This window comes from Lycorma delicatula, chromosome 5 (assembly GCF_047948215.1).
Source record: "Lycorma delicatula isolate Av1 chromosome 5, ASM4794821v1, whole genome shotgun sequence".
NCBI classification, from domain to species: Eukaryota; Metazoa; Arthropoda; class Insecta; order Hemiptera; family Fulgoridae; genus Lycorma; species Lycorma delicatula.
In genome coordinates this window covers 12,112,707-12,217,339 of record NC_134459.1, presented here as the reverse complement: position 1 = coordinate 12,217,339, position 104,633 = coordinate 12,112,707, and the positions used below count along the sequence as shown (strand labels likewise).

At 29.3% G+C, this 104,633-nt stretch overlaps 3 protein-coding genes across 6 annotated transcripts; all 3 read left to right on the top strand.

The window, feature by feature from the left end:
- The first annotated feature begins 3,237 nt into the window (after positions 1–3,237).
- On the top strand, positions 3,238–43,824 carry LOC142325828 (ribonuclease H1-like). 2 transcript variants are annotated; one of them, XM_075367853.1, is made up of 6 exons: positions 3,239–3,418; positions 11,097–11,252; positions 13,255–13,346; positions 18,403–18,578; positions 32,316–32,416; positions 43,375–43,824. In XM_075367853.1, the coding sequence occupies exons 1-6, from the start codon at positions 3,360–3,362 to the stop codon at positions 43,385–43,387; spliced, it is 597 nt and encodes a 198-aa protein (XP_075223968.1). In that variant the 5' UTR covers positions 3,239–3,359; the 3' UTR covers positions 43,388–43,824. The 2 variants fall into 2 exon arrangements, with proteins under 2 accessions (XP_075223967.1, XP_075223968.1); XM_075367852.1 differs by lacking the exon at positions 43,375–43,824 and having other exon boundaries at positions 3,238–3,418; positions 32,316–34,258.
- A 600-nt stretch (positions 43,825–44,424) lies between these two features.
- On the top strand, positions 44,425–60,291 carry LOC142324701 (ribonuclease H-like). Its single transcript, XM_075365610.1, has 5 exons — positions 44,425–44,444; positions 51,119–51,457; positions 52,485–52,576; positions 56,876–57,054; positions 60,202–60,291. The coding sequence occupies exons 1-5, from the start codon at positions 44,425–44,427 to the stop codon at positions 60,289–60,291; spliced, it is 720 nt and encodes a 239-aa protein (XP_075221725.1).
- On the top strand, positions 60,241–104,431 carry LOC142325827 (ribonuclease H1-like). 3 transcript variants are annotated; one of them, XM_075367851.1, is made up of 6 exons: positions 60,241–60,335; positions 79,994–80,158; positions 81,548–81,639; positions 88,940–89,115; positions 94,777–95,098; positions 104,178–104,431. In XM_075367851.1, exons 2-6 carry the CDS (start codon positions 80,052–80,054, stop codon positions 104,237–104,239), a joined length of 759 nt encoding a protein of 252 aa, XP_075223966.1. In that variant the 5' UTR covers positions 60,241–60,335; positions 79,994–80,051; the 3' UTR covers positions 104,240–104,431. The 3 variants fall into 3 exon arrangements, with proteins under 3 accessions (XP_075223966.1, XP_075223963.1, XP_075223964.1); XM_075367848.1 differs by lacking the exon at positions 60,241–60,335 and adding an exon at positions 71,924–72,082; XM_075367849.1 differs by lacking the exons at positions 60,241–60,335; positions 104,178–104,431 and adding exons at positions 71,924–72,082; positions 97,981–98,163.
- Positions 104,432–104,633: the final 202 nt, after the last annotated feature.

The following is a 104,633-nucleotide window of genomic DNA, read 5'->3' as shown; positions in this document are numbered from 1 at the left end:
TTCTGTAAATGTTAGCAATCGTTCTTCTGTCTCTGTATTTGAACCCTAATTTTTTAAAAATACTGAACATTTTATTCCAGTCTACGTTATCAAATGCCTTTACTAGGTCTATAAATACCAAGTTTGTTTTTCTTTAATCTTCCTTCTAATATTAATCTGTGCCTAAAATTGCTTCCCTTGTCCCTATACTTTTTCTGAAACCAAATTGGTCTTCTTCTAACACTTCTTCCACTCTCCTCTCAGTTCTTCTGTATAGAATTCTAGTTAAGATTTTTGATGCATGGCTAGTTAAGCTAATTGTTCTGTATTCTTCACATTTATCTGCTCCTGCTTTCTTTAGTATCACGACTATAATACTCTTTTTGAAGTCTGACGGAACTTCCCCTTTTTCATAAATATTACACACCAGTTTATATAATCTATCAATCGCTTCTTCACCTGCACTGCACAATAATTCTACAGGTATTCCCTCTGTTCCAGGAGCCTTCTTGCCATTCAAATCTTTTAATGCTCTCTTAAATTCACATCTGTGTATTGTTTCTACCCTTTCATCCTCTTCAACTTCCTCTTCTTCCTCTATTACACCATTTTCTAATTCATTTCCTCCATGTAACTCTTCAATAAATTCCACCCATCTATTGACTTTGCCTTTCGTATTATAAATCGGTGTACCATCTTTGTTTAACACATTATTGGATTTTAATTTATGTACTCCAAAATTTTCCGTAACTTTCCTGTATGCTCCGTCTATTTTACCAATATTCATTTCTCTTTCCACTTCTGAACACTTTTCTTTAATCCACTCTTCTTTCACTAGTTTGCACTTCCTGTTTATATTATTTCTTAATTGTCTATAGTTCCTTTTACTTTCTTCATCACTAGCATTCTTATATTTTCTATGTTCATCCATCATCTGCAATATATCATCTGAAATCCAAGGTTTTCTACCAGTTCTCTTTGTTCCGCCTAAGTTCGCTTCTACTGATTTAAGAATTTCCTTTTTAACATTCTCCCATTCTTCTTCTACATTTTCTACTGTATCTTTTTTACTCTAACCTCTTGCAATGCCCTCCTCCAAAATCTTCATTACTCAGACCTCTTGCAATGCCTTCCTCCAAAATGTTCTTTACCTCCTCTTCATCAAGCTTCTCTAAATTCCACCGATTTATCTGACAGCTTTTCTTCAGGTTTTTAAACCCCAATTTACATTTCATTATCACTAAATTATGTTCGCTATAAATATCTGCTCTAGGGTAAGTTTTGCAGTCGAGTTGTGTTCTACATCTTTGCTTAACCATGATATAATCCATCTGATACCTTGTAGTATCGCCTGGCTTTTTCCATGTGTATATTCTTCTATTATGATTCTTAAACTGGGTGTAGTCAATTACTAAATTGTACTTCATGCAAAATTCTATAAGTCGGTCCCCTCTTTCATTCCTTTTGCCCAGTCCATAATTGCCTACCATATTTCCTTCTTTGCCTTTTCCAGTGTTCGCATTCCAATCTCCAACTATTATTAAATTTTCCTCTTCTTTTATATGTTTAATTACTTCATAAATTTCTTTGTATGCACACTCTACCTCATCATGATCATGGGTGCTTGTAGGCATATAGACATTAACAATCGTTGTCGGTTTAGGTTTCAATTTTATCCTTATTACAATGATTCTATCGCTATGCATTTTGAAATACTCTACTCTCTTCCTTATCTTCTTGTTCATTACCAAACCTACTCCTGCCTGCCCATTATTTGAAGCTGAGTTAATTATTCTAAAATCACCTGACCAAAAGTCGTTTTCCTCTTCCCAACGAACCGTGTTAATTCCTACTACATCTACATTTATCCTATCCATTTCCCTCTTTAAATTTTCTAACTTACCAACCTTTTTTAGACTTCTAACATTCCACACCCTGACTCTTAGAATGTTATTTTTTAATTTTCTGGTAACCCCTTCCTTAGTACCTGGAGATCTGAACAGGGGACCTCCAGAATATTTTACCAAGGAAGGCGCCTCCAACATTGCTATATGAAAATGCAGAGAGCTACATTTTCTTGTAAAAAAAGCAGCTGTAGTTTTCAATTGCTTTCAGCTGCGCAGTACTCAGAGAACCGAGTGATGTTGATATGGCCGTTTAAGTCGTCCTGACCTACGCCCTTAACAACTACTGAAAGAGCTGCTGCTCTCTTTCAGGAATCATTCCTTAGTCTGTCTCTCAACAGATACCTCTGCGATATGGTTGCATCTTCGGTCCAGCTACTCTGTATCATTGAGCACTCAAGCTCCCTCACAAACGGCAATGTCTCATTATTCATAGAGGGAATATAATATTATAAAAATAATATATTTCTCTGTTAAGTTTGGTATATTATTATTCACTACATAGATCACATCAGTAGTAGATAGGTTTGCCACAGAAATTAAACTGTATTGCCCTGAATGGATCGAGGGAAACCACAGTAGAATCTTAAATCGGAGCACATCTTAATATACACAATAATTATAAAAAAGACTAAAATCGTAATGATAGGGGTTGAACCCATGTTAATTCATAAAATTAATAAATATATAAAATAATATTACAGCAACTACCTGAAGATATTAAATTAATAAAATAATTACAGAAAAGTTTTTTTTAAATTGAATGAAAATTATTTGTTAAATGAAAATGCAAAAAATTATGGATTTTTTAAAATTATTTAGAACTCATTGATAGAGTTTAATTGATTCCATAAGATAAAATTACTTTTAATAAATTAGTTGGAAAATCCATCAGATGGGCTTATAAGTGATTACAAAAGAAGCATAAATAATTGTATTTCATACAGCTGCAAAATTATTTTGTTAAGTTATGTCAAAATAGTTTTATTGTGTGATTTTGTAAATGAACTTTTTTTATGAAACTAATTGCATTTAGGTGTTTGTTTATAAACAATACTGAACTATTTCCTGATTTTTGATATCCAAAAATTAGACAAATATTTTTTTTTTTTCTACTATAATCCATAACCAGTACAGCTGACAATATTAAAAAAAGTATTATTGTAATACATATGTACATGTGCATGCAATACGTGTTGCTTTTAATTGAATAATTATCAAATTTAACAATCACGTTTTGTTTAGTAGTGAGGTAATGTTTATATATAATAATAAAAGTAATTGACTATGTAGAATGTTAAAACCCTGTTTACTAATGTTATCTTATTACCAGTTTATATTACTTTTTTCACTGTACATGCCTTGTGAACTAAAACGCATTCCACAGTAAGAAAAGATAAGATACAACTTGCATAACTATTTAGTAAATCATTTTAATGTTAGTGTGATATGGTTTTTTGATGATAAAAGATAATAATGGTTCATATAATTCATTCAACTCTCTATACGCTTCTTTATTTGTTTATCATAGTACCGTAAGCATAATAATTCAAGTTAAATATATTAGAATAATTACTTTTTAGCAAATTACTGGAATATTTAATAGTATATTATATTAATACTTTCAATTATGAAAGTCAAGTCATGACTTCTATGAGTATAGAATGTTGAGGTTGACTCGCTATAAATTTTAAATATCCTAACCAGGAACTGAACTCAGAACCAGTAGTGTATCAGGTGAACATGATTGTCTCATGGAAGTCAAATAACTTTACATTATTAAGCAAACAAATTAAAAATTTTAAAACCTTAAAAAATAAAAAGTTAGAAAAATGTAACAAATATTGATAGCTTTTTTTTTAGAAGATACATTTTTAAATAGAAATATTACCTCATTCTGTTTACAAAATTTTCTTTGTTTTTCTACCTTTTAAAGTATATGTTTTGTTTAAAAGATTTTTATTTTTATTTAAATTTTTTTTGCTTACAATTGTAACTTTTAATTTTAAACAAACAACCCTGAACTCGTGTTTTGAAACTTGTTTAAAATTTGTATTATATAAATTGGATGCAAATTTTAAGAAATCGAAAAACAGTATACTAAAATATTAATTTAAACCGGTAGTCGAGTTGTATGCAAATGAACATATAAAGAGACAAATTTATTGATATGTAAATAAAATTTTTGTTTTATAGTATATGTTGAATGCTGTAACAAAAAAGGTAAACAGTTTGATATGAAACTATAGTTGGTTCTGTTCTTAGAGAATGGTATAGCCTCACCAAATACTGGTTTCCATTTGTCCCCAAAAATAGGAAGGCTTAATCGTCTTCCAGATTAACCAGCATCCATGCAACGCTTAATAAGGATTGAGGAGTGGAATGATTTTCACCGTTTTCTTCAGCGAGCCAAATATAATGTTGTATATTACCATACCAAACTCACTGAAATGTTTAAGTGATATGAATCCCTACAGGGGAGTTATACCCATTGTCTGCATTCAGTTGGGAAATTATTTTGACCCGTTAACTGCAGAATATACATTATGCAAGTGGTTTTACATTGAGGCAGACTACATGCAAAGTCAGGTCTTGGTTGTTTTAATAACTTGGAAAGGTAATTGCATTTTCAATTAAACAATGTGCTTGTTAGCAAGCCTATCTACATTGAGCAACTATAGAATTTTCAGCTGTTGGATATCTATCTACTCTCTCACGGATAACTAACAGGTCAGCATATAGGAAATGTGTTGACTAAAACACTGCATATATAATTGTTTAATGTATATCTTTTATATATGCTGTGTGAAAATAACTGAATTTTTATGTAATAATGACAGTGGCTAAACGAATTTCAACAAAATTATTTTATTTTTTTGAAGCCAACATTTTGTGGATAATTATTCAACCTATCACAATGTTGACAACTGCAACATCAGTAGCAGTAAATTATTATTTTAATAGACTAGTTCAATTAAATTTCAGTTGCTAATATATTGGATATCGTATATTGCAATTTATATTATTTAGCCGCGTCTTTGCATGAGTTTGACCAGTCATCATGTATGTACTTTTTATTTAACTTTTGACATTAAATATATATTTTTTTTTATGAAAGTATAAATATTAGTAATGGAAGAAACAATATGAGCTCATTAAGTGCAAAAACTTAAATCGGTATTGAGTCAACTCTTAATAGTGTTAATAGTTTTCTTATACACATGTTTCCATATTAATTTTGTATATGCTAACTAAACACCAAATTCTATATCTTCTATAGACACTTGAAAAACAAATTAATATACAGGTGTCCCACAAAAAAACTGAGAAACTTTCAGGATATGTTCTACTGGTGAAAATAATGAAAAAACGTTCATATAAACATAGGCCTGGAAACCCTTTGTTTTTAAGTTATAGCTAGCGAAAGACTTTGCTAAAACAAATTGTCCCAGAATTTTGTCATAGATAATGCTTACAAGCATTAATGTGAAGAAATCTATGTTGGAAACCAGTTTCCATTGCCTTTGCAGGTTTTGTTGCTAAATCTTCCACATTTATTAATCATTTAACAAGGCTATTGTACTACAAACTTAAAGAAAAATTGTCTTTCGACACTGAATTTTGTGTTTTACATTGGATATCTTAAAAACTACTGGAGTTCTTGGACCTGTTTTAACCCATTTCCCAGCTCAATCCTTAATTTGGATCCTAAAAATTACAGTAGGGCTTCTTTTTTTTAAAAGAGCTGAAATCCATGCGAAATCTTTCGCTAGCCGTATTTAATTATTAAATATGCCATTATTTAATTTTTACCTAACATATATTCAAAAGGATTGGTGTTATTCTCAATGAACCTATTAGAAAGCCTAGAAGCTTTGAGTAAGTATACTTCATTAATAGATATGTGGTCCAATTGTAGATGTTCTTTCCTCAAAATATATTTATCTAGCTGAATGCAAATATCTGATGATGAAAGCTATAGCAGAAACAACTTTGCGGTAAAAAAAAATTCAAGCAGTTTTGTAAATTGTATTTACCATGCGTCTAGCAGTATAAAAATATCAACAGAAAGTAATAAAAACTCATTTTTTTGCTTACACTAATTAGTATTTCCCCTACAAATATAAACTGTAGAGTTTAGTTTAATGATTTATAATTATATGTGTCATGATTCCTTCAAGGTAGTTAACCAAGTTGTGAATTACTAGACCCAGCATCCAGTATGAATAGAAAATAATCTTTTTAATTTACCTGTGATCAGGAACATTACAATGAATGTGGAAACAATTTTTTAACTTTTTATGGTTATTTTTGCTATACTGAATACGGGTAATATTAAATAGGGAACTGATTTGGAAAGAGTTTGTCTAAAATCATTTGTTTTCATACATACGTTAGTACTTCAAAATTATTTTAAACAATCTTTTAGACTACAAAAACAAAATTTCAAGTCTGCAGTGAGAAATTAGCCAATGCATGGACATCTCTTGTATTGTTTAGTAAGTAGATTAGAACAATATTAATTCCAAAATCAACTTCTCCATTTTCCATTAAATTGCTGACATCATTTCAAGAACAGAAGGCCGATTTTGATAAATCAGAAACTAGAAAAAATGTTGGATGTTTAGAATATTAAAACTCACTCCATACATCTCAACTCAGTCCTACATCATATTGTAAATTAGAAAAATTAAAGCATATAAATCAATAGTAAAAGATTAAAAGATAATAAATAGTAAAAGACTTGAAGATCAGAACAAGTATAAAAATGATGCTATTTCAGTTTTAAAGAGGTAAATGAGAATTTAAAAAAAATTTTTAACAATAAGAAAAAATGGGATTGTAAAAATGTAGTCTGATCCAAATCATTAACAATACCACAATGTGGCAAATAAAACAGGCAATTTGAGATTTCAGCAGTGGTGGCTTGTAGCTAAAATTAGTGGGGGTGCTGTTGCAGAAACTTTTTTCTGGGCCTTTTAAAGACCATGGTTAAAGTTTTCTGTAAAGTAAAGAACCGAAAAAAATGAATCAAATAAAATAGCTGAAAGCAGGATAATAATTTAATTCTACACTTTATCACATTCAAGAATATGGTACACTGCTTTTTACAACATTGTGCTTAAACACCATATTCAGTTTAACTGAATAAATAATAAAATGTCAATGCATTTATTATTTCTTAGCATTAAACCTAATAAAATGTCTGCTTAAAAAACACTATAGTCCAATGGTGCTTAATTTAAATTTCTATGTATGCAGAAACAAATACATAATCAGTTTTTGCTAATTACCTTTTCTTTTCCTCTTCCAGCATGTTTTTAGACAGATTTGACAATCAAAGAACCCTTGCTTTGCATCATCTGATCACTACTGAAAAAACAACTAAACCACTTTCATATTCCTTCCATCAACTAAACTATAAAAGGGATTGAACAAGGAATATTCCACATACACACATTGAGTAAAAAAACTACCTTCCACTGGCATGCCAGGGTCGGCACTACAGGAGCAACAGTGCTCTTTCTCCCTCGTGTGCATGCATACAACAGCCAAACACCATGCTGCTGGAACTGTGAAGAACACGGTTCTATACAAAGAGTTTTGTATCTTTTTCATAAACTGGGGGATGGCTACTGATATTAAGCTTAAGGATTATATATTATATAAGTATAAAGAGAAAAGGACTCGTTATATTAAATGTTATTGATAATATCAAGTGGAAATAGGGGTTGCTGCAGTTCCATAGTGCTCATATGCAAGCCGCCACTGGATTTAACCAACAATTTTTTTCTTTAAATTAGTTAAGTGTTATGTATTAAGACCTAAATTAATTATTAATCTGTAAATTTTAAAAGAAGGTCACTAAGAAATTTAATCCTCACAATTTTAATACTTGTAGAAAGATAAAATAACATGGATAATAGATTCTAAATTAATAATAACAATTTAATTTGAAATTAAGACCAAAAGAATGAATTTTAATGACAGATTAATGTAAACAAATATTACTTTTGGTTACAGTGTATGATTTATTCTTTAACAGTTTTTGTTTCGAACCTGTAACATTTTAATTTTGTGTAGAAAAGCAACTAACTACCTGATTAAGAGTGAATAAAAATAAGTCTACTGTAATTTGATTGGAGAAAAAATTTAATTTCCCGTTCTCAACTGTTTTTGGTCTATATCTTCGCTATGAATTAATCAAGCCTGTCAACTGTGAATTAGACTCATGAAAGAGTAAAAGCAAACATAACAATATATATTAACTAACAAAAATATAACCAGATTTGAATTCAAGGAATGTTGTTAATTTAGCTTTGCATGTACATTAGTAAGATATATATTGTCTTTGTTGTGTGTTACGCTTGCTTTTCCATGTGGGAACTTGATAGCTACAAGTCCTGCTGGACCAGTACTGTAACTCTATTAGTTCCTCAATGCTGTCATCCAGCTACCACTAGGTTGTTCAATACTAATTAACTACACAACTTGGTTAGTAATGTACGCAACGAATGTTACTACTCCCATTATGTGAAAAAGAGATGCAGCTCCCTGAAGGCCCGAAATCGAGAAAGCTGGACAACTGATTTCCAGAATAGAGAAATTTGTTAATCTGTACAGTATTACAAAATCTTTTATAATTTTAAAAATAACTTTAGTGGATTTTTAAAAACATCCAAATAAACTTTATAGTTTAGTAATTGTTTAATAAATAATTACATTCATGCTTTTTTTTATTTGGGTCATCATGAAATTAAATCCTGAAATAAACTTCTGCATGCACATGAAAATGACATTATGTAAAGCTAACAAGGAATAGAAATTTATCTGTTAAAATTTATGTAACTGAAGTTGATCAAACAGCAACACCAAAAAAAATAATTTCATTGGGACTAAATTTAAAAACAAAAGCAAGGGGGACAAAGCTGTGCGAAATTCTACTGTATTATATAGGGGTTATAACAATTTAATTTAAATTGCAAACTGGTTTTCAGATGATTTTTTTTTTTTAATTTTTATTCTTTTCAGGAATAAATTTTAAAATCAAAATACAATTCTTATAGAAGCAGGACATTGTTCTGTTAAGTTTTATTAAATTTAAGAAAATCATCCACTGATTCAATATCTACAGAATTGTAGAAACAAAGTTTGATTTCTACTAAAGACCATTTAAGGAATCTGAGATTCAAAAAATCTGAAATTATACTTTTACCACAACAAACTATCTACTTTATGTATAAGAAAGTAAAAATTATATCATTGGTCTGACTTTTTCAAGGATAATGAATAATAAAATAAACAAACAGGTATCACTGTTGCTTAAATTATCCATTATTTTTTTTGCTGAAAATGTAAATAAAATTAAGTAATATATCTTTTTATAATAAAAAGTATATGTAATATTTGTTGCATATGAAAAAAGCTGCACAGGATTTAAATCCAGTACCTTCTAGATAAAGATGAAAATGTTACCCCTTTGCCACAGAGATTTGAAATTAAAGGAACAATATTTTTAATTTGAACACTGAACTTATTAGTGTACTTTAGAATTTTTGGAGTTCAATTTATTCCAATCATGTGGTATTCAGTTTAGAATTAGTCTGCCTAATGCTGGGTGAGACTAATATCTTCATACATTAGGACTTTTTGTGAAATTATAGCCCTGCTTGGTGATTTATTTATTTAAATTGATTTGGCATCAATTTAAAAAATTTCATTTACTCATTCACTAATAAAAAAAAGCTATTCATCAACTTTGCTTAATATTATCAGAATGATCCATCGCTGAAAAATGTGACCATCCTTAATATAATAATAGGACCTCGTGTTGTGCATATCCAAATATCTGTCAAGAAACGTTTTAGGAAAATGGTTGTATTTCAATTTCAAAAATAAAATAATGTAGGCTAATTCTCTGGTGGGCATACTTTGGATAAATGGTTTACAGTTCAGTAGAGTACTTGTTTTATTGAATTTTATTATTACTTATTGAACAGATGCTTACTGTTTCAAGAATGGCTTTACAATTTTTTAGGATGACTTATATTTTATGTCAGATTGTCTGCAACTGTTTGATTATAGTATTTAACTTTTATAACAAATACTTACACATTGTTTGAGCATTTCAGGAATTCTCATAAGCGGCTTCTCATACCTGATCTCCCAAGGGGCTGTACTGAACATCCTCTGGGTAGAGTTGTTTGACTCTTATGCCTGCTATTCCTTCTTGCTAGAAGATTGTCCTTTCTTTTTTCCTTATCTAAATCTTTTTCCAGTTTGGTAATAATGATTAATCTGATTGTTCACCTGTATATAACAAAAGTAAGTTTTTCCCAATTTTTGGTTTTTTAGATATATATTTGCCTGTGTGAGGTTTATTCTAAGATTCCAGGATTTTACAAGATTTCCATTGTGATTTGGTAGGAGGAAAGCTGCTTTTAACCAACCCTGGGGGTCTCACCTCTCCACTGCCTGTATAGTGATTTTAATGACTGAAGTGTCAATTATGCTAAGCCAGCCCTCCAAATGTGAGAGCAAGATGAAATTTAAAGGCCATATCATTAGACCATAGTGATCATTAAGCAAATTTCAATATATTTATACATGTACTGATTAAAAAAAACTCCCAAGTAAAAAATAAACGTGATTTAACTCTTCCTAAACAGAATAAAGAAGAAATAATTTCTATTTCATTTTACCATTTCAAAGAAATGCATGGTACAATATGTGACCTTACAATACTATACCAGCTAATTTCTTAGTGACTTATTGATTATATTTTTCATTTATCAAAGTACAAACTCTATTCCTGTAATTTAATTAGGTTACAGTGAATAATTAATTCTTACCCAAATAGAACTTATTTTATTATATCGACATGATCTTTATCAGTTTAAAGTTTTTACTTTTCATAAACTTTGAAATATAGAGTGAATAAGTATGTTAACACCCAAAAAATGTTATAATGACTATAAAGTCATTCAGTAAAAAAAACATCTTATCAATATTAAACTTTAAACGCTGATGAAAGTGATGAAAACTTTGTCACTATCTTCACTATTTATTGGTAATGTGCAGTATTATTTTCATTTTTTATGGTATTAAATATGCACTGACTAAGTAAATAATAAAAACTTTTTTTAAAATTAAATTATTAAATTCAATTTAATAGGTTTAAAAAATATCAATAACAATTTTTATTAATTTTAGAAAATCCTTTCAAGAAGACAGTGATTATTCTGAAGACAATTCTCTTATTAAAGAAAATGGAATATTGAAAGTATATGTATGTGGATGTTGTATAAATAATGGGAAAAATACTGCCCGAGCAGGAGTTGCTGTATGGTTTAATCATAAGCATCCATAGTAAGTAACAATGAAAAATTTCATAAGGTATTATTTAAATCTGATTAAGCACAAAACTATAGAGATGAATTTTTCATAAACAGCATGTGGGGTAGAAAGAAAGGGTGTAGGCAGGTTGAAGTAAATATCATAACGGACACATTTTTCCAAAAAACATATGACTCATTTGCTGTTTACCAGTAAATCTTACAACAATGTAGATAAGTTTATGAAAGAATAGGTTGGTTTTTTATCACTTTACATGTAAACTTTTTTTTTATGATTAATTCACCATATAAGCTTGAAGTTTGTGCATGGGAATATGAAATGGAATTTTTTGAAGTGTATGAAAAATGCCGTGTCTGACCAGAATTTGATCCTGGAATCTCCAGATGAAAGCCCAAGACCCTACTAACCTGCCACAGAGATCAGTGAAACATTTTAAACAAATTATAACTTATTCAAATTAGACTAAGTATAACAAAATAAAATCATTTCAAATGAAATCATGTATGGATTCCTGCTAGTATGATGGCAGTGGGATGCCAATTTTCCAGAGTACACCTACACTTAATTTCAGTATTTTTTTTTTTTTTTTTTTAATAACTGAATCACTTTTATATTATTACATACAATTTTATAGTATAATAAGATACTTATATATTTAAAGTACTTTAATCAACAGAGGATGGACTCCAATGTTTAATATTCTCTACTTTTTTTTTTGGTATATACTTGCTCATAAATAGTCTACTCATACCAAAACAAGCATATGACACAGAGATGATTATATCAGAAATAAGTAAAAAAATCTTTGTGTAACTATTGTGCTGTATTATTTAATACTGTTAGGTTTTAACACTTCTGTTAAATTTTAACTTCCTGTTACATTTTTTCTATTATAAAGTGTTTATTTTCTTAGTGTATGAAATTGTTCTTAATTTTTTAATATTTTTGTATGACTGCTACAGTTTGTTTTACTGCTAAAATTTTAATTTAAATTATATCCACCCTGATGTGACTAAAAAGCTACACATACAGGCAGAATATTGGAGGTAGGTGCATTCTTAGGAAAATTCATCTGCACTTAATAACATTTAATTAAAATCGAATATAAAACTTGTTAACTATTTATTTTTAATGATCTCTAAATTGCTTAAATATTTTTAAAATGTATCTTGATTTAGATCTGACCTGGAACGTTTTTTCCCTTTTGTCTAACAATTTGTTTTAGTTGTTCTGTAGCAAGTTCCCACCATAAAATGTGATTGATCAGGTGAGTCTGTTATAAATTAGAATGATGAAGTTAAAATGAGATAAAGAAAGGTATAGAAATATCTATATGTATAAATTCTCTTACCACCCTAACCTGGATTAATGGATTAGTGAAATCATTATTTTGTTAAAAGTTTTTCATTTAATGCTTTTTTCATTAAGTACTTTTGTAGAGATTTCTGTATTAGAAGAGATGTATGTTCTCTTTCTGTCAAAGTAAAATGAACTGTCTTGTTACTGACTGTTACAATCTGTTAAACAGTAATGAATCTATTATTTTGGTACCATGTTTGAATTTAACAAAAAATATAAGTTAAATATTCCTGAATAGTTTAAATTAAATGTATTGTTTTGTTAAGCCAATCATTACAATTAAATTTTACTTGTTATTATTATGTTTTTATTTTTATGAGTTTTTCATGTTAAGGGATTTAAATTTGTTGCTACTGATTTTTAATAATATGTTTTCTACAATTAAAATATGTGTTTATTTTCCCTAATTTTTCCAAGTTATTTACTGATATAATGATGGGAAGTTCACAGATTATGATGGGAAGTTGTTGTTCCTAAATCACTTCTAACAAAGAAAGAAGATGGACCTAAAACAAGTCAATTATAAATTTTTATTTTCTGTGACAAAATAAAATAATTCTAACATAACAATGGTAAAAAATTTAAAGTAATTTTGCAAACTGCTTTTTAAAAAGAAACTAATGTAATTTGTTTTTTATTTTTAAATTTATTTCAGTAATGTATTCAAACCAGTTTCTGGAAGAGCGACAAATATTAATGCAGAATTAGAAGCATCAATATTAGGAATAGAAACAGCTTTAAAACATGGTAATAACATAATTGTTATAAATTAAACTTTTATTCTTTAAGCAATTACTTTTTTTCCCACATTTTATTTATTTTTTCTTTCTGAAATAAAAGAATGGTATTTTCTTTGCCACATTCAGTTCTCTTTCATCTAACACGTAAGTCAACAGACTGTACAGCAATTTTTTATATACCAACCACTTTGTTTAAAAATAAATTAAATGATTTCCTTTTTACTAAATAATATTGCACTGCTGGTACGTTTTTAAATAATAACTTCTAATTTGATCCAAATTCGGAATCTGAATATTTTTCAACAAAGTGAATACTGTACTTTGTTTAATATGCGCTTAAATTTATATTCAGTTACTTAGCAATTAATGGCTTTAAAATTTCTATCTTATTATGCATCAATTTTATTTATTAATTTGCATAATTACATCACAGAAATAATTTATTTGTAGTCATATGGATACCTACTTTTCTATTATATATATTCCTGTATTCTGTAATGCTGCTCCGATGAAGACTTTTTCACGGTTTCCCTGATTCTTCCAGGCTGTTGGTGCAACAGTTGCTAAAAACCAAATCTATCATTTGCATTTGATATCAAGCACAGATCCAGAAAATTTTTCAGGTTGGCATAAGAACTTTTTCAAGGAGCTGGTGTCTGTGGGTGGGTGAATGGGTGCTCCCAAATTTATGCCTATTTTAGATATTTCTTTTAATTCTTAATTTTATTTATTTATATTTTATATTTAATTATTTTTTTTATTTTGTGTACACTGCAGCAATACAAAATGTTGACTAAATTTTTAATACAAACAACAATTTATGCATCCTACATAATTATGTATCATTCAGTTACACTTATAGAGATGTTTTAAAAAAGAGAACAAAGAACATAATTAACAGCAATTTATAAATATTACATATCAAATGCAACTAAATAACTTAATTAATTACATTCTACTTTTACAGATTCTTTTTAAAATAAAAAAGGTAAAAATAGAAAAGATATTATGTATTTTTTTTACTGGATATATACTACATACTACATATATGTATCTCAAAAAATGAATGAGTGCCACAAGAATGTAATTTATCACTCATTTACTCCAGTTTTTTGTTCAACTTGTTATACAATTTTTCGCTTTCAGAAACATAAGTTAAATTTTAAATCGCAAATATCCAATCAATTTCAAATTGATTCTGATTGAAACATTGTTAATGTGTTGGCAAAAGATGTATATTATCAATATACAAACAATATAAAATGGGTTCAAACATGTGCACATCATTCAGTTCAGGCCTGATTCAGTTATATTCTATAACTTTTTGATGTTTTCAATCTAATGAGGCCTTGAAGCTATTTACAGATTTTTAGAAATTTTTCACTTTTTCTTTAAACACTGTATCATTTAGGTATAAAAATAGAGCCACAATTAAAAGAGTTAAGTTATAAAAAACTTACACACCACTATTACATATAGTAAAACATCCATCAAAACAATTTTTAAAAAAAATCTGCTGGACCTTAGGTGAACTGTTAGAATGCGAAGAGAAAATAATTACTTTAGGCTCTTGAAAATTAGGTTCAAATATGATTCTTTTCAGTGAAAACATCAACTTTTTTAGTTGAATTAATTAATTTTTTATTCAGTAAAGTTTAATAATCGAAGTGTTCGACTTTCTTCAGTGTTAACATATGAGGCTAGCTGACGATATTGTTAGAAAACTTGTATTTTGATTATTTCTTAAATTTTTGTTCAATTGAGGAAACTACACATTTTAATTCAAATATTTAAAAAAAAAAAAAACATAGGTTGGGTATGTTTCTGCATAGTACTGTATATATATATATATATATATATATATATATATATAAATAATTTGTAGAGTTGAATATTCAATAATATATATTATTATTATTCCAATTGATAAATTTTTATTTTTTGGACCACCCTAGTATACATTACAGGATAGAATAGTACAAAATATATAAATATTTATAATATTTATTTGTTACCATAATGTAACGGTTTGTTAGCATGGCTCATACTTGGTTTATAATAAATAATATTGTGCAGTGTTATAATGCACATTGGACCAAAAGCTAATTTGACGTTACAATTGTTAATGTACTAAAGTAAAAAACTATTGATAATTTTTAAATATTATTTTATTAAAATCAATCGCTACTCACAAATGCACTTAAGAAAACTTATGGAGAAGTATGCGCTTCAATGTCATGACAGTAAAATGATATAAAGACAGAAATGTGCAGGTATATTTTTTATGACCAAAGCTCAACGTGTGGGCATGCCGTGACCTGCTCAATCTCAAAATCTGCGACGAGCTTTGCAGATCACAGCATGCCCGCACATTGAGCTTTGTTCATAACATATATACTATAAAAAGTTTCTTATTTCAAGGGCAGATGTTCGACACATGACTTTTTCTTATAATTTAAAAGGATTTTTTAATGATTAGCTTTCTTTCTAAACTTTGTAATTCAATCTTTGATTGATTACTGCACATCTGATAACCATACAAACTACTATAAAAAAATCATACCATATGTATAAAACTTATACAAAAAAATGTTGAAGAACTATCAATAATAAAAATTAATTTCTGAGAAAAATGTATTGATTTCATGAAGGAAGAGAGAAAGAGCCATGCTTAGGGTTTAAGATTACTTGTCTACTGACCTATAGTATTATGCATGTAGAACTTGCTGTTCCCAGGGTGCTGGGATTTAAGGTTTCCTGTTTATGGTGTTGAACTTGTAGAACTTGCTGTCCCCAGGGGTGCTTAGTGTTTAAGATTTCTGGTCTATTATTTTCAGCACATGTATATTATTTTTGGGAGGCCATTATCCCAATGAATCCTGCCCAGATCTGTCCTTGGATATATACACTAATGAATTAAGCTATATTCAACATAAACCAATAAAGTATTTAAAATTTTAAAAACCTTACATTTGTATCTTTAGTTTTCTTCTTTTTTTCAGATGCAAGATATCATTCTTTCCTTTTGCAGTTGTTGAATAATTTAGATTGCTTTCTAAAATAGAACTGTTAAACTTCAATCTTACTGATCAAATTAAACAGACTTTATGTTTTTTTTAAATTATTTTATGAATATTTGAATTTGATTGCTTATTTTTAATTGCATTGTTATAAAAAATAGCAATTTTTCAATCTTTTGTTAAATGTGACGAAATATTTTTCTGTACTTAATTTTTATGTAGATTACAAACCTGTAAATATTGTTTTTCAGCTTCCCGTAATTTAAAAAATTTATGTATAAAAGATGTAGTGAATTAATGTAATGTAATTTAATGGTATCACGTATTTATATTTGTAATTGCATTAAAACTTCTTGCAAGAATGAGAGCATTCTAAAACACTGCTTTTTCTTTTAAAAAGGCTCAAATGTTATTGCTTACTACATTGTGATTTAGAAAGAAGCACAGATGTGAATGCAAGCGATACTTTATTAGGGAGTTATTGCATTCCATAGTTGAATTACACATACATTCATTCCATAGTATGAAGTGATAATGTTTTCTATGATATCCTGATAAATTTGTGTTTTACTATGAGAAAATGTTTGCATGTGCCCTTAAATGCACGTTAATATTTATTAGTACACAATTAAAAAATTCATCTTTGACTTGCAGTTCCATTATTTCTATGAAAAACCCTCTTTTAATTTTCATTCACTTACATTTTGAAATTTCTGCATAGCTGATATTTTTAAATGAAAAATTATACTGCCAATGCTGACAATCTGAAGATAATTTAAATTTTTTTGTTATCATCACTGTTAATACTGGATTGATAGGACAATCCAGTACTAATACTGGATTGTTAGGGGTATAATGATACATTGCCTTATATCATTCTGATATTCAAAGTATTTTTACATAAAGATTTGAAAAATTAGTTGGAAAACTTAGGCTTAAAAGAATCTTAAGATTTCAGAAAATCTTAACTCTAACTTGGTAGCAGTTCAAAGTCATTCTGTTCAGTATTTTTCTTATTTTTATCAAGATTCATGTTATTCATACCAGGATTTCTTTTGATTAACATTTTCATTCAAGTTCTGGCCCATCCATGTTTAAAAAAAACACTATGAAATAAAGTAGACTTTTACGTTTCCAATTCCTTTTTAAAAATTTCAATTTTTTGAAGTCTGTGATGAATTAAAGGTAAGAAAATTTCTGGTAATTTTAATTTGCTCTAGGTAATTTTAATAAAAGAAATCAACATTTAAAGAAGAACTGAAAAAGTGGTATCTTTATTTTATTGTACATTTTTTTAAGCTAGTATCTTTTAAAATCTATTTTATTCATTTGTGGCTTTTAAGACATTTTTTATCTGTCCGATTTTGATATGACAAGGTGGTAGAAAATATTTTTCCTGATTTAATTAGGGATTATCTTTTTTTTGACAATATCCTACATTTTTTGTGGTTGTTTTATGCCACTCAGTATTGACTGTTCCACTCACAAATAAAATAACACACTTTATATATCCTAATTCTCTGCCTAACAAAAGAACTATTATATAAAAATACCATACACAATCCTACTTTTTATGATTTTATTTGTTCAATAATTAATATCATAATATGATTTAAAAATGCTTTTAATTTATGTTTGGAATAATTTATTAAGGACTTATAAACTTATCTAATTGGAAAATTAATTCATTAACAACTATTTGCTAAATTTTGTAATTTTCTTCAGTAAAGTACTAAGGCAAACATTTACGTCAGCTTTGGACAGCCAAAAATTTTTGTATTTTACTGAAATAAATTTCAACCTTATAATCTTGCAGTTTTGCAAATTGATGCATCATCAGTCGCAGTGTACTGATAATGTTGTTGGATTAAAATACACTCATTCACATCTTACATCCTTGTAACATGTGGATGATCACACATTTACAGATCAAAATGTTATTCACATGTAGTTTTTTGCATTGTACTGCTAGACTATACCGCTACCAACTAATTACTGTAGTTAATTATTACTAACTTTAAATATGTATCAACATTTTTGTAGGATTTGAAGAAGTAACCATACATACTGATTCAGAATTTGTTGTAAAATGTGCAACATCTTGGTTAAAGAGATGGAAAGAAAATGGATGGAAAACGAAAAATGGAGATGATGTAAAGAATCAAATCACTCTAAAAAATCTAGATGAATCTATAAATTGCATGAAAAATGTATTTTGGGTAAGTTAATCTATCCTTAAATATGTATATATATATATATATATATATATGTATAATTTTTCTACAGTCAGTCTTTTCAAGACCCATATCCCTCTGTACTAATACATATTGTTTATATAATCCAACTTGATCCACCTAAATTCAGAAATTATTAATTAAATAAGATGACACCATATTTTTTTAATATCTTAACAATAGCGCTTTCATGGCAACCCACATCTTCAGCTGTAATTTACTTTTTTTTTATATAAAACTACATATACTTAAATACAATTAAATATATATAAAACATTTTTTAATAATATATGAAACATTTTTTTTATAAATTAAAATTAAAATTGAAATTCAAGAATTAAAATATAAAAATTATTTTAAAAATCGAAAAATAAAGCTTTTTTAAAATATATAAATTACAAAAATTAAAAATTTTTAATTTAAAAAATAAAAATTATTAAAAACTACATATATAAAAATATGACATCAGATTTGATAAAAAATTAAAATAAATAAATAAATAGGAAAAACGTACCAAACATCTTAGCCAATGTTATAGTAGTGTGGATTTGAATTAAATTGGATTTATGCATTATCATTATTTTTATCTGAAAACGTTCTGCCATCTACTGCAGTCTTTATAAGTGTCTCATCTTCATTAACTGTTTACAAGTTGATCCAGCTGAATTTCCTTTTATATTTATATATATAAAATTTCTCCAAAATGTCTAAACTTATTATTATTATTTATTTACATTATGTTTCTTGATTTCCAATATTTCCAAATTGATTTGATTATCAGAAATAGAATGTTTGTTGTTAATAAGGTAGTCAGCAATTAGATAAACTCAATTTTTCATTTTTGTAGTTTCTAACATGTTCAAGAAATCTGGTTTTAAAAGATCTACTAGTTTTGCCTGTATAAATATGGTCACAGTCATTACATTTTATTTTATAAATTCCACACAAATTGAATAAATTGTGTGAATCAGTATGGTTACTGTTTTTTAAAATGTTTTATTATATGGTAATTTGTCTTGTATGCTGGTTTAAATTTACTTTTATCATACTTAGTTATATTTTCAACAATGTTATCAGTATGCAAATATTTGAAGTATATGTTGTCAATTTTTTCTTACAGGATTTTGAAAATAAAATTATTTATGGCATTATTCATATTCATGATATCCTATTATGTTCTCGGTATATTGATGATTTTTAGGTTGTTTATAATCCTGTTATATACAATGAACATCTAAAAATTTTGAAAAAAACTAAATTATAATGTTTTGAAATTTACCTTTGAAATCGATATAAATAAAGCAATATTGTTAATATTAATATCAAAATTAATAATAAAAATAATCAATTTGTAATGTCAGTATATAGGAAACCCACAACCAATAAAACCACAATATGTAAATATTCAAATCATCCTTGCTCACACAAAATTAATACATATACAAACATGATTAATAGAGCGATTAATTGTACACAATATAATAAAAATAAATTAAACAAAGAAATGGATATTATAAAACAAATTTCAAAAATTAAATACTACAATTCTAATACTAATAAATGACACACAAAGAATTGACATAAATTGATTATATGACATGATTATAAAGACTGCAGTAGATGGCAGCACTTCAGATAAAGATAATGATAATAGATAAATCCAATTTAATTCAAATCCACACAGTACAATAACATTGGCTAGCCAAGATACTTGGTACATTTTTATTATTTATTTATTTATTTTAATTTTTTATCAAATCTGACGTCATATTTTTATATATGCAGTTTTAACATTTTTTTTTTTTTAAATTTAAATATTTTTAATTTATATATTTTACAAAAGCTTTTAATTTGTGATTTTTAAAAGAATTTTTATATTTTAATTCTTATAAAAAATTCTTTTTGTATATAATTAAAAAAAATTTTATATATATTTAATTGTATTTGAGTATAATATGTAGGTAGATATAAACACTTAAAAAGTAAATTACAACTTAAGATGTGTGTTGCCATGAAAGCGCTACTGTAAGACATAAAAAAATATGGTAAGTGTCATCTTATTTAATTTCTATACTTAGGTGGATCAAGTTGGATTATATAAACAATTTATATATATATATATATATATATATATATATATATATATATATATATATATATATATATATATATATATATATATACACGAGATGCGACAGTAAAGTAATGAGACTGATTTTTCTTTGCAAGATGTAGCAACCCTGCAGCTTGCATAGGCACACCATCTTTGACCTTGGTCTATAAGCTACTTCTAGTCCAAGCGGCACATTGATGCAACTGCTCAGTTGTGAGTTGTGCTGTAATAAGTGAACACGTGTTTGTCTCTCGTCACAGAAATGAAACCGCAAAATATTGCGCAACGGTATGCCATTTCTTGTTGCGTTAAATCGGGTGAAAACTCGACGACAACTTATGGTAAGCTTCAGAAGGCTTTTGGAGAGGAGGTTATGTCAAGAGCTCAAGTTTTTCGGTGGCATTTAGTGAAGGCAGAACGAATGTTGAAGATAAAGACCGCAGTGGACGACCATCAACCTCACGGACAGATGTCAACTTGACCAGGGTGCGTGAAATCGTACGATCTGATCGAAGATTATCCGTGAAAATGATTGCAGAAGAACTCAACATCAATCGAGAAACGGTTCGTCAAATACGAGTATTAACTGAAGATCTTGGTATGAGAAAGATTTGTGCAAAAATGGTTCCCAAAAATCTCACACAACAACAGCGAGAAACACGGAAAAATGTGGCAGCCGATCTGTTAGAGCAAACGGAAATCAATCCATATTTGTTGAGCCGTGTTATCACTGGTGATAACAAATTTTTTCAATACGATGCAGAGACAAAACGCCAAAATTCCCAATGGTGCTCAAAGGGATCACCCAGACCAAAAAAGCTGAAATGCATGCTTGTTAGCTTGTTCGATTCCAAGGGAATGGTTCATAAAGAGTGGGTGCCTCCTGGAGAAACAGTTAACCGATATTTCTACAAAGAAATTTTAGAAAGACTTCGTAAACGAGTTTTTCGTGTCCGTGCCAACATGGCTGATAATTGGATTCTGCATCACGATAGTGCGCCATCCCATACTGCTCTGTCAGTACAGCAATTTTTAACCTCAAACCGAATTTCAGTACTACCACAGCCACCTTATTCACCAGATATCGCTCCGTGCGACTTTTTTCTCTTTCCAAGAGTCAAAACGGCGGTCAAGGGACACCATTTTCAAACAACACAATATGTCCAAAAAGCTGTGACGAGGGTCTTGGAGGATATTACAGAAGATGAGTTCCAGAAATGTTACCATCAATGGTAGAAGCGCTGGAATAAGTGTGTGCAATCAGAGGGGAACTAATTTGAAGGAGACAACACTAAACATGACTAAAACGGTATGCAACATTTTTTTTCACATCAATCTCATTACTTTATTGTCGCACCTCGTATGTATATATGTATATATATATATATATATATATATATATATATATCAAACTTATTTTGTTTTTTTGTAATATGGATTTTCATCACGTAACGGCTTCATCCATTGATTAGTATATGATTTTATTGTGTCTAAATTAATTATGTATTGGAAAATTAAGTCGTAATGATTCAATTTTTTTTTTCTAGAACAAAGTTTATTATTATTATGTTCGTTTATTTAGTTTTATCAAATAATAATGTATCAATTAAGTGAAACCGAAATATACGAGTATGTACGAGTATGTCCTTTAAACGAGGAATGCGATTTATTTAATAGTAGATTTCAAAACAGAGAACTAATAAGTAAATTATGACGACTAAGGCTACAACGATTTGAAGAAACCGATACTGTACGAAATCTTTCTCGCACCGGAAAACTAAGAATTGCCACTAACGAAGCAAAATTGTTAAATATTTTGCAAACGTTTGTTCAGGACCCTCATTAAACGATTCGGAAAAATATGATCCAACATGACATTAGTCGTGTTGGATATTTTTCAATTAACAAACTTTTTAAAAGTAATTATTTTCACCCTTATACGCTACACCCAGTGCAAGAAGTTTCAGAAGATTTTGATCGTCGTGTCGAGCTGTAATGCAAACGTAGACTTGGGCGCAAATTTTTCTAATACAATCGTATTTACAAATAAAACTACGTTCTTGTTAAACGGTTATATGAATCAGCTTAGCCCATGTTAAACGGCTTTGTGAATAGGCATAACTATCGATACTGGAGTAATAATAATCCCAGATAGACGTTAGAGTCGTACAGAGTACTCTGAGAAAATAAACTTTGTGTAGGAAACGTTCCTTTAAAACGTCTATCGATAATAATCGTATTGTAGGACCTTTTATTTTAGATAGAAATTTTAAAGAAGATGCTCGTTCCAACTTGTTAGCCGATAGAACTTTACCAAACATCAAGAAAAAATTTGGACAGCAATCTGATAACTTATGATTTCAGCAAGGTTGAGTTTTCTCCACCTCACTATTATCTAAAGGGATGGCAAATTTTAAATGAAACGTTTCCAGACAGCTGGATAGGTCGTAGAGGAGCCGTAGAATGGCCTGCCAGGTCTGCAGATCTTTCACCTGCAGATTAATTTTGGGGTTACTTAAAACATTATTTTTTTTGTGGGCGAAAAACGCCTGGGCGTTATCATCGCCCGGCAGTTATTATTAAAAGGGTAAAATAACTCTAAAATAATAAACCATACAAGGTGTAAACGTAATATTAATCATATAATAAAAATTTACTAAAACAGGCCAAAAAGACAAAATAAAACCCAAAACTAATATCACAGCTAAAGTTGATAAAATATGAAAGATAAAATAATAGAATAAAGAAAGTATAAAAACTTACCTAACTCCGACGGGTTGTGCAAAAATCCCCTCCCCGGATAGTAAAATTAAACACATAGAACTAAAAAATCAAATCGAAAATAAAGGTTAAAATTATTTAAAAAACTCTCCTTACAGAAAAACATATATGAGTATATTAAATCCTTTGCAGTAACCCAGTACTATGCAAAAAGATAAACATCAGTTCCAAAATCCCGCCATCATTGCACAAGATATCACGAATGCTGCTGGGTATATTAAACTGACGACGCGTCGCCGCATAACATATGCAGTCCACGAGAATGTGGTGTACAGTCATGCGGCAGTTGCATCGTGTGCACAGGGGTGGGTCTTCTCCTGACATTAAATATTCGTGTGTGATCCTCGTATGCCTCAACCGTAACCGGCAGAGGACCACTTCCTCACGACGAGAGTTCCTGCAAGAGGAACCCCACGGCAACACTGAATTTTTAATCCGTCGAAGTTTATCATCGACGGCAGTCGTCCAGCCACTTTGCCACCTTGCTTGCAGTGATTGTTTTATACGATTGATAAAATCAAAGGTAGTAACTCGGGTGGTGAAAGGAGGCTGAACACGCGCTTCTTTCGCACCAGAATCTGCCCTCTCGTTACCTAGAATTCCAACATGGCTAGGGATCCAGCAAAAACCTACCCCCCCCCCCCCCCGTTTCGTTTATCTAACTCAGCCATTTTATCATAAATGCCAACGACGACAGGATGTCCGGAATAAAGGTTTTCCAACGCCTGGAGAGCACTGTACTTAAAACATAATGTACACAAAACAAAACGTATAAAATATGAAGATTTGAAAAGATGTATCGGTGACCGATTTGCAAGTATATCACCAAACATGGTACAAGTTATAAAACTGATAATAATTAAAGTTAGCGCATAAACAAGCTGTAAAAGGGAAGCGTTTTGAAATTATTGTAAAATGATATATATGCTTTGAAAATTTATTTTTAGCATTTAAGTACATTTTAAAATTAGATATTGCGATAATTAAAATAAATAATACCAGTTAATCTTTTGACCTTGCCATTTAATTTACAACACGTTGCAAATTATTAGTTATTGTTTATTAATATTATTTATTATGGTGAAGGCTGTTATTATTGTGTTTGGGTCATTTATTTCAACATTCACAGTTTATAGTTTGTTACTGGATGTAATTGTAAAGGTAATAGGAAATGAAGAAGTTACTAAGCGAACTTTAATTCGTTTTATTACTAACGAGATTTTTCCGTTTTTGTAACTTTGCCTATAATTTGAAAGGTATTTATCGAGAAACGGTTTTCGTTATCGGTTTTCTCTTAAAATTCACATTAAGATCATTTATCTATTACTATCCTCCTTCCTATTTAAAAAAAAAGTTTGATCAAACGAGTTGATTCAAGAAGACGGCGAAAATTACAAATACACCGTAAAGAAGTAATTTTGTAATTTATACCTAATAGTATCCCTTAGTTTTGAAATACGAAGCCATTTTCACGGGATAGTTTTAAAGAAGATCCTTAATTTCATATCGTAAATACGAAGTAAATATTATGATGTTGGTTTAATAAGATCTAGTATTTCCGTAAACAGAAAACGTCAATTACTCAAACGGTCAGGAGATAAAGAAAACCCCGATAAATGAATTTGAATGATTGTTTCAAATCGCAAATGTTTTTCCTCATTAATGCTCTTCTCTAACCGAGAACAAATCGGTTTTTATGATACTATTAGGTTACGAAAAATTAAAATTTGCGAAATATAAATTAAAATGATCAGTGGCTTTTAGTTGTGAAGCAAACAATATATTAAAAGCAAATAATAAAAAAATAATGCTTTTTAAGTTATTCTTTAAATTCCGACTTTTATAACTCGACGCAAAGTGAAACGTGTACCGGCAACTTATTAATACAGGTTGATCTCAAAAAGTCACATTTGAAACTTAAAATGTTTTTATTATGATTTAACAATTCAATAATATGAATGTAAACATTTCAACATCATCAACTGCGCATATCAAAGTTAAATTTCTCGTTTAAAAACCGTTTCGCTTACATTATTTGAAAAAAAATTATCTTACTTTTTCCATGCAGGAAATTAATTCATACTCATACCATGTTATGTAAATTGAAGGGAGTTTAAAAAGTGGCGCAACCTTTTGGGAAACATAACATAATTAAATACAACGTTGCGTGCTCTTAAACACATGTTACGTTTGTTGAGAAATTGCAGCGACACATCGTTCAATTTCGCTCTACAGTTTGAGAATGGTGTGAGGATATTTTGTAAGCGGTATCCTTAAGGTATCCCCACAAGAAAACATCAGGAGGAGATAAACCAGGAGACCGAAAGGGCCACAATCCCTTCAAAATCACTTTTCCATGAAAACGCTGATCCAAGAAAGTCATAGTATTGTTGTCTGTAAGAGCCGAAGCATCGTCCTGCTGAAACCGCATGAACATCAGCCGGTCCGCAGGTATAGCGTTTACAAATTGTTGCACCATCTGTATGGAGCGCTCACTGTATCGTGAAAGAATGTCATGAAGATTCGCCTACGCGATATTGCACACCGATCACCCGTTTTTTGTGCGTGCAGAGGAGACTCGTGAAAACGATGTGGATTTTCCGTACACCAAACGCGTGAATGCTGGCATTCACGTATCCATCAAGATGGAACCGTGCCTCGTCAGACCGAAACCAATCGTCGAGTTCTTTTCCATCTGGCGTTACAGATGACATGGACCGCTGACAGAAAGCTACACGTTTGTGTCTGCAGGTAGCAACTGATGAACAACACGAGTTCTGTGCGGATACATCTTTAAACACTTGCGAAATTCCGTGTGGGTACTACTGATGGAGACAACAGAGCGACAGGATAGACGTCGCAAAGACTTCTTGGGACTAACAGAATATGCGGCTTATACGTCGATTTCTCTGGTGTTACCAATTTTGGTCAACCGCTTTTGACTGCATCTGCCAAATTTTGTGTCTCTTGGTACTTGTCGTACAGCCGCTTGATGGAGAACTTGTTTGATGCATCCACACCGTATTTTTCTATAAAGGCATTCTGGGTTTGGGCATAACTGCCACATCTAATTAACGTATTGTAAGACGATGAATATTCCCTACTGCATTGTGTAACCCATTTTTTCTCAATTAAACCAGCAACAAAAGAAGGATTCTTCCATAACGTCACTTTTTGAACACCTCATAAAAATTACAGATTAAACTGAGAATTCCTTCTCATCTCCTTTTTGAATCCTTCTTGAATTTGTCATGGCTCTAACTAGAATGAAATTTCAGATCGCAAACCGAGTATTTTTGTTATCCATTATTATAATTTATGTATTAAAGTATATTTTTTCTACTAAAACAAAACTTGATTTAATTTCAAAAAAAGATTTTTTTTTAAATTAAATTTATTCCGAATTCACCCAATATGAAAGAAAAATTAAGAATAAAACTTATAAGACCTTTTTACGCTTTTAAATCTCACGTCGATTCAACAATTTTACAGTAGTATTACCGCAAAAACTGTACTCAAATCTCAATCTGTTTTATCACTACTGATCGTTTAAAATTATAAAATAAACTAGAATAGCTAGCTTACTTTAAACGTCATTACACACTGACTTTCATTTTTCTTTAAGATACAAGAAATACATACCTACCATCGTGCGTAACTTACTATTTATCTATTGATATAATCGATTATCTAATGCGGTAACTAAATAGTACATCGATTACTTGATAGATAGTTGTACTTAGTCGCAATTTAAGCTACATAAACGTTTAAAAACGTATTAGAAAGTTATTTTAAAGCGTGAATATAGTCTGATAAACGATTCATTTCTATTTTTCTCATAAAACCCTACGTAAAAAACGTCACAAAATATTAGTAAAATGAGTTGAATTTTTTTTTTCATTTCAGAACTGGTAAAATTTTAATTAATTTCTTTTCCAAAAAAATAAACTAAATAAAGTATGATTATTATTACAATTTTTATTTATCTGGAAAATAATCTGTTATGACAAAACTATCTACTAATAATAGTTTGCAAGCAGTAAAAAAAAGTTGATTTTGTTGGGTTATGGGACGATCAATCATACATTATTTCAACAGCACCAAGTAATTTCAACAGTACAGTACAGTTCACAAGTTATTTCAACAGCATCAAAACCTTACAAAGCATCCTTTCATTTGGATAAGCAGCATTAAAAAAAATAAGAAAATTGGACTCTGCACTAAGAAAAAAAAGTAAAAAAACAAACAATAATATGTGGCAAAGAATTTTCAGGGGCTATACACCTCACCCCGTTAAATAAAATTTATTAAATTAACACTAGTTGGATTTTCCACGGTAGAAACTATCCTGAACAAATTATATGTCCTGATGAGAGACTGGGATATTTTATTTCATAAAAAAAAAATATTTTTCTTTCGGTTGCAGTTAGTTAAATTGTAAGGTCAAAATAAAATGTAAAAGAAAATAATTACAAAACGAGAGAATTTTTTTTAACTTCTAATCTCTTAAAATATATGCGATAGATAGCCAAGTTATAAAACTCAATTAAATCCAAATTATAGCAGCAAACTCGCTAATTAATTAACACACTAGTTGTGTTAGTGAGTGTGCTACCATCCTGACCCAGGATGTATCCAAGGTATGGTAGTATCCAAGGAAGACACCCAAGCAAGGGAAGACACCCGCCTTGTGACAATCCCGGTCGCCCACACATCCCCTCCGTTCTTAGTCCTTATGGGCATTACCGGAGGTCGTACTTTAGACCCCTCTAAATTTGATAACAAAACACAGTCATCAATTTGGTCTCTGTCAGGATGCCACCGATGCAAATGCTTCGGCAGTCATTTCCCTCAGTGTACTTACATAACCTACTATCGCCTTCGCATGGCCTCTTCCAAACACTACCACCTATTGTAACTTACAACCCTCAATTACCCAAATTCGATCTGGGAAAACACGATCCCCGCGCCTTCCTCTAGCACCGAAGGTTTCACACAAAAATTCTTCCTAAATCTAACTTCATAGACTATGCACTCAGATCACTATTACACCGAGTCAAATAGTGGATAGCACCAAAAATGCGAAACAGAGCAACTTCATGCCTCTTGCGCTGATGGTATGAGGTCTCACCTACTTCAGTATCATCAGGCGGTAAATCGTCAAGTAGTCTGTGTAACATTTCAGACGTGTCTAAAATTACACCGAGCCGGGTCGAGACAGAGGACTGAAGAACGTCCTTTCGTCGTTTGTGTCCCAAGATCCTGTATACAACTCTCCAGGGATCGTTGTTCCCCTGTTCATGCACAAAGAAACGCCAGAAATCCCTCTTCGCTGTCCGAACTCTGTGAAAATATCGAGATCTAAGATCTCTATATTCGCCAACAAGGACTGCCCGCTGTTCCGGATTACTCTTACGCTGAGATATATATCTGCAGTGAAAAAAAAAATACAGATCATGCCACTCAGAACACAACTACCGTTCAAATAATGGGAAGTATTAATAAAAATGAGTAGGAGCTCTTTCAACATTTCGAAGTAGCTTCTCAATTTGGTATGAATAAAATGGACGAGAAAAAGCTGGATTACGGAGAATCTATTCAAGTGTTGAGTGCATCCTCTATTGTTCGTATTAAAAAAGAAGGAAAATGATCTCGTTCCATCGAGAAGGTGTTCAAGATATTTTGCGTTACCTCATTCGTACAAAGAAGACTTGTAAGCACATAATGCAGTTTTAGTATACAAGAGAAGTTTACAAAACTCGTAGGAATACACGAGAAGATGACTATTGGTTTTTTTATAGATTAATTAAAAAAATACGGTATGGGATACTGAACAATTTCTCGGAGATATTGCTAAAAGTAGGAACAATGAACTTACAAGTACAGAAAGAAGACGATTTTCCTTCGATACATCTAGGATCCAGGATTTCAAACTAGAGAAGGACATAAATGTAACTATCACAAAAGTTATTCAAGCAATAATGAAAAAATTAGTGCTCGGATTATAGATTTCCATAGTATGGAAGAATTAAAAAATGTGAATTCAAAGTGCGGAAGAAATATGATTTCCCTTTTACCATAGAGATTGTCAACTAAACGTCGATCCTTATAGTAAAGCCTTACAGTCCATCGATATGGATACATTTCTTTCTGATCATCAGTGTTTCAAGCGTTGATGTCTCTCGATCTGGCTTGGTGCACGACTGTCAAAAAGTTTTAAAAATCAGATCTACAGAATAAAGCAACGAATCAGTTAATGTTTTTTTTTTTGATCGGATGATTTTTGAAAATCGGATGGAGCCGTCGGCGCTGTATGATGGATGTAAGATGGCGCTGTATGGTGGGTGATCAAACACTTCCCAACGAAAATGCTGCAGGAGCTTCTTTGTTACAGCTGCAGTGTGCGGCCGAGCATTGTCATGGAGAAAGGCAATGCCTGATGACAACATTCATCTCCGCTTATTCTGAATCGCCCTTCGTAGACGTTGAAGAGTCACGCAGTATGAGGCTGCAGTGATGGTCGTGCCACGTTTCATGAATTCCACCAAGAGAACTTCATTCCGATCCCAGAACACCGTAGCCATACACTTTCTGTTGGAAAAGGTTCGTTTGAACTTCTTTGGTTTACTGGGAGAATGAGAATGCATCCACTGTTTGGATTGTTCTTTTGTTTCTTCAGTTTCGAAATGGACCCATGCCTCGTCCCCTGTGACAATTTTGTTCAAAAAATCTTCTTCATTATGGTAGCGCTGGAGAAACGTTAGGGAGGCGTCCATTCTCATTGTTTTGTGATGGTCGGACAGCATCTTGGGAACCCATCTCGCACACAGTTTGCGGTACTGAAGTCTCTCACTCACAGTGGTGTAGAGAGATGACCTTGAAATTACAGGAAACGAATCACTCAATACAGAAATTGTGAACCGACGATTTTCTGGAATCGCCTCATTCACTCGCTCAATGAGATCATCGGTTGAAAGTCGCTTCCTTCCCTGACCGCCTGCATCATGAACATCTGCAGGTCCTGCTTTAAAGTTCCTGCACCATTGTCGCACTTTGCTGTAACTCATTGAAGTTTCACCGTACAAATTATTAAATTGGTTGATGAATTTCAGCTGCATTACACCCCTCGGCCTGAAGAAATCGAATACCGCACGCACTTCACACTTGGCGGGAGATGCTACTGTTGTAGACATGTATACGTCCTAGCTGCGTGTTCAGAACTAAACGAAGTGACGTGACGTGATTGAAGGCCATACTAGAGACGCTGCGCAACACATATGTGCAAAGGTTCATCCGATTTTTGCGCGGGTTATTATTTCACCACCGATCGGACCTTGAAAAAAAAACCCTGTTAATAATACACAGCTAGTCGATTATTGTTAATGTTTAATATTAATTTGGATATTTCGTTTCTGTTCACTTCTTAAAAACATATTTGAAGGATTCTTCTGTAAATGTCTGTAGATGTCTGTGATTTTAACAGCACATATTAATTAATTTGAGTATTTTTGTTTTGATTTCTCAAAGTGATGTTTTTTATAAGAGATTTTTATTGTAATGTTTATTATTTGGTTTATACATGGTACTTGATAAGTTATATTGTGTTTGTATTTGATTTATAGTATATTTTGTTTTCTATAAATTATTTACTTTCTACTTTGAGCAGTATTTAAGTAATATTGTTTTACATGTAAATTATGATTTTGATAAACATTTTTTGTTTGCTTACCCTGTGTTCATCATTACTCTTGCTCTTGTTTTTACTTTTGAGAGCAGCTGTGTATTATTAGAAATTATTATTGTACCTATATTTTTAGCTTTTTATTATATTTGTATTATTGAATTGTATAATATTATATCTATTCAAGAGAATATTAAATAAATAAATTGTGATGCTGATGATTTATCGTACATACAAATATGCTTGTAGATATGTATTTATAAGTAAACAATTAATGTTTCTTAAGGAAATTTAATTGTGTATTTGGTGAAAAGTCAAACATTAATTTTAATTTCAAAAAACAATCTCTTTTCTTATTGCAAATAAAAAAAAAATGGCCAAACCCCTTTTACTCAGTCTGCTTTGGTAAGAAATTTTGCTACATTTTTTGTTCATGATGGTTGATAATGAAAATTATTTAAAACTGTAAACTACTGAAAATATGATTTTATCAAAAGTGACTATAGTCACAAGAGTGACTGAAAATGTTTTGAAATAAGTTATTAAAAGCATTAAATTTATATATTTGGTTTGGGTAATCATTACAAAGGGTATAATTTTAAATAATGAGAAAAAATTAAATGGTAAGCAAGCTGACAAAAAAAAATCTAACAAATAAGAAAAAATTTGTTGAACTTTTCAAACTTTTTTTTTCAAAACTGAGCTTCTCTTATTTTTTATCTAAAAAGTTTAATTGTTAAAATAAGAATACAAAATAGCTTATAAGAATGGATATCCATTTTAAAATGTACCATAACATTTTTTTAGTAAAAATTACAAAATGTAGTGAACATGATTACATTACTTTTAACACAAATTATAGTGAAACCTTGTGATATTCATATTCATTCAGTTCACCAAAAATAGGTAGTCGATGCATTGACTGATTCAGGAGTTCAAATCCAAGTCAGGTTAGGAATTTTTCACTAAATTTATTATTAAATTCACAACTTATATAAACAATATAATCAAATTAGAATTAAACTCTTTCTACTTATGTGAATAGTGTAATCTGTAATTTGTATTCTTATAATAGCTTAAACTTCAGTACCGATGCATAACATTTGATTATTTCTTATATAATGTTGACTATAATTTTTTTTAACAGGTACATGATAAAGCGTCTGATACAGAAATGGGCTATAAAGAAGCATTCTCTCTAGCCCAGAAAGGAGCTAAAGTATATGCTTTACAAAATAATATACCTGAGTATGATACTGATATTATTTTTAAAAATAATAACAATAAAGATAACAATTACAAATATAAAAACAATAAGAATCCTTACAATAAATCATTTAAGAAACGCAATTATAACTATAATTATAAAAATAATGCAAGACAGAATAATTACAATAAGTGGTATAATGGTGGTGGAGATAAGTACAATTGAAATGTTAACATTATAGAGTTGGTTAGAATTATAAAAAGGTAGATTGTTGCGAATGGCAACTTTACCATCAAATTTTGATTTTTTATTTACTGATTATGAGTAGCACATCAGTATTTAATGTAAAACAGGAGAAATATTAATTACTGTGTTTAATCATACTGCGAATAGCATATTTTAAGAGCTTATAAAAAATATATAAACAACAAAAAATATGATATAAAATAATTTCTTCCTTCATAATGTTAAAGATTAAAGAAATTGTTACTATCTGAATTCATAAGTTTCTTTCTATATATATTCTTTATTGGTAAATAAATTAGAAAATCATCATCTACCACTATGATGAAATGTAACATTTTATAAACAATAAAGAGAGTTTTTATATTCTCGAAGCTATTTATTAAATAGCAGTAAAATGTATGTCCTTTTAACGTTTCTGTTTCTACATGTTAACATATGTTTCTTTTTAAACATAATTTTGTGAGTAAAATATTTACTATATCGCACTGAAAATAATAATTAATTACTTTTTTAATATTAAAAGTTTATATTTATAGCAGCAATATTAATTTATTGCCACACAGACATTAAAATTTTTTATTCACCTTTTTTTATTCACATTTTTCATTACATTTATGATTACTCAGAAAAGTAAGAAGAGAAATACTACACATATATTCTTTTTTTTATATTATTTATAGTAATTAAACTGACTTACCGGAAGAGCATATTAATTAGGAACAGATTGTTAACACAAACTTAGAACTATGATGCATTTCATTTTCAATTAAGAATTACGTAGTCCTCTCCTAAAAAAAATTCTGTTATCTTAACAAATTTAAAATATTTGTTAAACCATTTTTATTTGATATTTAAACAAAAAAAATTAAGTAGTACATAACTGAATAAAAAGGTGAATGTAACATGCCTGTATGCAGTTATTTTTAACTTTAAAAACCAGTGGATAAATTAGCAATACAAAAAATACTGTAATAATAATAATCACCACAAAATTTTATATGAATCCATAAATTTCATTATGATTGTGAAAAATATCAATTATGTCTTGTTTATTTGAAAAACAAGATGCAAATTGGAACTTGTGGATTCAAAATATGGAAACAGGGGAAGTAATCTCCAAACAACTGTGTAGATAGTTTCGGTGTATAATAAAATTATATTTTACTCATGTATCAAGCTGTTATTAGTCCATACACCCATTTAAATATCAACAACAGGTTCAGCATCTGCTGGTGATAGTATGAACCTTTCATATATAATTAGTTTTATAACAACACAACCTCAAATGCAGTTTTTATAAACTCATCCGTAATTAGAGACCAAATTTTGTTTTGTATAAATGATTTGGTAATACATATATATTTTAAAATAACATACAAAATCATTTAACATTACAACATAAAATTAAACTGTGGAACAAAAATATAACACAATATACGTAAAACATTTTAATGTAATTGACTAAGTATTATACAATAAACAACTACACTAATGTACGCTTTCAAAACAAGTTGATGTTGATGAGGCAGGATTACATGGAAATGTTTTAGATGACATATAAAGATAAGATAATCTGTATATATGAGTGTTACCTAAAGTTTCCAAAATTAATAAAAACAGAATAAATTAAATTACTATAAAAATTCTTGGCCTTCTTATCCTTCAAAGTTCTTTTCCATTACTGCTATTTTTTCCATGACTGGAAACAATTCTGGAAGTTATTTCTTATCAGTGTCCATTGCCTATAACAATTCAGTCTGGATGTCTTTAGTGGGCTTAAAATGCCATCCCTTAAGTTTCCATTTCATTTTTGGAAAATAGAAAGACTGCATATGGTTAGGTCTGGTGAGTAGGGAGGATATGATTGACTGTTGTGTTAATAGTCAAACATTTACACACAACTGATATGTGGATGTCCATGATATTCATATCCTATGATGTCTATGAGAGTTAACAGTGAACAATTACATAAATCTTATAATCATTTTTTTTCTCTTTTTCTCATCAGAACAATGAAAGAAATATATAGTAAAACCTTTTACTTTCCCATCTAGGTAGCACTATAACAGATCTATAGCTCTAGAAGGGAAAGTATTGTAATTGGTTCAATTTTTACCATATGCAGTTTTCACTGGATCATAACATTTTGACACCTAAGGAACCCAAAAAACTGGATGGAAAGTTTCCGGACGTTAATGTTCATATGTACTTGTGTTCGGTTGTTGGCCTCTAAATCACGTTTTATCTCTAAAACTACTGGACCGATTTTGATCAAACTTAGTCAGATTACTTCTATATATGGGGCATTATGTCATTAAACTTTCAACTTAAAAGGTCAAGGGGGTGAGGCATAGAATGAAGTCTCCCTCAATATCTCGATATTTCGCCTAATTAAGGTCATATTTTTCTTAGGCACATTTGTTAACAATTAAAAAATAACAATATTTATAACAATAATCTTTATCCCACAAAATAAACAGATTACAAGTGAAAATGAAATTATTTACAGTTATAAATTGTTAATGTAAAACCTTAATAGACATACAATCAAACAATATAAAATAGAAGTAAATTAATAAAAGTAAACAATTATTACATAATCTTGTGGAACTAGGTACCCCCTATAGTAATAACTGTATTAGAGATTACCATCCATTATTTTTCAGTGAGTAAAATAATAAACTAATTGTTTATTTAATGGTCAATATTTGCAAAAAACGTTTTGCAAAATCGGACACCCACCTCAAAAAATGCTGTTGCAGTCATCTGCTATGATGTGACTACAGGTGAGCAGTAGAATTAAATAAATGAATAATATTTAAACTGTAAAAAAGTAACTCAGTCTGGCTGGATCTTGAACTCCAGCACCAGGTCGACTCGGTACCTGGTACGTTAAGCCTTGCAGCTACACCGGTCTGCCAACCATATAAGCAAAATTTTTTCTATGTAAGTTGTGAAATTACATTAGTTTAGTTAGTGCCATCTGTCGCCCCAAGTACCGCCACAACTGCATGAATTAATTACATTGTGTGTCTTCGCTTAGGTTAGAATTATTGAATTAAATAAATGAAAAAAAATTGTATTTTCTAATTAAATGATAAATATATTAAGTTGTGTGTGTAAGCCGTGAATCAGAAACAATCCACAGTTGTAGGACTTTCTTGGAATACGGCTTTAGCCACATGACAGGAAAGTTCTCTCTTAACTGTGTTGTTGTCAGCTTTTTAAAAACAAATTAAAGAAAATTGACACTTTTTAAATATGTGAAAATAATATTTGTGAAATAATTTTCAGAGCTATTATACAGTCTGTCATTAATGGTGCTTATTCTAGTAGTTCAGAACCTTCTTACTACTGACTTTTAGTATGTTTGGACTATGTTGTGTTTCTTCGTTTGTCATGTTTTTGTTCAGTTTTTTATGTTTGTAAATTTCTTACTGTTTGAGCATGTGTGACTAAACTTTTTATGTTGTGTTTAATATTTTTTTTACAAATACAAGTGTTCTATTTTTATATGTAAAGTTTGTTTCTTTTGTTGCATGATGTGTTATGAGCTCTGGGTAAATATGTGTCATCAGAACAAAGATTTATGTGTTTTAAAATTAATTTCTAATTACAAACTGATGCAAAATTTTACCTATTGAATATTTTTTTATTTCTGTCAAAGCCATTCTTGCTACTTTCCTTCAACATTTCCCAAGGTAAAGTCTGGTTAAAAATTCCTGCTAAGCAGTTCTTTGATTTAGTTTATTATTTTTAAATTAATAGTTTTTTTTATTACTTAATTAATATTTAGTTGTATTTTACTTAATTAATACAAGAAATAATTTAGAGTTCAGAACTTCGTATAAATATTTATATAGCAGAAGTTTTGAAAATAAAAAAAAATTATTTTAAATCAAAGAAGAAAAACGTGATTCTAGTTCAGACTTTAATGGTAACATACTAAAATCTTCAGAGTTAACTTCTTCTACATATACTCTGGTAAAAAGAATAGTTATCAATGAAAACATTATTGCTCTTGCATAATATTTTCATCCATAATTTCACTTTCTCCAAATTAAAAAAAAAAATACAGTTTCAATTTATAAAATAGCTGTCTTGTTTTACACCAAATTATCTGCAGTTGATAATTTCAAGTTTGAAGCTTGCATTAACTTCATGAACATTATTATGCTAAAAACTCTGGAATAGTGATCTAGTAAATGGAGTCAAGATCAAGGGTCAAGGATGAGGTAGACAAAGGAAAGTAATTATTCTTCTCTGGAATACCGTTCTTTTAATTTCAGTTAAAGATAACAAACAGACCCAAGTAATTTCCAATAAGCCCTCAAAAAAATACTGTAATGACTAAAGGGATACTGCAGAAATACTAATGGGAAATCTACTATGCATGTTTTACTGAAGAAGTCCCCAATGTATTTGATAGGTCCAGAACTATAATTGTAATAGCTAGTTATCTTTCATTATTAGATATTTAAGAGCAAGCACAAATCTCAAAGTAAAATTTCTTGGTTTTCAGAAATTATCTTTATAGACATTTTGTTTGCCCAGAAAAATTTCTGGGCAAACAAACTGTTAATCAATGCTAGCTTGTTAATCAGTAAAACGGAGTTTAGCTTTAAAAATTTATTTCATTTGTGAGCATTCCTTAATTATTCCTACACGGTTAATGTGCTTCATGTATTATTCTGTATAATGATTCTTAAATGCATTTCATTCATTTTTTTATTAAAAAATGTTGAATACTGTGTTTTTTGGTGAACTACATTTATAGGTTTTCATGGTCTGAGGAAATTTGAATATTCTATTAATTGTTTCTCAGGCAGTAACAATCTCTCTCATTTTTTTACCTTAAATTAGTAAAACAGAGATAACAAATGACTTAAAAGAAACTTAACAAAAAAGTTCCGAAGGTAAGGAGTTCCAGGTATTAGAAAAGGTGAAGGTTGTTTATTATATATTATATAATTTTTAATGACTTTCTTCTCTTCAGCATTTGCACTTTTGCCGAGTGCAATAGTTCTGAAAAAGTTTCAAAAATGTTGACACGTAGGATATATTGTTTCAAAATAAAGAAAAACTTATTATTATGAAAATATAGGCATTTTTATTTTTCATTTAGATATTTGATTTGCCTGCTGAGTGTAAGGCATTAATATCAAGAATTGAGCTTGTTGAAATTAAGCATCATTGCTGATTACAATATTAACAAATAATACTAAATAAAATATTAATACACCTGAAGTAAACATTAATTGTACCATTGAAAGTAATATGTGGGGATATAAGAATAAATATGTTTCACCAATATGTAGGAATTGGTGAAAAAATATGTTTCTAAGTTCTCCTCATTAATAAACAACACTAATGTTCTATTTAAATAGTTCCCACAGACATTTGATTCAGTTTTCAAGAAAGTGTTTTTTGTAACAGAAAAAAATTATCTTTTCTTAAAAATATAATTTTGTTCTGTGCCAAAAAAAGGGTTTTTCAATTACAAAGGACAAAAAAACATTACCTCTAATGTGAACTATGTCTTTGATCTAAGACCTAAGACCTAATGTCTAAGACCTATGTCTCTTTGTGACACTAATAAATAATTAATGTTCAACAAGAAAGTATTTTGTTTTATCATCTAACACTTTGTAAAGTATATTTTCACGTAACATTAAATTAATTAGAAAATCCTAAGAATTTTTAAAATATTCAGGAGTTCTAAATTAAATTTTTGAATATATTTAATGTTTTTTTTTTTTTTCATTTTTTGTGGCTGCATAGGATCACTTTAGTCAGTTCATTATCCAAGTCTCTTGGATAAGAAGGAAATGTTCAAGCCTTGCGATCATTTCAGTATATTTTCATAAGTTCCAATATCCATGCCCCTTCTGATGTTGAAAATATTTGTGTTGTGAGTTTCTTTCTTGTGAGTATAAAGCGAGTGTTTTTGTCCTTCATTTTTTTTTTGTTTAATTTTATCTTCTTTGTGCTGTTTTCTGATATAATTCCAATTTCCTTTAGAGCCTCTCTTATTTCTCTGATCCATCTACATCCTGTCTTGGTGTTTTTCAAGTCTATATTGTACTGTACCAGCTGTTTTAGTAATCTTGAATCTTGCTTGTTCATGATGTGTCCAAAGAATCCTAGTCTCCTCTTATGAATGGTAAATGATGGGTTCTAGAATTCTTTGTACACCACTGCTCGTCTTTCTGATACTTTTTGTTGATGCAGGTTCTTCCAATTCTTCTTTTGATTTTTTGGAGTCTGTCAGTCTTTGATTATTCGTTCAGGTGGAAGTGTTTCTGCTGCATATGTGGCTTCCAGTTTTATAACTGTTGTACTGTCTTATTTTTGCATTTATGGATAAACTTTTTTACTGTAGAACATTCATTCTCAATGTGGTCCACAGAAAATTGAAGGTATTCAGGTGGTCTAGGAAGGTAATTGCTGATTAAAAAAAAAGACAAAAATTATATTTTCCTGATATTTCAAACTAAAATTAAATATCTACTACACTAGTACAAAAAAATTAAAGGGACACCTGTATTTTATGATAAAAAATTACTGTTTTCAAACTACTTTAACTTTGCAACCAAGAGGCTTAGAGAGATGAATAAAGAAAAAAGTAAAGCTTGAATACTCTACATTTTGACAGTATACTTCATATTTCAAAAATCATCAAATTAAAAAAAAAATCAGTGAGAAGAAACATTTTTTAAATTTGAAAGTTTTTCTTAGTGTTTGATTGAGCGCATGGGGAAAACTAATTTTTTTCAGTAAACTGCATTAAAATCATTTAAAAGCTTAAAACTTTAGCTTTAATTTATTTTTTTTTGTACGTCTCTCTAGGATTCTTCTGAACTGAAGTATTCCACTTTAAAGAGATACAGCCACTTTTGGCTTTAATGCGGCATATCTCCTGATCTAAGCAACATATTGGTGCAAATAAATTTGGTAATTAAAGGGATTTTTAAATGCTGTTTTTAAGATTGCATCTTAAAAACAGTAATTGCAATTATTATTCTTAACAGATGGTTAGTTTAAACATTTCTGGGGGGGCGCTAGAAAATTTGTGATTCACAATGTGGGTGATGGGTGAAAAAATCTTCAGAATCAATACTGCAGAAGAAGTAACAGGTTAATTTTTGTACTTAGCTAGTTTTTTGTTCTTGATTGGATTGACTTTTTTTGTGTAGGTTGTTTATTATTATTTCTCTGAGGTATTTAAATTAGGTTAATGTTTTGAATTTGTTCCATGTATGTTTAGTTCTTTTAATTATATTGGTTTTTGGGACATAATCTTTCTCAAATATCTTTTCAAAATTTTGAGGCCAATTTTATTTGCAATGTTTTGAAGTTATGTTTTAAATGTCGTTTGCTAGCAGTGCCAAGTTGTCGGTAAAACCAAAGCAGTTCTTTTTTTTATTTTTGGCCTATTTTTATTTTTGGGAGGCATTTTTTGAGCCATTACCTCATTACCATTTCCAGAGCGCTGTTGAATAGTAGCATTGAGAATCCATGACCATGGCACAGTCCTGTTTTGATCTCAAATGGTTGTGAAAGTTCGCCTCTGAATTTCACTTCTGACTTAGTACTTGTGAGAATCAGTTTTACTATGTTTATTTATTTGGGGTTAGTTCGAGGTGTAATAGAATTTTTAGTAGGGATTCCCTGTGGGCAGATCAAATCATATGCTTACTTGAAGTTTACAAACGTCATCACCATGTCTCATGCTACTTTTTCTGTTGTAATTCATTGTTAGTTTGAGACTCATGATCTGGTTTGGACAGCTTCTCCAGGGTCTGAAACCTCCCTGGTATTATCATAATTCTAACTTGTAAACTGATCTTGATGAGGATGGTTCTTGAAAGAATTCTTATTTTGCGTCTAGAAGTGAGATTCCCCTGTAGTTGTTAGGATCTGATTTGTCTGCCATTTTTGTGTAGCAAGTGGATGATGGCTGTTGTTCAGTGTTCTGATAGTACGTCTTTGATCCAGATATTGACTATCTGTTGATGAAGGGCGAGCTTTCCTGGTTTTTCTGCACGTTTCTAAATCTTTAGAAAGGTCTTATCTTCTCATGTTGCTTTGTAATTCTTCATCTCATCCAGTTGTTGGTAGACTTCTTTTATTGTGGAGAGGTTTTCCAATGATGTTATGTTGTTAGTGGGGTGCTGGTGTAGAAGTTCAGGAGTTCTGTTGGGGGTCTTCATAATTTAGAAGTTGAAATATCTAGATTTTGGTTTATATTAAAATATTCATTTTAATATATAAATAATTACAATTTCTTCATACCTAATAATTGTTTTTAAATTAACAGTTTCCAATTTGTTCATTGTACAGATAAAAAATGCATGTACAGATACAAAGAAAAAAAAATCACATTTAATAAAATCAATTTTTAAAACTCTACTACTCATCATTTTTAAAATTGATACTTATACAAATACATTGACCACAAAATGAAAATTTGACACCCACCACAAAGCATAAACTCAGCATACTAAACGGTAAGAAATTTTTAAACTCATTATGTTTTATAAAAAGAACATGCAAAAAATCAAACACAACACAGTTCAAGTACAGTAGTTGAATGTAATACTGAAGAATCATATCCAGTTCAAGATAAGCAAAAATCTCACCTGCTATACCATTGGTGAAGGAAGTGTACAAAAGCTCTGAAAATGTCAACCAGATGTACATTACTGTATATTTTGAAAGTAAGAATTTTGTGTTTGTTAATTGTTTTGTCATATTAGATTTAAATTGCTGGAAATCTGCAAAGTTAAATTATAACAAAGCAATAACAACAATAATTTTTTTTGTGGGAGGGAGGTAGAAATGCATTTATGCATGGAGTGTCGGGCTCCTACTAGTGGTCTAATCCAACTGCCATCAACAGACTACCTATTAATCCATCCCCCTTTCTACCAGGACTCGACCCAGAACCATTTTACACATTACTTCAGGCCGAGTCCACCTATCCTAGCCTGAGAAGGCTGCTACCTAATTTTCACCTGGCCAGACTATCCAAGTTGTCCTTCTTGGCCCTGAGAATGCCTCTGATAAATTGGGCCACACTCTCTCAGCTGCTCAGATCACGGAGCATCATCACAACCATGTTGTGGATGCTCAGTGCTCCGAGATCCACCTCTAGTGTCTCTCATTCTGCTGCCCACCGAGAACATTTGAAAAAGGCCTGCTTGGCAGCATCCTGTACACCAGGGCAATAGAGGCAGTTGGGGGATGGTACTTTCCCTATGGCATGGAGATAAGTACTTTGACCTGTTAAAAAACGGAGTCACTTAATACTCCGCCTTACCATGCCGCCGCTCTGTATTTGGTCACCCACCTGTATGTGTTGATTGTCATGGCCACTGCTCTGCGAGATCCAAATTTGTCTGACTTACAAAGAAGAAGTAGCTATTCAGGAAGTAAGACAGTACAAAAGATTAGCTACTTGGAAGTTAACAAAATTGTGCTCAATAGAATGCCAAAGGTTACTTCATTTGTTCAGGTTGCTGCTGCGCCTGTAGCTTCACAGGACATAATCTGTGAACTAGCACTGGTCCTAGCAAACATGAAGCTGACGCAGAAGAAAGCACCTGTTTCCCAAGAAAAGAACTCCATAAAGCCCAAGAATGAGCCTATGGCTAGTACTCAAGTGAATCCAAAAGAAATCAAAACCGAGAGAAAGCCTGAGTCAACTAAAGTAAAATAACAGATTGATAAAATCTGGTTTCACAGTTCTTCATTCAGGGACCTCCAAAACCAGATATAAAACTATTAGAAAAAGAGGATTTAGAACAAAGAAAAGTGGAGCCTCCAGAGGCACAGAGGCCTTTAAATGAGAAGACGAGTCCTTCAGCTGCCCCACAAGCCTTAGCGAAGAGTGCATCAAGTCTCGACTCTGATGTTCTGATGCCAGCAGCAGGAGATCCTCTGTGATGTATTGTGGAGGTTTAAAAGAATCCATTTTCGAGACCTTAGACACCCTGGAGTCTGACATGAAGGCCTTCCAGAAGTTGGAAAAAAAAAGAAAGAAAGAATAGGTTAAGGGTAATCCTAGGCGATAGATTTTAAGAAGAAGATAGTTGTTATGAATGTTTGACTTAATTATTGATTAATGTCTTAATTTATTTTTATACTTGGTGAAAATATTTCAATAGAATAGAAATTTGTGTGCTATAGTGTTTTTTAAACTTGTTTTTGAAGTGTTTTAATGTGTTAATTTTTAAGTGACAAGGGCCCTTTACACCCTTGTCACCTTGTGGTATGTTTAGGGTTTTAATATCCTTCGACAAGTCTTAGATGATCTGTTTTTGACAAGATTAATCTTCTGACTATTCGCTAATGTTTTGATCCAGGTATGATTGATATATATCTTCTTTTTTTAAATGGAAAGGCGCTAATGACCACAGTAGTCGATTACCCTAAAACCTCAACAAAAAAAAAAATAGTAAATAAAAACCATGATTCCTGAAAAAAAAAGAAGAAAGATATGTTTTGTATTTAGTTTTTCTTGCCCATTTTCAGACTATGTTGCATAAAAAAAAGTTAAATTGAGATCATAATTTACATTTAAAGAACTTTCATTCATGATTGTAGGTGTGATATAAAACATTTTTTTTTTTCAATTTTTACTATATAATTATGACCTCGGTATTAAAAAATTCTCCAAATTTTTATTTTTTATCTGATGTATGAGGGTACACATGAATGTGTTTTTATTTTCTTCATTTTATTCTGACAGGTGGATTAATTAAAATGAACAAAAAATAGTGGTTGATATCTACAGAATGTAAATCTGCTTGATGAAGTAAAGAATAATTTTTACTTTAACACGGTAATTGTTATAGTAACATCTTTGTATAACAATACTACAAAAATGTACTTCAAAATCTATGAAAATACCTTCAACAGAAACAAAATTTGAATAATTGAGAATAAAATGCAACGATTCTTAATTTTTTATTTCACATTACCTGGCAATCCTCCAACATAACCGAATCTCTTAACCACAAACATTTCATGTTTGCTTACTCGTCACATCAATTAAACAATTTTATAATTTTTTTTTTTTTTTAAGAGAAACAAAACAGCCATCAGCTTTTTGATGATCTTTTCAGATATTGTTATGAGTATTTTAAGCGCAAGAATTAAAAATGTAGTTTGATGCAAACAATAAATATTATTTTCTGTATGTCTTTTGTTTTTTCTATAAATTCTTTCTGAACAGTTTGTTTGGAAGTGTTCACTGTTTAAGAGTAGCTATATCATGATTCAGTGTGTTCACATGTACACTTGAAGTGTAAAATTTAAAACTGTAGTAGCTCTAAACTTGTAATAAATGAAAAAGACGCATTCCATTCTGGTGCATTATAGTAACAGCTGACAAACTTAATAAGCATTACCATTGTTCTACTTGATTAAAGAATTTTGTTTTCCATTTATTTGAAATCAAAGTCTATCATAGACAGAAGGTCTAAAATTATTAGAACATTGAAAATGATCAACAGCAGAGTGAGAAATCTGTTTCCTTAAAGGTAAATAAATGCTACATTAGTAAGTGTTTTAAATAATACAAAACTTTGAGATGTCATTCTACTAGAAATGATCATACATCTAGAACAGCCAAAGAAAGATTAAGTTACATAAAAGATGTGATTCTAGTTTTTTGTTAATTTACTTGCTACTAATGTCTGTATATTTTTTTTAAATTTTCTATTCCTTATGTGTACATTATAATCTGTTCAACTTGTGAACAATAAACAATCCCATGGCCCAATGAGTTGAGGGTGGCATGTATGATGAACAAATAAGGTATAGTTTTGTAAACTCAGACCAATTATTCCTGAGATCTATGGTTAATCTAACCCCAACCAACAAAGTACACCAGAATTTGTTGTTTAGCATTCAAGTCTAAAAAGTAAACTTAATGTTACTACGATTTGAACCTCAAAAATTTCAACTTCAAAAATCTGCTTTTAAAATAGCTGATGATTTTACCACAAGACAAATCTTATGGATCAAATATAAAAATTACAAGAACTTTTCTTTTAAAAATCTTGCCAATTAATTAACAGAACAGATTTCTTCAATGTAGTTACAAGTAATACTTGTTATTTATTAAACCTGTTTGAAAAATGTAAAGAAATCTCTGAAGTATCTGATCAAATAATATGTTAGATCTACACTGAATTAGCTCATTTTGTCAAATTTAGTGGGTTTATAACTTTCATAGTTAATAATATTTTACTTAAGATATTTGAAATTTAAAAACACGAAATTTGACAAAAACTGTATTAAATGAACAAACATAGATAAAATATATTATTTAGTTATACATACCTCTACAGTGTTTCCTAATTTTAAAGCAGGTGCCATTAATGATTGTAATACTGTTAAGAATATTGAAGGTGCTGCTAATTATTTCTGAAATGTCTTGTAGAAGAAATAGTTACATTATTTTTCATCTCATCATGCAGTTCAACGAAATTCCATGTTAAATAAAAGATAGCAATGTATATAAAAAATTTGTATTTTATTTAAAGAGACTTAAAGAAAATCAATAATTCAATCCATATGTTGTTTTTATCACTTTCTGTTTGTAATTAATGACTCTGATTGACTAAAAGAAGAGATAGAAAAAACATTGGAATTTATTAACTTTTAAATAAATTTACCTATTTTTCAATTAAGTTTATTTATTTATTTATACTTAGCAACAACAAGCTGGTACCCAATAATAGTCATCAAGACAGATGACAGTGAATTTTGTAGCATGTGAAAAATTCCATGCGTAACTGGGACTTGAACCCAGAACCTCCAGATGAAAGACAGAGATTCTACCACTCCGCCATAGGAATCTGCAAAGTTAAAAACACCACCATGTAAATGCTTATTTACATAAAGCAACTTTTTATACATTTAAATTATAAAAAATGAAAAAAACAAGTCATTTATAATGACTAATTCAAATCAAATATGTAATAATTTTTACATAAAATATAATCTCCAAAGAAGCTATATAACTAATTAAAATAAAAAGTAAGTAAATAAATAACTAATTGTTTTGCATTAAATTTAAAAGAGGAAAAGCTTAATATAAAGGAATACTTCTTTTTTTTATCAATATTGCTATTTATATTTTGTGAAGCTTCTGTTTTGTTAAAAGAAAAATATCATTTCAGTCTGATTCATCTTATCTAAACAACTTTTAACTAATTAAGAACATATTTCTCCATTAGTTATATAGTTCTAAGGTTGTAGTACATATGCTTTTTGGTAGAATATTGATTGATATTTTACCATCTGCGGATCTCTGTATGGAGTGGTTGCTGAGATCGTCGAGTCTGAATCCCAGTGATGGGATTATTTTTAACTTTAAACTCTTCTACATTTCCATCTCCAAGCTTTGAGCTTATATGGAGAATTAATCTAACAAAAAATAAAGAATTCTGAAAAAAATAAAAAGTTTAAAAAAAATATTGCTTTTTGAAAATCAACTTCTTATTTCAACAATCTAACAATAATCTCTTATCTAATAATCCATTTCTTATCTCAAGAAATGGATTGTTTTATCTTAAATAAATTATCTACTAACAACAGTTTAAAATCACTGAATGATGAAGAAAGTTTTTAAAACAGAGAAATCTTTCTAATTGAAAACAATTTATAAAATGGAGTTGCAGAAGTTTATAAGTGGTAACTGCAAGTATAAAGTTTTATACTGCAGGAGTCGCATGCTCATTTGATATCTTCTACCTAATAAATAATGTTTTAACATCGTAATAAATGATTAAATGAAAAAAAAACAAAATCAAAACACTTAAGAACAATAATTTTTTAAGATACTAATTCTTTTTATGTAGTATACAGATAGAAATTATTGAAATGAAAAGTTTATATAAGTATAAGAATAAGAACTACATATTCAGGTCTCAGGCAAGACTGTAAACTGTACTACTACAACCAAACAGTTCCAGCAAATCTGGAGTGATTTGCAGAGTAGCAATTTGGAAATTGTAAGGTGTTATGTTAATGACCAAAGCCACATACAATAAACCAGTTAGCATAGATCTGTGGATCCAGTTTTAATACACACTTTGGTATTTATTAGTGGATTATGGCTATATCAGTTAATGAAATTTAAAATTGATTAAAATAAAGGGAATTATTTACACAAATATTTTAAATAAATATTTGTGAATGTGTATAAGGAATAAATAAAATATTACAAATCAACTAATATTAAGGAATATTTATGTTATAAATAAGTAATTTCCCTGTAATTATAAGAAAAAAGTAAAAATAAATACTTCGTATCATATGTTGATATTATATTTATATTATACTGAGAAATACTTATAACCCATTGACAACATTTCATCAAATGGTTCAAAACTAATAAAAAATTTATTGAAGCTTAACTTAAATATAAAACTTTTCTAAAGGCAAATTGAAGTATATTGTATGTAAAATAGTTTTAAACAAAGTTGGCAATAAGTTTCCCGGTTACACCAGTTAAAATATGCAATTAATTTTTAAAATGAAAATCAGAATTAAACAAAAAATTTTCCATTTTTTAAAAATTTGGTATTAAAAAAAAATCAGGGAAGGGGTTTTAAGTTATTTTAATGACTTTATTATTGTTTAACAAAATTCATTTTAGCATTAAAATTTTAAATTGCAAAAAAGTTTCTTTCATTTTGGGTGTTCCTATACCCAAGGAAAGCATTCAGGTAAAATTAACATTTAAAAAAATAATTCCTTATTGGTGATAATAAATTTAAAAAAATAACTTTTTAAAATTGTTGAAAAAATACAAGAATACAGCCATAATTATAAATAAACAAAGTTTTAATGTTCTAGGAAGGGGTGAAAATGTTTAATCTTTTTTTCAAGAAATACTAAAGAGTAAGATAATACAAAAAAAATTAATATTTTTACATTTTAAATATAATGGGTAACTTATAAGATGGATTTAAATTTAAAATAAATTTTTTTAAATATTTTTTCTTACCACAGTCCACTGTAGTGGAATGGAGAGAAACATTTTATAGTGGTTTGAAGGCCTATTGATTTGGAAAGTATAGACATAAAAAAACTCCCATTGCCTTCTTTTCTAGAGTAAATATATATATTTTTTTTAAATCCCTTTCAGCATGCTGGAAGGCGGAGATAGATTTCACTGGTGCTAAGTAGGGGATAAAAAAGATTTCCACCTTAAGAAAAACTTCAAATTTACTCAATACAACTATGGTTGCATGTAAAAAAAAAGTTTCACATATTTAGCATACGAGAAGCCCATCTTCTTACAATTGCTGCAACATTTTGGTCATCCCTTGCTGTAAGGGTTGATCATATCAAAAACTGTTTCAGATAAAAGTTTTAAATAATATTTGGAGGACTAAAAACCACTTTAAACTGATTCAATACTGTGCCAATTAAGGGAGGTATGATTTTTTGTCTTCAAAACCCCATTTTTTCCATCCCCTGAGCCAGTGGTTGGTGATATTAAAAACTTTTCCTTAGATAAGTTTTAGGCTCTTATCCAAAGAATAGTAGAAACTTAAAACGAATTTGATATTTTACTTAATAAGAAAGTTAGAGTGATATTTTATTTTTTCAAAAAAGCCACCCCATTTCCATCCCCATGGTTTGATTTTGGCCATTAATGAAATCGACCGAAATTTTGGGTTGTTATATTTTATGTATCAATTTGAAAGTGATTGGCACAAAATTGCAGCAGTTATTGTGTCTACAAGAAAGTGAAATATAAATGTATATATAAACTTTTGAGCTGACAGTAGTTTTGGAGTCCAGGGGATGTGAAACGCGAAGATATGTCAAAATTTTGTGTAAGTCAAATAATGGTACCCATTGCAATAGGTAGCTTTCTTATGAAATCTACCTAAAAGAAAAATATGAAATCATTTTTTGGGAAAGAGTGAATATAAAAGTTTTAGTAATTTGTAATCTCGATAAAAAAACCAACTTTTCTAAGGAAATTTTTTTGCTAAAGTGCCTCAGTAAAGATTTGAAATTTTATTTTAACCAAAACACTTCCACTCCTTTTTCCAACTTTTGCAAAAATTTAACACATTCTTTCCCCCTGAAGATATATATAACAAGTTAAGATATATCTAACAAGTTTGAAGGTAAAAAGCCAATAGAGTCCAGAGTTATAAGACCAACATAAATAAACATAAACATCCACCTGGTAAAAATAATTTTTTTTGGGATCTGGAAGCATTAGAATAAATTTTTTTTTCACATATTATTTACAATTTATTTAAATCATATTTTTTATAAAAAAAATTTTTTAAATGTATCCTTGGGCACAAAACTTAAAAAAGATCAATATTTTATTTATTTTTTAACTGAACTATGTACTTTCTCGTTACAGCTGCGCTACTATAGTAGCTTATATTACTATAGTCAAGAAAGTAAAAGTATACTTCAAAATGTAATCAGTTATTTTTGCAATCATCCTTGGTGAATGATTGGGTGCTGCTGTTTTTATACTGGTTTCAGCTGATATTACTTCTGGCAGGCTTTTTAACTAAGAAGACATGTATAAAGAATGCGGTTGAAAAGTATGGTTGATTTGAATCGGGTCTCAAATGAGTTTCATTCAATAATTAGTTGTGTGTTTTTGTAATTTTATACATTCATAATGTTCAAGTATGCTAAGATGAGATATTCTTTTATATATGTAATGGGATAGTAAGATCAAGATCAGTGTTGGTAGATTTATGTCTATGAGGTGTTTAGTAAAGTTGACTATGTTGCTGCAATGGTCAAACAACAATTTTGTCCTGTTTGACTGATGAAGAACTTCGTTGATGGTCAAATGTTTATTGCATCTTCATTTACAACTTTGTCCAGTTTGATTGATTAAGAACATCGTGCAATAGGTACAGTTAACTTTTTTTACAAATTTGAATACTAGATCGTGGATGCTGGTGTTCTTTGGTGGTTGGGTTTCAATTAACCATATATCTCAGGAATGGTCAACCTGAGACTGTACAAGACTACACTTTTACATTCATACATATCATCCTCATTCATCCTCCGAAGTAATATCTTATGTTGGTTCCAGAGGCTAAACAGAAAAGGAGAGAGAGTTTATACAGACCAGTGTTATTGACACAGTGTTACTGTGTTTGTTGGGTGTCTATATTCTGTGTGTAGTGGTTTGTTTTGTTTTGGTTCTAAAGGCTACACTGTACTCAGATTTAAACATTTTTTCTATTTTTTCTGAGTCTTTCTTTACGCATGTTACTTTTATATAATCATATTACAAGCATCATTTGCTTATTGGGATTAAATTAATGGCTCTTTCATAGGACTGTTAGCCCAAGTTAATACTAGAAAAATTGCTATAAAATGTAATTCTCTTATAACCTACTATGAAGCAACAATAAAATAAATTATAATGATATAATAACGTTGGCGACTGTTAAAGAGTTTTAATATAAGGTTTTGATATTGTAACAGTATGCTATTTTGTAAGGTTTGATAAGACCAATTTCAGATTTATACTAATGATTAATAGATAATATTATTATTATAATATTATTTCTTTACCTCTATTTTAGTTATTCTACAAGAAAACTTGTCCTTTAGTTCAGCTTTTCTTTTATTTAAGAAACTTTTCATATTATACTGCTAGGAAAATATGTTTTTATTGTTCTTGGGGAAAATGGTAAACTGCATCAGTTACAAAATGATTGATTCAGACCATGTATATCTTCTCAAGGAGTAGAACTGCAAATAATGTAAGAATAGATTAATATAATTGATTGATTAAAATTTATTATTAAAGTTAAACATATTGGATCACAGCTGTTCTTTGGATGGGTTAATGGTGAGATGCAGTGGGAGCAGGAATTCAGTGGAATTTATTTCAGAGCAATTGTGTAAAAGTCTGTGTAGATATAACCACTAGCCCTTAATTAGATCTACATAATTTATTTTTCTGAATTAACACTTAAATTCATCTAATGATATATATATTTACTGTAATAGCAGACTAAACACTAAATTACATCCCACAATAAATAAATAAACAAGTAAATTTAGTTATTTTGATATTTTGTAAATAATAAGCCTCACTCTGATTTACATTAATGAAATGTTTGAAAATAAACAACCTTTATAAAGCTGTTGTTGTAGGGAAAACAAAATATTTTAGTCACAATATTTTTATCAGTAATTAACAAAAAAAAAATAATACTTTTGTATTATTATAACCTATATGGAGTACTGGAAGTAATCCTTGGTTCATAACTAATAAGTTACATATTCTGAACATAAATCTGAACCTAGTTTTGTTTTTGCTAGCAGTTGGTAAACTGCACCTGATGTTAATAGTTTTTTCCAGATAATTGCAAAAATTTATTTAAATATAAACCGTACAGTGTCAATCATAATATTTTGTTTAAATAACTTTGTTTATTAATTTAATTATCTGTTACTTTTATTTTTAGGAAAGTTGAAGAGAAAACTGATGATGAAGGTACTAAGGAATATGTTGTTGACAGTAATGATGATGATAGTATGGTTAAATCCACTAAAGAAGATGACAATTTCAGAAGTAAAAGTGAGAAAGTTTTATCAATGTTGAAGGAAACTAAATTATCAAAATGCAAAATAATTAATGAGAGTGATAGTTGTTATATAATCAGTCAGTCTGTTCTTAATAGTAAAGGATTTTTAGTTAACCCGTTTGGGGCAGTAGTCGTCTATACTGATGGTGCTTGTAATAACAATGGGCAGCAAGGTGCTAAAGCTGGGATTGGTGTTTGGTTTAATTTTAATCATACTCTGTAAGTGATAATTAATTTGTTCTTTATTATTATACTGTCGATACCTTCATTTTTAAAATGATTAACTTTTTACAATGCAACTTTTTTTAAGGAAATGATTAACTTTTTTTATTATTTGGGTTAAACAGAGTAATGCTTAACCATTTGGTAGAATGCAAAGAAAGACTGTGTATTTATATGTATTTTTACCTAGCACCTAAATGAACAATTAACCTATGTTCCTTATACCACATAACATAGGTATACTATACCTACGTTCCTTAAAGTATAGCAAATTTTTTTTTCAAAATTTCTTCTACTGTTCTTGAAATCTGATACAATGTACAATAATAAACAACAAAGGGTATAAAAGATATTCTGTGTGTTTGGTACATTAGTTTTGAATACATTTTTCATAATTGAACTTTTCTTTAATGTAAATATTTAGTTTGTATAGAACAAAAAATATCATACTAAAGTTAATCTAAGAGTTTGCAGTTTATCTGTGCTGAACATAGTGCAATCTACTCGCATTTAAACTTGTTAGCTATGTTGCAACAGTTAAATATATTTAATATATTTATTATAAATTTTGATGATTAATTTACCATATAAACTTGAATCTTGATTATGGAAATTTTCAACAAGTGAAAAATGCTAAGCCTGATGTATATGTGGTACCTAATGGATGAAAGGCTGAAATATTACCACAACATGGATTCTAATGTGGTAATAATGGTAATGTTGATGGGAAAACATTAATTGATGGTTAATGTTTGTTTATTAATTAGCAAATAATAAAATTAAAATAAATATTTTGAAATTTAATAGAATATGTTTATTTTATTGCAATGACTTCTACTGCACACTTTCTTCCATCAATTAAAACCCACACTCAACTTCTGTCTCTTATTTTTGTTGTAATTCTTCTCATATCTATCTTAGAATACTTCGTTTTTATTCCGGCTATGTTGCAACCTTTAATGTTAAAAACTAAGGTAAATATAATAAACTGATTAGAAATTTACAATTTTGATTTTTTTTCCAGCAATATATCAGCACCAGTTCGAGGAAGAGCAACTAATAACAATGCCGAGATACAAGCTGCAACTGCTGCTATTTTGCAAGCATCTACTGTTGGTACTTACTTTACTACTAATATAATTATACTTAAGAAAATAAAACATTCTAATAATAAAATTATTTAAATTCTGTTTCTCAACATGTCAACACCAGTTTTGAGATCTAACATTCAGCTACCTTGATCTGTTTAATAATATACATATAAGAAAGTTTAGTTCTCCAAACTACTGGTTTGCTATTGAGTTTTATCATGTGATTGTGTTGTAACAATAAAAAAATGTACTATAATTTTTCATTATTTATTGACTATTTGCTTGTTAGTATAATAATACATTTTTTTATATATAGTAAATATAAAAAGAAAACTGATGTTTTATCTTATTATTTTATGCTTAATTCAAGTGAAATTATTTATATTAAACCCAAGTATGGATAATGATATAAAAGGAATAAATAAAAATACCATTTATAAAACATAAAAATAATTTTCATTGTTATTTACAACATGAACTTTATGAATATTCATTTTAATTATCTTTGAAAACAAAAATTATTGTTTTTTTTTTAATTTACCATAATATCTTAAGTAGTGTTGAAAGTACAGTTATATTAAAAGTATCAAAGTATATTTCAAAAAGGTAAATAACACATTAGACATACATAGAAAATTATTATTATATTGTACAAGGTCTGTAAATAAAGTAATGAGATTAGTTTTTTTGGCATCCAAACTGGCAACACTGTAAATTTACTAGTAAACATATAGTTATATGAACAACTGATTTATATTAGGTATTAATATTTTTAGTCTATTGTTGCCACGTGAGATGTAAACAAACTTTTTATGAAATGAGTTTTTGTTGTGTGTTACAAAATTGAATGATACTAATTATGAGCAACGTTATGCAATCAAGTTTTGTGTTAAACTCTGTGAGAATGCCATTAAAACATTTTTAAAAATTGAAAAGGGTATATGGAGATGATGCTCTGTCATGAGCCCAAGTTTTTAAATGGTTTAAAGCATTTTCAGATGGCCAGGAATCAGTTGCAGACAATTCATGTTCTGGAAGACCATTAACATCAAAAAGTGACAACAATGTTGAGCGAATCAGAGACTAGATACAGTACACTGGAGATTAACCGTCAGAATGATTGCAGAACAATTGAATTTGAACCGTACCACAGTCCATCAAATTTTGACAAACGAATTGGACATGATGAACGTTTGTGCAAAATCGATCCCAAAAAACCTATAAAATTGGGCCCAAAAAAGCTCACTGTTGAACAGAAAAACAACAGGGTGGAAATGTGCTGCAATCTTCTAGGGCGAATTGAAACTGATGCTGATTTTCTAAAACGTGTTATTACTGGTGATGAATCTTGGGTATTTGAGTACAACCCAGAAACAAAATGCCAGAGCAAGTAGCGGCACACTTCAAACTCATCACGTTCCAAAAAAGCAAAAATGAGCAAAGTAAAAATCAAATCCATGCTAATTTGTTTCTTCGATATTAATGGCATTGTCCACAAGGTGGTTTTGCCTACAGACTGTAAATCAATATGTTTACCAAAAAATTCTTGAAATATTGTGAGAAAAGAGTTGCCCATGTGAGACCAGCGATCAAAGACAGCTGGATGCTGTATCATGACAGTGCATCTTGTCACACTACACTCTCAATTAATGAGTTTTTGGCCAAGAAAAACATTCCTGTAGTTCCTCAATCACCTTATTCACGTGATTTGAGTCCCTGCGACCTTTTCCTGTTTCCTACTTCAAAGAAACACCTCAAAGGACACCATTTTGGAACAGTAGAAAACATTTTTTAAAAAATGGTATCTGAAGGATATTCCGGTTTCTGAGTTCCAACTCTGCTATGAAGAGTGGGAAAACCATTTGAAGCAATGCATGGCTTCCCAAGGAAACTATTTCGAACGTGATGTAGACCATGTATAATTGAATTGTAAATAAAAAATTTTTCTGAACCAGTCTCATTACTTTATTTACAGACTTCGTATGTTTTAAAAATACAAACTTTTTCCTGTTTAGCCCTTTGGGAGTCACCATCATGTATTACTTCAGAGGATGATATGTATGAGTACACTTCACAAGACTGCACTTCACTGCAAGTGAAGTGCAGTCTTGTAGAGTCTTAGGTCGACCATTTCTGAGATGTGTGGTTAATTGAAACCCAACCGAAAAGAACACCAGTATTCATTATCTAGTAGTCAAATTTGTGTAAAAGTAACTCCCATTACTAGAATTTGAACGTCAGAACTCTCGACTTCTAAATCAACTGATTTGCAAAAACGCATTCACCACTAGACCAACCCGGTGGGAAAAAAATATAAACCTATACTTAACAAACCATATCTAGTACATAACACATTCTTATTCAAAGTAATCATATAAAACTAAACTCTCTCTGTAATGAATTCAACATAGCCACAATATTTTTCATTTATAGAGATTTTTATTAAAAAATCATAATGAATTAAAATATTCTTTTTTCAAGTTATGTACTGTTGTTTGCTTCTGAAAAAATCTTCTAATGTGTAAAAAATAAATAAAATTTGGCTAAATTAGAAAATATTTGTTAAAAATAAATTTCAAACTTACCAAGACATAAAATAAATAAATTGGACAGTAATTTTAGTCATAAATTATCTATGAGGTTATTAGATAAGTGCCAAAATTCAAAGAATTTCTTAAAGTGAACTGTAGTGGAGTATGATGTACATCGACTCATGGGTTGTTACACTGGTTGATTTCAGCTAACATTGTATAGTCTATAAGAAGCAAAAGGATTTGTACTATGCTGTTGAATGTCAGCTGATTCTCGTTATGAAGCAGATAATGAAAGCTATTTATAAAAATCATAAAAAGTAATAAACTAGCAGTTGTGATCTAGGTAACTGAATTATATTCAGAGTTCAAATAATTTGAATAACCTTTGAAAAACAAGCCCATTGATTAAAGTGTATTTTTAGAAACATATTTTTCAGCTACTGTAGGGAAGTTTTGGCACATCTAACATGCATTGATTCAAATAGAAATCGTTAGGGGCCAACCGAGTCTTTTGTTACAGAGAAACTTTCATTACAAAGATGTTTGTTATAAGGAGTTAATGTAAATTTAAATACGTCAGAGAAATAATAATAAACAACGTAAATAAAAACACCTTGACCCAAATAAGAAGAAACAAACTAGCTAATGCTCAAAAATTAACACAAAAATAAGACATTATCACACAGTTTTAAAACCAGCAGCCACTTAGGCAGCAGAAACACTCTTCCATTTGAACGAACAATCAAAGACAGACAAACTCCAGAAATCGAAAGAATTAGAAGAACCTGCATCAGTAAAAAGTACCAGAAAGACAGGCAGAGGTAGATTGTACCCAACAAAGTCATGTACAAAGAGTTAGAACCCATAACTGATACCATGCATAAGAGGATACTAGGATTCTTTGGACATATCATGAGGATGCAATATTCAAGACTTCTAAAACAGGTAGCACAGTACAATCTAAAAAACTCAAGATAGACAGGACTCAAAAAACACCAAGCCAAGAAATTGGCCTTGCACCAGAAGACACCACAAATAAGATAAAATTGAACAAGAAAATCAAGAACAAAACACTTGTTTCACACTCACAAGAAAAAACTCAAAACACAAACATTTTCAACACTAGAAAGGCACAAAGATTGGAACTTATGAAAAAGTACTGTTGTACTGTTGTTTGCAAGACCCAAACAATCACATTGAAGAGACTTGTATAATGAACTGAATAAAGTGATCCTATGCAATCATAAAAGATAATAATAATAGAGTTAATGTATACTATTGTGAACACGATAAACTTCTTTGAGTATTTTATTTTAAATCTAAAAAAGAGATTGAGTTTTTCCTCTCCCTAGTTAACAATACAGAAGAAATTCTATATATACATAATAAAGTATATTATGAGCTTCTCTAGAAGTAATGTTAGAAATTAATGACAGAACAAAAACACGGAACATAACTTATATTGAGAGATGAGATATAGGAGTTCAATTTACATTTTAATTGAATACTACACCAAGAAATTTATGGTTGTGTGTAGACAACAACTACGTTTCATCATAAAATATAAAGAAAAATTTCATTCTCCTTGTTCAATCTAGTTTGGAAGCATATAAGATATGTGTTAATAAAACATAAAAGTAGATAAAATTTTCTACGTATAAATTTCTATGTTTAAAAGAATAATACTCTATTCCTGAAAAAAGGAACAAAAATAAAATTCTATACTTCGATAGAATTAATTTGTTTATAACAATAAAAAGAGAAACTTGTGCATTAATTTTTTGTTACAGATATTCGTACTCTACATATTTATACAGATTCACAATTTTTAATAAATTGCATAACTAAATGGATTTATAAGTGGAAAAAAAATGATTGGAAAAATGGTAATAAAAGACCTGTGATTAATAAAATAGAGCTTGTTGAGCTTGAAAACAGTATAAATACATATATGGATTCTGTTACCTGGGTAAGGTTGGTTTTTTATTTTGTTTAAATAATCAAATTTATTTAAGAATATTTTTAAGAAATTATTATAAAGACTGTCCTAGCTTGCATGTTTTCAAAATTTTTACTCTAAAATAACAGCAACACCTTTTCTATACCAATTATTATACTATTTTTAAAATTAGATTATTTTTATGGCACATTGAACTAAACTGTTAAAAATATCTTTAAAAATGTACTTCAAAACATCGTAAGTTGTCTTTACAACTGTCCTTATTGACTAGTCATAACTTTTCAAGACTGTATCAGGTAATATTACTGCTGGATGTTTTTTTTTACAATTAAGCAGATAAGTATTGATAAGTGGTCAAAAGAATATGTGATTTGAATTGTGTCTGTTAATTTAGTATGTAGTTCTGTGTGCTTTTGTATATTTATATATTTCATTATATCTACTTAGGTGATTAGCAAATGCTGACATAATTGTTTTAAACTGACCTACAGACAAACATCATAAATCTACAGATATTAACAACAATATTGATGTTCTTCATATACATAATAAGGGGCCGCATCTCAATAGGAACAATATAAAACAAAAAACTAAAAAAAAACAAAATACTAAATGAACAGACAAATTCAAATCACATACATTTTTTTACAACATTTTTAATGCATGTCTTCTAAACACAAAAATTGTGAGCAATAAAATTAGCTGACACCAGTGCTAAAAGACCAGCACCGGTTAGTGAGGATGATCATAAAGATACTTAAATAATCCTCACATCCAACAGTTGAATATATAATTAAAATTGCAAGAGAAAAAAACATTTTTTTAAAAATTAAAACGATTTTTTATTCAAATAAATCACAAGTCAAATAGTGGGATAAAATTCAGTCACTTCTTCTAACTTACTCCAAAAACACAACATTCATGTGAGAAAATATAAAGAAATAATCGGCTAAAACAAAAATCAATGATTCAATAATATTATAAGAATATATCATTCATCTCTTTGATGTACAGTTAGATCGCCCATCCCAACAAACTAAGCGTTATCTAATACGGTGTTAAATGTCTGGACTGATGTTTTCATTCTTTATATTTAATGTAGAAAAACCAAGAATATGTATTCTTTATTCCTATTGAAAAACATAAAATTCATTCAAAATATTTATTAAAAATGATCAGCTAAGATTAAAAATTAAACTAATAAAATTTTTAAAATACTTGTATATTTTAAAATAATTTGATGTAGTTTTAAATTCAGTCTTTATGACTGAGATTTAAATGACTGTGATAGTAATTAAATAGAGAAAAGATACGGGTGGATACTATGAATCACAACTGAATGTTAAGAAGATAAAATGTATTATTGTAAATAGGTAATGACTTTTCATCAGTAACATTCCTTTTGGTCTAATATCAAGTATTTTTACTGGGATATTTATTATATATTGTTGAGTTCATTCTATATAGTCATATCTATATAGTATTTAAATAATAGTAGTTAATTTAGAGTATAAATAATGTGAATCCACTGATTTCATATTTATTTGATTTGTTTTCCAATGTTCAAACAATTTTATTTTAGTTAAGTACATTATATTAGTCATTGTACTGCAAAAAAATGACAAAATAATAAATATACAAAATAAAATAATAAATTACAAAATAATATTAAACAGAGTTCATGAACAAAGCATAAACCTGTGCCCATAAAACCATACACCAATAGATTATTAAATGACACAAAAAATAATGTAAACAATTCAAATTTAAAAAAAATTTAAACTGATATCTGCTATGGTTATTAGTTGTACCAAAAAATCTCAGTTTATTGTTCTAAAAAACCTCACTAGTAGGTAGAAAACTGCCTCCAGCTATGCTTAACTTACATGATCCATGTCAGCAGATTTATTAAACATAGTTTTAACTATTAACACTTATCTTAGTTCTTACATTTGCTTCTTAATACTACTCCTTGAGATGTTCCGTTTACTATGAAACTATCACTGTCTTACCTAGGAAGAGCTTATCTTATTTCTATTGAAAAAAACATAAACGAACTGAATAAGACAAGTCATAATACTTTGCTAATATTGTAGATTGACAAGGAGATGTGCTCCTAATAAAGACATCGCAGAAGGAAAATAACTTTGAAAAACTCTAGTTGCCTCTTCAAGATGTAAAAGATAAGGTCTTGAAAATTTGACATCTTTATGAATTTACAGAAAGTTAAAGTTTGCTGTGAGGTCTGTTAGGTATATTTTTATGGCATCTAATTTTGGGAGAAATATTGATTGAATTGTTAAAATGTATAGACACACATTTTGAAAACTAATTGTAGGAGTAAAACTGCGATAATGAGAGCTAAAAAATCTTTAATTATCCTTTTACTTTTTATTTTTAATTGAAAACGCTTTCTCTATTAAACAGATTATACTTCTAATTAAACAGATGTAACTCTATATATTCTTTCTCATTATTCATGTGTAAGAATAAAAGAAATAGTTTAGAAAAAATATAAGCAGTTCTATCTAATGAAATATGAAGTTAAAAAAAAAACAAAACTAGTCTTATATTTTATAAAATGCTTAAGGCCAACTTAAGTATTTTAAGCCCCTACTCTTCGGATACAGTTCCTTATGATATCTGATTCCTGAACTGAAAATTAAAAATATTGACTGATGCTATATTCTTATTAAAGTAATGTAGATCCTCATTTCGTAAGTATCAATGCAATGTTAATGTTAAATGTAATTTAACTCAGTGATTTGGTTGGATTAAATAAAAAATACAAAAAGGAACAAAATGAAAGTGAAGAGAAATATTATGAAAGACATTGAACAGTGGCAGCTGGTGGTAATTTGATGTGTAAGAGTGAAAATAAGTCAAATATTTCAGAGGGAACCATTGAAACACAGCAGGAAAGAGATGCCCAGAGTTAGAGGCAGAAGAAGGCTAAATTGATCAAAAGGAGAGACATGAATAAACAAATGGAAATTAAAGAAAGGTTTACAGAACAGAGTGATAAATTAACAATAGTGAAGTAACATACTCACTTTAAGTAACATATAATACATTATAATTAGGTTTATACTGATAATAGTGAAATGTGGTAATAAATATACTGTATTTTAATGAGCTAATATGTTCTTGTTTTAGAGCTTTGTAAAGGCGCACAGTGATGTTGTTGGTAATACTGCAGCGGATGAATTAGCAAAACAAGGAGCTTTGGAATATAAACCAGAATAAAAGGATCAAATATATATATATTATACTAACTTAATTTAAGCTGGGTAAGTACATAAAGCTGGATATGGAAAACACTCAAAATAAATAACAAATATAAAGTCAAGAAAACCCTCAACAGTTGCTACAATAATCTGTTACACATCTAATTATTCTAACACAAAACAAACATGAAGCTTTTTCAAACTTGTTGTCATTTATATTGAAGAACTTAACATGATGAAATATTATCTTACTTAATTGCTAAGTATTCATGCTTATTGACAGTGTGTTTTATAAAATACAGAAAAAAATTGAAAACATTGCTAATGGTAAAAATACTCTACTTGACACTAGCATATAACAATTAACATTATTACAAAACTGCCATCATATTTAGAAAATAAGCTTTTTATATTATTTTCAAAACAAAAATACAAAAGATCATATGAAACATTAACAAATCTGCTACTGATGAACACACTAACTCATGAGTATATCAGTTAAAATGTAGTAACTTCACTAAATATTACTTTGAGAATCCTTTCACCCAAAGATACATAGAATAAATTCAAGCACTACAACAACATTAGAGATCCCTTTACAAACCATCAACTTATAAAAACTGGATGAATATATTAAGGTATTAAATACATACTTAAATGTACCTTATTTAAGTTATAAACACAACAAACTTTAATAATAAAAACTTACACATTAAATTTGACAAAAAAACAGCATGATCTAAACAGCATTTAAATCACTTATTTAACAGATTCCCTGATCATTTTAAGACAAACATCACTGTGACACCACTGAAGGTACAACTGCATTATAGACCTAAAAAAATTCTCTAGGAAAGATATTAAAAGCGTGAGTCATATTAATAAATTTATATTTTTAAAAAACATTTGGTTATTGTTAAACAATTTATTTCAAGTTTTCCTCAGCCTATATTCAAAGGAAACCCTACATTCACATACTAATGAATTCATGAAATTCAAATGTTAAAGAAACTATTAACTATATTGTCTTACCTCATATTTATCTGTTCATTTTGATAACATAAGGTATTTTTATTTTCAGTATCATATTATTTTTTTTTATAGAATATCCAATGCTTCAATTTATATTAATTTATGTTTTCATGTTAATCTAAAATGATATTGTTAAATTTTTTAAATACTTTCATAAAATAATTTTTTGTTATCCCTATCATACATAAATGTTTTTTTTTATTTTGATTCCCTGCTTGTTGAATTATACAATAATTTTTTTTTTGGATTGTAAAATACCTACTATTGTTTTTATGGTTTTTCAACTTATATAGAGATTCCAATATCTTCTCACTTGATTCAGATGAATTATTAATTCCTGAATATTAGACAGATGTTATAATGCAAAACATTTATTTGTACGTAAATAAAAAATTGTAGATTAGATTTTATAAAGAGGAGTAGGAAGCTTGCTTAACTGATAGGAAATTCAAGTTTCTAGTTTATCCTTCTGTGCAACTCTTAGATAGTAAATAAGAATTTTAATACAGTTTTACAGGCATAGTTACCATTCTACCAAGCCTTGATAAAGAAGTAGTAGCTCTGTTAGCTAACAGAAGATAACAAACAGTGTGGTGTAACAGGATCAGTCAAGGCGCAGCTAACATTTTTCCCATGATATGCTTAACGAAGGAAATAGGAGTAAAGGATAATAAAAAAGGAGGATACAGGGCAGTCAAGCCAGATGGTGCCAGTGTTAACCCACCAGGTTGTCTAGTGTTGAACACATCTTTCCAAATCAGCTGATTTAGAAGTTGAGAGTTCCAGCGTTCAAGTCCTAGTAAAGGTATTTTATACGGATTTGAATACTAAATCATGGATACCGGTGTTCTTTGGTGGTTGGGTTTCAATTAACCACACATCTTAGGAATGATTGAACTGAGACTTACAAGACTACACTTCATTTACACTCATACATATCATCCTCTGAAGTAATACCTGAACAGTAATTCCCAGAGGCTAAACAGGTAAAAGAAAAAAGTGGTACCAGTGTAGTGATCGAGAAAAATTCCTGGGTAGATGTGGATAGAAGAAGAAATGAAGAATTAAGAAAGGTAGAAAACAACTAAGATGCTGAGGGACTGTTTGATCAAGGTAATTTACCATCTTGCCCACTAGTACAAAATTAGGAAAACATGCTAATTTTAGAGTCAGTTAAGTGATTCTTAACAGCCAATATACAAATGGAAGAAAGCATGTTGTAATTCTAAAACTAGAATCTCATACAACTTGTTCAAATAGCAGTAAGAATATTTTTTTTTTTAAATATTTTCAGATCTTTAGCTTTGCAGTTAACTTGTATTAATAATATTTTCTATTGATTCTCAGCTATACTGTGTTTTTAACAGCTCAAATACGGCTGATAAAAAATTAAAAATAAATACTAAGAAATCAAAAATAAAATTTTATTGAGGTGAGATTCTTCCTGTTATTACACGTATCTAGTGGTAATAAATAAATAAAATCACATGTAAATATATTCATAACTCTTCATGGAAATAATATTAATAATAGATTTTGACTGAAGGTAGTCAATTTAATGGGTTTAACAATTAATTATATATGCTGATTTTATTAATATATTAAATTTGCTGTAAAAAAAAATTGGTTCATTATTAATTTAAAAATTGCCCTGCATCCTGCATTATTAGTTATAAATTTGTTAAATACCTGTTATTTATTTTGCAAACTGTTTTTTTTTTTTTGTCTTCAGTCATTTGACTGGTTTGATTCAGCTCTCCAAGATTCCCTATCTAGTGCTAGTCGTTTCATTTCAGTATACCCCCTACATCCAACATCCCTAACAATTTGATTTACATATTCCAAACGTGGCCTGCCTACACAATTTTTTCCTTCTACCTGTCCTTCCAATATTAAAGCGACTATTCCAGGATGCCTTAGTATGTGACCTATAAGTCTGTCTCTTCTTTTAACTATATTTTTCCACATGCTTCTTTCTTCATCAATTTGCCGGAATACCTCTTCATTTGTCACTTTATCCACCCATCTGATTTTTAACATTCTCCTATAGCACCACATTTCAAAAACTTCTAATCTTTTCTTCTCAGATACTCCGATTGTCCAAGCTTCACTTCCATATAAAGCGACACTCCAAACATATACTTTCAAAAATTTTTTCCTGACATTTAAATTAATTTTTGATGTAAACAAATTATATTTCTGACTCAAGGCTCGTTTCGCTTGTGCTATTCGGCATTTTATATCGCTCCTGCTTCGTCCATCTTTAGTAATTCTACTTCCCAAATAACAAAATTCTTCTACCTTCATAATCTTTTCTTCTCATATTTTCACATTCAGTGGTCCATCTTTGTTATTTCTACTACAGTTCATTACTTTTGTTTTGTTCTTATTTATTTTCATGCGATAGTTCTTGCGTAGGACTTCATCTATACCATTCATTGTTTATTCTAAATCCTTTTTACTCTCGACTAGAATTACTATATCATCAGCAAATCATAGCATCTTTATCTTTTCACCTAGTACTGTTACTCCGAATTTAAATTGTTTTTTAACATCATTAACTGCTAGTTCCATGTAAAGATTAAAAAGTAACGGTGATAGGGAACATCCTTGTCGGACTCCCTTTCTTATTACGCCTTTTTTCTTATGTTCTTCAATTATTACTGTTGCTGTTTGGTTCCTGTACATGTTAGCAATTGTTCTTCTATCTCTGTATTTGAACCCTAATTTTTTTTAAATGCTGAACATTTTATTCCAGTCTACGTTATCGAATGCCTCTTCTAGGTCTATAAACGCCAAGTATGTTGGTTTGTTTTTCTTTAATCTTCCTTCCACTATTAATCTGAGGCCTAAAATTGCTTCCCTTGTCCCTATACTTTTCCTGAAACCAAATTGGTCTTCTCCTAACACTTCTTCCACTCTCCTCTCAGTTCTTCTGTATAGAATTCTAGTTAAGATTTTTTATGCATAACTAGTTAAACTAATTGTATTCTTCACATTTATCTGCCCCTGCTTTCTTTGGTATCATGAGTATAACACTTTTTTTGAAGTCTGATGGAACTTCCCCTTTTTATAAATATTACACACCAGTTTGTATAATCTATCAATCGCTTCCTCACCTGCACTGCGCAGTAATTCTACTGGTATTCCGTCTATTCCAGGAGCCTTTCTGCCATTCAAATCTTCTTTTAATGCTCTCTTAAATTGAGATTTCAGTATTGTTTCTCCCATTTCATCCTCTTTAACTTCCTCTTCTTCCTCTATAACACCATTTTCTAATTCATTTCTTCCATATAATTCTTCAATATATTCCACCCACCTATCGACTTTGCCTTTCGTATTATAAATCGGTGTACCATCTTTGTTTAACACATTATTAGATTTTAATTTATGTACCCCAAAATTTTCCTTAACTTTCCTGTATGCTCCGTCTATTTTACCAAAATTCATTTCTCTTTCCACTTCTGAACACTTTTCTTTAACCCACTCTTCTTTCGCTAGTTTGCTCTTCCTGTTTATAGTATTTTTTAATTGTCTATAGTTCCTTTTACTTTCTTCATCACTAGCATTCTTACATTTTCTACGTTCATCCATCAGCTGCAATATATCGTCTGAAAGGTTTTCGACCAGTTCTCTTTGTTCTGCCTAAGTTTTCTTCTGCTGATTTAAGAATTTCATTTTTAACATTCTCCCATTCTTCTTCTACATTTTCTACCTTATCTTTTTTACTCAGACCTCTTGCGATGTCCTCCTCAAAAATCTTTTTACCTCCTCTTCCTCAAGCTTCTCTAAATTCCACCAATTCATCTGACACCTTTTCTTCAGGTTTTTAAACCCCAATCTACATTTCATTATCACCAAATTATGGTCGCTATCAATGTCTGCTCCAGGGTAAGTTTTGCAATCAACGAGTTGATTTCTAAATCTTTGCTTAACCATGATATAATCTATCTGATACCTTGCAGTATCGCCTGGCTTTTTCCAAGTGTATATTCTTCTATTATGATTCTTAAATCGGGTGTTGGCAATTACTAAATTATACTTCGTGCAAAACTCTATAAGTCGGTCCCCTCTTTCATTCCTTTTGCCCAGCCCATATTCACCCACTATATTTCCTTCCTTGCCTTTTCCAACGCTTACATTCTAATCTCCAACTATTATTAAATTTTCATCTCCTTACGTGTTTAATTGCTTCATCAATCTCTTCGTATGCACACTCTAACTCATCATCATCATGGGCGCTTGTAGGCATAGAGACGTTAACAATCGCTGTCGGTTTAGGTTTTGATTTTATCCTTATTACAATGATTCTATCGCTATGCAGTTTGAAATACTCTACTCTCTTCCCTATCTTCTTGTTCATTACGAATCCTACTCCTGCCTGCCCATTATTTGAAGCTGAGTTAATTATTCTAAAATCACCTGACCAAAAGTCGCCTTCCTCTTCCCACCGAACTTCACTAATTTCTACTACATCTACCTTTTTCCTATCCATTTCTCTTTTTAAATTTTCTAGCCTACCAACCTTTTTTAAACTTCTAACATTCCACGCTCCGACTTTTAGAATGCTATTTTTTAATTTTCTGATGACCCCTTCCTTAGTAGTCCCCACCCGGAGATCCGAACGGGGGACTAGTTTACCTCCGGAATATTTTACCAAGGAAGGCACCTCCATCATTGCTATTTGAAAATGCATAGAGCTACATTTTCTTGGAAAAGAAGCAGCTGTAGTTTTCTATTGCTTTCAGCTGCGCAGTACTCAGAGGACTGAGTGATGTTGATATGGCTGTTTAAGTCGTCTTGACTCACGCCCTTAACAACTACTGAAAGAGCTGCTGCCCTCTTTCAGGAATCATTCCTTAGTCTGGCTCTCAACAGATACCTCTCCGATATGGTTGCACCTTCAGTCCAGCTACTCTGTATCACTGAGCACTCAAGCCCCCTCACCAACGGCAAGGTCTCATGGTTCATAGACAGCCAACTGTTATTTTTACCTAAAAAATAATATCCTTAAGAATAAAGTTATAACCGGTCTTGCTTTAGATTTTATCAATTTTTCATGACAGAAACAGCTAATGAGAAACATTTTTTGGCATTCTTCAATGTACTTTTACTTCAGAAACATAAGTAATATCTTTGGTTCTGCAGTTTTATTTTATCCCCTCCACTAACCCTAGAATTAAAGAAAAATAATAACTCTATATTAGTGTTGAACTACACAAATGTATTTGGTCTCACAAAAATTTGAGTGGTTCACAATATAAAGACATAAAGTTTAATTAAGGGGTCTGATACTTATGTTGTCAGGTGGGCAGATTTCCGATCTGTCAAGCTAATTTTGATTTCATATAAGTTAATTAAAAATATATTTTTTAGATCCTACTGAAATTCATTTAACATACATTTTCACTAAATGCTATTTATGCCAGATATTATGTATTTGCATAGTAGGCCAATTTTGCTGTGTGAAATGTGATTTAAGTGTACTTATTCTCTTTTATAGTCTTAGATTTTACATTTCTTCACACAACAGTAAATTTTTAAATCTGTGTAATTTTGAATCTGAGAACTTTTTGAAATTTAAAAATATGTTTAACAGGTTTTATATTTATAAAATACACATCCATGTAGTAACATTTCTGCCAGAAGACAAAATAAAAAAAAATTGATGTGGGCACCACATAACTTCCTTGTATGCCTATTAAATTACATACACACATGTTCTTAAAATTAAAAGTATATACAATTTTATTTCATTAATAACTTCTGATATTTTTTACTTTTTTTATTGTTATTATTGAATTGTTATTTATCATAATTTTTTTTTTACAATCAGATGTTAAAAATTATTAATAAATCAATATAAATATAAATTAAAAAAAAAAGATGAAGTCTGATTCGAACTGATGTGCCTTCCCCTGTAAGATCCAAATATTTCATTAATTAAAATTTTATTTGGCTATAACTCTTGACTCTATGAAAATAAGTACCACTTATGAGGGCTTATTACTGCAGTTAAGAAAAAGCTCAAAATCCACTTTTGGGCTCTTTTGGATTTTGCTCTTTTAGTTCAGTTGATTACAATCAAAAGAGGATGTGCACAACTAGTAGTTACAACAGTACTAAATCCAAAATTTCAATATCCTACGGCTAATGTTTTTGAGTTATGCGAGATATATACATATGCACATACGTACATATATATAGAGGTCACACCTAAACTAGTGAAAATGGATTCAGGAATGGTCAAAATCGATATTTCTGTTAAAATCTGAAAACCAGAATTTTTTGCGATCACAGTACTTCCTTTACTTCGTACAAGGAAATATAAAATTACTGACAGTACAATAAAAATTAAAACAAAACATATATTATTATTTGTATCCATTCTCATTGTCTGGACCAGTCTGTTTATATTTGTAACTTTTTTTTGAATTAAATTAATAAAATTATTTAAAATAATATACAATATTTTTAAAATAAAAAAACAACTTTTTTCTAAATTTTTCTTTAATGAAGTATTTCAGATCAGTGGATTAACAATTCATTATAGTAAATCTATTAAATAGTACAATAGCATGCAAATTAATCTGAACACAGGGAATTTTTTGTTTATTTTTATGTTATGGCTACACTGTTTGACACACCTATTGTTTAAATTGTCTGTGTTATGTGAGGGTATCGCTCTTTGGTTATTTAGCAATCTTAATGTTATAAATAGTGTTTTGTGAAAGTTTATTTCCTTTTTTATTACAAAATCATATTTTTTAATCCTTATGTCCTAATTATATAACAATGGATCAAACTCCAAGAAAGCGTTTGAAAATAGTTTCACTTTCCGAGCATACCAGTATGACACAATGACAAATAGCTTCGGAGTGTGGTTTTGGACTAGGGAATGTGAATGCTGTTTAAAACAATTTAAAGAAACTGGTTCCTTTTCCAGGCTAGATCCCCATCTTAATCCTCTATTTACAACTTCCATGTTACTATTATTTCCTGCTATACGTATCTTTGAATCTATATACATACATTTAATTACTTCTATTAAATGCCTCAAAATTCCTCCTCTCTTTAGAACATAACTATTCTATGCACCATATCAAATGCCTTAATATAATCTAAAAAAAGCAAATGAGTCTCTTTAAATTATTTGTTTATCTCAATAATTTGCTTCAGAGCAAATATGTTACCTGAATAACATCTATGTGCTCAAGTCAGATTACTCCTCCATTAAAACCACTACAATTAAAGGCCTAAATCTCATCATTACAATCCTAGAAAATATCTTGTATATCACATTCAGAAGACTTATTCCTGTTTAGTTTTCACAATCTGATCTTCCTTTTTTAAAAATAGGGCAAATAACTGCCAATGACCAATCTGACAGCATACTATTGTTTCCAATATATATTAATGAACTTTAAATTAAAAATTTGTGATGTTCTTTTAAAAATTTTAGCCTTTGACCAATCACGTGCACAAGCTTTCCCATTCCGCACACATTTTAGGGTTTCCTTAAATTCTACATACTGGATGTCGTCAATAAATGAAAAATCATATGAATTGTGAGTATTTACAGTTCCCATTTCCTCTTCATAAATTTTTGAAATACTGCAGAAAAGCTTCCCTACTAATATTGTTCAAATAACCCAGATCTTTTATATCTCTATTCAGATGTTTCATTACCTTAAATACCACTCCCTGACCACCATGTATGTCATTTTTCATATCTGAAATATAGTTGTTCCAACTCTCTTGCTGGGCTTTCATAGTTTTACTCCACACAACATTAGCTAGCCTGTGATATTCCCGCCTTGCTTCATCCACTTTAGTGGCTATAAGGCATTTATAAGCATTGTTTTTCTTCTCAACTGCCTCCTTCAGCTCATCATTCCACACACAATTCCTCCTCCATTTTGCTCTTACTTCCAAAGCAGCTCCTTCCAAAATAGATTTCATATTATGCCACTCTCTCATTCAGACCAAATAACCCATTATGTAAATCCAATCACTCAATCACTGCTGATATAAAAACCTGACTGAGTAATCCTGCAACAAATACACTTTCCATGTCAAACCTTTCCCCCTATGTCCTTCACTCACATCTTTTCAACAATCTCAACCATCCAAACTACATGAAATGATCACTACCAAGATCACATTCTCTCTATCCTTGCAGGTGATAGTAACACCAAAGTGTTTTCACCCCAGAAAAAATAAAAAAAATCTATACACCCAGATCTTTGTAAACCGGTTAAACAATTTTGCATTTGCCAGGAATAGTAGATTGTACTTCTATTCCCTCTTCCCTCTAGCAGCCAATGTATATTTGTGGATTTCCTTATGTTTAAAGAAGGTATTAATTACCCATAATCCATTAAAAGAAGCAAAATCTCAAAAGGCTCTTCCATTTAAATTAAATACATTCTCATTATGCTTCCCAGTTATTGCATCAATCGATATATATCCCACTCTGGCATTCAAATCACCACCCATCATAATATAATCATTCAAAGTATTTTGTAGTATTCCATAAATTCATTCCTTCTTCCATCCTTCCTCTGGTGCATAGACACATAAAAAAACTATATATCCCCTCTCCAATCTAAGTCGTACGCATATAGTTCTATCTGAAACCCATTCATAAGAGTGGTTTTTATCTTTCCACTTTTTATTCAAAATAATGGCCACTCCTGATGTTGCACAAGCTCATATCTTTACACCACTATAAAACACTGCATGCACACCCAGATCATAAGAACACCTCTGTTTTTTCTTTTTTTAGTTTCACTTATCATTGCCACATCTATGTTCCTGGTTTCCACGATCTTAACAAGCTCCACCTCCTTCCCCATCAACACTGTACATTCCATGCACACACAATTAATTTAGTCCACCAGTGTTTAAAAGTCCTTCTTTCTTGAAAACATTCCCCATCAACATTAATCTTAATTCTAGTCTGAGTTTTCCTCTTTGGATGATTGAAAATATTTTAAATTCCCCTAACGGGTTACTAACCTGATTGTGGATAAGACCATTAGTGGGGCTGCCACCTCAGAGCCTCTGGGTTTCATTTGGAGACCCAACAACTAGTTTCTTCCATCCTCTCTACCAATGGGAAAATCTTCCTCTTTGGCCTTTGAGGCCGTTACACGATTCCCATCTGTAACTCTAGGCAGGGGCCCTGCCTAGAGTAGACTGGGTGCTTCTGTCTGGTGCCAGATGGATCCAGGTTTTTTTATGAGGGTATTACTCCTCTCTTGCACAGTTCTCAAATCTCTTGGGGCCCAGGCTTGGGACTGGCTTGCTGCAGTGTTCTCTATTTTAATTTTTATTAGTAATTGCCGGAAAAGTCATGCAATACTTTGCCTGCTTTTTTCTAGTTGTATTCATTTTTTGAAGAAGAGACTGTCTTACCTTCCCCATTTTCAGGGATACACTTAATTACTAGCTGAAATACTTTAATTTTAAACTTACTTTTTAATGCTTTTTTTTATTATTGTGAGTGATGAATTTTTATGTACATGTTAGTCAAATGATTTCTTTCATTTGTGGGATTTTTATATAACTCTTTATTGTTATTCTTTTATCTGTTCCATTTTTTCAAAATTCAGTTTGTAAACTTTTGTTTATTTAATTTTCCCTTTTTTTCTGAAAATTATGTAATAGTCTATATAATTTATTTATTTAATTGTAACAATAGTAACACTGGTTGATATACAATAACAGTTTGTATGTTTGATGGTAATGAATTTTGTAGCACGTGAAGAAATGATATACCTGATCAGCAGTTTAACTCAGAACCTGCAGATGAAAGACAGAGATGCTAGTTTATATAATGATTGTATACAATATAAAATTTGTTACTTATATTTTTAGATGTTAATAGTAAAGTCTCTGTGGTTGTTTGCAAAAAATTCTTGATTAACTAAGTGGCTCTGTCTCTTTTATCACTTACAGATCTATTGAAAAAATTATTTAATTTTTATTTTTAAACTAGCTGCTTTTTTGTGTTTGTTCTACATAGAAGAATGTTAGAAAGATTTGTAAAATTTTCCAGCAGACCACAATAAATAAAATTAGTACAGACTGTTAGATTAGTACAAACTGTTAGAAAACCTATTTGTTTTATTGAGAAACGTGACACAAAAATACAATGTAGAAACTATGTAGTTGTGTATGTCTAATATCTGGAGGAGTTATTAAAGTGGAGAATTTATTTTTTAAATTTTTTCTATAATTTATTATCATTTTACCTCGAAGTGTAGCAAATTATCAATGTTGTTAAATCATACAATAACAAAAAAATTACACAGATTGTGCCCACATTTAATATAAAAAATCTGTTATTTATGTAGAACTGAATAATATTAAAAAATAAATATCATCTGTACCACTGCACAGTTAGGTACTGGTCTATTTCTAATAAAAAAAATTAATTGCAAAATAAAATAGTGTGCCATTTGTTGACACTAAAATGATCAGTTTACATTACCTGTTTATATATATACACATACACACACACTTATTTTAAATACACAATATTATTACTGAAGCACATTCCACAAAAAAGAGATAAGAAGTTACTTGCATATCTCTAATTAGTATAGCTTTTATTTTGCTTGTGATGTAGATGTTTAATATAGTGGTATAAAAAAATTGTTCATTTAAGAAGAATTTTTACTGCATAATATATGTTGATAAAAAAAAAAAACTATGGTAGATGTAATTCAATCAACTCTCTACACATTTCTTTGTTTATTTATTACATTACAGTAAGCATCTTGTTTGTAGTTAAACTGTATTAGGTTAATCATTTTTACAGATTATAAAACAAGTAACTGGGTTTATTTTAAACAAAGAATATTTGTCAAAACAAAAGAAAAGAAATATGTTATATGAAACACACTAAATGTTATTCAAATAATATATTTGTTTATTTTCTTTTGTGATGATGGATTTTCATCAACTAATGGCTTCATCCATCGACTGTTTAAAAATATTTATCTTTTTATTTTAGTCACACTATCTTTACAAATGTAAATGTTCCTTAAAAAAATAAAATGAGTCATTAAAGAAGAGTCAAATAAGGAAGAACTAAACTTCAGTAATTAGGTAGAGATAATACTGGATTATTACTAGATAATATACTTATGTTTTATTAAATTTATTTTTATTATTTCAAACAGGTAGGCTTCTAGATATTTCATACAGTTCTGGTTGCATGTATTTTAATGAGAAAGATGATATAGGGGGGATCATCTTATAAACTTAGAAGAAAAAATGTCAGGAATTGAATTCACGAAAGCTAACTAGTCAGGAAGCCAGTTTTCTCATCAGAATATTAATTTTTCTATCAGCAGTTCTATTTTATATTGAAATATCAGTATTAAAATTACTATTTTTTAATTAGGAAAAGGTCAAAATCAATAATTTTCTAAATACAATGTTCCAGAAAATTTTCCATTTTACAATTCTAAAGAAGAAATATTGAAAATTTAAAAATTTTATCAAATGAATGCTCTTATATACATTTTTAATCATCAGAAATTATATTTATAGTACCAGATAAACAATAACATTACTTTTTAAGTTTAAAGAAGTTTATTTTATATTTCAAAGCTTTCTAATGTGGATTTTAATTTTTTGTTGAAATATGCTAATTTCAACAAAAAAGTAGGGCACACGTATCATTAATGGATTTTCTTGAGCATTTTTTTATCAAACCAAACATTCTTAACTTCTACAGCTAAACAGTAACACCTCAACCTTTCGTCTGGAAGGTTCCAAGTTCAAATTTCAGTCAGGTTTATAATTTTTCATATGCTGAAAAATTTCCATATCATACTCCCACACACAAACTTGAAGCATGTTGTAGAGAACAACATGCTTGGCAAAGGAATAATCATTAAAAAAAGGAAAAAAATATTTAATCATTACTAGAATTTATATTTAAATTGGTTCAGTGATGATCAAGTTACATGAAGATAAATATGAATAATTATAGTACATACTGGCCGTAATACTATTTTTATTTTAGTAAGATTTACCAAAAACACAACTCAGCCATTGTGAATTACATAACATGAATTTTATGCTGTACAACTAAACAGTGAGTTCTTCACATATTTAACACTGCCTGTTATAACAAATTACTTTTTACATTTAAATCAATTTGAAATAAATTTAACAGAGAAAAATTGAAAAACGTTTTTCTTTTTTGAAGATTGTGAAAACTGTTTGATCTTAATCTTCATTCAGGATGTATCTTAATAATTATTATTATGTGTACCGTGAACACATTTTACAACTAATATAATTTTCAATATAACAAATAAAATATTTGAAGAAAATATACCATTTTCTGGGAAGATTTAATTAATAGATGAAGAATTTATAAAGGAAAATTTTATAATATGTATCAAATCTATTATTACAAAAAATATTACTATGATGAAAAGTGAATAAGTGTAGCAGTTATAGTAAGGTGCTTGCGGAGGGTAGTAGATGTACATCCTTAAGTAGAGGAAAAAGCGCCTTGCTAGAACTGCTCTGCTATAAATGTTAAAATTTTACTTTGTAGTTAACTTAGATTACGGCACAAACATTTGGAAATATGAAAAAAAGTTGTTTTAAACAAATGCATTGAAAATAAATTTTTATACAAGATAAAATAACTTGTACAATATTGATTAATTTTCTGCAAAAGCATATACATGCTTTTAATCATGTTTTTTTATCAATGAACATCACCACCCTTCTATTATACTTCCAACATTTCTCTAACAGTTGCGGAACTGCAAAAATAAGAGAATTAGGGTTGCTTCTTCCAACCCTAAATCTATGCTGGTCTTTATTTTATTCTCTATATCTATATTATTCTATAATTTTTTTTAGAATTCTACCTTTTTAATCAATCCTTATCTAGTATTAGCTTATACAGTTTTTCTTCCATAATTCTAAATATTTTTTTTCAGGTAGAATTCTAAAAAAATTTTGACAAGAGTTGATTAAACTTCATAAAAAACTAACCATTATGGTCAGTATAATTAGATTAATTTTTTGTTCTGTTCTATTTCATATTTTATTTGATCTTTTTGTCAGGAATAATTCATTTTAATTTTATTTATCACCTAAAATTAAAATACGTCGTTATGTTTTATTGGTCTTCTAGTTCTTATTTTATTTTCATTGGTCAAGTCACACTAACTTTAATCTTATGTGGTTCATCACACTAAAAGCATGATTTTTTAAATGCAGTATACTGAAATGATTGAGAAACAATCAAGTAAAGATATCTAACATATTCAATAGAAATTATTTGCACTAATACATTCATTTAGGTAAACCCAAGTTTAAAATACTATTTTTGAAACAAACAAAAAAATATCATTGGAAAATAAAAAGTATTACATCAATTTAAACATTCTGCTCCTAAAATAACAGATAAAATTTAGTTTTAATTTTTACTAGGTTGCTAACTAAGCTGCTTATCTTATAAATGAATAAAATTTTTGTTGACATGAACCATAACAATGAATTAATTTCCAGGTAATAGACTAGAGATAGAGAATATTTTGTTATCTTAAATCAACAATATATGTCTTTTTATGACTGCAAAACTATTATTATTATTGTATATAACACATTCTCATTAACTGAATCATTTTTTGTTCAACTTGCAATTAAAAAAAAAAAAAACATATTCAACTGAATAAACTTATTTTCAAAAAATGATTGTATTATTATTAAATGGTTTACTGGAGTTCCTAAGCTGTGTTTTGTGTAATAATTATCTTTGCAATAATTTAACCTCATTTTAGTTCATCTTATTAAAACAAAATTTACCTTTGGTCATCTTTTTCAGATTTTTGATTTTTATAAATTATATTTTGAACTCGGTTATCTTATTGGTAAATCTAAAATGTTAAAATTAAACCGACAGGCATCAATTTGAGCTGATAGAATTTAATTTTAGGTCGAGTAGTAGACAGTACTTACATAACCTGATCCTGTTACAGCTACTGTCAAGGTCTGCTTGTTCAATAAACCTCTCCATCTTTGTTTGTCTTCCCACCATCTATCCTCTTCCATTTGCTGATATCCTCTATTAATATCCTCCTTTTCTATATTGTCTTTAGTTCTATCACTCCATCTTACTCTGGGTCTTTTTCCATTTATTCTCAGCTCTTTCATTCTGACTGGTAGTCTCTCTTCATCCACCCACTTTATATGTTCACATCATCGCAAGCTCATTTTTCTACTCTTTTTCACATACTCTCCAACCTTGAGATGTTTCTTATGTCCAAATTTCTCACTCTGTTTCTTGTTTTACTTTATTGGTAGTAGAAACTTCATCTCACCACCCTACAACATACTCCATTCCTCTCTGTCATCTTCCATGATTCTGCTCCATACTACACTATTCGCATATAATAGGATTGGTGCATCATCTTTCTTGCTCTTTCTGGTATCTTTCTATTCCGTAACAAATGTTTCACACTCTGGTTTCAGACTTCCTCCATTTTGTAATCATTTTGATATCAAAATTTTCCATCATCACTTATCTCACTTCCCAAGTATTTTTAACTATTCACCAATTTCAGGTTCCGCACACTGTTCTACTCTTATCTCTTCCAGTAATCACTTCACTCTTCTTCCTACAAATTTTTAGCGCATAGTTCTTCATTACCTCCTTCCAACATCTAATTGGATCTGTATGTCCTGAACTTTATCACCCCATATAATTATGTCATCGGCAAAACTCATTTTCTTATCTTTTTCTCCCACTCATTCTTTTACCAGTTGGGTCATTTCTTCCATCCTCCCATTAAACAATGTGACTATAAAATACTTCCCTGTTGAAGACCACTTCTTATGTTAAACCATTCAGTGTTCTTACTCTACATTTATAATATCTGTACATTTCCTTAATATTAATATATCCTTCCTCGGTACCCACTCATCATTTCCTCCCATATACACCTCTTATCAACAGAGTTGTTTGCCTTCACAATATCAATGAACATCGCCACACTTCTTTCATACTCCCAACTTTTCTCTAACACTTGTGGAACTGCAAAAATATGGAAATTAGGATTGCTTCTTCCAACCCTAAATCTACGCTGGTCTTCACTTTGTACTTATCCTGTTAATGCAATCCTTTCAAAAACTTTTGCCATATGGTTAATCAGAGTAAACCTTTTTTCAGTTTTTTGGGATGATCCTGTTTCTCCTTACACAATTCGATACTCTACATATCCACTCCATGCCAATTGGACCCCAGATTTTTAATCACATTAACAGCAACTTTGTCAGGTCCTGCTGATTTCCTACTGTTCATTTTACAAATTGCATCCTCCACTTTTCTCCATGAGATTTCCTCCAACCAACAACTGCAGCCTTCCTCACTTTGAATATTCTCATCTTTATTTTCCCTACTTAACAATTTCTCAAAATAATCCTTTCATAGTTCTTTCACCCCTTCTGCATCATCCACCAGTTTTCCATCTTGTATTCTATTCTCTCTGACATTTCTGTCTTCTTCTTTTTGTTCCTTATTTTACAAAATATTTTCTTATTTCCTTTCATATCTTCTGTCAATCTATCTGTAATTCTTCTCGTGACTTTTCTTTTTCAATTATTTTTTCTTTTTACTGATATAAGCATGTCTATTCTCTTCTTTCCTAATTTAACACCACTTCCTTCAGGCCATAATCTTTCTTCTGTTGTTGCCTACTTTGTTGGATTACTTTTGTTTCCTTATTCTCTTTCTTTCCCAATGCTCTATCACAAATTTTTTTAGCTGCTTCCACCAATGCCTTAAAATTTCCCCATTCCTTCTCTACATCCTTTATCCATTTTTTTGTCATCCTTCCTTGTAGCAGATTTCTGTATACCTCCATCTTTGTTCTTTCTTTCAATTTCTACTCTCTTATCCTCCTTGGTATTTTCTGCTTTTTAATTTTTTGAAAACTAATCTTCCAACATGCAATCAACAGTCTGTGATCTACATCGCACTCACTCTGAGAGTTACATTTACATCTATTAGCCTTTTCCCCTATTCTATGTCCATCACAAAGTATGGATATAAATAAACACTTTGGTGTTTATTGATAAAACTATTTTGAACATAGTTATTTATCTATCTATCTGTCCTCCCCTATATCCAGTTAATTCTAAGCTGGGAATGTATCCTAAAAGTTTCCAACAAAATCACAGTCAATCCTTCAATAATTCAGCATCAAAATTTATTTATTTATCCATAACACCCTTCAACTATGCCATCTATGTCAACTCTAAAACAGTTGTTGCACCTTCTCTCATTTACTCATATGCCCAAACCACTTCAATGTGCTTTTTTAACTTCAAGTTTAGTTGTTCAATCCCAAGACTTTCTCTCAAATCAATCTCAGTTTTGTTTTCCCAATGAGAAATTTTTTTTACTTCTGCAAAATTTGTCATGTTTATTCTCCATATAAGAATAGTTTTATGCAGAATTTCTTCCTTGTAGTTTAGGGAAAGAAAGTCAAATAAACCATGGTTTGATGGATGAGTGCAACAAGAGTGTGACAGAAAGAAAGTTCTTTTTAGCTATTTGGCTGCAGCCAGAAGGTGAATTCAGTGAAGAAAAAATGAAAATGGATTTATAGAATAATAGATACAGCAGAAGAAGATCACACTGTTAACAATATAAAGATACTTTTATTGTACCATTAGATTCTTAAGGAAAGGATACATCCGAAATGCATATGAAGAACAGGATAAAGGTCAGATAGTGGTGGAAAACAGTCAAGTTCTTGAAGTTTGGAAGCTGTTAAATAGAGAAGGCAATGTAGATGAGAAGAGCAGTTTGGAATGCCGAAATGTGCAGCCCTGGATCCCAAATCCATCACAAGAAGAAGTAAAAGAACTTAAAAACAATAAGGCTCAGGTGAAGACAGTATAACAGCAGAGATATTGAAAGCAGTTGGGAAGAGCAGGGCTGAGCATCTACACAAACTGTTGATGGAAATCTGGGAGAAAGAAATTATGCCAGAGGAATAGAAAGAAGCTATTGTCATAGCCATTCACAAAAAAGGTGACAAACAGTCATGCAATAATTACAGGGAGGTAGCCTTACTTAACAGTGCATACAAAGTTCTTTTCTTGATAATACAAAAACACCTGAAAATGTATATTGGTTCACTAACTGGGGAACATCAGGCTGGTTTCATCAAAGGAAATTCAAAAACATACCAAGTCTTTATTTTAAGGGAATCCATAAATAAAAATATATAGTTCAATAAAGTGGCGTTTATTTTATTGTTAGATTTCGTTGAAGCTTATGAGAGCCAAAGAAATATGGGAAAAAGGTAAAGCTTCGGAATCCCTGAGAAGCTAATCAGATCAGCTAGCATGAGTGTACTCATGCTAGCTCAGTGTAAAGTCAAAGTAAATGGTGAAGTCTCTTCATTATTTGAAATAAATACAGGAGTGAGATAAGGAGATGGATTATCTCCAATTCGTTTTTATCAGATTATGGAACATAATCTGGGGATAAGCACAGGAACAAAGATAAATGTTCTGGCATTTGCTGATGATGTAGTGATCATGACTGAAAACCTTGAGGATCTGAAGGAACTAGTCAAAACCTTAATTAAAGAAGCACAGTTTGAGGGTCTTAGAATTAACGATTCCAAAACAAAGTTCATGTGATTTGGTAGAAAAGGAAATGCACAACCACAAAACAATCAGAACACAATCCAGATTGAAGACCACATTTTCAAATGAGTTCAGGAAAGAAGTTCTTAGGAGTCATGCTGTCATCTAAGAATAGTAATGAAAGTGATATCCAAAACAGATTAAATGGAGCCAACAGGAATGCAAGAAGCTAATAATGTTGTCTGTCGAAGAGCACCATCATTCATATTTATAAAACAATCATCAGGCCAGTATTAGTACGAGTATATAGAGTTGAAAATTGGTTCCTTAACAAAAAAGAAGAGTGACAAGTCTATCTTTGAGAATAAAGTAGTCCTACATGTAAAAATGGTGGATGGAGAATAAGGCACAATAGAGAAATGTATAAAGATTCTGATACTGTGGTGAAGGTCAAGAGTAGAAGATTGAGATGGGCAAGGCATGTCACAAGAAAGGAGCAAAATACTATGCTGAGGAAAGTTTTGGCACGAAAAAGACTAGTTGGAAGATAGAGATGGTGGGATAAACTCCAGGAAGATGTAAAGGCATTAGATATAACAGAAGAAGTAGTAAGAGACAGGACAGCTTAGAGTCAGTATGTTGGTGAAGTCAAATACAAAGTGAGGTATAAATGGCTATGGAAGTAAGTAAATCTTTGAAGTAATTAAATCATCTACCTGCAGCTGCTACAAGATCAGTAATTAAGAGCATTATCATTCGTTTTGGATATAATGATATTCCTTACCATTTAATAAAGTTCCAACAACCAATATTTCTAGTTCTGTAAACTGCAAAAAGAAATCTTTTCTTATGTTACAGTTTTCTAATACCTCTTTTTAATATCAGTGTAGGCTTTCCTTTTTTTTCTTCGTTATTACCATTCTTCCACTAATTCTATCTGATTTATAAGTCAACTAAAAAATATAATATTACTAATGTAAGTTAATTATTACATTCAATTTACCATTTTAAAATCTAAATAATACTAATTGTTTTAATTTCAGAAAATCATTTCAAGAACAAGATGATGCCCATACAGAAGTCACAGAAGCTCCTTTTATAATGGAAAATGGATTAATAAATGTATATGTAGACGGTTGCTGTGTAAATAATGGTAGAAAAAATGCCCGAGCAGGAGTTGGTGTCTGGTTTAATTTCAATCATCCATAGTAAGCGTTAATAAAAAAATTTAATGAGATGGAATTCACTCGTGAATTAACTTTTAAAGTTTGTGACTACAATAATTAAATATTTTAAGATAATAATAATAATAAAAATAATGAAACATAATAAATGGCAATACAAAAAAGAAGAGGGTTTTAATTTGTTACAATAGCTCTTTAATAAGGTGAAGCATTGATTTAAAGCTAGAATTCAAAAGCAAAAAGGATAGTTTTAGTTTCAAGCTTGTTGTATATTGATTCCTTATCTTTCTGCCTGATAGTACCACTAGCAAAATGGCCACTCCTGAACAGAAAGCCTTGTGTTTTCCACTTTGTTAAATTTGAATCTGTAGCTACATTTCGACATCTGTTCTGTAAAAAGTTTATTTATTATTGTTCAAGTAACATTTGTTGTTGACATAATTAGATTTAAATGACCAGATGTCTGAGTAAAGGTTGGTGTATGGGATGACTGAAAGTGTCTGAAGAAAATTACGTGTCAGAGAGTTCTTCCAGCGCAATCCTAAGCATTTTGTTAGTTAGGTCAACTAATAGTGTTAGTATGGAATATTTTAGGAAACTGCTTACATAAGAATTCATACAATTAACAGCAATGCCAACTTTGCTGTCAAACTGTTGTTGCATAAAGATGACAACTTTTTTGATCATATTTATGTTTAGTGATAAGTCAACATTTCATCTTAATAGAAAATTTAACACACATAATGTCCATATGTGGAGGTGAGAAAATCTTACAATGTAAAAGGAACTCCTCAAAATGAAATGTTTTCTGTGCAATATCCTGAGAGCAAGTTTATGGCCATTCTTTTTCGCCGATGCAAGCGCAACAGGAGTTGCTTATCTGGATATGCTGCATACATAGCTGTCTCCTCAATTGCACAATAAATCAGGGAATTTTATTTGGCAACAAGACGGTGAGTCTACTCACTGGTATAACTCTGCATGGGATTGGTTAAATAACATTTTCTCCAACTGCTGGTTTGGTCAGCATGAATCTAATGACAGAGCTTGATTGTGGTGGCCTTTAAGGTCACTTGATCTGATCCCATGTTATTTTTTTCCTTTGGGGTTTTATGTATGCGCCTCTGCTACCTACTTATCCACCCGATTTGAGGTACAGCATTAAAGCAGCTGTCACTTCCATTATTATATATATGCTGGTTAAACTTCCTATTGGTTGGATATGTGCCACATGACAAAATGTGCTCACATTTAACATTTTAAGGGAAAAACTGTAAAAGTTATTCTTTCATTTTATTTGTAGCTTTAAAATCCTGGTGTTCTTTTTGTTCTCCTGTATAAATAGATTAAAATTAATAACATAAAATATGTAAAACAATTTGCAAACTATTTTTTTTTTCAATTTCATTATAGTAACACATTCAAACCAGTTGAAGGAAGACCAACAAATATTAATGCAGAAATAGAAGCAGCAATAGCAGGAATAGAAACAGCTTTACAGCATGGTAATAACCTAATTATAATAAATAAAACATGATTTTTCTGGGAGTTTTACAGAACAAATTGATTTAAAAGTTTAAATCACTTCAATCTTTTCATCCTACATTCCAAAATGTTTTTAATAATAAATTAATGTATTTACTATTTTTGTTATAAATGTTTTTATTAAAAAAATTAAATTATTTTTAATCATCTTTCAGTACTTGCTTTTTATGTATGATTATAAGAATTGCATCACTTAAAACTATAATTCTGGACTTGGCTTAGCACAGGTGAATTTCGCTTCTTTATAATTTACACTACACATATAATTTTGTTTCTCCATTAGTAAATGTAAAGTGTGTAGATATTATTTGAATAAATGATAATTGAACAGCTTTATAAACTAATCTAGACAACTAATGCAATATGCTGTACTACTCTATGAGGAAGTAAATGTAAAAGACTTACACAAGTAATGTAATAATATTACAATTAAATATTTTTTCACTTTCATTAAATACTTTGTCTTTATATAATCATTACGACATTTAAAGCAGCAATCCATGAACTTCAAAATGGTGTATATCATATTCTTTTACTGCCAGTCATTTACAAATTGTTTAATAGCTTCTTCAAATTGCTCACTACTCAAAAATTCATTCAACCTTTTGAACAGGTAGAATTCACTTGGAGCTAAGATTAGATAGTATGTAGGTGACTGAAAATATTCCACCTGAATTTTACCACTAAGGTTTTAGTAACAGCAACTGAATCTAGATGCACATTATTGTACAACAAAATGCTCTTAAACATCACATGAAAATATTCTACCTGAATTTTACCACTAAGGTTTTAGTAACAGCAACTGAATTTAGATGCACATTATTGTACAACAAAATGCTCTTAAACATCACAACTTTAAATAGCAAATGAAACACTCGATGGAACTTCTTGAGTGTTTTACACTGTTGTTCCTTGTGGCATTAAGTCAACAGGACACCAAATGATTTCAAATAATTATATCTATAAACTTGTACGTTTACAGGTTTTGTTCATATTTTGAGGTGACTGGATGATACCAATTAAATGATTCTTATTCCATCCTTAGATTTCTTTAACATTTTCATTTTAAATCAGAGGCAAAATCAATTTGGAAAGTTATCACTTTTTACTACATAAAATGTCAATATTTTAATACATACCTCAATTACATTTTTTTGTAGTATTCTGTTACATCAAATATGTGAAAATCTTACAGTAGCTTAAATCTTTGTAGATATTCTTGCAAATACTCTAAAAAATGTGGAAAAATAATTTCTAAATCCAAGTTCATGACTTGATGATTTTCCTTACTTTACTGTTCATTAGGCATCATCAAGTCTTTGTTAATCAAACAAAACTTCTTCATAGATGCTGATTCTACAATTACAAAAAATTTGATGTTATTTTTATAATTTCTCTCGTTTATTGCCAACTGCTAATGAAGTTTTCTGTTGGTGTCATGACTTGAACTTCCAAAAAAACATACCACTGCCTTAATTTCAATCAGTAGTAATATCAAAATTAGCACTTCATGTGCATAACTGTAGAGAAAAGTAGCATGTAATAAACCACAACAAACTGGTCAATTCCATCCTACAAATTCTGAACTCCATGAAAAAACTTGGTGCCAAAATAGTCTCATAATTATTAATTTCTAATTTACTGTGTCTTAATTTATCTACAAGTGAATAAATAAAATAAAAAAAACCTGTCCCAGTACAAATTAGAAGGGTTCCCAAATATTCAGAAATAGACGAAAAAGAATTTGTAGGAGTTAAATGTTTTAAATATCTAGGAAGCATCATTGTAAACAATAATGTTAGTGTCTGAGAATCCAAGCTGTTATACGAGTATATCTTGTAAATATGAGATTATGAAAATTCAGTTGCATGCAGGCTGTGCAAGGTTAAAAATATATAGAAATTTAATATTTTTTTCAGTAGTGACATATTGGTTGGAGACTTGGATAGTCTCTTATGGTTATAAAAATTTTCTCCAAACATTTGAATGGAAAATGTTTAGAGAAAAGTCTTACTAGTTTTGGAAGAGGATAAATAGCAATTATGGAAAAACTGAATATTGGATACACTAATGCAAGCAGAAGATATCATAGGGTATAAAGGCACAGAGAATTCAATTATTAGGGTATGTTACAAGAACTGCTAAAACTCAAATACCAAAAACATTAATAAAAGAAAAGTTGATTAACAGAAGGAAGGGAGTTCCCAGATGGTTAGGTGAAATTACTCAGGATTTTATAACAATGACTCCAATGAGATGATATCAGTGGTCAACTTAAAATTTGGAAATGAAAAGGGAGTAGGTGTTCTATATAGTATTTTATATGCTGAATTTGAATATGTATTCTGAAACAACACATCAATAATGTTCTTAAGTTACAACCCCTTAAATTTATTGTTCCATCATTCGTGGAACAAACAATACAAATAAGTTAGTTTGTCTAATGTTTCCTTATTCACATCTGATTTATATTGTGATGCATGCTGTAGATCTATATTTGATACATAACAGTCGAATGATGTCAAGCCAGACATGTCAGTGAGTCAAGTAATGAGTAATTCAATGTGATGAAATTTTCTTCAGTGAGTTCAGTTCTTGGTATGACTTGCTGAGTTCTTTAGTTGTAGTGGTTTTATCATACACATATTATAAAAATTGTTTCATAAGTGACCATAAATTTAGTGAATGATTTTTATGACAGAACACCTTTTGGTATTTTATTGAACATCAACATTTGTTAAGTTGTGTGTGTGTGTTTCGTGCTGTTTTATTGCAACCCATGGTAAGACAATTTTATGAAGTATTTTAAGTAATTAAATATTTATAAATTAAAATTAAATTATTTTTATAATTAAGTATTTTTGTAATATTTCAATTCACTTTCATTCATTAAAACATTTTGAATTTTACAATGAATAAAAATTGGGCTTGTAAAAATTCTTCAAATATTTTTTGTTACATTTGTGGAGAATTCACCATGAAAAGTCAATGAAAATCGGTATCAATCAAATCTGCTGATAACTGCTTACAAACATTATTTTGACTGTCCCTTGGGAGACCAAGATAAATCCTGGACTCCACATGCAGCACACATCATCAAGTGCTACATTAAACTAACCCAGTAGTTAAAAGGAAAAAAGTACATTTGCCTTTTGGCATACCTATGATTTGGCAAGAATCTACTAAGCATTATGATGGCTGCTATTTTTACTTAACAAATGTTACCGGTTTCAATTAAAAAATAAAAGCAGTATTGCATATTTAAATGTTCATTCAGCTATGAGATGTTGATTTACCATGTCTGATCGCTCCAACTTCTTGGAAAGAAATTTCTGATTCTTCAGAAAGCTCAACCAATGAATCCTAAACTTCAATATATATTAATTAAATTCCAGAAGAATCAAATACTGAACCTCACATCATTACACAAGCAGAATCAAGCGATCTAATTTGTGACTTGTATTTGTTGAAATGATATGCAGAGCTCCTAGGTTCACATCTTAAAGAATGTATGGAAATTTATTAAACAAAGATACAAAAATTTCAGTATATAGAAATTGGAACAAAAATTTATAAAAATACTTTATAAAAATTAATTTGTTCCTGCCATGATAATAGGGTGCTAATGTCCGAACTGGAAATTCAATATGTTATTCACAATCGGTGATTATTTATAGATTCATCAAAATGAATAAGTTTTCTTCTAGACCGGTAGCACATACTGTAGGAATGAAACATACGAAAGTATATCAAAAATTTTAAAAGCTATTAAAAACTATGAATACGCATGGTGAATCTGAACGCATGAAATGAACGAATGAATGGCGCATGGCTGACCTGAAAGCAATAGGTATTCTTCTCAGCCTCCACAGTGGCTTTACAAAATATATGTGTTTCTTGTAATTGTAGGATAGTTGGGCTACAGATAAACACTGCACAGTAAATAACTGGCCAAAAAGAAATCGGTTTACCCCAGAAAAGGAAAATTTGGTCAATATTCCTCTTGTCGAAGCAGATTGTATTATTTTATCACCTCTAAATAAAAAACTAGGCCTGATGAAAAATTTTGTAAAAGCATTAGATAAAGATGGAGATGGCTTTAAATATTTTGCTGAGGTTTTTTCACAATTAAAAGAGGGAATATTCATCAGGCCACACATAAGAAAATTAATTCGTGAAAATATATTTGTCAGCAAACTGAATCCTAAAGAACTACCAGCACGGAAGTCATTCAAAGATGTTGTTACTAGTTTTCTTGAAAACAAAAACCATAATCAGCTGATAAATGAATTCTTATTGAATTACAAATTTTAGGCTGCAGAATGTCATTAAAAATTTATTTCTTAAATTCTCATTTGAACTTTTCTTTTTAAACTTGGGTGACATCAGCGATGAACAAGGAGAAAAGTTCCACCAAGATATTTTGCATATGGAACGTTATCGAGACAGATGGTATGAATCTATGATGAGTGACTGTTGCTGGATGATAAAAAGAGAAGACTTCATTGAACACAAAAGGAAAATAAGAAAAAAGAAATTAAGATAAACATAAATGTCTGCAAAATAAAGTTAGGAATTTTAATTGTAATTATTATTATTTTTGTATTCTATTATTTAAAAAGAAGTCTCTTAATATTTTAAAGGGTCATGAAAAAAACTGACTTCATTTTTAGATTCACCATAAAAAATACATTATAACTCACCTACTTTTATCTCAGTTCCAAATTATTTTTTTTATTTTGTTGACCTGAGTAATAATTCCTTAAAACATATTTTATATTATCCACAGAAATCATGTAAACTATTAAAATTGATCAATCAGCTGATATTAATTTCATTGCTTTTTTTCCTATTTAGTTTCTGGGAATCACCATCAGGTATTACTTCAGAGGATGGATGAGGATGATATGTATGAGTGTAACTGAAGTGTAGTCTTGTACAGTCTCAGTTTGACCATTCCTGAGATGTGTCATTCCTAGTATTTTGAGGGTTTTAAAAATATGATAGCTATATCTCTGATATGTTATCTGTTTTTTATGACATTATGATCATTAATTTTGAAAATTTTTCCCAAACATAATTCTTAATGCACTGTAACTAATTAAAAAAAAGAAACATTATCTGCAATTTTGGAAAAATATTTTTGAGAACTCATCATTCTGGTACTTTTTTACTCATGTGCATTTTGTTCTAAATCCATCCATACAGGTATTGTAACCAGTTAAAACTGGTAAAATCTATTACTTATTAGATATGAAGGAAATTTTTTTATTTTATTGGCTGCTAAAGCATAACTCATTACAAATGGTGTTTTTATAAAACTCTAAAATTGATAGGCCTAAGAATATTAAGCAGCATTACTAAGAATAATTAGCGGCTTTTTAATATCCTAAAAATTATATTTTCTACTTGACAGTATAAAAAAATAGCACAGTCAAAAAAAATAAAAGGGAAAGATTTCCCATTTAAGGATTCTTGAATCTATTACTGTTTCCCAGATGCCAATAGTAGCCTACTAAAATTAAACAGCTTGTATATCTGAAAAACCTTCCATTATACATATTAAAGGTTAGAAAAGCATTATTTCAAAATGCCATTTTTTTCTACCCATAACCTTGTTATTTTTGTAAATGTTGCTACCTGTTCTTAGAATTAACAAGATTAAATTGTAATCTTGTAATAAGATTACTAATATTTTACAAATCTACAATTATAGTTTACTACATAGAGTAGTAAAATTCCAAAAACATTTAAAGTAAAACCGTAAATTTTGAAATATTATTTTACTTTTCTGTCTAGATAGTGCTATAGCTCTAGACGGGAAAGTATTGAAATCGATTCAGTTTGAGCATTTGCGATTTTCACCGGATCTTGATGTTTTGACACCTACAGAATCAAAAAAAAAAAAAAAACAGATGGATATTTTCTGGATGTTAATGTTCATACATATGTGTGTGTGATTGGTGTTGGCCTCTAAATCACCTTATATCTCCAGAATTACTGACCAATTTTGGTCAGATTACTTCCATATATATATATATATATATATATATACATATATATGGGGCACTGTTGCCATTAAATTTTCAAATTAAAAGGTCAAGAGGGTTAGGCTGTAGAGCAAGGTCACCCTCAGTATCTTGAGAATGCATTGATGTACAGCTGCAGTAGTTGCTTGCAATGTTGTGATGTCACAGGTGAGTGGTAAAATTAAATAAACAATAATATTTAAAGTGTAAAAAAAAGTAATTCAGTCTGGCTGGGTCTCAAACTCAATCACCTGGTTGACTTGATACCTGGTGCGTTAAGTCTCACGACTACACTAGTCTGCCGATCGTGCAAGCGAAATTTGTTCTATGTAAACTGTGAAATTACATTAGTTTAGTTAGTGCTGACCGTCACCGCTAGTACTGCCACACCCGCGCGCGCAAATTAAATACAAAATGCACGCGCGCTTTAGATAGAATCATTGAATTACATAAACAAAAAATTATTATATTTAAATAAGATGATAAATATTTTAAATTAAGTTGTGGGAAAGCATCAGAAACAACCTAAGTTGTCAGGGTTTTTTTTATTTTGGCAGTTTAGTAATTTGGATTACTTGTTATCTTGAAACTACTACAGCAGGCATGATAGACCAGTAAATGTTTACTGTAAACAAATTTTAGAATTTCTTAAATACCTTTTAAAGTGGATTTCCAATTGTAAGTAATAATAATTTTTACAAATACAAAATATACTAATTTATGGATATAAATTTGCTTAAATATATTCATGAAATCGATGGTTTTTAATAATTTTTAGCAAATTTTCTATTAAAGTATAGCAAATATTTTAACAAATATAGTTAAATATCACCATTCTGTTATAGTAAAATAAATCTACTCATGGGTATTTTCTTGAACAAAGCCCTTATTTTGTATTAACAGTAATTTAATTTATTAAAATTATCCAGTTTATCAAGCACCATTCATTTCGTCTTGAGTTTCTGAACTTCTAAATAAGTTTTAGTTCACTTCACACTATACTAATATATCACACACTACATTAATCTCAAATAATAAGTGATCTTGCAACAATTTTTTATTGTCACAATGAACATTGCTTACTTCTATCATTTATTTAAAAATTTAATAATTTTGATGAAATCAGAGATATTTATAATTAGCTAATCTTTTTCTTGGACTTTTCCAGATCACATAACTGCAAACTAAACTCCATAATTACTAAAATGTAAATTTTATTCTAACATTTTAGGAATTAATAAAATAATGGTGCATACTGAATCAGCATTTGTGATAAAATGTATAACAAATTGGATAAAGAACTGGAAAGAAAATGGTTGGAAAACACTATATGGAGATGAAGTAAAGAACCAGAACACTATAAAAAAATTAGATAATATAGTAAATCGCATGCAAAATGTTTACTGGGTAAGCTAATTTGCAATAATATATTGATAAATAATTATTAATTGAATAATTTTTATTTGTATGAACTTTGACAATGATTTTTTCATCTCTGAATTGAAGGTAAACATATTTTTCTGGGCTAGTAAGAATTTTGTAGTATGTTCACTTAAACATAAAGCCTAACTCTGTAGCCACACAAGTCACAATAATTGACCTTACAATAATTACACAGATGAATAAAAAAAGGTTTTTTTAATGTCTCTAAGTACGAAATCATTTCTTGAATTACTTCTTTGCGTACATTACAGATCTGTAAATACAATTCTTCTATCACCCTTTTAAATAAATTACGCTTCAAAAAAATTAAGGGAAAATATAGTTAAAATCTGTAAAATTTTTAATTTTGCATGGCCATATCTGTGATAGAATGATTTTGCTGATGCTTTTCTTTTATAAATAGCCTCAGGCACATCCTGAATTAATGTCCAACAGTAATCGGTTTGTATGTTAGTATTCCATTTTCCTTTACAGTGACTTTCCATCACCGAAATTTCTTGGTGGTCACGTTCACCGTGTTCATCACTTATGTCTCCGAGGTTGTCCGGGATAAAATCCAGATGCGAGTGGAGGAAATGTATTTTCAAAGGCATATTTATATCCCATAGCTCTGTATGAAGTAAGAAGTTGATTAACAATATTGTGGTAATTGTTGGATTTTTTTTTGCCAAGAAAAATTTTTCAAATGTCTTTAAATGAAGCCAAGCTGCACTTTCTACATTATTTAACATTGAGTTAAATACATCATCTTTGACCAATTCTCACATTTGAGGACCATCAAATATTCTTTTTTAATTTTTCCTTCACTTACATTCAGAAATTTCTGCCTGATGTACAAAAATCCAGGACTATCCTTCATTGTTTTTACAAAATTTTTTAAGGGCTCATGAATAATATTTTTCCCATTTGGAGTTAAATTGTCTTTGTTTCTTCCATTCTTTGATAACATAATGTTTATTCCTAGCTCTGCTGTCCCAATTGCAAAGAAAACACATGTACTTAGTATAGCCTAACTGCAAGTCTAACAAAATAGCTATAACTTTCAAATCACCACATATGTTCCAGATATGTTTTTTATAATTTATTTTTTCAAGAACGTCTTTCATCACATTGTATGCCTCTTTCAAATTAATACCATAAACGATTTATATCGAAGAATATTTGTTCCCGTTGTATAGTAAAACCACTTTTAAACTATACTTCGATGAATCTATGAAACGGTGCCAGTTTTCAGGTTTATTAACTTGTTCCAAGTGCAACATAAGCTCATCAATATTTATGTAATAAACCAAATTATTTTCATTAATAAAGTACTGAGAAAGTTCTTTTTGTTGGCTTTGAAAGCCTGAAATTTTTGTATTTTTTAAAAATAAATTTCAACCTTGCAGTTTTGATCTTAACAGTTCAGATTGATTTTTTGATAAATTTAAATCCCTAACCAAGTCATTTAATTCACCTTGTGATATAAGATGTGGCTTATTGGAAGATAATTCAAAATCATTGTTGTCTTCTTCAGTACTGTCTGATTCTTCATTGCTGCTTTCAAAACATATATTCACAGGTGGCCCAGGAACTGGAATAATTTCACTGTGAGGTACAGGCCTGATTGCAGCGCAATGAAGAATATTTTACAGTATGTTTAGAATTTTAGAAATTCCAGACACATTGTTAAACAAAAATAACAATCTGTTACATGATCCTTTGGTTCACGCCAAGCAATAGGTACACCAAATGGCAAAGCCTTCCCCATACCTTTCAGCCATCCTCTTAAATATACAGAACAATTAGTGCATACTATATGTGTCTTATCAACGTCTTATCCTGATCACCAATTTTACACTGAAAGTACAAATGATATGCTTTTTTTAATTAAAGTTGTAATGTTTTTTTCTATTTGATTTTATGGTAAACTCACCACATACATAGCAAAAGAAATCCACATCATTAATTAATGCATTCCTAAATCCAGTGCTTAATACAAACAACACAGTTGTATTTTCATGACCTGCACAGACACGATTAATCTTGTCCATGAAGGCTCACTCTTCAGTATTAGATATGTCATAATATGTGACTATGATTTAATTCTTTGTTTAGTATTGTTTATTTATAGCTTTCAAATTATGTTAACAAAGTTAAACAATAAAAAATGAGCTAAAAAAAATGCAATATAGGAGCTTAAAATGCTAACTGTATATTAAAAAATGAGAAAATCATTAGATTAAAATTTAAAAATTTTCTAAAATAGTGGGTGATAGAAAGATTCTGAGTTCATATTCATTTTCTGCATAAAAAAAAACAGATTAAAATCATGCATCGCATGTTAGGAAATAAAATTTATGCTTATCCCTGTTATTAAACTGTATTCCAGCTATAATACAAAAAAATAATCAATCTGAAATTGTGTAACTCATGTAAATTATAATATCATGTAAATAAAATCTAAAATAGTTCATTATGTGCATCAAAAAAGAAAATATTAACTTTATTGTAAACCTCTTTAAACTCTCAAAACTTTTGCAGAACAGGGCTGAAACTTTGATAATGTACCCAGAAAATGGTGTGAGAATTTCTATTTCAGAGAAAAATTTTTGTCTTATAATTTACATGAGTTACACAATTTCAGATTGATTATTTTTTTGTATTATAGCTGGAATACAGTTTAATAACAGGGATAAGCATAAATTTTATTTCCTAACATGCGATGCATGATTTTAATCTGTTTTTTTTTTAATGCAGAAAATGAATATGAACTCAGAATCTTTCTATCACCCACTATTTTAGAAAATTTTTAAATTTTAATCTAATGATTTTCTCATTTTTTAATATACAGTTAGCATTTTAAGCTCCTACATTGCATTTCTTTTAGCTCATTTTTTATTGTTTAACTTTGTTAACATAATTTGAAAGCTATAAATAAACAATACTAAACAAAGAATTAAATCATAGTCACATATTATGACATATCTAATACTGAAGAGTGAGCCTTCATGGACAAGATTAATCGTGTCTGTGCAGGTCATGAAAATACAACTGTGTTGTTTATATTAAGCACTGGATTTAGGAATGCATTAATTAATGATGTGGATTTCTTTTGCTATGTATGTGGTGAGATAATTATGTACATGAGAGTTATGTACATGTAATTATAATTATAATGTAATTATTTTATTTCAAAGTAACTTTTTTGCATTTGACATCCATTTATTTGCAGGTATAAATTAAAAAAAAAGAAGATTTTATTAAAATTAGTAATTTTATTTTAAGGTAGAAATAAAAACATCCAGAATGATGTAGAAAAAATGGTTTAGGTTACTGCAGCTCCAGAACCTGTTTTATTTTTTGTTTTTATACTTATCAATTTTTAAAAATTACAGTACAAATTACTCAACAAAGATAGTTACAATGGTGTATGTAATAAGAGCATTCATCAGGCAGCTATTCAGTGAGTGAGGGCTTAAGTGCTCTTCCTTATAGTTGAACTGACTGCAATTTAGATTTAGTATCAGCCATTTTGAAATGAACAATTTTATGAAACATCGTAACACATAAATTGTTCCTCCTAATAGCAAGGAATCTTACAGCAAACTTCTATAGAAACTGGACAATGTTTTTAGCCATAACTATATCACAATCACAAAAACAGATGTAAAGTACCAATGATTAAAATTTTCTTAGCTTGGTCAGTGAAGAAAGGCCATTTGTTTATTTTCAGTTTATAAATACACAATGTGATACAGAACAATTAAGAAAATATTTATCATTTTTTTGATCTTAATCAATTTTTAGGTCTTTTCCTAGCCACAGCTAATATTTACTAAATAATTTTTAGGAATTATATTTTATAACCTTAATTTGTCATGCAGGCTTACATAAAATGAATACATATAAAAATGAAATGATTCACTAAGGTCAATTCAAGCAATGATGCTAGCCAGTTGTTTTTGTATGTATGTTTATTAACCCCTTTACTCAAATATTACTTCTTTTTTTATAGTGAGGATGAAGGTCCATTGCATATAAATGTTACGATGGCAAACCGAAAAGGTTGTGGCTGACCTGAAAAGAGAGATATTTATCCCAGAAGTTAGTACAGCCATTCCCAGGCCAACAAGCACGTACACTAGACAAAATGAGAGGCGAAGTGGTTTCCTATTACTTTCTTCAATGGGATTGTTGCATATTCGCATACAAAACCTCCTAAAATCAAAGAGATATTCAACTTCACTCAGTCACCACAGGGACTTGCTTCATAATGAACATTATTACACTTCAGAGAAACCAAATCAGACTCTTACACCTCAGCTACCAGAAGTGTAAGAAAGATCAAGAAAGATAATGTAAAGCTTCAAAATAATGTACCTATTTGAATATACTTGATCTATTGCACAGGTCTAAATAAATATACAATTTTTAATATTTTTATTTTTAAGAAATCTAATCCATTGTTACTGATTATGATTCATGAAGCCAAACAAGAATTCAAATTTTTGAAAGCTAGGCCTCACTCTTTTTGCACCGACTTTAAGAAAATGAATTCTATGGTAAAGCAAACAATACATAAATCACAAAATGGAATCGACTTTGAAAGGTTTAGCTAGAACCAGTTATTGTGCTATTAGCATTATTGTAAGCACCACTTTCAAGGTCACTGAAGAATAATTACTAATGACTCTCAAAGAGATACTTTCCTCATATTTTTTTTTTTTTTTTTTTGGCTTCTGAAAAGAAAACAATAAAATACAAATTTATAGAAAACCGAGGTAAAATAAAACACACTGAGAAATGCAAGATGCTGTACACTGAAAACGTCTCTGATAAGATTATTACTAAAGATGGAAATCATCTTAACGTGTAAAAGAATAAATTATCAAATTCATAACTGCTGAGAAATGGTGACATCAGAAGTGAAGGGAGACCATATTTTAAGTTTGCAGTTGGAGTGACTTAGTGATAAAAATATTTCTCCACCACACCTCTTCCTTCAGGTTTCTTAATTTAAAAAAAAACAAAATATGAAAGCTCATTAATTTGTCTATATACACTTTCATTTTGCCTAATAATAAGGAATTTTATGGCCAAACTTCATAAAAGTTGGAAAACATATTGGGCCATAACTGTCACACTCACAAAATGCCAAAGAATGATTTAAAACAAGACTGCTTTGCTCAAACAATTAAAATATTTATAAAATATCTCAAAACATTTTAAATGAAAACCTTTTATACAATTTAATTTAAAAAGAATATTCTTTGTAAATAAAGGAACAAACTGACTATAAATCACTTGTAGAAAAGTTCAGTAAGAAAAAAATTATAATGGTCAAAATTTTTATTTCTTGAAATTTGTTTTTTCTTTATAGATAAAAAAATAGAGTACATCATAAAGAGAAAAAAATTTCATATAGAGAACAGATCAAAATGTGATAAACATATGAAAATTAAATTCTGTATGAAAATTATTACTATTTTGACTAGTCAACTCACCAATAAGCTTAGAAGCAAAAAAAGTTTGAATCTTAAAATTAAATACCATAAATTGTTCCTTTGAATGTTCAACTATAAAATTAATGTGTAAAAATTTAATGTCTCAGTATGGTATTGTAAAAACTTATTTATTTTACAGGTACACGTTCGAAGACACGGTTCTGAAATAGGGAACATTAAAGCTGGTGCTCTTGCCCAAAAAGGAGCAAAATTATATGCATTACAAAACAATATACCTGAGTATGATACTGATGTTATTTATCACAATAATAATTACATAGGAAACAAATATTCTTTCAACGATTATAATAGACACAAATATGATTATGCTTCCAATGCTGGTGTAAGATATAAAAGCTATAACAATGATAGTAACACGTACACTGCCGGTGATAGATACAATTATGACAGAAGAGGTGGAAATAATAATGATGATGATGATGATGATAAATTAAAAACAGGTAAAGATTTCCTTTTTAAATATCTTGCACAAAAAAATTCTACACAAATAATTTATCAATTATAAGTATCAATATTTAATATACAAGGTCTGTAAATAAAACAATGAGACTGGTTCAGAAAAATTTTTTTTATTTATAATCCAATTATACATGGACTCTATTACTTTCAAAATAGTTCACTTGGGAAGCTACGCAATGCTGAAACGGTTTTCCCACTCTTCATAGCAGTGTTGGAACTCAGAAACCTTCAGATGGTCGGTTACCATTTTTTAAAATGTTTTCTACTGTTCCAAAAGTGTTTTCTTAAAGTTGCAGGGACTCAAGTCAGGTGAATAAGGTGGTTGAGGAACTACAAGAATGTTTTTCTTTGCCAAAAACTCATTAATTGAGAGTGCAGTGTGACAAGGTGCATTGTCATGATGCAGCATCCGGTTAGCTTTGATGGCTGGTCTAATGTGGGCAACTCTTTAACGCAGTCTTTCAAGAATTTCTCGATAAACATATTGATTTGCAGCCTGTCCTGTAGGCAGAAACTCCTTATGGACAATGTCATTACTATTGAAGAAACAAATTAGCATGGTTTTGATTTCTGACTTGCTCATTTTTGCCCTTTTTGGGATGCGGTGAGTTTGAAGTGTGCCACTCCTTGTTCTGGGATTTTGTTTCTGGGTTGTACTCAAGTATCCAAGATTCATCAACAGTAATAACATTTTTAGAAAATCAGGATTAGTTTCAGAGATTGCAGCACACTTCCACCCTGTAATTTTTCTGTTCAACAGTGAGATTTTTTGGGGCCAATTTTGCACAAACGTTTGTCATGTCCAGTTCGTTTGTCAAAATTTGATGGACTGTGATACAGTTCAAATTCAATTGTTCTGCAATCATTCTGAAAGCTAATCACCAGTGGTACCGTATCAAGTCTCTGATTCGCTCAACATTATTGTCATTTTTTGACGTTAATGGTCTTCCAGTGTTGATCATTCGCAACTGATGGCCATATGAAAATGATTTAAACCAGCTAAAACTTGGGTTCATGACAGAGCGTCATCTCCATATGCCCTTTTCAATTTTGAAAAAGTTCAGTAGCATTCTGATCAAGTTTAACACAAAACTTGATTGCACAAAGTTGCTCATAATTATTATCACTCATTTTTGTAATGCACAACACAAACTCATTTCACAAAAAGTTGTTTATGTCTCACGTGGCAACAATAAACTAAAAATACTAATATTAATATAAATCAAGCTATTATAACCATATGTTTACAATGTATCTTTACAATGTTGCCACTTGGCTGCAAAAAAAAACTAGTCCCATTACTTTATTTACAGATCTCGTATAAAACAGAGAAAAATATTAATTACTTTAAATAAAACATATTAAAAAAAATTTTTTCATCAATTTTAATATTTAATTAAATTTCAATAACTAAAAGTTGTTAATAAAATTGCATAATTCAAAAATGTAAACAGTTTATAAAGTTTTAATGTTATTTATTAACTCCCGATCATAGCAAAATGAGAAAAGAGGGGGTTATGCGTGTCACCTGTGTGTTCACGACTTTCTCAGTACCTATTGCAGCTATAGAATTTGTTCTTTCACAGAATTATTTGTATGTTCCCCTGAAGGTTTTAAACCATAATTGTCAAACTCTTAAAATTTTTAATTTTATCTTTTATTATTCTTTTTAATTTTTTTCACGTCTGTTATTTCAATTAACCATTTCCTTTAGAATTTAATTTTTTAATTTTATAAAGTAAATTTCAAAAATCGATAACTTGCATATATATATAAAATAGATAAATAAATATTTATTTATTTTTTTACATCCTGATCCACATAGAGGAAGACATAGCCCAGTTGCCACAGCTCAGTTGTAATGATCCCAGTCGCCACACCACCTCCTCTGTTCCTAGCCCTGATGGGCTTTACCGGAGGTCATTTTTTAGATCCTCTTAACTTAAACACAACACTGTAATCAGTTTGTAGTGTATTTACATAACCTACTATCGCCTTTGTATGCCCTCTTCCAACCATGACCATCTACCATAACTTACAACCCTCAACTATTAAACTAACAGATTTGCAGAAGCACGATCCCTGTGCCTTCCTCTAACACCAAAGGCTTTACAAAAAAACTCATCCTATATTTAACTTCAATTATAGACTATGCACTCATATCATTTAATTGAGTCTTTCAAACACCAAAAATACTATTCTCATGCCAACAAAACAAGTGTTGATTGCAACAAGACAATTTTGTCCTACAATTCAATTTACTCAAAATCCTTTTGATTTACTTAAAAATTAGGAAACAGATTCGCAAATTCAAAAAAACAGATTACAAAATTTGTCTGTAAAAAGTCACTTTAAACAATGAATACAATAATAATTAATTCCGTGATAATATTAATAATGTAGACTATCAAGTTGTGTTAACCTTCTGATCACTCGGTACATCAGTTAGTCATCTTTCAAATTATCTAATGTTATTTTGATTCTACCATCTATAAAAATTATAAATGAATAACTTTCTTTAGTCTTGTTATCTGTAACCCTGCTAATTTGCATTCATATCAAATTAAATGTGTTTTAACAATCGCTTGTAATTTACTTTCTGTAAGAAAGGCCATATCTGTAGCTTAGAGGAAACGTACAAATAATCATATCATGATATTTATGAAACTGAAGATGAGTATAACAAAAAAAAATCTGTAAATTATTATAAAATCATATATTACGATGAATGTTAATTGCTTTTATTTCAGAAAATATTTTTACATTATTATATGTAATAATGTAAATATGTAACATTATTATGCATATTATAAATATGAATACTTTTTAAAGACTAATTCATCTGGTAGGAATTTTTTTATAGCTTTTTCTGATGCCAGCTAACTGAGAAAATGAATTGGGCAAATCTTTGAACAGATGACATGCTTGACCTCAGACCGGAATTTGAACCTAGAATCTTCTGGATGGGATTTTATGCCACAAAAATCGATTAAGTAGTTAATATATAAGTAAATACATTATTAACATAAAAGCATAAAACTTGAATCAGAGCTAAAAATTATGAATAAAAAAATAAAAAATTTTTTTTTTATACATACATAGTTTTAATTTTATTATATATATATATATGCACACACACACATTAATTTTTTCATATAATTAATTTTATAATTATATTACGTATTATGTACTATATTTATAATTTTTATTTATATGTATGTATTAATTATCATATATTAATAATTACTGTAGTATATGTTTTATTACAAAAAAAAACATAACTTGCAATCCATAACATACTACTAATTAACTTATAATTTTACATTAAAAATATTTTAAAACAAACTTTTTTTAAAAACTTTTTAAATCTTTATTTAGATTAAATTAAAAAAAAAATTATAATCAAAACAAGAGATAAAAAACGTAAAAAGTTGTTTAAACCTATAAAGATTAATTAAATTAAGTGAAAATTAAAATGTAAAAATATATAATTAAAACAAGTATAAAAATTAAATAATTAAAACTTTTAATATAAAAACAAACACTTAAGCAAAGCAAAAACATGTACCAGTAATTTCATTGAATTTACTGTACTAACCATATTGAAAGATCAATTACTCATCACCATCATTAAAACAGTTGGTGGTACTGCAGCCTTTATAATGCCGTCATCCTCGTATACTGCCTGAAGGTTGATCATATTAAATTTATTCTATGTTTATATATATATATATATAATACTTTTCTGAAATGTCAAATCCTTATTATTCCTATCCATATTGCATTTTTTAATTTCTAATTTTTTTAAGTTTGATTGAATATCTGATACGATGTGTTTATTTTTAATCAAATGATCTGATACATAAAAAAAACCCAGGTTACCTTTTTTATAACTTCTATGAATATGGTCACAATCATTACATACGATTTTATACATCAGAAGCATTATTACGCATATTACTTATTAAATGTTTTATTATGTGGTTATTCGTCGGGTATGCAGGTTTGAACTTATTACTATTGTAAACCTTTGTAATGTTTTCAACTATTTTATCAGTATATACATAATTTTAAATATACATTGTCAATTTTTTGTATGTTATTTGCTGGTATTAAATTTGTGTTATTTTTAATTTTTATTAAGAATATCTACCAACCTACTGTCGTAACCATTATATATAGCAATCTGTTTTATTATATTTAATTTTTTGTTTAATTCATTTTTATTTACGTTATTTTTCGTATAATTAATTGCTCTATTTAGCATATTTGTATAAGGACTAATCTTATGTGACCATGGGTGATTTGAAGTTCTATGTGTAGTGGTTTAGTTAGATGTTGGTTTCCTATATACATTGATTATTTTCACTAAACTCAATACCAACATCTAAGTAATTTATTTGTTTCTATTGTTATCAATTTCAAACGTAAATTTCAAATCACTATGAGCTTGACTTATTCAAGATTATTAAATGTTTGTCAATTATCACCAGATTATAGACTATAAAAATATCATCAACATATCTAGTCCACATTAAAATATCATGTGTGTGTTTTATCCAGTAAACTATTTTATCTTCAAACTCGTGTAAAAAAAAAATATAATTGTATAAAAATAATACAGATAAATGCCAATCAGGCAATATTATTGTTCAAATATTATAATTTACATGTTAAACTTTACAATATAATCCAGTCAATAAATTTTAACAAAGCCTGCTTCAAATTAAATTAACACAGAAGTATGCCAGGTTAAATATAATAAATTACCAGACTAATAAATGTATAAATAAAACAAGGGAATTTGCTGAAAAATTTAGAGTGAAACAAGAAATTAAATATGCATATTTAAAATAATTTTAATAAATAATGAAATTATACAGGGCACATTTATATTTGGTGAAAGTTTTGGGTAACCCTATTTGATTATGCATATAATATAATCAGAGACGGTATAGAGGTATATGAAAGCTTAAAGATGATAATAAATATAGTAAAATTAAAGGTTTAATAAGAAATTATAACAGTTATGAGTAATAATGACCATAACTATGACTATAATATAAAATTGGGTAATTTAACTTAGCAAGAAAATTTGTTAGTATACAATAATTATGATAATTTACAAACAGAAGAAATGCTTGCAAAATAGTTATTTTCCTGTTAAAAGTATTGATTTGGTGAATTTAACAAATATGGAACTTGATAAGGATGAATAATTTATTGCGGCTAATGCGTATAAGTTTAATCTAACAAAAAATGATAAGAATGACATTATTAAGATATAAATAAAGTAAATACTACTGATAAAGATATTTTACGGAATACCATTAGTAATAAAATTATTGATATAAAACGAGGAAGTATAGATTAGAAATTCTGTATTAATAATAATAAAAAAATAATCAACAACCTAAAAAATAAATAAATTTATAATGATAGCATTATTTTAAAATCTGACAAAATGAATAAACCGGTCATCATGTATTCTGATAAATATAAAAATTTAATGAAACAATATATAATAGATAATGAGTTAAAAGAGATAAATGACCCTACTTAAAAAGTTTTGAGAATTACTAAACGTTTATTAATGGAATTTTGTAATATTTTTAGTCGTGAAAATAATTTAACATATACTAGATTGTACCCACATGAACTAAGTGCACCTATATTAACTGGTTTACCAAAGTTACAGAAACAGGGTATACCTATGCATCCTTTAATTAACTTTAAAACCACTCCGTCTTACATCATATCTAAAATAATAGATACAATTCTCAGAAGTAAAATAAAGTTTTACTTTAAGAGTACAAATATAATAAAAAATGGTTACGAGTTGGTAAATGATCTAAAGGTCTTAAATGTAAATTATAAAACTAGGATGGTTAGTTATGATATTTGTAATATGTATCCTAGTATACTCATAGAAACTAACTATTAATATATTAAACAAAAAATTAGTAAAATCATGAAGATCCGTTATTTATTGAAAATATCATTGTTATTATAAGGAACATATGCAAACAAAATTATTTTAGTTTTGACAATAAATATTACATCCAAGAAAATACGCTACCGATGGATTTTCCATTGTCATCCATGTTGTCTGAGATTTATTTACAGGAGTTTGAAGATAAAATAGTTTACGGGATAACACATAGACATGATATTTTAATGTGGACTAGATACGTTGATGATATTTTTGTAGTCTATAATCTGGTGATAATTGACAAACATTTAATAATCTTGAATAATTTACGCTCAAACTGTAATGATTTAAAATTGACATTTGAAACTGATAACAATAGAAAAATAAATAATTCAGATGTTGGTATTAAGTTCAGTAAATATAATCAACGTATAACTTCAGTATATAGGAATCCAACATCTAACAAAACCAATATACATAGAACTTCAAATCACCCATGGTCACATAAGATTAGTCCTTATACAAATATGCTAAATAGAGCAATTTATATGAAAAAAAAAAACGTAAATAAAAATGAATTAAACAAAGAATTAAATATAATAAAACAGATTGCTATATATAATAATAGTAGGTTGGTAGATAATATTTATAATAAACAAAAGATAAAAATTAAAAATAACACAAATTTAATACCAACAAATAACATAAAAAAAATTGTCAATGTGTATTTAAAATATGTATATGCTGATAAAATAGTCAGAACACATTATAAAGGTTTATGATAGTAATAAGTTCAAACCTGCATACCAGATGAATAACCACAAATAAAACATTTAATAAGTAATATACGTAATAATGCTTCTGATGTATACAATTTGAGTGGTATTTATAAAATCATATGTAATGATTGTGACCACATTCATAGAAGTTATAAAAAAGATAAACTGGGTTTTTTGAATGTATCAGATCATTTGATTAAAAATAAACACATTGTATCAGATATTCAGACAAACTTAAAAAAATGCGATATGGATAGGAATAATAAGGATTTGACATTTCAGAAAAGTATTATATATAAACATAAGAATAAATTAAATTTAATATGATCAACCTTCAGGCAGTATACGAGGATGACGGCATTATAAAGGCTGCAGTACCACCAACTGTTTTAATGATGGTGGTGAGTAATTGATTTTTCAGTATGGTTAGTACAGTAAATTCAATGAAATTACTGGTACATGTTTTTGCTTTGCTTAAGTGTTTGTTTTTATTGCAAAAGTTTTAATTTTTATATACTTTTATGTTTTATATATTTTTATACAATTTTTTATATTTTGTTTTTTATCTCTTGTTTTGATCATAATTTAGAAAAAAAATTAATTTAAATAAAGGTTTTAAAAATTTTTTATATAAGATTTTAAAATATGACAAATTAAATTTAATTTAAAGATTTTAAATAAAATTTGTTTTAAAATATATTTAACATAAAATTGATAGTGATTTAGTGATATGTTATTATGGATTGCAAGTTTATGATGTCTTTTTGTAATATATATATATAAATGTATGCATCTGATGATGTGAATCAAGTTCCTGAAAGCGTTTCTGTTTGTGTAATGAAAATGTATTTACGGTTGATCTATTAAATATAAATTAATATATATATATATATATATATATACATGCATAGTTATCAATTTGAAAATTATTTTATAATATTAATCTTATTCATATTTATTTACATATTAAACTGACATTATACCATTGACAGATACCTCAGACATCTACAAAAATTTGAATCATATACATGAATCTTAGAGAAGCCTATGATAAGAAATAAATAATAACAGAATATAATAATATAATATAATATAGTAATAAATAACAGAAAAACCTTTCTCAATTTTTCATTACTCCAGGTACAACTGTGTGTATTGCAGCAGTAATGATTATCTTTAGCTGGTTTAGGATTGCTGATATGATGATTATTTCAATTAACCTTTTCTTTTAGAAAATCCTTAAAAAAAAAGATTAGGCTTGATGGGTCAATAGGATTATAATGTCACCAGAACCCTAAAAATTAGTCTGCCTCCAAAAATCTCATGATGGCAATCCATCAAAGTGAGCAGGTGATATTACAATTCACATTGCTTCTTATTCTGTTCTAACAGAGCAATGATAATTTACCTTTAATAATAATCCTTTTATAATTCTTCCTTTTCCTGGATAATCACCTTATTCAGGTCATGGAAAACTTCAATCTGATAAAGGTATAATTTTTAAATATCTAAGACAGTTATTTCAGTCAAAGCCATAAGAAATACTTAATTTTTGCCTTAACTTTAAGAGATTTGTAAGAAAACATAACAATTTTCTTCTAAATTGTATTCATTATTTATCTATTAAAACTGACCTTTCCCAATTCATTTTTGGTCACAAACAGAACCTATATTATGAAAATTTTAATAACTTTCTCCATAATTTTTTTTTCCTTAATGAACTCTTTCAGTAAATAAAAACAATAATCGTAATAAGTTGTGGTGTAATATGTTCAACAGAGAACATTATTTTTTTAGTTGATAAATGGATTTTACACAACACTATACTAAACTGTTTAAACACAACACCAATAATTGCATTAAACCACTCAGTCATGTGTGATCTAACCTAGATTTATAGCTACTACACACTAGACAGATTTAACCTAAATATAATTAATACACATATTTATCTAGATATATATATATATAATTACACTTGAATAAAACGGAGTAAACAATGAAATGACAAAAAATGTAGTTTGGAACAGGTGACCTGTGGCATGGAGCAACTCAACTGACACCGATACAAAATATTCAGTGGTGCTGAAAGGGTTAATAATTGTGCGATGCTGTACTATTATATTACCTCAATAAATTTACCACTGTAAATCTTATTAAGTAACAAATCTTATATAGCATATATATACAAAAAATAAATATAAATTTAACAATAAAATCAAAACTCATAATAGTTATAATATATTTAAAAACAAGTTAAAAATTTCAGTACATTTAGTTTCTTAATTAATTTATAAAAAATAACATACCTGTTATAACAAATGAACTGAAAATGATATTTTGTTACAGTGTTAGAAACGCTGATTGAACTACCCACTAGATTTAATATTACAAGAAAATTGGATGAATAGATCATGTGAAAATAAATGTTAAGTAGAATCACAGAAATGATTTAAAAAATTAATTTCAATAAATGCTAAAAATAAATAATTGCAGTAAATATTGGCATCTAAACTTTATTCATTATATAAGTATGCGGTTTAAAAAAAAATTATTATTGTTATAACTGAACTACATAAATATACAATTTTTTTTTTAATAAACTAGAATATCTCCTTTACAACTCCTTATTATTGATTTAAAATTCACAATATGATTATGATCAGAAAATCACATAATTCGAGCTTTTAGAATGTTTGTTTACACATTCAAAGTAATAATTAAATCAAGAAAAGGATTTAATTTTTTGAAAATTTTTAATTAAACTGTATGTCTTACAGAACTTTGTTTTTAATCACAATAAGT

Bases quoted from the DNA above. Each gene is read 5' to 3' on its own strand.
- LOC142325827 (XM_075367848.1), top strand. From the start codon at position 72,024: ATGGTAGATGTAATTCAATCAACTCTCTACACATTTCTTTGTTTATTT. The intron at 80,159-81,547 runs GTAAGCGTTAAT...ATTTCATTATAG, and splicing joins TTTAATTTCAATCATCCATA to TAACACATTCAAACCAGTTG. The intron at 89,116-94,776 runs GTAAGCTAATTT...TTTATTTTACAG, and splicing joins GCATGCAAAATGTTTACTGG to GTACACGTTCGAAGACACGG.
- LOC142325828 (XM_075367852.1), top strand. From the start codon at position 3,360: ATGGTTCATATAATTCATTCAACTCTCTATACGCTTCTTTATTTGTTT. The intron at 11,253-13,254 runs GTAAGTAACAAT...AATTTATTTCAG, and splicing joins TTTAATCATAAGCATCCATA to TAATGTATTCAAACCAGTTT. The intron at 18,579-32,315 runs GTAAGTTAATCT...TTTTTTTAACAG, and splicing joins GCATGAAAAATGTATTTTGG to GTACATGATAAAGCGTCTGA.
- LOC142324701 (XM_075365610.1), top strand. From the start codon at position 44,425: ATGTATGATGAACAAATAAG. The intron at 52,577-56,875 runs GTACTTACTTTA...TTTTTGTTACAG, and splicing joins TTTGCAAGCATCTACTGTTG to ATATTCGTACTCTACATATT. The intron at 57,055-60,201 runs GTAAGGTTGGTT...TTCTTGTTTTAG, and splicing joins ATATGGATTCTGTTACCTGG to AGCTTTGTAAAGGCGCACAG.